This window comes from Loxodonta africana, chromosome 14, assembly GCF_030014295.1.
Source record: "Loxodonta africana isolate mLoxAfr1 chromosome 14, mLoxAfr1.hap2, whole genome shotgun sequence".
Classification (NCBI taxonomy): domain Eukaryota; kingdom Metazoa; phylum Chordata; class Mammalia; order Proboscidea; family Elephantidae; genus Loxodonta; species Loxodonta africana.
Window position 1 is genome coordinate 32521014 of NC_087355.1, and position 144179 is coordinate 32665192.

General features: G+C 39.2%; 4 protein-coding genes across 5 annotated transcripts; all 4 read right to left on the reverse strand.

Moving 5' to 3' along the window:
- Window positions 1-34922: 34922 nt before the first annotated feature.
- Window positions 34923-39990, reverse strand: PMP2 (peripheral myelin protein 2). Of its 2 annotated transcripts, XM_003408363.4 has the most exons (4): window positions 39553-39990; window positions 37270-37442; window positions 36961-37062; window positions 34923-35891 (listed from the first exon to the last, which is right to left on the reverse strand). In XM_003408363.4, exons 1-4 carry the CDS (start codon window positions 39623-39625, stop codon window positions 35841-35843), a joined length of 399 nt encoding a protein of 132 aa, XP_003408411.1. In that variant the 5' UTR covers window positions 39626-39990; the 3' UTR covers window positions 34923-35840. The 2 variants fall into 2 exon arrangements, with proteins under 2 accessions (XP_003408411.1, XP_064123941.1); XM_064267871.1 differs by lacking the exons at window positions 34923-35891; window positions 37270-37442 and having other exon boundaries at window positions 36337-37062.
- A 15650-nt stretch (window positions 39991-55640) lies between these two features.
- FABP9 (fatty acid binding protein 9) lies at window positions 55641-62567 on the reverse strand. The gene is made up of 4 exons (XM_003408364.2): window positions 62429-62567; window positions 56615-56787; window positions 55836-55937; window positions 55641-55691 (listed from the first exon to the last, which is right to left on the reverse strand). Exons 1-4 carry the CDS (start codon window positions 62502-62504, stop codon window positions 55641-55643), a joined length of 402 nt encoding a protein of 133 aa, XP_003408412.2. The 5' UTR covers window positions 62505-62567.
- A 15284-nt stretch (window positions 62568-77851) lies between these two features.
- Window positions 77852-82623, reverse strand: FABP4 (fatty acid binding protein 4). The gene is made up of 4 exons (XM_003408235.4): window positions 82477-82623; window positions 79425-79597; window positions 78716-78817; window positions 77852-78066 (listed from the first exon to the last, which is right to left on the reverse strand). Exons 1-4 carry the CDS (start codon window positions 82547-82549, stop codon window positions 78016-78018), a joined length of 399 nt encoding a protein of 132 aa, XP_003408283.1. The 5' UTR covers window positions 82550-82623; the 3' UTR covers window positions 77852-78015.
- Window positions 82624-126354: 43731 nt separating this feature from the next.
- FABP12 (fatty acid binding protein 12) lies at window positions 126355-136629 on the reverse strand. The gene is made up of 4 exons (XM_003408365.4): window positions 135926-136629; window positions 131316-131488; window positions 129536-129637; window positions 126355-126429 (listed from the first exon to the last, which is right to left on the reverse strand). The coding sequence occupies exons 1-4, from the start codon at window positions 135996-135998 to the stop codon at window positions 126355-126357; spliced, it is 423 nt and encodes a 140-aa protein (XP_003408413.1). The 5' UTR covers window positions 135999-136629.
- Window positions 136630-144179: the final 7550 nt, after the last annotated feature.

Below are 144179 nucleotides of genomic sequence, written 5' to 3' on the forward strand. Positions count from 1 at the left end.
TCAGAAGAGGACATGGATCCAGGGATATCATTGCTGATGTCAAATGGATTCTGGCTGAAAGCAGAGAATATCAGAAGGATGTTTACCTGTGTTTTACTGACTATGCAAAGGCATTCGACTGTGTGGATCATAACAAATTATGGATAACATTGCAAAGAATGGGAATTCCAGAACACTTAATTGTGTTCATGACGCACCTTGATATAAATCAAGAGGCGGTTGTTCGAACAGAACAAGGGGATACTGATTGATTTAAAGTCAGGAAAAGTATGCGTCAGGGTTGTATTCTTTCACCATACCTATTCAATCTGTATGCTGAGCAAATAATCCAAGAAGCTGGACTATATGAAGAAGGACAGGGTATCAGGATTGGAGGAAGACTCATCAACAACCTGCGTTATACAGATGACACAACCTTGCTTGCTGAAAGTGAAGAGGACTTGAAGCACTTACTAATGAAGATCAAAGACCACAGCCTTCAGTATGGACTGCACCTGGACATAAAAAAAACAAAAATCCTCACAGCTGGACCAACGAGCTACAACATGATAAGCGGAGAAAAGATTGAAGTTGTCAAGGATTTCATTTTACTTGGATCCACAATCAATAGCCATGGAAGCAGCAGTCAAGAAATCAAAAGACGCATTGCATTGGGTAAATCTGCTGCAAAGGACCTCTTTAAAGTGTTGAAGAGCAAAGATGTCACCTTGAAGACTAAGGCGCGCCTTACCCAGGCCATGGTATTTTCGATCGCATCATATGCATGTGAAAACTGGACAATGAATAAGGAAGACCGAAGAAGAACTGACACCTTTGAATTGTGGTATTGGCAAAGAATATCGAATATACCATGGACTGCCAAAAGAACAAACAAATCTGTCTTAGAAGTACAACCAGAATGCTCCTTAGAGGCAAGGATGGTGATATTGCGTCTTACATACTTTGGACATGTTGTCAGGAGGGATCAGTCCCTGGAGAAGGACATCATCCTTGGCAAAGTACAGAGTCAGGGGAAAGGGAAAGACCCTCGATGAGGTGGATTGACACAGTGGCTGCAACAATGATCTCAAGCATAACAATAATTGTAAGGATGGCACAGGACCCGGCAGTGTTTTGTTCTGTTGTGCATAGGGTCGCTATGAGTCGGAACTGACTCAAGGGCACCTAACAACAACAACGCTAGTACATGGGATACCATAAACAAAGATTGCTGTTTTAAAGTAGTCTTTAATTGCCTTTTCATTTAGTTTTCTCGAAAGTTTGTATTTGGGAGGAAATATAAGATTGGAAGCACTTAAAATATTTACTGAGGGACACTTAGGCTCCCCTGGTCACATGAAATAACTCAAAAAGCTCACAGAACTTGGTGCCAGATTAGACACTGGGGTGAAAGAATAGGGAGCAGTGACAGGGAGATATGAGGGATGGATGTGGTTAGGGAGGAATGGGACAACAGTTAATGTGAGCCTAGAGATGCAAATATTATGGACTGATTATCATTTTCAAAGCTTATACCTAAAAAAGTTGAGTAATTTAAGAACTGTATGGGGCCTTCTGCATAATTATTACTACTATGTTCCAAAACTTCCCTTTTCACTTCATAAATTACCCTGCACACAGTCTTTTTTTATTTTACTATTTTTAAACAATAACAAAAAACAATGTGGGTGTGTTTTCACTCTGCAGCTGCAGAGGTGGTCATTGTTCTCAGCCACTTCAGGTGATGGAGGTTAAGAGTTCAGTTGCCATGATGATGATGACTTCCGGCAGGCGGCTTTAGAGAAACCTCTGGGGTTTGCGTGACATGGGACATGTTTTCCTGAACCAAGGGGAAGCAAGTCAAGTCTTTGTTACCTCTCCATTTGAAAAATGGCCTGTAGTGGATATGCAGAATTGACTGGAGCTAAAGGAATGATTGGGAGCCATGGTGGCATAGTGGTTTAGGAGCTTGGCTGCTAACTAAAAGGTTGAGAGTTCAAAATCCACCAGCCACTCCTTGGAAACCCCATGGGGCAGTTCTACTCTGTCTTATAGGGCAGCTATGAGTCGGAATCGACTCAACGGCACCTAACAACAACAAAAGAATGATTGTATATTGAAAGAGCTATGTGCTGTTTGATCAGAAGACACAGAATAGGGGTGGTGTAGTTACGAGAGAGAAGTAGAGAAACAGACTTGCTTTGCTGCTATAAAAAATGAGATGGAAATACTTTTTGATGTTACTTTAAAGTAAGACACTTGGGAGGAATCTCAAAAATACTTAAGGTGTGGAGCTAAAGATTCCTTTTCACATTTGGAAAGTTGATGTGGGCTGGCTAAAGTAACCAGATTTTAAGAATTCCAGAAATCCCATTTCCCTAAAACATCTCCCCCATCTAAAGTGGTATTGTTGTTGTTAGATGCCCCGTCGAGTTGGTCTCAACTCCTAATGACCCTATGTACAACAGAATGAAACACTGCTGAGTCCTGCATCCTTGTTATGCTTGAGACCATTGCTGCAGCTGCTGTGTCAATCCATTTCATCGAGAGTCTTCTTCTTTTTCACTGGTCCTGTACCTTACAAAGCATGATGTCCTCCTCCAGAGAGTGATCCTTACCGATAACACGTCCAAAGTACTTGACACAAAGTCTTACCATCCTGGCTTCCAAAGAGAACTCTGGCTGTGCGTCTCAAAGACAGACTTGTTCATTCTTCTGGCAGTCCGTGGAATATTCAATATTCTTTGCCAACACCATAATTCAAAGGCATCAATTCTTCTTCAGTCTTTCTTATTCATTGTCCCCACCTAAAGTAAACCCACAATATTAGTGTGAATAATGGATTAGATAGGTACACTGACTCTGTATGGCCACTTTGATCCCTCTCCCATTAGTTTATTGCAAGTGAATACTTTCAAAGGGGCAAACAAATCATTATCAAACTCTGTTATATGGTGCAGGCCTTGGGCCAGAGAGTGATCACAATACATGCCTGGGAAAGGATGGTGGTTCGGGGATAGTTTTGCATACTTTCCGTCCTGGTTGGAACATTCATTTCCACAGCTTCTCTATTACCCTTCAGTGAGAATAAAGTCTCTAATTTTATATTACTCCAGTGTTAGAGGAAGAAAAGTTTCATCAGCTTTTGCTCCTGGGGGATAAAATCTGGGGATTATTAAGGAAGGATAATAAAGAAAGTATATGGCATTATTTTATCTCCTGCAACACTATTCCCAAGCTTGAGGTTCCATTCAGATAAAAATCTGATCAAGAGCCAATTTGTTGGTTTTCCAGTAGGTCACAAAAATGCTCCAGAAATCGTGACTTTCTTCCTGCACATGATCAGGTATGGACTCCACCCTACTGTTCAAATCATTTAGTTTCTGAGAAAAGAAAACAGGAAAATACCAGCAAAAGCATTTACTTCCTTGCTCACTAGGCCTTAATTACCTATCTTAAAATGGGGCCAAGGTTTACAATTACTTCAAGTGGAAATAAAATAGTGGCATCAACTGCAAAGGTGAGTCCATGAATGTACTGAAATTGTATTGAAAATTTTATAAGCATCAGCATATGTATGTGCCCTTTTTGTGGGAAAGCATCCATATTTTTCATCAGCTTCTCAAATGGAAGCCTGACCCAAGAAAAGTTAAGAATAATTGTAGAAGATTTAAAATTTTGAGAGGGTGACTTTGCTCTAAGGGGAAAGGACTATAAAAGGTGGAATTTATAATGAACTCACTTTGGTGATACAATTTGGTGCAACAGTGCTGTAGTGGATTAATTAATTTTGTGTGTGGCTTTTCTAGCCATGAGCTTGTAACCCCCACCCAGGTGACTGTGTGGTAGGGTAATTGTGGCCTACCAAGGGGATTGGTCAGTTTTGCCTTAAAAGAGAGTCAATTCCAGAGCAGAGAAGAGGAGCCCATCGCCAAAGAAGAAGACACCCAGAGCAGAAGACAGCGTGGTGGGCTTCCTGGTACAAGGAGAGAGAAAGCTGAGTGCCTTTGGGCAGAGGCTGAGGGCCAGAGAGACACATGCCTGGGAGTACAGCTGGCGAGAGGCTATCTTGATGGAAGAACCATATCCTGAATGTTCTAGAGCCTGAATTGTAACTGTTACTTCCCTAATAAACCCCATAATTGTGCATATGGTCTGTGAGTTCTATGTGGCCATTGCAATGAATTATTGAACCAAGCAGAGAGTGCTATGGGAGGGGCAGTTGAGAGAGGAGGCATGCTTGACCTCCACTTCCCAGGAATCAGCCTCGGGCTGTTGATCTTAGTTCTCCTCCCCCTTGGGAAGTTGGAGGAGGTCTAACACTGTCCCCATGCTGTTTTTACAAGTGCCTAAAACAGATACAAGAATGTACAATCATTAGTTTGGTTCACATTGCTCATATGCGTAGTCACTTACCTCCCACATAAAAAAAAAAAAAAAAAAAAATTTTTTTTTTTTTTATGGGACCCAGAAATTCACGTTGATGTAAGTTGCACTATTTTCTGGGTATTTAAGGGAATAGATGCAGATCTGATGCATTACTGAAGGTTATGTCTCCAGTCAGGGTTAGGGGTGTTCTTAAATATGACGAGATCTGAGTAGTGTCATTTAAAGGAAGTCCTCTTAATGAAACCAAAATTTCCACTCTTTTATGTTAGTTTAAATTATTGCTTTTCTATCACCTAGCACTAAAATGTGAATGAATTATGGACATTCTTGGCTGCTTAACTCTTTCCAGTCCTGTTTATTTCTGTCAGGTTAGATGGTTAAAAAGAGCTGGTATGATTTTAGTAGAGAAGAAGGAAGGGTATTGGCCAACTCCTGAAAATTCTCGTAAGATTATTCTTCTTGTCATCCTCTCCACCCCACCCCCCTTGATGTAACATTTAATACTCTAACATAGCAGCATTTCATGATTATTATAACCTTTAAGAGAAATTAAATGGGAAGATAATATGAAGAGAAGGTATGGAATTACTTATTATCTCTGTTTGTAAAACTTCTTATCAAAAATCACCAGTGGCTTATTATTTTCATTTTGTAGTGAATGATGGTTTAGTAAATTTGAATTTTAGAATCAATTATGGTCCCAGTGTAAATTTAAATATTATTGTTAGTAAAAATTCCCAATTAAATAGTCATGAGATATAAAACATAGACTTTGTGCATGGTGTGAATATTAGAAATTCACCTCAAAATAGTGTAAAAAAGAAAACAAATCTTCTACAGAGAATCTACTTGCCAACTGGGTTTTGTTGGTTAATTTGACAAAGAAGGCAGAGGAATTAAAAATAATAATATTTGGAACATTTCAGTGTAATGCTATTTTTTGTTCCATTATTAAAGGCATCATTAATGCAGAATGGGCATTTTAAAAAATGGTATTTAAGCAGTATTCCACATTATGACACATGAGTTCAGTTTTTTTCCAACTAACCTTATCATAAATTTAGTATAAAACCTAAACTCTCTCAGGTCAGTTTGAGTAAAGCATTGCAGATGTTCTAGATCAGGGGTCAGCAAATTTTATCTGTAAAGGGCCAAACAGTAAATTTGTGCCTCTGTGGGGCACCCCATCTCTGTCTGAGCTTGGGTGTTGTAGCGCAAAGGCAGCCACCAACAGCACGTACCTGAAGGACGTGGGTTCCAATAAAATTTACGTATAAAAATAGGCAGCTGGCTGAATGCCAGTTGGCCATTGTTTGCTAACCCCTGTTCTAAATAGTTTTTCAGTTACAGTCATCTGGAAATATGTGGATGTAGAAGACTGGGATGTGTTGTGTGAATCTCTTCAAAGAGGTTGTCTCTCCAACTCCATGTTTAGAAGACAGGTTTTGAGACAGGAAGACTGAAAGACAAATTAGCTCATGGTAAATAAACTACCTGATCCTAAAGGGGAGAATCTGGTTTACCTTGAATTTTTAAGATGTATCTTTTTTTTTATTATTATTTTTATTCTGGAGCTTGGAAACCCTGGTGGCATAGTGGCTAAGTGCTACGGCTGCTAACCCAAGTGTTCAGCAGTTCGAATCTATCAGGGGCTCCTTGGAAACTCTAGGGGGCAGCTCTACTCTGTTTTATAAGGTCGCTATGAGTTGGAATCAACTCAACGGCAGTGGGTTTGGTTTTGGGTTATTCTGGAGCTTGTCTGAAAAGCTTCCTATACTTTCCAGAACTCCTCCCCAGTTCCTCTTAGAGAGAAGTGTTTACTCAGCAGCTATTGCACAGTGATCATGTGTGCCATCCTTTAGATGACAACATATCTGAACTGATTATTTTCCCAAGATAAATGAGCTGTATCAATAATTTTTTCTCTTAAAGAAAATCTACACTTCATCCTATTAATATATAAACAAGAAGACAATTATGACCAATGTTGTTACTGGATTTGGTTCTTAAATTTTATCTTAAATGCAGAGTGAATACAGAAAGTACAAATGCTAATTAAATAATAATGTATTAAACCCAAATATCTATGGTCAATTGACTTCCATAAGGGTGTTAAGTCTATTCAATGGGGAAAGTATAGTCTCTTTAAATAAATGGTGCTAGGACAACTGGATTTTCAAATGCAGAAGAATGAAATTGGACCCATACGTCACACCATATACAAAAATTAACTTATAATGGATCAAGGATATAATGTAAGAACTCAAACCATAAAACTCTTAGAAGAAAACATAGGAATCTTGGGGAACTAGTTTTTGACAATAGATTCTTAGATTTGACTCCAAAAGCACAAACAAAAGACAAAATAGATAATTGGGCTTCATCAAAATTAAAACTTTTTGTTCGTCCAAGAACTTTATCACCAAAATGATGGAACAACTTTAATTTTGGAAGATTGGGAGAAAATTTTGGGGACCCATCCATTAAATATGGGTCTAATATCCAGAATATATAAATAACTACTACAATTTAATAACGAAAAGACAGCCCAATTAAAAAACAGGCAAAGAACTTGAATAGACATTTCACCAAAGAAGATAGTCAAATGGCCAACAAGCACATGAAAAGATGCTCAATGTCATTAGTCAGTAGGGAAATACAAATCAAAACCACAGTAAGATATCACTTCACCTCCACTACGATGACCCTAAACACACACACACACACACGCACTCACACACACCAAAAAAAACAAAGCAACAGGAGTTGATGTGAGTGTGGAGTAATTGGACCCTTCATCCACTGCTGGAGGGATTGTAAAATGTACAGCCACTGTGGAAAACAGTTTCACAGTTCCTCAAAAAGTTAAACATAGAATTACCATATGATCCAGCAACCCCACTTCTAGGTATATATCGAAAAGAATTGAAAGCAGGAACACAAACAGGTACTTAAAGACGAGTGTTCATTGCAGCACTTTTCACAATAAACAAATGGTAGAAACAGCCTAAAAGTCCAGCAACAGATGACTAGACAAACAAAACATACAGTGGGATGTTACTCAGCCATGAAGAGAAATGAAGTGCTGATACACGCTACAACATGGATAAAGCTTGAAAACATATGTGAGTCAGATAAGTCAGTCAGAAAAGGACAAATATTATATGATTTTACTTATATGAAATATCTAGAATAGGCAAATGTATAGCGACCAAAGTTCTAAGATGGGAGGAAGAATGGAGTCATTACTTAACATGTACTGAGTTTCTGTCCAGGCAAATGGAAAAAATTGGTAATGGATAGTGGTGATGGTTGCACGACGTGATGAATGTAATTAATGTCACCGAATTGTTCACGTAAAAAATGTTGAGACGGCAAATGTTTTGTTATATATATTTTTACTACAACAGCAACAACAAAATATTAAAGAGTGAAGATTCCATAGCTGAGATGACATTAAGGCAAAGATACTAGAGCTTGTAAAGAGTTTAAAGAGTAGAATGAAACACTCCTTGCCTAGTAAAGGGTATCAGAGTCTCCTAATCTTTACAAGGTCTGGGTCAGATCTAAGACAAGATTCCTACATTCTTGTAGCTTCAACGTATATGAATAATTACTGATATTTATATACTGCTTTAAATTTTACAAAGTGTCTTCAAGCATATTGTTATATTTAACCCTTACAGCAAACCTGTGAACTTTGGAGGACAAGGTTTGTATTTTGTTCACTGTTGTATTCCCTGTGTCTTCACTGTGCCTGGCATTTAGTAGCCACTCAGTAAATTTTTGAATGGATGAATGAAAGAAAGGTAAAATGACTTAGTCAATACCACATGGCCAGTGTATAGAGAAATTTGGGCTCAATCTTGGTCATCTTCTTCTGATTTCCTCAGAGCTCACTCTTTCTTTTATTTATTTTTAAACTATGAAGTTAGGTAATTAGAATCAGGTGCTGACAAACATTTTCTGTAAGGAGCCAGATAGTAAGTATTTTGGTTTTGTGGGCTGTATGGTCTTTGTTGCAACTACTCACCTCTGCTGTTGTAGCATGAGAACAACCATAGACAACACATAAATGAATAGGCACAGCTGTGTTCTAATAAAATTTTACTTATTTGAATTTCATAGAACTTTTTATGCCATGGAATATTATTCTTTTTTTTGATTTTTTTAACACCATTTTGGAATGTAAAAACTATTTCTATCTTGTGGGCCCAACGAAAACAGGTAGCCAGGTGGATTTGGTCTACAGTTCTCAGTTTGCCAATTCCTGGTTTAAATAATGGTAATAACACCAACAACACCCCAACTTTCGTGTATAATAATGAAATAAAATCAGTCCAATCATTCTTACATTGGTGAGATCTTGTGTCAGGCAAGAAGATACTTAATAGAGCTTTCTCAGTGGCTTCTCCTTACCAACCAATGTGGTAACAGGTGGTAAGTGGTGAAAAGCCGTCAGTGGTAGGTCATTATTTCGTTTGGGAAAACTGAGTGACAAGGGGGGTCATGAGGAACAGACTGAAGTACTCTTTTGTTTAATTGTACAATTCAGTCATTGGAAATCAGTTCAGGACTACGTCAGTGCTGAGTCTGTCCAGGACTTCAGGAAAGGAAATTCTAAGACTAACAAAAGGAAAGTTTTCCTGCCTGAAAATATAAACATACTGTTAAAAATTAAAAAAAAAAAAAATTTTTTTTTAAATATTTTTGTTCGAAAACTGGTGTATCTATCCTGGTATATTTACAATCAGGAACAAGAACAAATCTCAAAAGCTAATACATATGTGCTTTGGGGAAAATAAACATTATGGCAGAATTTCTGTAGGGAAATAAAAATGAAATTTAATGAAATAATACAAAAATGCTGCTCAGGGAAGGGAGGTGGAGTGGTGGGAAGGAGACGTTTCCAGAGAGCCAAGATGATGAGGCTTAACTGATACAGAGAGAAGCTGGCTTTATTCTTGGCTGTGTATTGCATCAGTGTTGTTAAACATTCTTATTAAATTACTGAAGTACAATCACAGTATGACTACAAAATAATCTGTCATGTTTCATGAGGAATTGCATGAAAATAGAACTTTAGAATAAGAATGTAATCTCTGCATTCTTTCATTCACAATTCTTTGTGGTTGGAAGGGGACTGAGGGAAGAGTGAGCAAGTCGAAGTCATAATCATTTTATCACTGGGGCCTCTATTATTACTATTTTAGGTCAGTTTAAAATGTGTTTTCAGTCCCATTCATTCACTGTAACTCTTTCATTTTGGAGAGGGAAAAAAGAATCTGAAATTTTGTTGAGAGCTCAGTTTTCCAGTGTCGGTGAGGATATATACGTTTGGATGAAATAATTTGTACTTCTGTTGCTAAGTAGATGAAGAATTTCTCTACAGATGAAATGATAGGACCATGTTCCTGTGATGACATTGCCAAACATTCTCATGGGAAACATACATTTTATGGGAGAAACCAGCAGACTTCCCCTCAAAACGTTCCTTTGATCTCAGGGACAGATTGTCATCATTCCAATCCACAAAATTAAGGCAGGCTGAGCTGTATCAAACATTCCTTCTCATTTTGACCTCAGACTTTTGTTGTGGTTTTATTCAATAGGAGGTAAGACATGAAAACATGAAAGGGCATGAGTTGCTGCTTCCTGAGTACAGGGTTTAAATTTAATTTTTGAATGTTTACTTGTTTCTTGTACATAAAGCTTCCACCCTTCAGTGTTGACTTTGGAAATCACAGAAACAGTTCAGATTTCTTCTTTGCCATATTCAGATGTTCACATCTGAAGAATTAATGAGGGTGTATTTCCATTGTGCATCATAGGGGTTTCCATTTCATGTTTCTTCCCCTTGAACTGGAATATTAGACTATAACATCTGTTCTGGTCTTCTGGAGCAAGTTCTGCATCTCCTCAGAAGAAGAATCTTCATGGTCCAAAGGGCAGTTACTCCATGTGTAAGCTCTGATATAGATCTCCCTAATTAGAGACCTGCCTAATTAGAGCGTGTCCTGTTTGATACTAAGAGGGCGTGCACTGGTCCATACTGACACAAACACACTGGTTCGGGTCCACTCTGCCTCCACTAGCTTTGAAACATTGGGAAATTCACCAAATCTCTTTCTACTTTTCATCTGTAAAAATGAGATTAAAATTAATTGAATTGCATTTTGGACAGCATATGCTTGGTTTTGCTGTGGTAACAAACATCTTCGAAACTTTGGTTGTATAAAAGAACATATGTTTTCATATATTAATCAAGGATTGGCAGGAGGTTTTAGTTCTGGAGAGTCACTTAGGGACTCAGACTCAGTGTCTTGTCAAATGCTGCCTAATGTAACCATCACAGGTTATTAGTATTCAGTTTTCAAACCACTTCCCAAGATCTCAAGTTCATTAAGCACATACACGTTTCCAATTTATTTCAGGTACGGATTTACTGAATGTTTTGTCACTGAAAAGCACATATTGCCATCCTTGAGGCCCTCAACGAGATGGATTGACACAGTGGCTGCAACAATGGGCTCAAGCATAGCAATGATTGTGAGGATGGCACAGGGCAGGGCATTGTTTCATTACTTAGGGTTGTTGTATTTAGGGTTGCCATGAGTCAGAACTGACTCGACGGCACCTAACAACAACAACAAGGCCTCTAAATACCAGTTTACTCATCAGCCACTGCTTGATTCCTAAATCAATGCCACATGTTTTAGTCTGGCACAGAACCCTAGTTACATATACAAATTTCTGCATCCACCAGGTTAGTATGGATTATTATGTGGTAGCAACCAATTCCAAAAACGTTAATGGCTTAAAACAACAAGGTGTATTTCTTGCTCAGGATACATTCCTCTAAAGGTTGGCAGGGTCTTTGTTAATTACAGCCCCTCAGCAATCCAAACACAACAAATTTTTGCCACTAGGCCAAACATCATTGATTGCCACACCAAAGAGGAAGGAGACTCTTGAGGCTCTTGCACCAGCAACTAAATACCAGCTTAGATACATCACATGGGAATACCTTCTGCTCAGAACTCATTGCAGGAACAAGTCACATGCCCCCACCAAAGGGACTTACTTTGTGCCCAGAAAGGGAGAACCTGTAAATATTTTATGAAAAGCACCAAAGACTATCCCAAAGTACATAACCTTTAAGTCCCTCCCGATCATAGAATTCCTGACCCCTTTTGCTGTTGAGTCAATTCCAACTCATAGCAACTCTACAGGACAGAGTAGAGCTGCCCCATAGGGTTTCCAAGGAGCGGGTGGTGGATTTGAACTGCTGAACTTTTTGGTTAGCAGCGGAACTTTTAACCAGTATGCCACCAGGGTTGTCATCACAGAATTTACATGATGGTATTTTTCTTACTATAGTTCAGGGAAATTTTTGAGCAACAACCCTAGACCACGGAAAGATAATCATTATACATAAATAAAATAGTATAACATTAAAGTAATATTCCTGGACCTGTAAAAGCAGTGCAAATTCTAGTGCCTATGAATGAAGATATCTAATTGTAACTGTAGTAGAAAGTGAATTTATTCTATTTGCATTCAGTTCACACCTCCCTAACACACCTCCTTGTGCCGTGGTTTTTCTGGGGCAAATGCAGTCAATTCCAGTGAAGCCTGAAGTCAGTGTTGGAAAAGGGTACAACACTCTCAGCTGGTTCTTGTCTAATGTATTGGCTAGTCTTGATAGCAGCGAATTTGTCAGCAGCCAATTTTCTACTTACCTCCATTTCCCAGAAGTTGTGAGGGTGTTGCTGAGCAGGGTACTAAACAGAGGCATCACTGTTTACTGATGGTGTAAGGTATTTTAGGCACACTGATTGATGTTCAAATGGGAAAACACCGTAGCTTGACTGGGCAATGGTGAGCCAGTTCTGTAATCCTTTTTTCTTGCCCTGGAGGTGAATAGGACATGAGCAGGAAGTGAGAGGAAACAAATGCGGCACTCTGTGGTTAAATGCCCAGATGATGATAATTATAGTCATTAGGCCACAGGTTAAAAAAAAAAAAGAAAATTTCTCCTCCAACATATGGCACTCAAGTCTGCAGGTAGGGTAATGTAGATGCTCTCTTTCAATAGAGCCAAGGGCTGCGTCATAGTTTCAAGAAAGGAGTGACTGGGCCTGCGAAAGAAAAGTTCTTGATGCTCATGTGGTCACTAGCTGTGACCCTATTTGGAGGTCCGCTTATGAAATCTAACAAGTTTCTGACTTATGATTACATCTTGCAGTTTAGCCTTCCAGCCTAGAAGTTCTAGAGTCATCTTTGATAACCTGGTTCTGCTGCCTCACAGCTGTACGACGTTGGCCAATTGCTTTATCTCTCTGGGCCTCAGCTTCCTCATAAACACATTACTTCATGCAAAGCATCTAGTGCATAGTAAGCCCTCAAAACATGTTAGCTTGTGGCTCAGAAATCATCTGTTTCTGAGGAATATGGTAATATCCACAGCCATCTTACTTCTAAATTGTGAATAAAAAATCTAAAAGTGGTTGATTAAAGATGTTCTTGGGGTAGATAATATGTAAACATTTTTCTCTGCTCCTCCAGGGTTTTCCACAAAGGCTTGCTTCTGCATTATGAAATTCTCTGTATCCTGGTGTATTCTGAAACATGTAATTCATATTTCAATATTTGCCTCGACCTAATCTTCCCAACCCTTTTTGGGAGAAAAGAATTTTTCCGTAATGAAAAGTTGCTTTCAGCATTAAAACAATTCCTCATGATAAAGCCCAGTCTAAGTTAAAATGTTAACCTATACTACTTTCCAGCACTTACAAAGTCACTCCATGATTGCAGTGAAGATAGCTCTAGTTTCAAGATTTATTTAGTTCTTCTATACCTTTGTAAACACCCACCAAATCCCAGGGAGAAAAGAAGACTTGGAAAAAAAAAAGCAATTTGAACTTAATATCAAATAAGTTCTTTTATTCAGAATTTTGGAGAATACCTGTGTGCAAAAATTGTATGTAGGCATATTACTTGGGATTTATAAGTGGCTTAAACAAGATGGAAATCTATTTCTCTCTCATGTTAAAGTTTAAGCTGTATAGCATCTTCCCTGCATGAAGTCAACAGAGGCCCCAGGATCTTTCGTCTTCTGGCTCCTTCAATCCATAGAATATGCATCCCTTAGTTAAGGTAGGCTACTTTTGCTCATATTCCCTGGGCCAAAGCTCAGTCACATGACTACATATAGCTTACAGAGGAGCCAACAAATGTCATTTTTATTCTTGGTGGCCATGCACCCAACAAAAAATCAGAGTTTCATTACTAGGAGAGAAATGGAAAGAGCAGACGCTGGAGCAGAATGAATAGCTTCTGCCTTGGTAGGAGACCGGGTGCTAGGTGATATTCTATATACAAATCATGCAGAATTTTATAAATTACCCCAGGTTTATGGATGTATGTATATTATGTATTATATAAATGAAATACATTCCTGGTGTTCTGTGTAATTTTAAAAATAATTTTTGTGTGTGTAATTTTAATCTGAGGAATTGTCTAACCTGTCTATGTCTGAGCCTCCACAATTGCAAAGTGGGAGCAGTCACATTAACCACAAGGAGAAGGCTCAAGAAATATCTGAATCGATTGATCTTAAATCAAAGTTTAAAAATCAATGAAATACTGTTTAATACCAACTAAATCGTGGAGTTACTGTTATTTTAAAAAATAGTTGTTTTTTTTTTTTTGTCATTCATTATGTTGTTGTCGTTAGCTGCTATCAGTTTGGCCCCTGCCTCTTGTAGCTAGCTAGTGGTTAAATACATAATGTTTTATTCTTGACTACAAGCTTTTCCCTTAGAAAAAGGCAGCTATTTCTGTTTTAAGCCAGATTTCAGACTCAAGAGGAGGATTTATTCCTAAAAATTAGGCAATTTTCTCTCAGGCTAAAAGTGGCCATGTTGTATAATTGGATGTACATGGTAGGTAAAAGAAATTTTGAAGAAAAATTTGACTTTGGCTTAAAGAATGTTAAAGAGAGTGGAACTAGAAAATCCTTAAAGCCTTCATATTAGGACTACACAAATAAACAAAACTCAAAAAAATCCATTCATTCATTCAACATATATTTATGTTGAACCTACTAGAGTCTAGGCTAGAAGCTGGATATACAAGGATAATAAAGGCAGACAAGATTCCTACCCTCAAGGACTTTGCATGCTACTTGGGGTGGGGGAGGGGGTGGGTAATAAAGAAGTAAACAAAACATGATATAACAGATAATAATAAATGCTATAAAATAAATAAGCAGTATGCTTGACAGAGAATAAGAGGGGGAATCTACTTTAGCTTATGGTGTTAAAGAAGTCTCTATGAAAGGGAGAAATTTAAGAAGAGGACAGAAAGAGAGAGCATCAGTTATGGGGAAAGAGGGAAGAAAAGAATTCCAGACATAGAAGGCAAAACTCTAGGACAGAAAATATTTTCACATTTTCAGCATAAATAGTAGGGTTAATAATAAGAGCCAAGATTTTTTTTGCACTTCATGTCCATTGTAGCTTCAATTATTATTTATTAGTGAAAAAATAGCAATTTAAAAATAAACCAATACGGAGTATTAAATTTTGATGGCCAAGACAGAATACCTATAAATAGAAGTCCTCGGAATAAAGTATTTCAGAAATGTATAGAACAAATGACTGAAAAGGCAAAAATACTAGCATGTAATTAATTTTAAGTCTATTTAGGAAATCCTGGCTGTTGCCAGTTTTTAATCAGTGCTCCTAAAACATGGCTCTTTTTAATTTTGTAGACAAGCTGCCTCTCCCACATTTAACTGGAGATGTGTTTACTTTATAATCAGAAGAATTACCCATTCCTAGTTCTACTGGGTTTAAAGATGGATTGTTTCCTTATCTTGAGTGTAGGCTCTCTTCCAATTTGAATCCCCAAGGAGCCGTGTTTGTCTATATCTGGAAACCCCATCAGGCTGAACACGCTGCTGTGGCGTCAGCCCTTCCGTGTTTTCAGTGCATCCCCTTACTTATAGAATTGGAATCTTTACCAACTCTTTTGTGTGCTGACCCTTTCTTCAAATACCAAGGAATGCATTTTGGAAATTATGCCAAGAAAGTTTGCATTCCCAAACTTACTCAGTTTACTTCCTAAATTGCCAAGTCACCTTTCACCCTGAACCTCTTGAAAGGAAAGCCTATAGAGATTTGGTAATGAAATTTGTTTTTCAAAGATGTTCTAACTCTTTTGTCCATTAATGGATGACCTGCCAAAGACTTGTATACAGTTTGGAACAGAACTTCAGACACAGAGGGTACAGGCCACGAGCATGTGATATGCAGCTCCGTACATAATGGAACAGGAGCACTCAGAAAAATGAAGATGAGTGGCAAGGTCTGACAATGCCTTTGGCAGGGAGCTGCTTCTCAGAAAAGCTCACCTATCCTTTCCTAATGAGGAAATTTCAAAAAGTGAAGCTGAAAGCTTTTGATTGTGAAAGGATACTAAACAGTCTTGGGAGAAAATTGGACAAATGCAGAAATAAGGCAAATGTGACTTTTGACTAGGAGATATCTCCAGAAAATATGGTGGTCATACCATATCTGATTGATTAGTTTGAAACATTTGGACTAGGAGGAAAAGGGGGTCAAAACTTTCCTAGAAGATTTAGGGTGGGCCACAACTTGACTGATACCCGTTTGGTTGTGGGGCTTCCTGCTGATGTGCCTTGTGAAGATTCCTAGCCGAGAGAGTACTTGGAACATGTATAACTTGTTTTCCAACCTTCACTTACTCATAATTATGTGTAGCTCCTAACCAGGAGGAAGCTGAATGTCTTCTTTAAGAAAATCTAATAGGTTGTATGTCTTTGTCATCATAGGGATAGAGTCTTACATAAAAAAAAAAAAAAAGGTGACTACATATTACTGAATTACTTTCCCACCAACCCTTTCTGTTGACTTCCAATCCATTTTACGTCCTAGATTTATTCTCTTCTCCTATCATTCTGTTTTTAGTTCTTCTGTCCAATCACCATGGCATAATAGTAGATGGAGCACTAAACTTACAGTCAGAAAACTAGTTGTATGTGATATGGGGCATGCCACTTAACATCCATCAACCATACTTTCCTAATCTATAAAATGAGAATGGAAACACTTATCTATCTCTGAAGATTGCTACGAGCATCAAGTAGATGTGATTATGAATGCGTTTTGTAAATTTCAAAGGTTTAAAGAAATGTCGGTTGTTATTTGTCTTATTTTAGCTTGGAGGAAGAAGGTAAATTCTAGCTTGTGAATTTTTTGGATACTAGTGGGAATGTAGAAATGAAAATATCAAAAGGGATCTTATCCTGTTTCCCTAACTGTTGGCAGGACAAAGTCATCTTCAGAAAGATGTCCTATACACTTTCACACTTGTTAAAATGCAGATTCTGACTCAGTGGATCTGGACAGGGCCTGAGATTCTGTGTTTCTAAAAGCTTTCAGTTAATGCTGATACTGCTAGTCCATAGATTATACATTGAATATTAATGGATCAAGGAAAAAGGGGCAAAGGGAGGGGGTAGGTAACACAGGTGAAGGGAGCAATGAAGACTGAGCCTTCTTGGCTGTTGTCCCTTCATCTTAACACCATACCAATGAAATGAGTACAAGATAATAATAATTTTTGTTAAAAAATCTTTCTATTAATACTGTTGAGTATCTGGAAATGGTTTATTGTTTTTAATTGAGCATCTTTCATGGGGAGTAAATCTATTAGAAGAGTTATAGAAGGCATTGTGACCTAACTTTGAACATGTAGGCCTTGGCCGTGATCTTCTACATACATAGTAGCATTCCAGGGAAATTCAGTTCGTTAAAGAAGCAATCTGTATTCTGCTACCTGGGAACTGATCCTACAATAATAAGATAATTAGCTTATGTGATATTTAATGGATATTCTCAGGGGAACCTACAATAACATGTCTTGACTGGACATTGTGAACTAACATCCTTGTTCGCATTTAGAATCAAATAATTTCCTTCTGGCATTTTCATAGCCATTTGCTAGCCTACCATAATATTATGCATTGTTCAAAATAATTTTCCATGTTACTGAGGTTGATTCCCCCGATTTATAGCTATTTGTAAAAGGTGGCTTTTAAGAGGAATTATTTCAAGAAGAAAATAACTTTACAATAAACTGCTCCAAATGAAAAGAAGATGGTCAGATTCTTGAAATACTGTGGTAAGTCCATAAATGTATAGACTTATGATATGTAGTTCTTGCTGACCCATTTCTACTGGGCAGCTGTCACTCATTTTTTTTCCTTCAAGATATAGTGGTTTCTTGGCTCTTTGTTAGCTACCCAAATAACATCCCTTCTTTGTGAAAATGTACTGTTGTTATCCGTGATAAAGCCACACAGGCGTAAACTTCGCTGAGGCTTTATTCTCTAAGATTTACTGTCAGCCCACTTATCTAGTCAGCCCACTTAGATTACCATAATCTCTGTGAAAATTACCTATAGGGGATCATCTGGTAAAATATCTACTTAAAACAATAAATGATAGGATCTTTTAGCTCAACATTTTATATTAACAAAAGAGAAACAGAGTGAAGAGTGAATGTCAACTATGTAATGAGAACTCTACCCTAGTTCTACACTTTCGTTTATTAAAGAGTTTTAAAAATCATTCATACAGATGATATAAGAAAACAGAAGTATTGATAGTCGGTTCTGTTGTTACTTTCCATTTGATTTCAAAGAAATTTTTGAGACTCTTAGCTGAGGATGGCTAAAGGGCAGTCCTGGGCAATGGTGCAGTCTACGCACAAGCCCGTAGTTGTTGCTGACACACAAATCCTTTTCATGTTCAACATCAGCCTTTATTGCACTAAAACATTCACTTCTATGTACATGGATTTTTAACAATAATTATAGAGAACTCTCAATCCCTTAGTCTGCAATTGCTCAAAGATCTAGTACTGAATCTTCAACAAATGTGTTTCTATAGCTTTAACTATTTCTGTTCTTAACTGCATAACTTTCCTCTGAGAACTATTTAAAAAAGATTTTAATCCATTTTAAATTGTTTTCCTCTTTTTACTTCATCCCACATACATTGATATAAAATTACTAGAGGAAGTGCTTAGATTTGTTGGGTAATAAAGGACCAAACCATATGAGCTAAACAGCCTCAGAGTGTTGTGGAGCCCATCACGTTATTTGCACTCTAATTGCTTTAAATCCTAAGGTTCTAAAAGAAAGGAAACTTTTCTTTGTTCTGTCCTATGCTTGGTGATAAACCTCACCCTCATTTAATAAAAAGCGTTTTCAGTTGCTGTGAAGTCGACTTCAACTCATAGAGACCCCGTGTGCGTCAGCGTAGGGCTGTGCCTCGTAGGATTTTGAATGGCTGATTTGTCAGTACATCGCCAGTCCTTTCTTCCAAGGTGCCTTTGCATAGACTTGGACCTCCAAACCTTCAGCTAGCAGCTGAGCACATTAACCGTTGGCACCACTTCAACATCTGTGATCAAGATCCTATGAATTACCTTCTTTAAACCAGGACTTCAAACAGGTTCATTCTGGTTCAAGCCCCTGTTGAGAATTTGCATTTCTAACATCTTCCCAGGCAATGCTAATGCTGTTGGTTAGAGTCTAATTCTGAGAACCACAGGTAGAGCAGTGGTTCTCAATATTTATTATACACAATAATCACCCGGCAAATCTTTTTAAAATGTAGATTCTGATTCAGTGTTTCTGGGGTGGAAATGCAAATTCTCAGCAGTGGTTTGAGCTGGAAAGAACTGGTTCAAAGCCCTGCTTTAAACCTATCTGCAAAGAACAAAATGTTTCTATTTAGATGCCATTGAGTTGGCCCCTGACTCATGGTGCCCACATGCTCAATAGAACAAAATGCTGCCCAGTCCTATGCCATCTCCATGAATGACTGCAGATTAGATGTTTGTGATTTATAGGGTTTTCGCTGGCTAATTTTTGGAGGTATGGTGCTAGGCCTTTCTTTCTAGTCTGTCTTGGTCTGGAAGCTCCACTGAAACCTGTTTAGCATCATAGCAGCCCACAATTCTCTACTGACAGATGGGTGATGGTTGTGCATGAGGCGTATTGGCCTAGAATCAAAGACAGGCCTCGCTCATAGAAGGCAAGAATTCTACCACTGAACAAAAGAAAGAAAAGCACATTTTTTTTTTTCTCAGTTAACCTCCTTCAACATGTTTCTGTCCTCCACCTCTCAGCTGACCTCCCCCTTGGTGACGAATACTTGAAGGCAGGGCCTTTCCTTATTCATCTTTCTGTTGCTGTGATGTTTCTTGAATGAATTACTCTGACCACTCAATCCAAAAGATGGCCGTTTGAACCCACACAGTGACAGCACCAAAGACAGGCCTGGTGATCTGCTTCTGTAAAGACTACAGCCAAGAAAACCCTAGGAAGCAGTTCTACTTCTTACCACATCGGGTTGCCATGATTCAGAATTCAGTCAAAACCAACTCATGGGGAACGGGTTAAGTTTTTGTTTTGACCTAAAGGAGACAAAGGGACTTCAGTATAGACATTTGCTGACTACAGACTGGTCTGACTAAAAGCGATCTCACGCAGCTGCCAGCTGAGTCAGCAAAGGATTTAAATCAGCAGGAAGGCTCAGAGGCTCTCTGATGGAGCCCACAGGAATTCGGGACTCAGAGAGCTATAAACACAGTTCACAAATACATGGAGAATGCAAAGAGTTTCCATCTGTGCTTTTCTGATTGTTCGCTCCGCCACCCCCTACCCAACGGTTTTATACTCACATCAACATTTCAGAACTCTAAAATTGACACAATTCTACACAAGATACAGAATGTGCATTTGGAAAGGGTCTCAGAACTGACCTAATCTATGCGCCTTGTCACAGGCAGAAATCAATCTAGTCATATTGCTTATTCACAGAATCACTCACCTGTCTTTCATGATTTCTAAATAAATAAAGTTCCTCGTCTTTCCTGTGGAATCAGCTCAGGTGTTTAACCATCCTTTGATTATGCATGTGACTTACAAGAGAAGCAAAGCAGCAGACAGATTTCCTGTTTATAGTTTAACATTCCAGACCTATTTCAAGAGGGAGAAAGGGAACATTAGACGTGACAACATGTAGTGGCACTTTCATTGTTCTTTATTGTCTGTAAAGTTCCCAGGAAAAAAAATTATGACCTTGGCTAAGCTTTGTGGAACCTATCCATCTGTTTTTAAACTCAGTGAGGTTGAGGCAGCTTTGCACATGACACTGTGGCCAGAATTGGTGAAGTGGGGCTCATGCACGCAATCATTTATTTAACAAACGTTTGCAAAGCCTCTTCTATAAATCAAAGACTATGGACTGGAAATTTTTACAAAATGAGGCTTTTTCCTCAACTGAGCTCTCAAGCTAGTATTAGAGACTTAAAGGAACTATTAAACACAGAGAAGGCAGGCCAGAGAGGTCAGCATAGAATGGACATCTCTTGAAAAATGGCAAGGTATCTATTGGGTGGAATAATGGGGGAGGAGGGTAGGGTGAGGAAGGAAAAATATAGAATGTTTATCTCTGTCCATATTAAACTTTCTAAGTGTTGGAAAACAGGTAGCTATTTGCATAAAGTTCATGAACATAATAAGGTATTTCAATATTACATAGCCAATTATAATAGATACCGTGAGATAAAATTTAGAACTAACAGGGATCTTAGATATTATCTAGATCAGCCCCTTCCTTTTAAAGATTGTGACACCGGGGCTGTACAATGACAAATGACTTACACAAGATCACCAGCTGGTAGGTGATAGAACCAGGATCCAAGCCCAGTTCTTCAGATGCTGAATAATACTCTATTTAACGGCATCTCATCTGATCTGTTCCATCTTGTTACTTGAAAAACAAAGACTGTGTAATATATTCGACATTATTCATTCTATGTTCTCCAGCTAACTAATCAGGAGCCTGATAAATGGAGAAGGCTTTATATACAGTCATTATTTGGACCACTTCTATATCCACCCCCCCAAAACAAAACAAAACCAAGACCTGATATGCTGAATATAAGAATGCATATTTATGTGTGCTTCATAGATGGAAACACTGGAAGTGTAGTGGTTAAGTGCTACGGCTGCTAACCAAGAGGTCAGTAGTTGGAATCTGCCAGGTGCTCCTTAGAATCTCTACGGGGAAGTCCTACTCTGTCCTGTAGGGTCGCTATGAGTCAGATTCCAATCGACAGCAGTGGTTTTTTTTTTGTTTGTTTGTTTTAGAAGCATAGACATAATAAGTGTTTTCATATACAACATATTTTTTCCTCCCACATCACCTGTGTTGGGTAGCCATCATTGCCTTCAGTGTAGAAATTAGAATATTGCAAATTAGAAGCTGTGACTTATTCAATGCCGTACAGGTAATAAGTGGCAAAACCAAGGCTCAGATCCCTGTTTTCCCACTACACTTACAGTATTCTTGCTGTCGAACTCCCATTTCCTCTCTAACATATGCAATAGATGCCCTGCACCTTCCAGTGTCAGCTGGTATTTAATTCACATGTGTTATGACCTAGCACAAAGGTCCCTGGGTGGTGCAGACAGTTAACGCTCAACTACTAACCTAAAAGTTGGCAGTTCAAACTCACCCAGTGGCACCACGAAAGAAAGGCTGGCAATCTGCTTCTGTAAAGATCACAGCCAACAAAACCCTACAGAGAAGTTCTATTCCTTGACACATGGGGTCACCATAGTTGGAATAGACTCTATGGCCACGAGTCTGGCTTGGTCTATGACCTAGCACTCTCTTGGAAGCTCTTGTGGACACAGATCAGTTTGGGGTATGGTTCTTCGTTCAGTATACAATCTAGCATACAATTTAGCTAAGGGAGATGGGGCTGAAATGAATAAAATCGAGCCTAATGCAAGTTTGCTTTTAATTAAGATCTAACTTTGTGCCGGCTTTAAGTGCAGTAATTCTCCAAATGCCAAATTACACTGGGGAAGCAAAAGCTCAGAGATGGTTTATTTTGGGAACCCTAAAACTGAAATTTATTGTCAGCTTACACTATAATTTATTTAATCCATCAATGATGCATTAATACTCCGTTGCTGTTTTTGTTGTTTGCCATCGAGTCGATTCCAACTCATAATGACCCCGCAGAACAGAGTAGAACTGCTCCCTAGGGTTTCCAAAATTGTGGTCTTTATGGAAGCAGACTGCCACGTCTTTCTCCCACAGAGTGGCTGGTGGATTCAAACCACAGACCTTTCTGTTAGCAGCCGAGCTTAACCACTGCAACACCAGGGCTTCTTTTTAATAATCTGAAAAAATATACAGAAGATCAAGAATGATAATACTAAAATTTCAAAGACCAGGTTTTACAAAAACTCATGCCCATCTTAAATTCAAGCAAAGGAATGGCAATATTTGGTTTTCTTAATGAATGTGAAACAGACCTAATCACAGATCTAGATTTCAAAACCAACTAACTGTAGAAACATCAATCCTTTAGTGCTCCTGGGATATCCACTCTGCACCACCAGGCCCAATAAAACAAGTTACATGATCATTAGCTAAGGGGAGGATTTTAAGTGTCAATTAAAAAAACAAAAAACACTAAACCTATTGCCATGAAGTCAATTCTGACTCATAGAGGCCCTATAGGACAGAGTAGAAAGAGTAGAAGGGTCCCATAAGATTTCCAAGGCTGTAAATCTTTATGGAAGGTGATTGCCACATATTTCTCTCGTGGAGTGCCTGGTGAATTTGAACTGCCAACCTTTTTTGTTAGCAGCCGAGCGCTGCACCACCGTGCCACCAGGGCTCTGTATGCTGCAATAAACCTGTTGCCACCACCTCGGTTCCAACTCATAGTGGCCTTATAGAACAGAGTAGAAGTGGCCCATAGGATTGCCAAGGCTGTAATCTTCGTGGAAGCAAATTGCCAGGTCATAATCTAAACAAAACCCTATTGCCATCAAGTCCATTCGGACTCATAGCAACCCTGGAGGACAGAGTAGAACTTCCCCCTAGAGTTTCCAAGGCTGCAAATCTCTATGGAAGCCTGACTGCTCCGTCATTCTCCTGTGGTGGATTCAAACTGCCACCTTTCCTTTAGCGGCACAGCACTTAACCACTGCACCACCAGGGCTCCTTTGCCAAGTCATGTTGTTGTTGTTAGGTGCCATCAAGTTGGTTCTGACTCATAGTGACCCTATGTACAACAAAACGAAACCCTGCCCAGTCCTGCGCCATCCTTACAATCATTGCCATGTTTGCCATTCTTGCGGCCACCGTATCAATCCATCTCATTGATGGTCTTCCTCTTTTTTGCTGACCCTCTTTTTTTCTGCTTTACCAAGCATGATGTCCTTCTTCAGGGGCTGGTCCCTTCTGACAGCGTGTCCAGAGTATGTGAGACAAGTCTAGCCATCCTCACTTCTAAGGAGCATTCTGGCTGTACTTCTTCCAAGACAGATTTGTTCAATCTTCTGGCAGTCCATGGTGTATTCAGTATTCTCCGCCAACACCATGATTCAAAGGTGTCAGTTAGATCTTCCTTATTCACTGTCCAGCTTTTGCATGCATATGAAGTGATTGAAAAACCATGGCTTGGGACAAATGCACCTTAGTCCTCAAAGTGACATCTTTGCTTTTTAACACTTTAAAGAGTTTTTTTGCTGCAGATTTGCCCAACACAATGTCATTTGATTTTTTTGCTTTTTAACTTTTTATTGCCCATTAGGTGAAAGTTTACAGAGCAAATTAGTTTCCCTTTCGGTAGCTTTCTACACATAGTGTCCCGTGACATTGGCTTCATTCCCCACAATGTGTGAGCACTTCCAGCATTTCTGCCTTAGGTTCCCCATTTACTCTCTTCCTGATTCTCTACTCTTCCCTGCCTACTTATCTTTGCTTTTGGGCAAATGTTCCCCTTTTGATCTCTTATAATTGATTGTGTTAAGGAGCACGCTCCTCTTGAGTGTTATTATTTATTTTATGGAACTGTCTATAGTTTGTCCAAAAGGTGTTCTCCAGGAATGGCTTCAGTTCCATTTCAGAAGGGTCATAGTCTTGGTTGTTCCTGTAGTCTCTCCAAGACCAATAAGTCTGGTCTTTTTTGTGAATTTGATTTTTGTTCTACAGTTTTTCTCCCGCTCTGTCCAGAACCCTCACTTATGATACCAGTCAGAGTGGTCAGTAGTTGTAGCTGGACACCAACTTGTTCTTCTGATCTCGAGGACGTGTAGGCTGTGGTTCCTGTGGTCCATTAGTCCTTAGGACTAATTGCTCCCTTGAGTCTGGTTATCTTCGTTCTCCTTTGCTTCAAGTAGTAAGGGGCCAATTGTTGTATCTTAGATGGCCAATTGCAAGCTTTTAAGACCTCTAAGTGGGTGGGTTAATGAATGTCTGGTAGAATTCTGTAGTGAAGCCATCCAGCTTCTGTTAGTCTAGGTAGGTAGTGTTTTTCTAGAAATTTGTCCGTTTCCTCTAGGTTTTCAAATTTGTTGGAGTACAATCTTTCATAGACTTCTGTTAAGATCCTTTTTGTTTCAGCTGGTTCTTTTGTAATGTCACCCATCTCATCTCTTATTCAGGTTATTTCCCTCCTCTCCTGCTTTTCTTTAATCAGTTTGGCCAATGGTTTGCTGACTTTGTCAATCATTTCAAAGAACCAACTTCTAGTCTTGTTGATTCTTTCTCTTGTTTTTCTGATTTTTATTTCATTTGTTTCTTCTCTAATCTTTATTAGTTCCTTTCTTCTGGTGAGTGTGGGCTTCTTTTGTTTCTCTCTATTTGTCTGAGTTGTAGAGTTAATGCTTTGATTCTGGCCCTTTCTTCTTTTTTGAAATGTGCGTTTATTGCTATAAATTGATGTCTGAGAACTGCTTTTTCTGTGTCCCAAAGCTTTTTGTAAGATATGTTTTCATTCTCATTTGATTCTAGGAGTTTGTTGATTCCATCTTTGATTTCTTCTATTACCCAGTGGTTTTTAAGCAAAGTATTATTCAGTTTCCATGTATTTGATTTTTTTTAAACTTGATCTTCCTGTAATTGATTTTTGCTTTTATGGTGCTGTGATCAAAGAAGTGCTTTGTATTATTTCAATATTTTGAGTTTTGTTGAGGCTTGCTTTGTGGCTTATAATGTGGCCTGTTCTGGAGAATGTTCTATGCGATTTGGAAAAGAATGTATACTTTGCTGCTGTTGGGTAGAGTGTTGTGTATATGTCTATGAGGTCGAGTTGGTTGATTGTGGCATTTAGATCTTCTGTATCTTTGTTGAATTTCTTTCTAGATGTTCTGTCCTTCACCAAAAGTGGTGTTTTGGTGTTTTGAAGTCTGCCAGCTGATATTAGACAATGCTCTCTGTGTTTTCCATTGCCTCCTCCTGTTCTGGAACTCCAATCATGTACAAATGTTTCCTTTTGATAGTATTCCACATAATTCTTAGGATTTCTTCATTCAAATTTGCCTCAAACAAATTGGTGTCAAGGGATTTGTCTTCAATTTCGCTGTTTCTGTCTTCTAGTGTTTCATATCTGCTCTTATATCCTTCTATTGAGTTGTGTATTTCTGAAATTTTATTGCTAATCTTTTGGATTGCTAATTGCTGTTTTTGTGTGACTTCCAATTATCTATTTACTTCGTTGTTTTGTTCTCGTTTTGTTTTCTTGAATTCTTCTGTTGCTTTGTTTGTGTTTTCCTTGATTTTATCTCTGTTCCCCCCCCCCCTTTTTTCCCCTGTATTATCTGTTCTTTGATCTTTTGGAGAGCCTGGCATATTAGACTTTCGAATTCCTTATCAGGTAGTTCTATTGGTATTTCTGCCTCCAGAAGATTTTCTGCTTCTATATTTTGGCCACTTGCTGAAGCCGTCTTGTCCTGCTTCTTTACATAATTTGATGTTGTCTGTCATCTCTGAGGCATCGAGAAGTTATTATATTTATCTATTGTATATTTTTCTGCTGCTTCCTGAATTTTTATTTTGTTTTGTGTCGATATACTCAAGCAGGTTAGGCATGTGTGCTATTTTGATTGCCAGTCTGGCCACATTTAAGCTTTCACCTCCCATCTTCAGGTGGGTGGGGCAGCGACTGGGTGTATGAGCATGAGTCTCTGTTCACTGGTCTTGTGGGGCTGCTGAGGAAGTAGCTGGCATTTCTGGTGAGGTGATAATGTCTATATGCAAATCACATGGCCGTGGGTGCAGGGGCAGTTTTCCTTGTTTGATGGGATGGGTGTGGTATGTGTGCTCTGTCAATTGCTGGGTGGTTGAGGCAAGGGTGCTCAGGTCATTCGTCACCAGGTGGGTAGTACAGAAACTCTCACCAACAGTCCTGGGTGGGCAGGGCCGTGTGGGGGCATTCAGAGTGGGCACAAGCCTCCAGTTGCAGGGGGTGGGGGTGATATGGAGCACGAGCCAGGGGGAATGTAATCTGTCCAGGGGTTGGAGTGTGTGCCCCTGTCCACTACAGTGCATCATGGGGGAGGTTGTTCAGCTGGTCCTTGGACTCCTGGTACAGATGGCTGTAGGGAGTAGGAGGTACTGCTGGTCCTCAGGCCCCTGGTGCAGGTGGGTGGAAGAAGTAGGAAGAGTGCCAGTCCTTGGGACACTGGCACAGGTGGCTGGAGGAAGTAGGAAGCACCACTGGCCCTCAAGCCTCCGGTGTGGGTGACTTGAGGGAGTAGGAGATGCTGCAGGTCTGTGGGCCCAAGTGGCTGAGTGAAGGGGCAGGCATCTCCAGTCCGTGGGCTGTAGACTTAGGGGGTGGGACGGTGGTGGGTACCAATGGACTGTAACTGTATGTGAGGAGGGGGGATAGCTTGGGGAGTAGGGGAGCCCTACAGATCCACAGGCCTCTGGAACAGGAGGACTAGGGTGAGTGTGGTGGTGAGGTGTGTGCACTTAACTTTCACAGGGTAGGAAACACTCCTGCCTGTCCCTGGACATGAGTGCAGAGTCTCTTCTGCTTGGCTGCACCAGGTGATGGGGGTTTTGGCTGGGAATGCTTGCTTGCTTTTTCTCAATATGGTTGTGCGGTGCAGGTTCAGCTAGCAGGGGACAGGTGATCCACAGTTCTCCATGTCTGCTGCTTTCGTACTGTCTCTCTACTTGGTGCTGGGTTTGATTCTTCAGCCTTGTCTTTGATGCTCAAGGTTCCCAAGTTGTCATCTATATATTATTCACTTGTTTTCTTGGGTCTTTGTTGTAAGAGAGACGTTATGAAGCCTCTGACTACTCTGCCATCTTGGACCGCCTCCACTGTTTGATTTCTTGACTGCTTCTTCCATGGGCATTGATTGTGGATCCCAGTGAAATGAAATCTTTGAAAACATCAATATTTTCTTCATTTATCATGATGCTGCTTATTTTTCCAGTTGTGAGGACTTTTATTCTCTTTATGTTGAGTTGTAATCCATAGTGTAGGTTATAGTCTTTGATCTTCATCAGTAAGTGCTTCAAATCCTCTTCTCAAGGTTGTGTCATCTGCATATCACAGGTTGTTAATTAGTCTTCCACCAATCCTGCCAGGTCATGATCTCCCCTTAAATAGTCTCCCTTAAATAAAGTTGTTGCTTTTTAATAGATAGCAAAATGTGGAAAAGGCAGTTTCAAACCTTAGTTCCATGCTATACATTTTTATTGAGTAATTTGAACTTTCTTCACAATTTTTGCTGAAAGAATTATAATTTGCAAAGGTTTAGCTTTATATACTTGTTTGACTTGATTCGCATTTTGCTAGTTTTGAAGCTTCACTTTTCTGTATGCTTTGTCATAGATAATAGCCAATTATGTTGCCTACTCTGGAAATAACAAAATAAGCAGAAAAGAGTTGCTTTCCTAACAAAGGACTTGATTACATCTAAATTGATTTTAAGGTATTCTTTCACTACCAACTCTTAGTTAATTTCATATGAAGAAGGCTTTGTACTAGTGGCTCTGATGACTTTTCACTCCATTTAATTGACATCAATGTGAAAATAATAAAAAATAAAATAAGATCTGTTGCTGTTAAGTTGATTCCAACTCATGGCTACCCCATGTGTAACACAGTAGAACTGCATTTTCTTGGCTGTAATACTTCTGGAAAATGATCACCAGACCTTTCTTTCATGGTGCTGTTGAGTTGGTTCAAACCTTCAATCTTTAGTAGTGGCACACAAACAATTTTTGTATCACCCAGTAACTTTAACATGATATTATTGTTGTTGTTATTGGGTGCCATTGAGTCAATTCCAACACTATTAACAACAGAATGAATCACTGCCCAGTCCTGTGCCATCCTCACAACCATTGTTATGCTTAAGCCCATTGTTGCAGCCGCTGTATCAATCCATCTCATTAAGGGGCTTCCCTTTTTTGCTGACCCTCTGCTTTACCAAGCATGATGTCCTTCTCCAGGGATTGATCCCTCCTGACAGCATGTCCAAAGTATGTGAGATGTAGTTTCTCCATCTTTGCTTCTAACAAGCATTCTGGTCATACTTCTTCCAAGACAGATTTGTTTGTTCTTTTAGCAGTCCATGGTATATTCAATATTCTTCTCCAACACCACAATTCAAAGGCATCAATTCTTCTGTCTTCTTCATTCTTTGTCCAGCATTTGTATGCATATGAGGCGGTGGAAAACACCATGGCTTGGGTCAAGTACACATTAGTCCTTAAAGTGACATCTTTGCTTATTAACATTTTAAAGAGGTCTTTTCCAACAGATTTGACCAATGCAACGTGTCAGTTGATTTATTGACTGCTGCTTCCACGGGCCTTGATTGTGGATCCAAAAAAAATGAAATTCTTGACAGTTTCAATATATTTTTCTTTGCTCATAATGATGTTGCTTATTGGTCCAGTTGTGAGGATTTTTTTTTTCTTTATGCTGAGTTATAATTCATACTAAAGGCTTTGATCTTCATCAATAGGTACTTCAAGTCCTCTTCACTTTCAGCAAGCAAGGTTGTATCATCTGCATGTCACAGGCTGTTAATGAGTCTTTCTCCAATCCTGAAGACGTGTTCTTCTTCATATAGTCCAGGTTCTCACATTATTTGCTCAGTACCCAGATTGAATAAATATGGTGAAAGGATACAACCCTGATATATACTTTCCTGATTTTAAACCGCACAGTATCTCCTTGTTCTGTTCGAATGACTGCCTCTTGGCCTACGTACAGGTTCCTCATGAGCACAATTAAGTGTTCTGAAATTACCATTCTTCGCAATGTTATCTATAATTTGCTATGATCTATACAGTAGGGCAATTTTGCATAATCGATAAAACACAGGTAAACACATTTCTGCTATTCTATGATTTCAGCCAAGACCCATCTGCCATCAGCAATTATATCCCTCCTTCCACCTCGTCTTCTGAGTCTGGCTTGAATTTTTGGCAGTTCCTTGTTAATGTACTGTTGCAACTGTTTTTAAATGATCTTCAGTGAAAGTTTACTTGTGTGCAATATTAATGATATTTCCAATAATTTCCACATTCTATTGGATACTTTTCTTCGGAATGGGTACAAATATGGATATCTTCCAGTCAGTTGGCCAGATAGCTGTCTTCCAAATTTCTTGGATAGACAAATGAGCACTTCTAGAGCTGCATATGTTTGTTGAAACATCTCAGTTGGTATTCCGTCAATTCCTGGGGCCTTGTTTTTCGCCAGTGCCGTCAGTGCAGCTTGGACTTCTTCCTTTAATACCATTGGTTCTTGATCATATGCTACCTCCTAAAATGGTTGAACGTCAATCAGTTCTTTTTGATATAGTGACTCTATGTATTGTTTCCATCTTCTTTTGATGCTTCCTGTGTCATTTAATACTTTCCCCTTAGAACCTTCACTACTGCAACTCAAGGCTTGAATTTTTTCTTCAGTTCTTTCAGCTTGAGAAATGCCGAGCATGTTCTTCTCTTTGGGTTTTCTCTTTCCAGGTCTTTGCATATTTCATTATAACACTTTACTTTGTCTTCTTGAGCCGCCCTTTGAAATCTGTTCTGCTCTTTTATGTCACCATTTTCTCCTTTCACTTTAGCTACTCTATGTTCAAGAGTAAGTTTTCAGAGTCTCTTACATCCATTTTGGTATTTTTTTTTCCCCCATCCTGTCTTTTTAATGACCTCTGGCTTTCTTCATGTACGATGTCTTTGATGTCATTCCACTACTCATCTGGTCTTCGATTATTAGTGTTTAATGAGTCATATCTATTCTTGAAATGGTCTCTAAATTCAGGTGGAATATACTCGGGGTGGTATTTTGGATCTTGTGGACTTGCTCTCATTTTCTTCAGCTTCAACTTAAACTTGCAAATGAGTACTTGATGGTCTGTTCAAAGGTCAGCCCTAGCCTTATTTTGACTGATGATATTGAGTTTTTCCATTGTCTCTTTCCACAAAAGTAGTTGATTGGATTCCTGTGTATTCCCTTAGGCAAGGTCCAAGTGTATAGTCACAATTTATGTTGATGAAAAAAGGTATTTGCAATGAAGAAGTCATTGGTCTTGCAAAATCCTATCATGCAATCTCAACATCATTTCTGTCACCAAGACCGTATTTTTCCAACTACCAATCCCTCTTCTTTGTTTCCAACTTTCACATTCAAATCACCAGTAATTATCAATGCATCTTGATTACATATTTGATCAGTTTCAGACTGCAGGCATTGGTAAAAATCTTCAATTTTCTCATCTTTGGCCTTAGAGGTTGGTGTGTAAATTTGAATAATATTTGTATTAATTGATTTTCTTTGTAGGTGTATGTATATTATCAGGATAGGTCTTGAAATGTTCCTTTTGACAGTGAATGCGATGCCATTCCACTTCAAGTTGTCATTACTGGCATAGTAGACCATATGTTTGTCCAATTCAAAATGGCGAATACCAGTCTATTTCAGCTCACTAATGCCTAGGATATGGATGTTTATGAGTTCAATTTCATATTTGATGACTTCCAATCTTCCTAGATTCATACTTCTTACATTCCACATTCTTATTGTTAATGGATATTTACCGCTATTTCTTCTCACTTTGAGTCATGCCACATCAGCAAATGAAGTTCCTGAAAACTTGACTCCATCCACGTCATTAAGGTCAACTCTACTTTGAGGAGGCAGCTCTTCCCCAGTCATCTTTTGAGTGTTTTCCAACCCAAGTGTCTCATCTTCTGGCACTATACCAAACAATGTTCCACTGCTGTTCATGAAGTTTTCACTGGCTAATTTTCTAGCCAGGTCCTTCTTCTTAGTCAGTCTTAGTCTGGAAGCTCAACATTCCTGTTTCAAAAATTTCTTAGATTAGCAGTTTTATATAGGAATGTTTGTTGACTTTTCTTTGGATTCATATTATTAGGATTCTTGACTGTTTTGGCTTCTGTGTATAGTAGTCCCCTCTTATCCATGGGTATGCATTCCTATACCCCCAGTAGATGCCTGAAGCTACTGATAGTACCAAACCCTCTACATGCTATATTTTTTTCCTGTATCTACATACCTATGATAAAGTTTAATTTATAAATTAGGTACAGTAAGAGATTAATAACAATAACTAATAATAAAATTGAACAATTATGAAGTAAAACGAAGGATGATTGAACGCAAGCACTGGATACGGTGATAATAAATCTGATAATTGAGACAGCTACTAAGTGACTAACAGGTGGGTAGTGTGTGCAGCCCGGATACACTGGACTAAGGGATGAGTCACATCTTGAGCAGGACCGAGTGGGAAGGTATGAATTTCATCACGCTACTCAGACCTGCGTGCAATTTAAAACTTTTGAATTGTTTATTTCTGGAATTTTTCATTTAATATTTTCAGACTGCAGTCGATTGCAGGTAACTGAGACTACAGAAAGTGGATAATGGGGACTACTGTACATAATATCCATAATAAATATATTCAATTGGTGTGAAGATCACTTAGAACATCACGAGCTATGAGATTTGGTGAATTCTCTTCACTTTGAGGTATAATAAAATTATATATTTGAGCATCATATAACTACTAGATAAGTGATAATAGCAGAAGTCACTTCTACAACGCTTTTCCTGTGCCAAGCACTGCTCTAAGCACTTTACATACATTAATTCATTTATTCCTCACAATCCTTTGAGATATGTTCTGTTATTATCCCCATTTTACAGCTGAAGGACCTGAAAGGCAGAGAAGTAAGCTATTCGAGGACACACAAGTAACAAATGGGGATTTGAGTTAGGCAGTCTGATACCAAAATGATATTCTGAGTTATTTTTTAATATTGCAGGACCCAAGCTTTCGTGTTTTTTCTGTCTTCTGCTTGTGTGACAATGTTTTTCATGTACCACATGCCAAAATGTTGTTTTTTGTCTTCTGCATTACCAGTGCCGTTCTACTTTTCCTATTATGAAAGGGCAAAGTATCCATGGTTTTTGTGTAATAGAGCAATTATATTTATTGAGGAATACATTTTATAGCAAATTATATTACCACAAACCTCTAAAAATAGCAACAGGGTTTTTTAAACTCTGCTTTTTATGGGTTTATCTGGGTAGAGACCAAAAAAACCACACCTAGGTTCATGATGCCTCCCGGATACTTGCCAACCCAGAGGCAGAGAAAGGTTTTCCAAGTGCAGTTTCTTTCCTCCTCCTCCTCCTCTTCTTCCTTTTTCTCCTTCTTCTTCCTCTCTTTTTTTTTTTTTTTTGGTGGTGTTTTGGAAATAATTTCAAACTGACAGAAAAGTTGCAGGAAGCGGACTGATTTAAAGAAAGCACGTATGTTCTTTACCCAGATTCATCTGTTGTTAATATTTTACCCCATTTGATTTACCTGTCTGCATGTGTGTGCTTGCATGCATACACATACACACACAAGTAAAATTCATACAACATGGCCCATTATTCTAAAATAATACCTCATTGTATGTTTCTCCAAAATAGAGATACTGTCTTACACAATCACAGTACGCTTTTCATCTAATCTGCTATTGGTATTCCAATTTTGCCAAATGACCCAATATTGTCCTTTGGATCATTTATTTGTCCTCTGGTACAGGACCCAGTCTAGGATCACTTACTGCATTAGTTGTCATTTATTTTTAGTATCATTTAATGTGGAACATTTTCACAGCCTGTCTTTGTCTTTTATGACGCTGACATTTTTTAAGAATTCAATCAACGCCCCCCCTTTTTTTTCCTAATAGTACATTCTTCAGTTGGAATTTGTCTGATGTTTCCTCATGATTAGATTCAGGTTACGGACTCCAGACCAAAACACTACATAAGTGATGTTGCTTCCTTCTGTGGGTACCACAATTGAAGGCACTACCTCACTGGTGAGGTTAAATTTGATAACCCGGTTAAGGGATTGTTTAATTTTTCCACTGCATAATTTCTATTTTTCCCTTGTGACTAATAAACAGTCTGTAAGGAAACACATAAAGACCAAACTAATTTGTTCCTCATGAACTTTCCCCCTTGATTTAGCATCCACTGATTCTTGCCTGAATCAATATTTACTACCTTGGTTGAAAAATGATAATTTTCCAATTCTAGAACTCCTACATTTACTAGTCGGTTCATGGCATTATATTGTAGGGAAGAGACCTCCTTTTTGTCTGTCCTTCCGTCCACCTGCCCATCCATCCATCCACCCATCCATCCATCGATCCATCCATCCATCCATCCATCCATCCATCCATCCATCCATCCATCCATCCACCCATCATCTATCTATCTGTCTGTCTGTCTATCTATTATCTATCATCAGTATGGGCTCATAGATTCCTATCGTCCCTCCCAGAGGTTTATAATTTATGACTCAACTATTTTGCTACTCAAATTATCCTAGGTTTTGCCAGTTGGTTCCCCTTCAAGTTGGCTTCCATATTTTGGTGATATGCCCTGGCTATTATTTTTTGAACGTTTCTTTATTTTCAAGCATAGTAAGATGTTACAGGCTCATCTTGTACCTACCTTGCTCTTGTATTGGGATCAGACATTTCTCCAAGAAAGCATGGTTCCTTTGTGGTGGGGAATGATATTAGACACCAAGTTCTGGTGCTTGGCATGCTCATTCCTGTTGGGGTATCTTTGCTTCCAAGCCTTTTTTGGCAGATAGTGTGAGGAAATATATGCATGTATACACATAAAAAAAACTAAAAATAGTTTTTTTATGTGTAAAATAGACAAGTATATATATATGTACACAGACACACGCACACTTATACATATACACACAAATGTACATGTGCAATGCTACACATATATACACACATATATACAAGGTTTAGAAATCATGAGTTTACATTGATCCCAATCCATTTCTTGCCTTCCTCATTCTGTATTTTTACGTTTCGTCTTCTCTAGTGAGAACCTGGCTTCCAACAACATTTCCTCGTTTGCTCAATCATATAATATGTATAAAAGATTGCATAATTATTAGGCCACAGTAGTCCCCCACTCCTGTGTGTCAAAAAATCAGATGGTCCCTGTAACTTCATGCCTAGTTATTTATCTGAAAGAAGGAAAATTGTATGTCCACAAAAAGCCTTCTACAGCTTTATTCATAGTAAAAAAAAAAAAAACCAAAAAACTGTAAACAGCCCAATTGTCTTAACAGGAGAATAGATAAATCGGTCACTGTGATATATTCATACAAAATCGTACTACACAGCAATAAAAGGAACAGACTATTGCTACATGCAACAATATAGATGACTCTTACAAACATTATGCTGAATTTAAAAAGGCAAACAGGAAAGAGGACATCATGTATGTTCCCATTTGTATGAATTCAAGAACTAATCTGTGGCGATAGAAACTAAATCACTGGTTGCCTTTGGTGAGGGTTAGGTTGGGGGAAGGACATTGGTTAGAAAGGGGCAGTAGGGAACTTTCTGGGATTAAGGAAATGTTCTATATCTTCATCAAGATCTGAGTTGTATGGATGCATGCCTTTTGTCAAAATAGAGCAAACTCTACCCTTCTTAATATCTGTGCATTTCACTGTCTGTAAATCACACCTCAATTTTTAAAAATTGTCTGGAGTAGAATAGAATCTGCTCCTTTTTTGTACAGACAAAAACTCCTAATTCACAACAACTCCTCCTCCTACTAGATCACCTTACTTCTGAATCTTTTGCTATATTATTCTCCTGGCCCCTGAAGGCATTTGAGTTTGCTATCCCTGATCAATTCTAATACCAATCTTCCTTCAGCTATCATTTCAAATATACAACTTACAACATAAATTAGAATTTCTCCGATAATTTAATGACATAACCAACTATTTAGGTCTGGCCAATATGCATGCTCTATTGCAGTAAAGATATGCATCCAAGTTGAAAATGTTTAAACAGTGCTCAACATTAGATTAATTCTCAGTTTAGGGCTTTTCCTATCTGACACATTAAGACAAAAGCAAAAATAATCTGCAGCGTAGTCAGGCTTTGCCAGTGGAAGCAGGTGATTTCCGAAATCAAATGATCAAATACCACTTCAATGAGGAGACGATTTTCTCAGACCTTCTCGTAGATTCTGGTGCAGGCTATACCCTTAATCATACATTCCTTAAGAAAAAAGAGAGATTAACTGAGTATCTAAAACTCAAACCAGGGACCAGTAAATTCATAATAAAAGTAGAAAATTAAAACAAACTCATAAGATTGAATTTATAAAGAAATAAAATATCGATACGACAATCTCCAGTCGTTCAGATTTATAACCATTGACACAGGAGAAACAATTTTGAAAGTTGATCTATGTTACTGCAGAGGAACGAAAACAAAAGTGTCAAGTTTTTAGGTATCATTTTGCATGCATTTGATAAACCTACTAAAACTGGTTTTCAAAACTGTCTGCACAGTTGCACTGCCTGGAAGATATTTAAAAAACATTGATGGTTCCTCCCCAGCGACCCCCTATTTGCCTGCACCGAGATGTTTGGATTCAGTTGGTCCCTGGGGGGACCCCAGTTTTTTTTTTTTTTTTTTAGTAAAGCTCCCCAGATAAATCAATTGTGCAGCTAGGGTTAAGAACTACTGTACTAAAGGAAGAAACATTCAAAACATTGCATAATTCTGTTTATATTTCATGTGTGCATCAACTAGTAAGCATTTTTCTTTTTTTTTCTAGTAAGCACACAACTTTAAAAAAATCATGAGAGATCGTCTCATGTAACTTTTGTCGTCATTCTTAACTGCTGGCTGAAAGAGATCTTTGACAGGCTCAGTTTGCATTGTCCAGTTACTATGGATTCTTGAAAGCAGAATGCTTAAATATCTCCAAATAGTCTACCATTTAGTCTTTGGGGATTAGTTTTGCTTTTAAAATTCAAACTTTCTTTTCTTTTTGTGAATCAAAATTAATGAAATTTATCCATACTTTCTTTAACTTTACTACCTGATTTAGGCCTTTATTATGTCTAATATCTTGGGCCACTACTTCAAGTACTTCAGGATGAGAGTCTTTATGGTTTAAATATCACCTAGGCATTTTTTTTTTCTTTAACTCTGACTTTATTCTTAGTTATTTTTATCCACTTGTATTCCTAAGAAAAGAGAATATTTAGAAAATAATATAACTAGTTTTCCTATGTGAATAACATTCTTCTGTATTCAGAAGTGAAAACACTCTTACCACAACCATTTTTCCGTCCACTAACTTTCTCTTTATTGTTGTCTCTTTGCCATCCCATTTCTGTACGTGATTCAGTGAGCCTCTCTCCAAGGTTACAATGCTCTGTAAAGACATGTTCACATAATTGGCTTGCGTGGTGTCTAGTTGATAAAAGAAGCAAATCATTGAATATTGAATCATTTTCATAATAGAAGTCTCATGTGGCACATTAATTCTAAAAGGGAGTCTACCTTTTGGAACACTAGAAGGAATAATACTTTCTCTCAAACAGTAGACTGAGCAAACTTTGCAAAGACCTTTAAAGCTTACCTTTGTTTTCCTATTATCAGCTGTGGTTTCTTCAAATTCCTGACCTAGCTTGAAGGAGATCTCTGTATTTTTAAAGGTACTTTCTGTTCTTATAGTTATAATGTCCCCTTTCTTGCTGATGATCACTCTGGGCTTGGCCAAATTTCCCAGTTTTCTGGTGGCTAACCCCACACCTGAAAAATCAAGATAGTGTTAGAATTGTGTTGACTGAGACAACATACCAGGAGAGATCATGCATAGCCACATTCTGTTCTCATTTGTGTCTCAGGTGTCAGATGACAGGCAATATGGCTTATTACTGAAGGTCTTCCCCATGTTTCACCAGTTAATAAAAATGCATGTCCATTGTAACACTGGAAGATTTTTTAAGAGACCGTTCAGCCTAAATAGTACAAGTTGTACATTTTTTCCATATATGGCCCCACTTACCATTGAAAATCACTAACTGTAGTTTTGTGCAGATCATTTTAGTTGGGGAAAACAAATATTATAGATATATAATAGGTATATGTTGAAAAGTGAAACCATGACATATACACACACTGTTCTGTGATATTTTTTCCCCTTGTCATATATTATGGGTATAGAGAACTCTCCCATCGTCCATGATAGAATCTCACTTCATTTTTTTCTGTGTGTGTGGCTTCCTAAGTCTCTCTGGTTGGAAAAAAACTCTCCATCTAGCTTCAAGATATATACAGTTGGAAATGAACATAGATAAATCAAATTATTTTTAAAAAGCCTGCATTTGAAAAATAAAACAAAAGTAAACTCGTGTTTTCTTACTATTATTACACAAGACTACAGAAATCCATGGAAAAGGCAAAATGTCAAATGAGAAAAATACATAAAAGAAAAACTAGTTTCCTAAGCCTCCTAAGGCTCCTGTTATGGAAACCCTAGAGGTGCAGTGGTTTAGAGCTACAGCTGCTAACCAAAAAGGTTGCCAGTTCAAATTCACCAGGCCTTCCTTGGAAACCATATGGAGCAGTTCTACTCTGTCCTATAAGGTCGCTATGAGTCAGAATTGACTCAACGGCAAAGGGTTTTAAGGCTCCTGTTGGAAGTCCCAATGCTTAGATTTACTTCCCCCTATTAAAAAAATATAAAATATATATATGCTAAAAAAAGACTTGAAGAGTTACAGCTCATAGGAACTATGACTCAAGTGTTCTTCTAATCCTGGTTAAGCTTTTGTTATTTCATGTGATATAGGAGAGCATTTCTCCAATTAAATCAGAATCTCTGGATTAGAGCCTGAGAATCTGCATTTAACAAGTTTTCTTGTGAACTCTAAAATTTGGACACAACTGAATTAGGAAGTCTCTTACTGAGACTGTCTTATACTTTGCTTCTTCCTCAGCTGCAAAATGAAGTCCATAAATCTAATCAACTTCACAGTATGGCTCTATCCCCAAAAGCTTTCATAGCTTTCCAGGCAACAAAGACATGATTTTGCTTGTTTTACCTAAAAATAGAACCTCTTGGATAAACTTTCTGAACAGGTAAGTAAAATTACAGGCACTTTGACAAGCATGGCAACCCAAGGTCATTGGCATCACTTTTACATTTATACAGCTCTGAAAATTTCCGAAGGGTCTTCACATCTGTTGTGTTCAAATATGTGGACCATTCGCTGGAAATAGTATAAAATAAAATTGATGTTAACTAGTGACTGAGTCTTCAACCGTACCAACTACTCTAACTCTCTCTCTTAACTCCCTTAGGCTATGAACTTCCTACTTTTGGAAGCATTTTTTTCTTCTTCGAACTCTCTGTATCTATGCGAGTATGTAATAATGGACAACCTAGAAGTAGAGAGAGGAGACTAAATTTTAGTTAAGCTAAACATCAAAATTTAAAATTGGAACTTCCGAGTGTCTTCAATATACTGAACTTTATGAGCACATAAGTTGCTATAAAACTAGCTATTAGAAAAACCTGGGAACGGGCTGACTAAGCTTCTAAAATTTCTGTCCTCTGGTCTGAAACCAAAGCCTGATTGATACGGAACTGCAGTTGAAATCAGTGGGGATCTCATGCACTTAAGCAGCTCTCTTAGGTTAAAATCTAGTAAAATTGCCACAAACAAATGCAAATAAATTAGTTGAATGACCCAACAGAATGTTAACCCCTGAAGACGATGGTACTTCAGCCTATGCATACTTCCCCAGACTCCTGGAAAAGGAGTTAGAAGGAAATAATCATCCAACTTTATCCAAAAGGATCTTCTAAAAAAAAAAAAAAAGATCTCAGCCAAAATTACAAAGAACAATTTCTTACCCAGAGCTTTCATGTACTCATCAAAGTTCTCACTGGAGACAAGTTTCCAGGTGCCCAGGAATTTTTTGCACATTGTGGTGGATGACTGTTCACCACAGTTCTAGCTGGGACTCGGGAGACTCAAGTGAGATGTCCAGGCTCATTTCAAGATTCTTTTCAAAGATGCCCAAAACATGTGACTCTCACAGAGACCCAATGGGGAAAGGCAGTGTCAGGACTGGGCAATGAATGGCTCTTCAATCATCAGCTGCCCATTCATTAGGACAAAAGATAACCCCACATAATGCCGCCTCTGTCTTTTTTATAAAAATTATAAAAATGAATGAGAGAGCTATTTGAACCTTCAAAAAACATTTGGTTGACTTTATATTTATAAGAAGTGCTTGGGTTCTTAATGCTTTGGAAAAGACTCCATGAATTAAATCCTATGCCAGGCTAAATTGTGCCAGTATCAGTGAATGTATGTACGTCTCTGTGTGCTTAGGCATCTTGGTCACTCTCAATCTTGAGTTGGCACAATTAGGAATTCTTATTAAAAGGGAAAAAAGAGGAAAAATGACCATGACTATTGTGATAAACTCCTCAAATATGGTGTGGGAGAGAAATGCAAGGGAGCAGTGTGAGGAAGTATTCATAGGTAAGGGAGGCTTGACATAGTTCACATATCCAGGCAGGCAGAGTAGGCAGACAATGAGGTCGGTCTATTGCAGTAGAAGACAGAAATTCTATTCATGTATCCGGACAAGGAGTAGCACTATGACATGCTCTTTGGCCACAGCAAAGATTTTCATCTATCAAAAAAAAAAAACCTTAAGTCATAACTAAGCAGCTTTTAGTTAATTTAACAATGTTGAGTTACTTAAGTCATTTTAGATAAATCTAATGTTTTACAAAGAGAAAGGATTATCAGTAATAACAATGCTAACATATACTGAGAGCTCATTATGTGCGAGGCACTGTGCTAAGTGCTTAATACACACTATCTCATTTAATCATCACAGTTAAGTCCAAGAGTTGGGTGCTATTATTGTGTCAGTTCTACCAATGAGAAAACCAGAGCCCAGCGAGTTTACATCATTTGCTCAAGATCCCAAGACCTGAATGGGAAGAAGCACAATTTGAACCTGGCTTTGTGCCCCAGAACCCAGAATCTGAACTGCTCTCTTACACTGCTCCCTGTCCACCATACATGCACAGAGGCCCCAGCCAAAGAATAGGTTACCCAGGCATCACTATGACTAGCTAGAGACACTCATTCTCTGCTCACTAATCAAGAAAGGTAAAAATCAAGAGCTGAAGCCGCCAGGCTGTTATGGTGGGCCAGAGTGCCAGGCTTGACCAGGGGGACTAGCAGGTTTTCAATGTTAGCTTTAGTCATGGCTATGAGACAACTGACATTACCAGGGTTTTACATTTATTTAATGTCATATTTTACATATTGACTTCTCTGTTTCCCTATTTTTGGTGTTTCAGCTTTAATTTATTTGTGACTTCCCTATCTTGGTTGCTATCTGGTGGTTCTGTCCTGTGTTCTAGTCTTGGGTTGTTATATGAGATTGATTTTCTAACTGGAGGACTCCTTTTAGTATTTTTTGCAATTTTGTTTTGGTTTTTGCAAATTCTCTAAACTTCTGTTTATCTGGAAATGCCCTGATTTGTCCATCATATTTGAGAGATAGTTTTGCTGGATATATAACCCTTGGCTGGAAATTTTTTTTTCCTTCAAAGTTTAATATATGTCAACCATTGCTTTATTGCCTGTATGGTTTCTGCTGAGTAGTTCAAGCTTAGTCTTATCGGCTCTTCTTTGTAGATGACTTTCATTTATCCCTAGCTGCTCTTAAATTCTCTATCTTTGGTTTTGGGAAATTTGATTGTAATATGTTTTGGTGACTTTCTTTTGGGATCAACCCCTTGTGTGGGGTTTGATGAGATTCTTGGGTAGATATCTTCTCATCTTTCATGATATCAGGGAGATTTTCTGCCAACAAATTTTCAACAATTTTCTCTGTATTTTCTGTTATCCCCCCATTTTCTGGTACCCCAATCACTTGTAGGTTATTCCTCTTGATACAGTCCCCCATAATTCTTAGGGTTTCTTCATTTTTAAAAAATTCTTTTATCTGATTTTTCCTCAAATAAGTTGGTATCAAGTGCTTTATCTTCAATCTCACTGATTTTGCCTTCCATTGCCTCATTCTGCTCCTATTACTTTCAATTGAATTGTCTAATTCTGAAATTTTACTGTTAATCTTCTGGGTTTCTGTTTGCTGTCTCTCTATGAATTCTTGCAGCCTGTTAAATTTGTCTTTAGGCTCTCGTATAACCTTATTAACTTCCTTTATTGCTTTGTCTGCTTGTTCCTTGCCTTGTTCTGTGTTTTGCCTGATCTCCTTCCTGATCTCTTGAAGAGCTCTGTATATTAATCTTTTCAATTTTACCTCTGGTAATTCCAAGTTATCTTCCTCTGGAAGGTTTCTTGATTCTTTGTCTTCGACACTTGCTGAAGCCATCATGGTCTGCCTCTTCATGTGATTTAATATTGACTGTTGTCTCTGAGCCATCAATAAGTTATTATATTTATTTATTTTATGTTTGCATACTGTGTCCTAGCTTCTTGTTTTGTATTGTTTTGATATGCCCAAATAGGCTGGTTGCAAGAGTTAGTTTGATTATCAAAAGTTTGAAGCTCTCACATCCTGTTGCCAGGTGGTTAGAGCTGTTAAAATGTATGTGAGCCAATGAGTCCACTTACTTTTCTTGTATGGATTCAGCTCAGGTGTCCAGGTAGTGGGTCACCAAGTGTGTGGTACAGGTTCTCACTTATATTTCTAGATGGGCAGGGGTGATTGAAGTAGGCACAGGTATCTGGCTGCAGTAGGCTTTAGTCATACACTGAGCAAGGCAGGGGGCTGACACCTCCCCTTGAGTGTCTGGGAGGAAAGCATGTCCCTGTTCCCTACAGCACATAGGTGGGTGGGTTTTGCAGCTGGATTATGGGCACCCAATGCTGTTGGCTGTAAGGACTAGGTGGCACCGCTTATTCTTGGGCCCCATCGCAGGTGGCTAGGTGGTGTGGGTGGAGTCACCAATCCCCAGGCCCCTGAAGTGGGTAGGTGAAGGCCCTGCTTAATGGGTGGAGTGATGTCAAATGTCTTGAATCTGCCACTCCAGTTTATAGCTGATACGGTTGAAATTAGACTTCAGGTATATACCCTGTTGTACTGTGTTAATGAGGGCCTTCTCTGTTGAGATGGGCCCTCACAGTTCTATGCAGAGGTGAAAGGCATTCAAAGTCTATGGACCCCTTATGCCTGTGGCTAGGCAAAGGGGCTGTGTCTGCCCTGAGTTCCTGGCTTAGGGAAGTTGAAAGATTATTCTTTCTTGCTTGCTAATTTGTTCCCTCCCCAAAGCCAGGAAAATGGCTCAGCGCACGCGATGGGTCCTACTTCTGGCCCAGGGGCACAACAATCATTGAACCCAGTCCAGGACCCAGTGCAGAGTCGGCAGGTAAATGGGAGAGAGGTTCTTCCCAAAAGGGGTGTTTTCTGATCCACTTGGTAGGTTAGACACATGTACTTATCTTTTGCTTATTGAGTGCTGCTTTTCACTGGTTCTGGAGGCTCGAGTGGACTCTTCACCACTCAGCCTCTCCTGATGTGGAAAATGCGTCCTGTGTGTCACTGCTTGCCTTCCCTCGCATGCCAGGTGATCCAGCCTGCAGGGTGCCAGTTCCCGCTGGGTCAGGTCTGGCACCTCCTTGCTGCTTCTGAACTTTCTCTCCCTCCCTCTGCCTCTAAGTCTGATTCCTCAACTTTGCCTTTGATGTTCAGGGCTCCTAGATTGTCATACATAATCGATTCACTTGTTTTTTGAGGTCTTTTTTGTAAGAGGGACCACAGGAAGCGTCTGAGTACTCTGCCGTCTTGGCCCCACCTCCCAGGTTTTTATATTTAGTACACAGGTTGGCACTTTTCACAGCAATGAAAATATCTCCTGGTCAATTTGCTCATAACAAATAGAATCATTGGCTTCAAGGTCTCAGCTTGCCAGTGTCATGCTGTGTCATAGCTATTGTAATTATGTGGTTAGGATACAAGCCAGCTCAAAATGCAACATTATATACTGTGGGCCCAAATCTCATCTTACATTACTAGTGCATGAATAACTTAAAGTGAGCATGAAACAATAAATAGAAAAATTCCTGAGCTAACCAGCTAACCCACTCCCAGCCCCAAGAGAATGTAACTGGAGGGGTATATTGAACTTGGACAGAGAAAACAGTTATTTTTTAAAAAGGGTTTTGATTAGTGAATGTGTGTTTCTTCTCCAAAACACTTTATAAAAATGAATGATGACTTCTGTGAAGGGTAAGAGAATTCACAATACTGGGGAAGTCAGCACAACTTTCCAAGGGAAGGTCATGGAAGCTCCATAGACACATACAAACTCCCTGAAGGACTGAATAACTGGGCTGAGGGCTATGAGGACCATGGTCTCAGGAAACTTCTAGCTCAACTGGCATAACATAGTTGACGAAGAAAATGTTCTACATTCTACCTTGGCAAGTGGCGTCTGAGGCCTTAAAAGCTTGTAAGCAGCCATCAAAGACACTCTACTGGTCTCACCCCATCTGGAGCAAGGGAGAATGACCAAAAAAACCAAACCAAACCCACTGTCGTCAAGTCGATTCTGACTCATAGCAACCCTATAAGGCAGGGTAGAACAGCCCCATACAGAGAATGAAGAAAACCAAAAACACAAGAGAAAGATTAGTCCAAATGACTGATGGACCGCAATTTCAATAGCCTCTATCAGACTAGGTCAAGCACAATTAGATGGTGCCTGGCTACCAGCAGTGACTTCTCTGACAGGGATCACAATAGAGGGTCCTGGACAGAGCTAGAGAAAAACCAAAATTAGACCAAAATTCTAACTCACACAAATGCATGGGTGCATACAAACACACACACACAAAGACCAGACTTACTGGTCTGACAGAGACTGGAGAAACCCCGAGAATATGGCCCCCAGACACCCTTATAGTTCAGTAATGAAGTCACTCCTTCAGTCAAAGATTAGACAAGCCCATAAAACAAAATGAGATTAAAGGGGAACAGCAGCCCAGGGGCAAGGCCTAGAAGGCAGGAGGGGACAGGAAAGCTGGTAATAGGAAACCCAAGGTTAAGAAGGGAGAGTGCTGACATGTTGTGGGGTTGGTAACCAATGTCACAAAACAGTATGTGTACTATTTGTTGAATGAGAAGCTAGTTTGTTCTGTAAACCTTCGTCTAAAGTACGTTAAAAAAATTATGCAAAAAAAAAAATACAAATAAAAATGCATGATGATATCATTTGTGCCTTCAAAAAACTTTTTTTTCAGGCCTACTTTAATGTTGATGTTGTTAGGTGCCCTTGAGTTGGCTCCGACTCATAGCAACCCTATGCACGACAAAACGAAACAGTGCCCAGTCCTGTGCCATACTCACAATTATTGCTGTGCTTGAGCCGATTGTTGCAGCCACTGCGTCAATCCATCTCATTGAGGGGCTTCCTCTTTTTTTCTGACCCTCTGTCTACCAAGCATGATGTCCTTCTACAGGGTCTGGTCCCTTCTGATAACATGTCCAAAGTATGTGAGGTGAGGTCTCACCATTCTCACTTCTAAGGAGCATTCTGGCTGTACTGCTTTCAAGACAGACTTCTTTGTTCTTCTGGCAATCCATGGCATATTCAGTGTTCTTCACCAACACCATAATTCAAAGGCATCAATTCTTGCTCAGTCTTCATTATCCACTGTTCAGCTTTCTCATACATATGAGGCGATTGAAAACACCATGGCTTGGGTCAGGTGCACCTTAGTCCTCAAAGTTACATCCTTGCTTTTTTACACTTTGAAGAGATCTTTTGCAATAGATTTGCCTGTTGCAACGCATCGTTTGATTTCTTGACTGCTGCTTCCACGGGCGTTGATTATAGATCCAAGTAAAATAAAATCCTTGACAACTTCAATCTTTTCTTCATTTATCATGATGTTTCTTATTGGTCCAGTTGTGAGTGTTTTTATTTCCTTTATGTTGAGGTGTAACCCATACACCTCAACATAATTCTGTGGTTTTTGATCTTCAGCAATAAGTGCTTCAAGTCCTCTTCACTTTCCGTAAGCAAGGTTGTGTCATCTGCATATTGCAGGTTGTTAGTGAGTCTTTCTCCAAACCTGATGCCCCATTCTTCTTCATATAATCCAGCTTCTCTCACTGTTTGCTCAGCATACAGATTGACTAAGTATGGTGAAAGGTTACAACTCTGACACACACCTTTCTTGATTTTAAACCATGCTGTATCTCCTTGTTCTGTTCAAATAACGGCCTCTTGGTTTAAGTATAGATTCCATGAGCACAATTAAGTGTTCTGGAATCCCCATTCTTCACAACGTTATCCGTAACTTGTTATGATCCACACGGTTGAATGCCTCTGCATAGTCAATAAAACACAGGTAAACATCTTTCTGGTATTCTCTGCTTTCAACCAGGATCCATCTGACATCAGCAATGATATCGCTTGTTCCACAGCCTCTTCCAGATTCAGCTTGAATTTCTGGCAGTTCCCTGTCAATGTACTGCTGCAACTGTTTTTGAATGCTCGTCAGCAAATTTTACTTGTGTGTGATATTAATGATATTGTTCAATAATTTACACATTCTGTTGGATCACTTTCCTTTGGGATGGGTACAAATATTTATCTTTCCCAGTTGGTTGGCCAACTTTTCTTAGGAAGTATGTTATTCAGTGTTAAGTTTTCTGTCTAAATCCTTGAAGGACTCTTAAGTCTTCCCACTGGAGCTGAGCACTTGGATTGAGAGGGACTAGTATAGGAGAGTTGTATGAATTTTCAACAATTCCTATATTGAAACCCACAGTTGCTGAGTTGATTCTGACCCATAGTGGCCCTATAGGACAGAGTAAAACTGCTCCATAGGGTTTCCAAGGAGCAGCTGGGGGATTCGAACTGCTGACCTTTTGGTTAGTAGCTGAGCTCTTAAAAACTGCACCATTAGGGATCCATATAAATAACAGTGGGGTTTAAAACAAAAACATTGATCTACATATTGCCAAGGCAGGAAGCATATGACCTTGAAACAATTTTAGAAAAAGAAAAGAGCCTTCTACTTTTAGTATATCAGCAACTGTATGTGACTTCCTTCTTGGAATTGACTAGATGAGTTTGGATCAAGATGGGATTCTGAAGGCAATAATATGAGCCAAAGGCACAGATCAGAGCAACAAGAGAAGATCCAGACTGAACCAGTGTTGAGACATTAAGTCACACCCAGCTAAGAATGTCTTCAATGTCATAGAGAGAAAAGATTGATAATGAACACCAAAACCACATTATAATTTTGTTGTTGTTGTGTGCTATCGAGTAGATTCAGACTCATAGTGACCGTATATTTAGACTTGAACTAACTGATTATGAAATGGATATAGTGTCTCTACAGTGTGGGTTTAGTTCTTCTCCTCCCAGCAATTTGTTGCTCATATAAAATCTCACAGTAAATGGGAGTTACTTGAATTATGCACTGTAAAGAACATCCTGAGATCGAAACAAAACAGACAAGGAATGCATATTGTCTTTAAGCTACAACCAGTTGTATACAGTTGGCCCTCTGTATCTGAAGGTTCTGCATCCATGGATTCAACCAACTATGGATCAAAAATATTTGGGGGAAAAAAAAGAAAGTTCCAAAAAGCAAAACTTGCATTTGCTGTGCTTATTGAGCTCTATGACGAATCCAAGTAAATGAAGTGATGTGTAGGCAAACCCTGCTGTAGTCTCCTGCCATTTCACCATCCTCAGTCTCTCTGCAGCACTCATTGTTTAAGCATTGTAGGTTCCTCTCAGATGCCCTTTGTTAGCTACTTGTGTTGTGGGCACCCTTTGTTTCTGTGAAACAATGGCTCCTAAAAAGCAATGAAGTGATCAAAGCAATCCCTCAAAGGCTAAGTGTGAAGGAATTAAGGAGAGCAAGAGGAAGGAGTTTAAGACTAGTAATGGATGGCTGGCTACCTCTGTAAAGTGCTACAGACTCAAGAACTTCAAGATCGTGAGTGAATCAGCCTTGGCTGATGCCCAGGCAGCATCACCGTTCCCAGAAGAGCTCAAGAAACTCAGAGTAGAGAAAGGCTACCTTCCAGAGCAAATCTTCAATTATAAGGAAACAGCTATTTACATAGCATTTATATTATATTAGGTATTAGAAGTAATCTTGGGATGATTTAAAGTATACAGGAGTATGTGTGTAGGTTATATGCAAATACCTGCCATTTCATATAAGGAACTTAAGTATCCAAGAATTTTGGTATACCCAGGGGTCCTGGAACCAATCTCCTGTGGATACAGGGGAGGGATTGTATTTGGAAAGGGGATCATCAACCACCATGTAGCAAATGAGCAAAGACTTCAAGGTCCTTGGATGCCAAAGATATGACTCCATTCTTTTCATTCATTGATTGCAAAAATATTTATTGAGAGCCTTCTAAGCTCCAGGCACTGCTCAAGGTGCTGGGTATACATCACTGAAAAAAATTCCATGCCCTCATGGAGCTTACAGTCTACCCATGATTTGATAAAGTCTTCAAACACAAACTTTTAATTCTGATGAGTCTGAAATCATTTGTAAAACAGAAATATTGTGATAATAAGTGACAGCACGAGAGGCATGCTATATAATACTAGCAGGAATAACCAATAAAAACAGTCATTTTAAAAAACAATTGAGAAGATAATAAAAATACACCTTAGACGTTTCACTTCTAGCAAGGGCGGATGAGGAAATTAAACTAATTTTCCTACTGAGACATCCAAAAAAACTGAGCAAAAAAAAAAAACTTGAAGACATCAGAGTAATAAAAGGCAGAGAAAAATTAAGGTTGAAATTTTGGGAGAAAAAGGAAAGCTCAGAGAGACAAGCCCAATACTGGGGACTGCTGTTCCTTTAGGGATAGACCAATTCTCCAAGAGGTAGGTGAGAGGCAAGAAAATCTAAGGACCATTTATGACATTACTACAGGATTAGAGGAACAATGAGGGACAGGCCTGGTTAACCATCATGCTTTGGCTTGGGACTTTGGAAGTCTGCAACATAGGAGTGAAGATGAACAAGGAACAGACCCATGCTAGCATCAGCTCATTTCTTAAAATTGAATTAACTACATCTGGGTAGAGCCGGTGAACTTAGCTAACAGTCAGAAACAAACATAACCCTCTTTGAAGAAAGATAATGTCTCCCTAGTTCAAACCCTATATGGCAGTTCTACTCTCTGTTATAGGGTCGCTATGAGTCAGAATCGACTTGACGGCAATGGGTTAGTTCAAATTATTTTTACATTTGTTCATACACACTATTAATCAAAAATTAAAAACCAAAGCAAAACTCCTGCTCTCCTCTCCCTCCCTGCCATCTCTTTACTCTCTTCTTTCCCTTTTTTATACACTCTGGAAGCATGGATAGGTCCCGGGTGACACAGTTTGCTCTTGACTACTAACCTAAGGGATGACTATTTGAACTCACCCAGCAGTACTTTGGAAGAAAGACTTGTTGATCTGCTTCCGTACAGATTACAGCCAAAAAACCGCGATGGAGCTCTTCTACTCTGTAACACAAGGGGTCACTGTAAGTCAGAAGCTACTTGATGGCGGCGGGTTTGTTTGTTTGTTTGAAGACATGGAAATAGCGCAGGCTTTGGAGTCATATCTAAGTTTGAAAATACTTTTTTAATACCCACTTCTTCATTTGGTCCTTCCTTTAGTCAGTGGCGAAAGCAGGTGCTTCTTTCTAGGTCCAGGATGACAAGAACTTGTTGTGACACTAGGAAAAGTACATGGCAGATAATTCCAAGATTTGTTGTACACATGCTCACCTGCAGGAATACAGACCCTTATTTCACACGTATCTATTGCACTGTGGTAGCGTCGAGGTAATATGGTGACTAACACAGAAACAATTCTTGCCCTCATGGTCCTTATACTCTAGTTAGGGAGATAGACATTAAGCAAACATTCCAAAGCATACAAAATGGCTCCAATTATTATTTTCTACAGTTTGCAGATGGAGGCCATGAGAATACCATTCAAGAGCCAGTTGTCCATTACTATGTAGAAAGATACCTGGGGGAATTTCTTAGACACCAGATGACATGAGATGGAGGATCCGATTTATTTTCAGAAGTCAGCCACCAGGGCATCTAATATCCCTCCCAGACAACCGTTTGGCAGAAAGTGACAATGGCACTTTAACCTGATATCCCTCTCTTTCCTGTTTTAAGTCTTTTTCTCTAAATTTAACAATGCCAAGATTAAAATTGCTTTCTTAATGCAAACCATGTCTTGTTATCTTCTCAGCCATTAGTGGATACTGGTCTTTGGTTGCTATGGTGACTATTGCATTTATGCTGCCCCAAAGGTAGTTGATAGCTTTTCTTTAATGGAATGACAATAAAGAGAGGGAAGAAGTAGTCTGTGATGCCTCTTAACAATGCAATTAACTTTGTTTTTGCTAGAGCCTAATACACATGGCTTTTCCTAAGGCTAGTCTGAGATTTCACACCATTATTCCTAATAGAGCACCTGAGAATTGAAGTTGTTCATTCACTGGGGAGGGAATAGATGGATGGTAGGATTTCTGCATTTCAGTTCCTCTCTTTACCCATTAGAGCACACTGAGCTTCCCACAGGTTTTCTGCTCCATTTGCATTTCCTCGCAGAGAGAAAGTGACATTAACAGCATCAAAGTAGGTTGTACTTCTCAGATATTAGCAGAGAGAGCTGTAGGAGACATTTTGTAGGACTCAGCCATCTGCTTCCTTCCTGCTGAGGGGAAAAAGGACTCCCTTAAGAAAGAAATTACTTTCTTGCAAAGCATAGCAAAAAAAAGTGTGTGTGTGTAGCTTCATTTCATAAGAAACAAAGATAAACTCATAAATATTTAGGTGGTTTTCTAATCATGTGTTATTCAGGTCACCTGTTTTGTTTCCTACTTTATTACCTTGATTATGTCCTTATAAAATGGTATCCACAATTAAAAATGTATAAAAGCTTTGACAGAAAGAGTAATTTACACATAAACTTTTTTTTTTTGTAAATTTTGCATCTTGGTAAATGTAGATCAGAGAATAAATTCACGTTTAAGTTATGGTTTATTATATCCATTATAATATTATTTTCATAATAATAGTATATTACATCAAATTGTATTCACAGCCCATGCTTTATCCCTCCAAACGATTGAGAACTAGTTTTTTAGCTAAGGAGTCCCTGGGTGGTGCAAACAGTTAACATGATTGCCTGCTAATTCAAAGGCTGGAGGTTTGAGTCCACATAGAGGCACGTCGGAAGAAAAGACATTTAAAACCCTGTGGAGCGCAGCTCTGCTCTGACACACATGGGGTCACCATAAGTAGGAGTTGACTCGACAGCAACTGGCTTGTTTTATTTGTTTTTGTAGTTAAATTCCAGCCTATAACATGCTCATGACTGGGGATACACTGTAAAAATGCAACCTCTTAGATTTCACACCGACACAGTTTGTGTAATACTGTCTGCTGCAGTAAACTCCAAAATTTCAATGCCTTAACCCAGAAGTTTATTTCTTGCTAGTGACTAGTCCAGTCCAGGCATTCTTGGTCTGCGAGCAGATTTCTTCCATGAAGTGACTCAGAGGCCTCGGATCCATTCTTCTTGTGACCCGACATCCCCTAGGGTTTCAGAGCCACCTCCTCCAAGCAAACAGGGTTGAGGGGCTAAAGAAGGTAGCATTTGCCTCTTAACTGTCTTGGTCCCGAAGTGGCACGCATCATTTCCCACTTGCAGATTCCAACACAAGAATTAGTCCCATGGTCCTGACAAGATGCAGGAGGGCTGGGCAGTGCAGATCCTGGCATGCAGTCTCTTCCCAGCAATAGCTCTGTTGCTAGTGGGCACCTAGCCAGTGCTGTCACGGTGGCATTTGAATCTTGGCACACAGGTTTCTGACATTATTTCTCAGTGTAAGAAGATAGAAGGCAAGAATGAGCTCGGAGTAAGCTCTGATTTGCTCTTTATCAGTTACTAGATGGATGACTCTTGAGTTGCAGTTTGATTATCTGTAAAATGTTAGTTGTTCTGATGACCAAAAATGATAGCCTTTGTGGAATTGCTTTTTAACTTACGTTTCGAATATAGGTATTTTAACACTAAAAAAAAAAAAAACCTTACTGCTGTGGAGTGGATTACAACTTCATGTGTTACAGAGTAGGGCTGCTCCATAGGGTTTTCTTGGCTGTAATCTTTACAGAAGTAGGTCACCAGGCCTTTCTTCTGCAGCCCTGCTAGGTGGGTTTGAACTCTCAACCTTTGGTAGTAGTCCAGTGTAAACCGTTTGCGCCATTCAGGTACATGTAAGCATGTACTAAAATCTGGGCTATATTTTACAAAGGAAATCAGGATTTATTTTCACTGCTCATTTTCATCACAACTTATTTCTAACTAATTAGTTGTTTCAAGACCCTGCTGAAAGTTTACATCTGCTGAAACACACTTCTGCTTCAACTTGTTGTGCTCACTGTTTCAGTGCCCATGTCTCCAGTTACATTGTTCCTGCTCTTTGAATTCAAATTGCCTTATAATCAGGGAGGGGGCTCTGGAGAAATAAGAAGACTTGAGCAGTTTCCTGTGCCAGGTTGGTTGTGTAAGGTCTCTCATTTACCCTCACCGCAACCTTCTGAAGCAGGTATTCTCCGCCCTACAAAGGAGAAGACTAATGAGGTTAAGCAGTTGGCACAAACTCACACAGCTGTCAAAGGCAGAAGCAGGAACAAGCCCGTTCCAACTAGTTCTCAACCCCACTTCCCTTCACTGAAGTGCATCTCAGAGGAACAGACAATTCTGGTTCTATCGTGGGGCTGGTGGTTAGATGATCCTTTCCACCTTGCTGGAAAAGATGACACCAGGCCTGGATACCGGACTTTGAAGTGGATAGGCTGACTATATTTTTCTCCTAAATGTTCAAAACAGAAATTTTAACCTGCAACTTGAGGACTGTCCCAATGCTTCAATCTCATTTTCCATTTATTTTGGCAATTACCCTTGGAATCTATTCCTAAGCACTTCTCAAAAACTCAAAGCCAGCTAAAAGAATTTTGCCCTGGTTTGAGTAGTTGCCAGAGGTACTATTTTTACACCAGTGGAGAAAAGCATGATCTTTATGGTTTTTGCATTTTTATAAGAAGTATAAAAATCATATGCTACTAAGAATGTTCAAAATAAATCTTGTTTTTTTCAAGTGATTTGTTAAATACTAATAGATAGCCAAAAAGCAAATCAGGTGAATTATTCTCGAATAATAATATTAATGATGACTTTAGCATGATTGATCTTTGGATATTTAAGACTTTCCTACAAGCTTCAGTATAGATTTGAAATATAATGATTTGTTATTAAGCTCTTCAGACTAAAAATATTCCAAAAAAAAAAAAATTTGTGGAGCTTATAAAAACTATTCTTACTCTTGTTTTTTCCAAACCCTTTTGGAAAGTAGATAAATAATGGCTTTTTATAGCCCAACATTTTGTAAAGAAAAGTTTCATTATTATCCTTCTTCTACAAGCTTCATACAATTTGGCCAATATAACATGCTATCGTTTACTTTTTCTACTATGTCACATGAGGTCACTATGAGTTGGAATAAACTCAATGGCAGCAGGTTTTTTTGCGGCGGGGGGGGGTTGACTGAGAATTAAAAAAAAAAAAAATTCGGGTTTCAAGATGTCTGTACCACCCAAAACACCAAAAGGCAGCTGTGAATGCCACAAAGGTAGGGACCTTCTCTATTTAATTCATTGCTATATTTCCAGCAGCCAACACTTGTCAGACACATTGTGGTCCCTGACTAAGAACTTGGTGAATGAGTGAGTAAATTATTTCCTCAGGAGTAGTATGCTTTATTCTACCTCCTAAATATTCAGGGCTTTGTTTCTCATTCAGACTGTACTTAGAGCTATGATGTTTATGAGAAGGGAAACAAGTCTGAAAATTCAGAACTGTATTATTTTTTTCTTAATTAAAGAATTAAAGTAATAAATTAAAGTCAAGGATTTAAAGAAGTAAGTGCCTAGTTCTTTCTTTAAGTTATTACTTATTTAAATTGTTAAGTTTACTACGTTATTTGAGTGATTCCATCTTCCTAATGGCTGTGGATATTGCTTCGACCCCTACTCTGAGGAGATGCTGGAGGGCCTGTCATCTCCAGCCCGTCACGCAGAATGTCTTCTGATTACAGGGCCATTGGCATGCTCTCCCTTTGTGCACAGGCCACCATCTTGGTAGCTAAAAACTTCTTTGATTTCTGGAGAGCAAGTGCTACTGTGTTGTGTACATACTTGAGTCCTGTAGGAAGGAGAAGGACAAGTCATATGAGGATGACCCTCCTGCCTATACCAGGCAGCTACGCGGCTACTACCATGCCTATCATTTCTGGTGCAGCTGAATGCTCACCAGCCTTCAGGATTTACATATGACAGCCCTTGATCCCTTCCTTGGCCTGTCATTCCCCAACCCTATGCTTTAGTCCTTTTGTATATTACCTTCAGTTCCACCCTCACTAAAAAAACCAAAACCAAACTGTTGATGTCTAGTCGATTTCGACTTATAGTGACCCTCACTAAAGTGACTATATATAGCAGTTTGCCTAAAACAGTGTCAATGTTTGCCTGTTGTCCGGGTGTAGTTGTTAATTGTGTCCGTTTTCATTTCTCACCCACTTTGGATGACAAATTACACTGATATTCTACTATAGTCCACATCTTAAACATAACCCTCAGGGCATATTTTGACCAATGGCTATCTATTTTAAGGTGCACTATGATTATCTATACCATTTGCTCTCTTTCTCCTTTTCTCCTCCCTCTGCCATGAATGCCCTTAGTCTTTTAGGCTTTACCCTTTAATTTTACCTACATTATTCTGTTTTGTTCTAAACCCTGAGAGCACCCATTCCTAGCAACAGCACTTGGTGAAACTATTAGGCACCTGATGTAGCTCTAACAATTATACTCTTATTAACCCAAAACCCAAACCCGTTGCCATCAAGTCGATTGTGACTCATTAGGCATTTAAGAATTCTGAACTGGCATTGAATAAAATGTCATCTTGCAAAGGCTACGTTGTAAAAGTGGTGACGGAGGCAGTTACTTTATTATTTTAAATGAATTTATAGGTGAGACAATGATTGTTTTAAATATTGTTCTGTAACAACCCAACCACAATGTATAATGTCCAAGCTCTATTTTGTGTACTACCTATCATCTATCTACCTATTATCTATCGATCAACTTTTGGCAGGTCCAGTCTTCTGCAAAAATAAAAAATCAGCAATATTGGTTTTTAGCATTCGTGCTGCCCAAAGTAGGTTCCAATAATTATAATATATCCCCTACTGAACCAGTTGCCATCGAGTCAGTTCTGATTCATGGAGACCCCATGTGGGTCAGAGTAGAATTTGATCCATAGGGTTTTCAATGGATGATTTTTGGGGTGTAGATGGCCAGGCCTTTCTTCTGAGGTACCTCTAGGTGGACTCAAACTGCCAATCTTTTGGTTAGAAGCCAACAGCGTTAACCACTTGCACCACCCAGGAATTCCATCCCCCTTCTAAACAAAAAAGCCCAAACCCGTTTACTGTTGAGTTGATTACAACTCATAGTGACCCTATAGGACACATAAACTTCATTGGAAGGCTTTTTGAGAGACTGCCTCAACCTAAGTGGAACGGTTCTATTAGAGCAATCTCAAGGACTGTGGAAGTCAGATGGCCAGAGGGTGGAGACTTCAGCGCTCTTAAAATCACACCATAGGCAAGTAGCTTCTCTCCTCACAAATTCATCAGACTGATCCTAACCCTCAACGTCACACAGGTGCAAAACTGCACTTAATTTGATGCTTTTATTGAGCAAATTTATGTGGAACATTTTTTTTGATCACTGGCCCCGAGGCATATTTTCTTCAAGTACCAGTTTCCTGTTAGCGAGCAAGTTATACTGATGTAGACAATTTCTTCATACTTTTTCATAGACTCTAGTGCTGACGATATTGTTCATGGTACATTCCTAAAAGCGAAGAGGAATCTATTAGAGTTGGTAGATGACAGATTAAACTTGTCCTCCTTTTCCCTCCCCAGAACAAATCTTCAATTCAGAAAAAGAAATATACCAAAAAGAAGCATCGAAAATTTCAATTTATAGAAAACTCACCACTACCATTTTTCCATCTACAATTTGTCTTTTGATTGTTGTCTGTTTGCCGAGCCACTTTTGGACCTGAATCATCGAGCCACTGTCTAATGTTATGATGCTCTATAAAAGCATGGAAGAATCAGTTACAAATAGTAATTCACTAAACCCTAACCTACACAAGACTAAACATCGACTCTTTATTTCCATTTTGAAATTATTTCCTTCAAAATCCTCACCTTGGTTCTTGTCATAATTTAATAACATCAAATTGGAAGAAGCCTTAAGAGATCATTCAGTTAATGCCCTCCTCTCTACGCAAGCAACGCCTAAGCTATTTATGCTTGATTGTTCTACCTGCAGTTCCATATAATCACAGAGAGAGATCAGAAAGAAAAAAAAAAGGGGGAAACATTCTGAATGTTTTGCCCTGTTGACTCTCAGAATACTCAGCAAAACCAAACCAAACCAAACCTACTGCAGTCGAGTCGATTCCGACTCATAGTGACCCTATAGGACAGAGTAAAACTGCCCCATAGAGTTTCCAAGGAGCACCTGACGGATTCAAACTGCTGACCCTTTGGTTAGCAGCCATAGCACTTAACCACTACACCACCAGGGTTTCCAAATACTCAGCAAAGAGGACTGATTTTAGAGATGTGCAGACATTAACCAACAAATCAAGCTTGAACTGACTCGATGACAAATCAAACTCAAATTATCAGACTATGAATATAGCATGTATAACCACCTTCTAGTGTTTTCCTGATTGTTGAACACCAGGAGGATTTAATTCTCACCTTCACTTTCCGGTTGTCTGCTGTGGTCTCCTCAAACTCTTCCCCCAGCTTGAAGGAGATCGCAGTGTTCTTGAAAGAACTTTCGGTTCTGATGCTCACCACGTCCCCATCGACACTGATGCTGACAGTTGGCTTCACTAACCCGGCCAGGTTCCGGGCAGCAAAGCTCACTCCTGTAAGGTAGAGGAGGCAACACACCTCAAGTCATTAAGGAAGAATAGTTAACAAGCAGTTTGAAAAGCAATTTTAAAAGAATGCATACTTTCCCCATTGAGGTTTTAGATAATTTACTGTAGCTTCGTTTATGCTTTCTGTGATCTCTGGACTGAGCCAGATCCTCCCAGTCATAAGGTATGTCTAATGACTATATTAGACATTATAAAAAGCTAAACTCACTTTTTGAGACTTTTGTCCTTCACCTAAAATCCTATGCCTTCACAGACAGCTCATGAAAGAGACCCCTGAGACCTGACAATAATAACGTACATTTATATGGTGCCTTCCAGGTTATCAAGTGGAGTATTACAATAACAGTACAGGGATGTTATTATCCTCATTCTAGAGATGGGTACATGGTGTCCCAGGGAGGTAGAGAGGCTTCTTCTGGGTTATGCGTCTAATAAATAGCAGAGCTGGGATTTAAATACAAGCTTTCTAAATCCCCAGCCTATGGCATTTTCCATCTTTCCCAAATTAAAAAATAATAATAATAAAAAAAAAAGCAACACAGCTTTTTAACTACCTAAACTTAACCAAAAAGAATATGACTTACAGTGTCCAAGCTTCTCTGTCATTTGAAGATTAAACTTAGATCTGGCAGAGTAAAGAGGAGGCAGGCAAACTGGACAATTTTGTTTTGCGTCTGGCACTTTTCTTCTGGCTGGGGATTTTCTATCATCAAACGTAATTCCGACAATACTGAACAGAAGAGCTGACTCCCCTTTCTCCCTTGATTTCCAATTCTATTTCACCTTCAGGTTGTGGAACTGACATGAAGCGTCTGACTGCAGAGAAGCAGTGTTAGAAACGTAGCACCCACAGAAGAGTAAGGTGGTAAACACTTGGGCCTCCAGCTTTGCCACTTAGTGGCTTGGACATGTCACTTACCTTCTCTAACTTTCAGCTTTCTTTTAGAAAAAAGAGAATAATTACGGTACTTACCTCATAAGTGTGTTAGGGGGTTAACTAAAAGAACAGTACTGGCATGTAGTAGGTGCTCGGTAGAGGCTAACTGTTATTCCTCTTTGCACTATGCCTAATTCTCTCTCCCAATCAAAAAAAGTGCCACTCTTGTCATAAGCCCCAACTTTCTTATATGCCCTCAAATCTAAACTCAAAACATGTGAGTATAAGAGTCCATGAAGAGATAGAGAAACATGTTGCATATTGTTCATGTTGTTAGGTGCTGTCGAATCGGTTCTGACTCATAGCAACCCTACATACAAGAGGACAAAACACCACCTAGACCTGCACCGTCTTTACAATAGTTGCATCCACTATGTCAATCCATCTCATCGAGGGTCTTCCTTTTTCATTGGTCCCCTACTTTACCAAGCATTATGTCCTTCTCCAGGGACTGGTCCCTCCAGATAACATATTCAAAGTACATGAGACAAAGTCTCACCATCCTCCCTTCTTAGGAGCATTCTGGTTGTACTTCTTCTAAGACAGATTTATTAATTCTGCTAGTACTCCATGGTGTATTCAATATTCTTCGCCAACACCATAAGTCAAAAGCATGAACTCTTCTCCTGTCTTCCTTATTCACTGTCCAGCTTCCGCATGCATATGAAGTGATTGAAAATACCATGGCTTGAGTCAGGTGCACCTTAGTCCTCAAAGTGACATCTTTGCTTTTTAACACTTTAAAGAGGTCTTTTGCTGCACGTTTGCCCAATGCAATGTGTCATTTGATTTCTCGACTGCTGCTCCCATGGGCATTGGTTGTGGATCCAAGTGAAATGAAATCCTTGACAACTTTAATCTTTTCTCCTTTTATCATGACATCACTTATTGGTCCAGTTGTGAGGATTTTTGTTTTCTTTATGTTGAGGTGTAATCCATAATGAAGGCTGTAGTCTTTGATCTTCATGAGTAAGTGCTTTAAGTCCTCTTCACTTTCAGGAGGCAAGGTTGTGTCATCTGCGTATGATGGGTTATTAATGAGTCTTCCTCCAATCCTGATGCCCCGTTCTTCATATAGTCCAGCTTCGCAGATTATTTGCTCATTATACAGATTGAATAAGTATGGTGAAAGGATACAACACTGACATACACCTTTCTTGATTTCAAACCATGCAGTATCCCCTTGTTCTGTTCAAAGGACTGCCTCTTGGTATATGTACAGGTTCCTCATGAGCATAATTAAGTGTTCTGAAATTCCCACTCTTGGCAATGTTACCCATAATTTGTTATGATCTGCACAGTTGAATGCCTTTGCATAGTTAAAAAAACACAGGTAAACATCTTTCTGGTATTCTCTGTTTTTAGCCAAGATCCATCTGATATCAGCAATAATATCCCTTGTTAGGTACATGTCCTCTTCTGAATCCAGCTTGAATTTCTGGCAGTTTCTTGTTGATGTTCTGCTGCAAATGTTTTTAAATTATCTTCAGCAAAATTTTACTTGTGTGTGATATTATCATATTAGTGACATTGTTCTATAATCTCCAAATCCTGTTGAGTCACCTTTCTTTGAAATGGGCACATATATGGATCTCTTTCAGTAGGTTGGCCAGGTAGATATCTTCCAAATTTCTTGGCCTAGACGAGTAAGCACTTCCAGCATTGCGTCCATTTGTTGAAATATCTCGGTTAGTATTCTATTAATTCCTGGAACTGTGTTTTGCACCAATGCCTTCAGTGAAGCCTGGACTTCTTCCTTCAATACTACCCATTCTGATCATATGTTACCTCCTAAAATGGTCAAATGTTGACCATTTCTCTTTGGTACAGTGACCTTGGGCATTCCCTTCTTTTGATGCTTCCTGCATCTTTCAGTATTTAGACCAGAAAACCAAACCTGTTGTGTACAGTCGATTCCAACTCATAGCAACCCTATAGGACAGAGTAGAACTGCCACATAGGGTTTCCAAGGAGCGCCTGGTGGATTTGAACTGCCAACTTTTTGGTTAGCAGCCATAGCTTTTAGCCACTACACCACCAGGGTTTCTCATTTAGACCACAGAATCTTTCAATACTGCAACTCAAGGCTTGAATTTTTTCTTCAGTCCTTTCAGCTTGAGAAATGCTGACTGTGTTCTTCCCTTTTGGTTTTCTAACTCCAGGTTTTTGCACATTTCATTAAAATAATTTGGTTTGTCTTCTCACACTGCCCTTTGAAATCTTCCATTTAGCTCTTTTATGTCGTCATTTCTTCTGTTCACTTTAGATACCCTACATTCAAGAGCAAGTTTCAGAGTCGCTTCTGACATCTGTTCTGATCTTCTCTTTCTTTCCTGTCTTTTTAATGACCTGTTGCTTTCTTCATGTATGATGTCCTTGATGTCAACCCGCAGCTTGTCTGATCTTCAGTCGTTAGTGTTCAATGTGTCATATCTGTTCTTGAAATGGTCTCTAAAGTCAAGTGGGTTATAATCAAGGTCATACTTTGCCTCTCTTGGACTTGTTCTAATTCTCTTCAACTTCAACTGGAATTTGCATATGAACAATCGATGGTCTGTTCCGCAGTTGGCCTCTGGCCTTGTTCTGACTGATGATATTGAGCTTCTCCATCCTCTCTTTCCACAAATGTAGATAAGTTGAAAAAAACTTTATCCAATGAAGAGGTCGTTGTTCTTGCAAAATAATATCATGCGTTCTCCAGAGTCATTTCTATCATCAAGATCATATTTTCCAACTACCGATCCTTCTTTGTTTCCAACTTTTGCATTTCTCACCAGTAATTATCAATGCATCTGGATTGCATATTTGATCAGTTTTCAGACTGCAGGAGTTATCTTCAATTTCTTTGTCCTTGGCCTTTGTGGTTGATCCGTAAATTTGAATAATATTTGTATTAACTGGTCTTTCTTGTAGGCATATGGATATTAACCTATCATTGACAGCTTTGCACTTCAGGATAGATCTTGAACTGTTATTTTTGGCAATGAATGTGACACCTTTCCTCTTCAATTTGTCATCCCCAGCATAGTAGACCACTCCATTTTCGCTCACTAATGCCTAGGATATCGATGTTTATGTGCTCCATTTCCTTTTTGATGACTTCCAATTTTCCTAGATTCATACTTTGTACATTCCACACTCTGATAATTAATGGATGTTTGCTGCTGTTTCTTTTCATTATGAGTCATGCTACAAGAGCAAATGAAAGTTGAAAGCTTGACTCCACCCACTTCATTAAGGTTGACTCTACTTGGAGGCAGCAGCTCTTCCCCAGTCGCGTTTTGAGTGTCTTACATTCTGAGAGGCTCATATTCCCGCAGTATACCTTACAGTGTTCCACTGCTAGTCATAAAATTTTTATGGTCATTTTTTTTAGGAGTAAACCACCAGGTCCTTCCTAGAAACTGTCTTAATCTGGCAGCTCTGCCGAAACCTGTCCACCATGGGTGACCCTGCTGGTATCTGAAATACCACTTGTATGTCTCCTTGCACTATGGAGGCTTGTGTGTTGCTGTGGTGCTGGAAGCTATGCTACCAGTATTTCAAATACCAGCAGGGTCATCCATGTTTCATATTACTGTCTGAGAAATTAACAATTATTATGAAAGAGGAACACATATCATTTATAAGTACATTAACCTTTTATGAAGAGTATGAGGCATTGCTGTGTGGTTCCCTAGAATAGCAAACACGTTACTAATAATTGTAGGGATCCATTGATGAATTCAACTAAGGTAAAAAAAAAAAAAATTAAAAAAACCCTTGACTTTGTATACAGTTTATTACTGCAAGTATGTTCTACCATAAGCATGGAAAGTATTAAATAATTACCGTTCTGCTAGTAATTAGTAAAAAAAAAAAAAAAAGGTTTAACTGATATACCAAAAACCCATCATAGCAACCCTATAGGACACAGTAGAACTGCCTCCATAGGGTTTCCAAGGAGTGGCTGGTGGATTCAAACTTCCAACGTTTTGGTAAGTAGCTGAGCTCTTAACCACTAGTGCCTCTGGCACTCCAATGGTTATAGACTCAAGTAATATAAATTGATTGTTAAGTTTTCAACTTAAATAACAGAAAAAGGATAGGTAAAGTTTAACCCCCCCCCCCAAAAAAATCTTATACTTCTGAAAAATAGCCAGTGGTGGGATAGTTAATGAATATAAATGTTCTATTACTTCTATCAAAATTCAAAATTCTTCAAAATTCTGTTTTTTTAATATCTCCCACATGTAGCAGAATTCTAAAATTAACCAAGAAATTTTATTTGTTATTACTCTGAAACTTTTCAACTTAAAGCAAACCCTGAAACGAATTTAATCGACAAATTTAATTACAGATAGTGATAGCCACCTATTAATTTTAACCTAGAAAAGGCTATTTGATGTAATGATAAAGATAAAAAGAGACTCTACCAAGGAGTTTAGATAAAACATTTTTATAAACAATAAATGGTCCTAAAAATATAGATTATGACTGAAGAAAGGCATATAGGAGCCTAGTATTCCAAAAGGAGGAAATCATTACTAGGAATTAAAAAAGACACATAATCTAAATTAGTCTCATACGAATATGCCCTAGGATTACAAAAGAAAGAAAGACTTGTAGGAAAATTCATTGTAAAGTGCAAGCCTAACCATGTCACAGAATGAGTTGCCTGTTTGCAAATACTACGATAGCATTTCTCACCCAGTTCTTTCATGTAATCCTCAAAGTTTTCACTGGAGACCAGCTTCCAGGTTCCCAAGAAGGGCTCAACCATCATGGAAAGCTTGCTGAGAAGAGGCACTCACAACTGAAAGCCAAAGAAATCTAGGCATTGCTGGGTTTCCTGTACCTTCCTTTAAAGAACATCTTTATCATGTGACTCTTATGAAATGGCCAATGGGCAGCAGCAAGACCGAAGATTCTAGGCACCAACATCTGACTCATTTTATTTACCTCCAAATTAAGAAACAGAAAATTAGTATGTAAAGTTGAATTTGTGTCAGTGATTATAGCTTCTAGCAAAGAGATTTACACCCAAAGTTCACCTGGTAAATATTTCATGTGCAATGGAGACAATTTTTAATAGAGGTCAGCCTTTTTAAGTACAAATGCTGAGTCAACTCTGAAGGAACATCCCAACAAATGTCTAATGAACACCTGGTTGAAGTGTTTTCCTACTGAAGACTAGCACATCCTTGCTTGATCCAGCTCAGCTCTTTTCTGTTTGGGTAAGTCACAGTACTAGAGTATCCTCTTCATTAAAACATCTTCCCTTCCCTTCCTTGCAGGGTTGATGGATTGATATTAGTTAATGTAACTGAAATGCCTAGGTGTGGGGTATTATTAATATTATCATTGTTGTTAATCAAGGGTAATTGAGGACTGAGAAGAAAGGTGACAATTCTCATTGGTTGGTGGTTTGTGATTTAAGCCCTAAAAAGGGGGTAGAGTTAATGACTGAAAAATTTATCTTTTAGGCTTACAAAGTAATCTTGATGTTAAAAGAAACCACTTGAACTCGTGAGGGAAAAATTGGGGAATTTTTGGGGAGAAACATGGTGCTTTGATATGTGCATTCTAAAAGAAAAAAAAGGCAGCTGAAACCTTAAATCTCTGGCACATTATTTCTGAAATCACCCTCTGCAGCCCAATAGAAGCGAACTTTGCAGGTGCTGAGTTTACTAAGAAGGATTCTTTTCAGGGTCTATGGATTTACATCACAGCTTTGAATTCCAGTTGTTTTGAGGATGGCTGGAAAGTTAGGGTGAGAGTGACAACAGGAAGAATATTCATACTATTATCAGCCTCATGTCAAATATTCTTTCAATTCAGAGAAATATTTATTCAAATCACCTCTTTGTAGACAAGATGAAAAAGAGGTTGATGGTTTGGCATGGGAAAGTTATAACTTAAGTGGTATAAATATATATATTTTTTAATGAAACACATAAAGAGGAAATCGTCTTATGTGAGATATTTATAGGTAGAGCAGAGTTATTAAAATATCTGAAGGGCAAAACAAGGCAAGCAAAAACCTTACAGGCGATTTCAGGAAACTGACCCATGCTTGGAATAGGTGCTCCAGCCATTGACGGTACACTCAGATGTGATGTTCAAACTAGAGTTTGTTTTGCTGAGTCTAGATGTACACACACTCAGTGCTTGAAGGGTAGCAAATATAGTTGGCCAGGCATATTTGCCTGTGGGGTAGTGTTACAAAAGTCTCCTTTAGTTTAACTATTCTTGTTGTTTCTATTCCCCTGCCATTGGTTGATTCTGAAATTAATCCTGTGGCCTGTTTTAAAGCTCAGTTGGCTCATGAGACCAAAAGGAAACTCGAGTTTCTGGCTCCCATATTTTCCTCAGTCTTAGGAGAAAGCCAGAAGGAGAGATGGTCCCTCTTCTTTCTCTTCACATTTCCTGTCTTTAAAGGATATTTAGAACTGATGCAGCCATTGTATTATCAACCTAAAGATGAAGTCAAACGTCATAATGACAAACCAAAAAAGTGGGAAGAACTGAAGACAACTTTACTTCAGCAATTTCTGTTATGTCCACACACACACACACACACACAAGTAATCAATTCCGTTATTAAAGCAATTTTGTGTCTGAGGTTTTGCTACTTGCAGCTTACCCTGTTTCCTGTTGCCACTGAGTCAATTCTGACTCATAGTGACGCTATAGGACAGAGTAGAACTGCCCTATAGGGTGTCCAGGGAGCAGCTGGTGGATTTGAACTGCCGATCTTTTGGTAAGCAGCCTGAGCTCTTAAACACTGCGCCACCAGGCCTCCACTTGCAGCTTAAGCCTTCCTAATTGGTGTGCTTTTATAAGTAGCTTCACCCAATGGTTATTTTGAACTTTCAAAACAACCAATTACTTGTGTCACATGCAGTTGAAATTGTTCAACTTCTACCCATCTTTCCTGTCCCAACTCAAGCATCTCCTCCTCTGAAGGAGGAAATTGGTTCAGAGTTAACTGATCTCTAATAAACGATACAATTGTACTTGTTCCGGTGGCTCAAGCAGTGGTTAGAACATCCAGCTTCTCACCAGATGGTCTGCGATTTGAACCCAGCAGCTGCTATGAGGGAGAAAGATGTGACAGTCTCCGTCCCGTAAAGATTAACCCACCATGGTCGAGTTGATTTGGACTCATAGAGACACTACTGGACAGAATAGAACTGCCCCATAGGGTTTGCAAAGCAGTAATCTTTACGAAAGCAGAATGCCACTTTTTCCCCTGGAGCAGCTGTTGTTGTTGTTAGGTGCCTGCAATCGGTTCTGACTCATGATGACCCTAAGTACAATGGAACGAAACACTGCCTGGTCCTACGCCATCCACACAATCATTGTTATGCTTGAACCCATTGTTGTGCCCACTGAGTCAATCCATCTAGTTGAGGATCTTCCTCTTTTTTACTGACCCTCTACTCCACCAAATATGATGGCCTTCTCCAGGGACTGGTCCCTCCTGATGATAAGTCCAAAGTTTGTGAGACGAAGTCTCCCCATCCTCACTTCTAATGAGCATTTTGGTTGTACTTCTTCCAAGACAGATTTGCTCATTCTTCTGGCAGTCCATGGTATACTCAATATTCTTCACCAACACCTTAATTCAAAGGTATCAATTCTTCTTCAGTCTTCCCTATTCATTGTCCACATCATGGGCTGGGTCAGGAGCACCTTAGTACTTTAAGTGACATCTTTGCTTTTTTTTTTTTTTTTTAATAACTTTATTAAGCTTCAAGTGAACGTTTACAAATCCAATCAGTCTGTCACATATAAGTTTACATACATCTCACTCCCTACTCCCACTTGCTCTCCCCCTCTTGAGTCAGCCCCTTCAGTCTCTCCTTTCTTGACAATTTTGCCGGCTTCCCTCCCTCTCTATCCTCCCATCCCCCCTCCAGACAAGAGTTGCCAACACAATCTCAAGTGTCCACCTGATATAATTAGGTCACTCTTCATCAGCATCTCTCTCCCACCCGCTGACCAGTCCCTTTCATGTCTGATGAATTGTCCTCGGGGATGGTTCCTGTCCTGTGTCAACAGAAGGTCTGGGGAGCATGGCCGCCGGGATTCCTCCAGTCTCAGTCAGACCATTAAGTTTGGTCTTTTTATGAGAATTTGGGGTCTGCATCCCACTGATCTCCTGCTCCCTCAGGGGTCCTCTGCTGTGCTCCCTGTCAGGGCAGTCATCGATTGTGGCCGGGCACCAACTAGTTCTTCTGGTCTCAGGATGATGTAGGTCTCTGGTTCATGTGGCCCTTTCTGTCTCTTGCACTCTTAGTTGTCCTGTGGCCTTGGTGTTCTTCATTTTCCTTTGCTCCAGGTGGGTTGAGACCAATTGATGCATCTTAGATGGCCGCTTGTTAGCATTTAAGACCCCAGACGCCATATTTCAAAGTGGGATGCAGAATGATTTCATAATAGAATTATTTTGCCAATTGACTTAGAAGTCCCCGCAAACCATGTTCCCCAGACCCCCACGCTTGCTCCGCTGACCTTTGAAGCATTCATTTTATCCCGGAAACTTCTTTGCTTTTGATCCAGTCCAATTGAGCTGACCTTCCAGGTATTGAGTGTTGTCTTTCCCTTCACCTAAAGCAGTTCTTATCTACTGATTAATCAATAAAAAACCCTCTCCCACCCTCCCTCCCTCCCCCCCTCGTAACCACAAAAGTATGTGTTCTTCTCAGGTTTACTATTTCTCAAGATCTTATAATAGTGGTCTTATACAATATTTGTTCTTTTGCCTCTGACTCATTTCGCTCAGCATAATGCCTTCCAGGTTCCTCCATGTTATGAATGTTTGACAGATTCGTCACTGTTCTTTATCGATGCGTAGTATTCCATTGTGTGAATATACCACAATTTATTTACCCATTCATCCGTTGATGGACACCTTGGTTGCTTCCAACTTTTTGCTATTGTAAACAGAGCTGCAATAAACATGGGTGTGCATATATCTGTTTGTATGAAGGCTCTTGTATCTCTAGGGTATATTCCTAGGAGTGGGATTTCTGGGTTGTATGGTAGTTCTATTTCTAACTGTTTAAGATAACGCTAGATAGATTTCCAAAGTGGTTGTACCATTTTACATTCCCACCAGCAGTGTATGAGAGTTCCAATCTCTCTGCAGCCTCTCCAACATTTATTATTTTGTGTTTTTTGGATTAATGCCAGCCTTGCTGGTGTGAGATGGAATCTCATCGTAGTTTTAATTTGCATTTCTCTAATGGCTAATGATCGAGAGCATTTTCTCATGTATCTGTTGGCTGCCTGAATATCTTCTTTAGTGAAATGTGTGTTCATATCCTTTGCCCACTTCTTGACTGGGTTGTTTGTCTTTTTGTGGTTGAGTTTTGACAGAATCATGTAGATTTTAGAGATCAGGCGCTGGTCGGAGATGTCATAGCTGAAAATTCTTTCCCAGTCTGTAGGTGGTCTTTTTACTCTTTTGGTGAAGTCTTTAGATGAGCATAGGTGTTTGATTTTTAGGAGCTCCCAGTTGTCGGGTTTCTCTTCATCATTTTTGGTAATGTTTTGTATTCTGTTTATACCTTGTATTAGGGCTCCTAGGGTTGTCCCAATTTTTTCTTCCATGATCTTTATCGTTTTAGTCTTTATGTTTAGGTCTTTGATCCACTTGGAGTTAGTTTTTGTGCATGGTGTGAGGTATGGGTCCTGTTTCATTTTTTTGCAAATGGATATCCAGTTATGCCAGCACCATTTGTTAAAAAGGCTATCTTTTCCCCAGTTAATTGACACTGGTCCTTTGTCAAATATCAGCTGCTCATACGTGGATGGATCTATGTCTGGGTTCTCAATTCTGTTCCATTGGTCTATGTGTCTGTTGTTGTACCAATACCAGGCTGTTTTGACTACTGTGGCTGTATAATAGGTTCTGAAGTCGGGTAAGGTGAGGCCTCCCACTTTCTTCTTCTTTTTCAGTAGTGCTTTGCTTATCCGGGGCTTCTTTCCCTTCCATATGAAATTGGTGATTTGTTTCTCTATCCCCTTAAAATATGACATTGGAATTTGGATCGGAAGTGCGTTAAATGTATAGATGGCTTTTGGTAGAATAGACATTTTTACTATGTTAAGTCTTCCTATCCATGAGCAGGGTATGTTTTTCCACTTAAGTATGTCCTTTTGAATTTCTTGTAGTAGAGCTTTGTAGTTTTCTTTGTATAGGTCTTTTACATCCTTGGTAAGATTTATTCCTAAGTATCTTATCTTCTTGGGGGCTACTGTGAATGGTATTGATTTGGTTATTTCCTCTTCGGTGTTCTTTTTGTTGATGTAGAGGAATCCAAGTGATTTTTGTATGTCTATTTTATAACCTGAGACTCTGCCAAACTCTTCTATTAGTTTCAGTAGTTTTCTGGAGGATTCCTTGGGGTTTTCTGTGTATATAATCATGTCATCTGCAAATAGTGATAACTTTACTTCTTCCTTGCCAATCCGGATACCTTTTATTTCTTTGTCTAGCCTAATTGCCCTGGCTAAGACTTCCAACACGATGTTGAATAAGAGCAGTGATAAAGGGCATCCTTGTCTGGTTCCTGTTCTCAAGGGAAATGCTTTCAGGTTCTCTCCATTTAGAGTGATATTGGCTGTTGGCTTTGCATAGATGCCCTTTATTATGTTGAGGAATTTTCCTTCAATTCCTATTTTGGTAAGAGTTTTTATCATGAATGGGTGTTGGACTTTGTCAAATGCCTTTTCTGCATCAATTGATAAGATCATGTGGTTTTTGTCTTTTGTTTTATTTATGTGATGGATTACATTAATGGTTTTTCTGATATTAAACCAGCCTTGCATACCTGGTATAAAGCCCACTTGATCAGGGTGAATTATTTTTTTGATGTGTTGTTGGATTCTATTGGCTAGAATTTTGTTGAGGATTTTTGCATCAATGTTCATGAGGGATATAGGTCTATAATTTTCTTTTTTTGTAATGTCTTTACCTGGTTTTGGTATCAGGGAGATGGTGGCTTCATAGAATGAGTTGGGTAGTATTCCGTCCTTTTCTATGCTTTCAAATACCTTCAGTAGTAGTGGTGTTAACTCTTCTCTGAAAGTTTGGTAGAACTCTGCAGTGAAGCCGTCCGGGCCAGGGCTTTTTTTTGTTGGGAGTTTTTTGATTACGGTTTCAATCTCTTTTTTTGTTATGGGTCTATTTAGTTGTTCTACTTCTGAATGTGTTAGTTTAGGTAGGTAGTGTTTTTCCAGGAATTCATCCATTTCTTCTAGGTTTTCAAATTTGTTAGAGTACAATTTTTCATAATAATCTGAAATGATTCTTTTAATTTCGTTTGGTTCTGTTGTGATGTGGTCCTTCTCATTTCTTATTGGGGTTATTTGTTTCCTTTCCTGTATTTCTTTAGTCAGTCTAGCCAATGGTTTATCAATTTTGTTAATTTTTTCAAAGAACCAGCTTTTGGCTTTGTTAATTCTTTCAATTGTTTTTCTGTTTTCTAATTCATTTAGTTCAGCTCTAATTTTTATTATTTGTTTTCTTCTGGTGCCTGATGGATTCTTTTGTTGCTCACTTTCTATTTGTTCAAGTTGTAGGGACAGTTCTCTGATTTTGGCTCTTTCTTCTTTTTGTATGTATGCATTTATGGATATAAATTGGCCTCTGAGCACTGCTTTTGCTGTGTCCCAGAGGTTTTGATAGGAAGTATTTTCATTCTCGTTGCATTCTATGAATTTCCTTATTCCCTCTTTGATGTCTTCTATAACCCAGTCTTTTTTCAGGAGGGTATTGTTCAGTTTCCAAGTATTTGATTTCTTTTCCCTAGTTTTTCTGTTATTGATCTCTAGTTTTATTGCCTTGTGGTCTGAGAAGATGCTTTGTAATATTTCGATGTTTTGGACTCTGCAAAGGTTTGTTTTATGACCTAATATGTGGTCTATTCTAGAGAATGTTCCATGTGCACTAGAAAAAAAAGTATATTTTGCAGCAGTTGGGTGGAGAGTTCTGTATAAGTCAATGAGGTCAAGTTGGTTGATTGTTGTAATTAGGTCTTCCGTGTCTCTGTTGAGCTTCTTACTGGATGTCCTGTCCTTCTCCGAAAGTGGTGTGTTGAAGTCTCCTACTATAATTGTGGAGGTATCTATCTCGCTTTTCAATTCTGTTAAAATTTGATTTATGTATCTTGCAGCCCTGTCATTGGGTGCATAACTATTTAATATGGTTATATCTTCCTGATCAATTGTCCCTTTTATCATTATATAGTGTCCTTCTTTATCCTTTGTAGTGGATTTAAGTCTAAAGTCTCTTTTGTCAGAAATTAATATTGCTACTCCTCTTCTTTTTTGCTTATTGTTTGCTTGATATACTTTTTTCCATCCTTTGAGTTTTAGTTTGTTTGTGTCTCTAAGTCTAAGGTGTGTCTCTTGTAGGCAGCATATAGATGAATCGTGTTTCTTTATCCAGTCTGTGACTCTCTGTCTCTTTATTGGTGCATTTAGTCCATTTACATTCAGGGTAATTATAGATAAATAAGTTTTTAGTGCTGTCATTTTGATGCCTTTTTATGTGTGTTGTTGACAATTTCATTTTTCCACATACTTTTTTGTGCTGAGGCGTTTTTCTTAGTAAATTGTGAGATCCTCATTTTCATAGTGTTTGACTTTATGTTAGTTGAGTCGTTACGTTTTTCTTGGTTTTTATCTTGAGTTATAGAGTTGTTATACCTTTTTGTGGTTACCTTATTATTTACCCCTATTTTTCTAAGTAAAAACCTAACTTGTATTGTTCTATATCGCCTTGTATCACTCTCCATATGGCAGTTCATTGCCTCCTGTATTTAGTCCCTCTTTTTGATTATTGTGATCTTTTACATATTGACTTCCAGGATTCCCTGTTATGTGTATTTTTTTTTTTAATTAATCTTAATTTGTTTGTTTTTGTGATTTCCCTATTTGAGTTGATATCAGGACGTTCTGTTTTGTGACCTTGTGTTGTGCTGATATCTGATATTATTGGTTCTCTGACCAAACAATATCCTTTAGTATTTCTTGTAGCTTTGGTTTGGTTTTTGCAAATTCTCTAAACTTGTGTTTGTCTGTAAATATCTTAATTTCGCCTTCATATTTCAGAGAGAGTTTTGCTGGATATATGATCCTTGGCTGGCAGTTTTTTTCCTTCAGTGTTCCGTATATGTCGTCCCATTCCCTTCTTGCCTGCATGGTTTCTGCTGAGTAGTCAGAACATATTCTTATTGATTCTCCCTTGAAGGAAACCTTTCTTTTCTCCCTGGCTGCTTTTAAAATTTTCTGTTTATCTTTGGTTTTGGTGAGTTTGATGATAATATGTCTTGGTGTTTTTCTTTTTGTATCAATCTTAAATGGGGTTCGATGAGCATCTTGGATAGATATCCTTTCATCTTTCATGATGTCTGGGAAGTTTTCTGTCAGGAGTTCTTCAACTATTTTCTCTGTGTTTTCTGTCCCCCCTCCCTGTTCTGGGACTCCAATCACCCGCAGGTTATCCTTCTTAATAGAGTCCCACATAATTCTTAGGGTTTCTTCATTTTTTTTAATTCTTTTATCTGATTTTTTTTCAGCTATGTTGGTGTTGATTCCCTGGTCCTCCAGATGTCCCAGTCTGCATTCTAATTGCTCGAGTCTGCTCCTCTGACTTCCTAGTGCGTTGTCTAATTCTATTATTTTATTGTTAATCTTTTGGATTTCTACATGTTGTCTCTCTATGGATTCTTGCAACTTATTAATTTTTCCAGTATGTTCTTGAATAATCTTTTTGAGTTCTTCAACAGTTTTATCCGTGTGTTCCTTGGCTTTTTCTGCAGTTATCCTAATTTCATTTGTGATATCATTAAGCATTCTGTAAATTAGTTTTTTATATTCTGTATCTGATAATTCCAAGATTGTATCTTCATTTGGGAAAGATTTTGATTCTTTTGTTTGGGGGGTTGGAGAAGCTGTCATGGTCTGCTTCTTTAAGTGGTTTGATATGGATTGTTGTCTCCGAGCCATCACTGGGAAACTAGTTTTTCCAGAAAATCCGCTAAAAAAAAAATGTAGTCAGATCCCTATCAGAGTTCTCCCTCTGGCTCAGGCTATTCAGATGTTAATGAAGCCGCCTAGGGAGGGTGGGGGATGGAACAGAGAGATAGGAGAGTAGCACCTCAGAATATAGCTAGAGTTGCTTGTCTTGCTTGGAATGACTATTATATCAGAGATTCCCGCGGGGCGCGTTGCCTATGTGTGCTGGCTGTGTGGAGATTGCCCCCGGGGGGTCTGGCCCACTGGAGTCACGGTCAGATCCTCCTCTTCCAGCCCCACGCCCAGCGTCAAGGCTCCCCTACTGGGACGGTGCACTCTCGACTCCAAAATCAGTCGCTGCCTCCCGGGGAATTCTCGTCCCTCCAGCGGCGTGGCCGTGCCACCCCCGAGAACCCGTTAGGCCTCCTCCCGGGGTTAGTTCAGATGGGTGGAGCAGTTCCCCGTGCTTGTGCCATAACCGAGTGTCCCGGCTGGGATGCTGTTCTCCCCGCTCCAATACCAGTTGCTGCCTCCCGGGGACTTGTCCTACCGGCTGTGTCCCACGCCGCCCGCGCAACCCAGCTGGTCCCCTTCCCGGGGTTAGTTCAGGGGGGTGGAGCAACTCTCTGTGTTTATGCCGTACCTGTGTCCAGTCCAAATCCCTGCGGGACGGTTCCCCGGCTCGGATGCTGCTCTTTCTACTCCAAGACCAGTCACTGCCTCCCGGGGACTTCTTCTACCGGCTGCGTCCCACGCCGCCCGTGGAACCGGCTGGTCCCCCTCCCGGGGTTAGTTCAGAGGGGTGGAGCAGCTCTCTGTGCTTGTGCCGTACCTGAGTGGTACGCTGGCTCCAGGCTCTGGAAACAATCGCTGCTTCCCCGTATTAGTTCGTTTTCCGTCTCTAAATCCGTGTTTGTTGTTCAGGGTTCGTAGATTGTTATGTATGTGATCGATTCACTTGTTTTTCCGTGTCTTTGTTGTAAGAGGGATCCGAGGTAGCGTCTGCCTAGTCCGCCATCTTGGCTCCGCCCACATCTTTGCTTTTTAACACTTCAGAGAGGTCTTCTGCAGCACATTTGCCCAATTCAATACATCCTTTGATTTCTTGACTGCTGTTTCCATGGGCGTTGATTGTGGATCCAAGTAAAATAACTTCAATCTTTTTTCCATTTATCATGATGTTGCTTATTTGTCCAGTTGTGAGGATTTTTGTTTTCTTTATGTTGGGGTGTAATCCATACTGAAGGCTGTGGTCTTTGATCCTCATCAATAAGTGCTACAAGACCTCTTCACTTTCAGCAAACAAGGTTGTGTCATCTGCACATCGCAGGCCCCTAATGAGTCTTCCTTCAGTCCTGATGCTGCATTCTTCTTCACATAGTCCAGCCTCTCAGATTATTTGCTCAGCATACAGATTGAATAAGTATGGTGAAAGAATACAACCCTGATGCACACCTTTCCTGACTTTAAACCAATCAGCATCCCCTTGTTCTATCTGAACAACTGCCTCTTGATCTATGTAAAGGTTCCTCATGAGCACAATTAAGTGTTCTGGAATTCCCATTCTTCGCAATGTTATCCATAATTCGTTATGAACCATACAGTCAAATGACTTTGCATAGTTAATAAAACGCAGGTAAACATCTTTCTGGTATTCTGTGCCTTCAGTTATGATCCATCTGACATCAGCAATGATATCCTTTGCTCCAAGTCCTCTTCTGAATCTGGCTTAACTTCTGGCAGCTGTCTGTTGATGTACTGCTGCAATTGCTTTTGAATGATTTTCAGTAAAACTTTACTTGTGTGTGATATTACTGATATTGTTTGACAATTTCCATGTTTTATTGGATCACCGCTCATTGAGATGGGTATAAATGTGAATCTCTTCCAGTTCGTAGGCCAGGTAGCTGTCTTCCAAATTTCCTGGCGTAGACACTTGAGCGCTTCCAGCCCAGCATCCATTTGTTGAAGCATCTCAATTGGTATTCCATCAATTTTTGGTTAACAGCCAAGTATTCAACCACTCCACCACCAAGGCTCCTACTGTAAAGATTACAGCAGATGTACTCTGTCCCATAGGGTCGCTATGAGCCAGAATTGACTTGACAGCACACAACAACAACGTATTAGATAACTTATCTCTCAGAAGTGCAACTAGTTTTCCCCTTAGTCACCTCCGTATCCCTAAGACAGCGCTTAGCATATTGCAGGTGCTCAAAAATGTTTTAAGAATTAGTGACAAAAGGAATAAACAGTGTTAATTCCCTTTTAACAGACAGTTCTCCTCATTAATGCTCTTTATCTCTAACAGTGACTAAAGACAGGTTTTAATATATTACTGTCTCTTAACCTGCTCCTACAGTAGACCTTTCATTTGGTCATTATCTAATGGTGGAAAGACTTACAGATTTCTTTCTCCTTTGATCAATGTCGAATTATTACTATACAAATCTCTCTCTTCTCAGCTAAGAATGTTCTCTACGATTCCTGCTGTTACCACCACTAGCCCATTTGCTACATTTGTTTGATTAGAAAAGAAAAAAAAAAAAAAACCACTTCCTCATGTGAAAAAATTTTAAAGTCAGAATGTTTCTAATTTTTAATTCTAGTAAACAAACTAGAATATAGTAATTTTGTTATAAAATAATTACATGTCTTGCTTTCATGACATTTCAGTGTTTACTGCTCCACGATCTCATTTTTATATGCTTCTCCAAAGTCTAGTTTTAAAAAATGACTTTCTTTCTTGTGACATTTTAGACATTTGTTGTTGTTAGTTGCCATCGATTCAATTTCAACTCATGGTGACCCCATGTGTACACAGTAGAACAGCTCCATAGGGTTTTCAAGGCTGTGACCTTTCAGAAGCAGATTGACAAGTCTGTTTCCTAAAGCCCTTCTGGATGAGCTTGAATTGCCAACCTTTGGCTAGTAGTCAAGTGCTTAACCATTTGCACCACGCAGGGACTCCTTTTTTTGACATGAAACCAAGAAAAACCAAACCTGTTGCTGACGATTCCGACTCACAGTGACCCTATACGACAGAGTAGAACTGCCTCATAGAGTTTCCAAGGAGCGATTGGTGGATTTGAACTGCTGACCTTTTGATTAGCGGCCGTAGCTTTTAGCCACTATGCCACCAGGAAAATCTGCTGCAAAAGATCTCTTTAAAGTGTGATTTTGATATGCTGCATTCTCCACTGATGGTGGTTATTGGTAAAATTAAACACATACTGGGAGCTGCAAAACTATTCAGAAATATGTCTGGTAATTTATAACTGGCATATATAATACTTTAGCTGGAACCACACTAGATTTTAAGGTTTTTATTTCCACTTGCAGTGATTCCCCTTCATTATCCTATGTGCTTCCATCAATTTCAATTGTCAATGCTTACATAGATGTTGTAGTTAACGTTCATAATAATCCTTCAAACTGTAAATTTAATCTAGAAAATTGAAAAGCCCATGTTTTTTTATTGTTACCATTTTTTCTTTCAAAGATGATAATATATACAACAGAAAACAAAAACTTTGAAATTTAATTTTGGGTAATTGTTCTGAACGTGAGCTTTCCCAATGAAATATTGAATCCTTCATTCATTAGTATTGGTGTTGATTTCAAGAGACACCATAATTTGCTTAGTATAAATGATACATTTTTCAAGACCATCATCACTTTTGTAACTAATTTTAACCTACATAGTGGTTTTAAGAGAATTTTTACATTAACTTTTGAGTATTGCATCATTTTGCATATAGCATTACTTAAAACAGTCATGCCAAATTAATACTGAGCAAATACTTTTTTAACATGAAAACTTCCAGTTTATTTCTTCTACAGTACAAAATAAATTCATCTCTTGTTGTTAGTTGCCCTCAAGTCAGTCCTAACTCACGGCCACCCCAAGCATAATGGAACAAAACATTACCTAATCCAGTGCCAGCCCCATGATCAATTACACATTGAACAAGTATGATCCACAGGGCTTTCATTGGCTGGTTTTTGGAAGTAGGTCACCAGGGCTTTTTCCACAGTCTGTCTTAGTCTAGAAGCTCTGCAGAAATCTGTTCAGCTTCATAGTAACACACAAGCTGTGGTACATTAGCATAGTACAGCTATCAAAGTCAGGAAATCAACATTGATAATAATACCACCTTACCATCCAATCCACAGCCCCGACTCAAAACTCACCAATTGTCCCAACAGTTTTTCCTGTGCCTACAAGGAAAAAAAATTTCTCCTTTCTCCCTTACCTTTCTGGCTCAAGGTCAATATCCTATCCATGATCATGTGTTGCGTTCAGCTATTATGCCTCTTTAGCCTCCTACAATTGGAAACAGAACTTTAGTCTTTCCTTGTCTTTCATGACCTTGATAATTTTGAAGCATATAGCCGATTACTTTACAGAATAGCCTCTAGTTGGGGTTGTATGGTGTTTCTCCAGGATAGGTATGCATTTTGGGCAATAATACCACAGAAGTGATACTGTGCTCTTCTCATTGTGTCAGATCAGAAGGCACGTGATGTTGATTTGCCCAATTTTTTGTGATGTTAACTTCTATCACTTGGTTAAAATGCTATCTGTCAGGTTACTCCACAGCTATCCTTCATGGCCCAGTTCAAATACATACTTCACTCTGAACACTTCCCTAACTACTCCAGCACACATTGATCCTGCTCACCTCTGGCTTCCTTCACCTATAGTGTGTACTACATGATTTAACAGCTACGTCGTGACCTTCTCTATATTGCGTCTTCATTCATTCCACTGCAATTTGCTGAGCAATTACCATGTTTCAGGTACTGTGATAAATACTGGGAATACATGTAAGTGTCCTGTTCTAGAGGCGTTATAGCCAAGTGAATGGGAAAGATGAAAACCAAAATGTTATAATATCGCAGATAATGTTATAGCAAAAATACACGCATTGTTCTGAGGTCATGTGTAGGAAGGGTATAACCCTGTCTGGATTTGGGTGGGGGGGAGATGAAGGAGGAGAAAGAGCTAGCAGAGCAATTTTCCCAGGTGATATGATTCTGGTCCTGCTAATTATCTGCTGTATTGAGGCCATGAACACGAGCTGACATTCTTTCTTTCTTCCTGACAGCACAGGGCAGAGGGTTTATCCACTCATTCAAGAATGCTTACTAAGCCTTGACTCCGCTGTTCACTGAGCTAGATTCTGGGGATACAGCTATAAATATGACACACTCCTTGCCTTTGAGATGCTCCCAATTGCAGATTTCTTTTTTCTGCTGCCTGGCATTTTCTGTTTGTTTGACTACATCTAAATCATTTAAAATCTGTTCTGGATTAAGACAGGGCAAGATGTATGAACGGATGGATGGATTCATAGTTGGATGTAAGGTCATAAACACCATAGTAAGTACTTAATAAACGATGGTTTACCAATAATTGCCTTAATCAACCGCTAGAAATATTTTCTTTTTGAGTTCTCCGATCTTCCAGGAAGCCCCAAGTGAGAGTCTTAGTTTCTGTTTTTGTGAAGCAAATACATTCTAACTCATAAGGAAACTAGTCTACTTCTTCTAAGTTCTCCAGAAGAGGTGAACTCATTTTCTGATCATTATTACAGTGTTATAGATAAGATAAACCTGTTGCTACCACGTTGATTCTGATTCATGGTGATGCTACTCTGTCCTATAAGGTCGCTATGAGTCGGAATCGACTTGATAGCAACAGGTTAGGTCTCTGAGAAATAATTTCTTGCCTATAACCAAAAACCCAGTGTCGTCGAGTCAATTCTGACTCATAGTGACCCTATAGGACAGAATAGAACTGCCCCACAGTTTCCAAGGAACACCTGGCGGATTCAAACTGCAGACGTTTTGGTACGCCACCAGGGTTTCCCTGGGCTGAAGAGGAACTTCATGTTCAGCAGTGCACATAGTTATCAACTCCTACTTGAGAAAATGGAACATACATGAATATTGAATTCTTTTTTACTTTGGATTATGAAAGATTCTATTACCCCAGAAACAAAGCAGTAACGCAAATTTTCTATTTCCTTCGCTCAATTATAACTACAAAGTTAGCTGGCACAGTAAATAAATCATTACATCAACTTCTAAATCTGAAAACGTTTATTTAAACAGGACAACTGTATTGAACAAAACCAGTTTGGGGGAAATCAGTTGTTTACTAATTAGTTGAAAATAACAATATCTGTTTGAAAAATACATCCAACAGAGTGCTGTAGAATTCGATGCAAACTTCAGTCCAGCTCTGTGAACTTGGTTTATGTTCTCTCATAAATTCTGGTGGAAGTGATGTCTTTCATGATGCATTCCTAGATACAAATGAAGTTCTTGGTCAATCACTGGACTAAAACAATGGACGTATTTATTCAGTCTCCCCCAGTGTTGAGAAGGAAATGATATTCATTATTAAAACATTTGTTGTGGGTGCCTCTATAACTGATATTGCAATAAGTTAGGAAGATAAAAAGACCACGAAGATATGTCATCCTCCCAAGGAGTCTTACAATCTACACGGTGAGGAAGAAACACGTAGTGCAATGTGTGTGGTACATGCACTGATGGAAATAGGCTCAGAGTACTAGAGAGGCATCGGGGAATTCTTCCTGAGGGATGGCATCCCTGGGCTGAGGTTAAAAGCATGAGGAAATTGCCAGAGTGCAAACATGATCTCAATAAAATCAACTTTTTATTTTATGTAAGCAAAAACCGTTTTCTGTTCTTTAACCCGTTGCTGTCGAGTTGATTCCGACTCATAGCTAGTGACCTTATGGAACAGAGTATAACTGCTTCACAGAGTTTCCAAGGAGTGGCTGGTGGATTCGAACTGCTGACCTTTGGGTTAGCAGCCATAGCTCTTGACCACTGTGCCACCATGTTTTCCATCTGTTCTTTAGGTAGACCAATGATTGACAGGACCGAGCCATAGGGTCTAGAATTAGGTAGCTGGAAGGTACTCACCACCACCAGTTTGTCGTCCACTCGTTTTCTCTTAATGGTGGTTGATTTTCCATCCCACTTCTGCACGTGTACCAGAGCACCCCCATCTAAGATTATGATGCTCTGCAGGCACAAGAAAAAACGGTAAAATTTCAATGTGATGGTGGATAGTCAAGTAAGGAATATGGTACTTTTGTTCGAGGAATATTTTGTGGTCATTGGTAATTTTAAATGACCAGAGTATATTGCAACAAGAAAAAAATAAGTGTAGAAAACAGCAGAATACCAACTTATATATATATACACACACACGCATTATGACTAAAGTTTTACATAAGCATGCATTAAAAAAATATTGTAAAGGAATGCAGATAATTAATACATTTTTGTTGAGATGGTAGCCTTATGGGTGATTTTCTCTCTTTTTTTTTCCCCCTTCCACTCTTTTTTTATTATTATCTAACATTCCTATGATACTTATTCACTTCAAGTATTCTGTTTATGGTATGACATATAAATTGTTAATAATTTTTCAAAACTTAAGGACAACTTCATAAAAAGAGGAAAAAATCACCAACTACATATTGAAGACAACATAGTTTAAGTTGATTATTAAGAGATCATTGCCTGTGGTAGAACAGTTTCCCTCCTTTTATTGCAAAATGGTTTCTTGCAGACAGCCGTCATTTGGAAACCAGTGGTTACTCTGTACCAATTCTTTATTCCTCACCTTGACTTTCCTGTCATCTGCAGTGATTTCATCAAATTCCTGACCCAGTTTGAAGGAAATCTCAGTATTTTTAAAGGTACTTTCTGACCTAATAGTGATCACATCCCCATTCACACTGATGATCAAGTTGGGTTTGGCCATGCCACCCACTTTCCGGGTGGCAAAGCCCACTCCTACAGTTAGGAAAAGAAAAGAAAAGAAAAAAAAAGTCAGATTTTACTTTCATTCTCACGTCTATAAGTGTGTGTGTGTGTGTGTGTGTGTGAAGAAAGGGGAAAGACACCATGGAGTTTCTTAAAAGCCTGATTTAAACAGTTGCTGCAAAATAGGTAAGCATGCTTAATACTCAGGGGAAGCCCCGGGGGACGATAGGGGTAGGCTCATTTTTTGAGCTTCCCTTTCTCTGGTTCTGGATGTAACTCATCAAGAGGCCCATTGTTAACTTTCATCAAGAATCTGTACAAAGGTTAGGTCCATCTGGAATAAGTTTAAAAAAAAAAAAAAGTCACCACACTCTCAAACTGTCTCAACCCATTAGGGCAGCCACTGTCATTTTACTCAGTTCATGAAATACTTGAGACACTTCAACTTTACCTTCTTAGATAATTAAAAAAAAAAAAAAGAAAAAACTGTTGCCAATCGAGTCGATTCCTACTCATAGTGACTCTATAGGACAGAGTAGAACCACCTGCTCCATAGGTTTTCCAAAAAGTGGCTGATGGATTCGAACTGCTGATCTTTTGGTTAGCAGCCATAGCTCTTCACCACTGTGCCACAAAAACAATCAAATCCACAGTAAAAGAGAATTCTTAACAGAATTCTTTTTTTTTTTTGGCCAATATAGCGTCAATCAGTTCAAAGAATCTATTTCGGGTAGACGAGAATTGTATTTTATAGTGTTTGCTGCCAATCTACTTTCTTGGCTTCTTTTCCAGTTATTTTCTTACTTATTTAGGTTAATTTTTCTGAAAGGCAAAATGTTTCCTACATTCATACTATTTTAGAATGGTCATACTGTTCCCAATAAATAGTAGGAAATATTAGAGAGGGGCTGGACATGAGCTATGAAAACTTGAAAATTTAAGCAATGGCAATTTTAATAAGTTTAGAAACCAACATTTTCATTCCCATTCACCTAAGTTGCAAATTTCTCTCTCTTCTTGTTATTAAGAAGAATATAACCTGTGTAAGTTTTGGGATGAAAAATTTACAGCCTAACACTGACAGTGGTAACTTGGTGTGACTGCATGTCATACAGAATTTATGATAGTCGTAGACGTGCTGAATGTTTACATATATCTCAGCTACTTCTTTGACTAAGGACTACTTATGGGTATTGAAGATTAAAAATAGAGGGGAGACCGGGAGAGATATATGGAGCAAAACAAGTGATGCTACAGCTTTGATTTAGCTCCCTATCTAAAAAGTGGCCCCAGGTGGGAAGACCATGTGCTGCTTCATCAAGTTCTGACTCTGCTACAAAATATAACATCAAATATATGAAGTGAGTCAGGTTAGTGAAAGGACACTGTGCTTGAAGTCAAGCAGCACATTCTACTTCCGGAAGGTTCTACCATGGCAAAAATCATACTCCCCGATTCTTTGACTCTGTCCTCATGGATGAAGGTGATACCTGTCCACCCATCATCAGTTACAGCAGCCTATGGTTTACCTGATTTCAGGAAGCATCTTACTGTCTGTAATTACTATCCGTACTTTAAATTTTAGGAATTTAATGATTAATATTAAAAGTATAAAATGTTTTTAAAATAAATAAGAGGTCCCAAATCCTGGCATTACTATTATCTGCATATATTAGTTTACTCAATCATGCTAGCTAATATTCTGGAAAGTTAGGTTTCAGTCATGGTGAAGTCCTTGATTTCCCTCTTGCCTGTAAGTAAGAAAAACAGTAGTTACAGACAAGCAAAATATATACTGTATAAGCTAGGAGATGGTTAAGTCTTTTGAGATTTAGTAATTAAATTCTAAACTCTAATAAAAATACTGTATAAATATCCCTCCCCAATTTGTTACCCTTGTATCAGATTTTACCATGTACAGGAGTACAGGGAGGAGGGCTTTCAGGGTAGGAGCTGCCCGAGTGAGAACCCACATGCCTACTCCCTTGCTTTACTTTCTTAATTATCTGGGAAACATTCACAAGCAATATAACCCCAAACCCATTGCCGTATAGTTGATTCCGACTCATAGCGACCCTATAGGACAGAGTAGAACTGTCTCATAGAGTTTCCAAGGAGCACCTGGTAGATTTGAACTGCTGACCTTTTGATTAGTAGCTGTAGCACTTAACCACGACACCACCAGGATTTCCAGGCAATGTAAAGAGAATCTAAAAAAGTAAAAGCCTTCTTTGTCAAAGAGGAGGTATTATGTGTGTAATGTTCTCCTTTTTTACTGCTCAACAATTCTAAGTCATTCCATGTAATTTCTAGTCAAAGAAGTATTTAAGTCCTTTAAGAAACATTTTCTGAAAGTAAGATTTTGTCGCCCATGAAACAACCACACATTTTAATGGACTGAACATTAAAGCAAAAAAACAAACAAAAAAAAAACAGGGGAACATACATTTAGTAAAACTTTTAAAAAGCACCTCTGTTAAGGTGGGAAATACAATGTTTTCTGTTTCAAATGAAAATTAATGCATCCTGTGAAATGAATATGCCTTTACTTCCAAGTTATTGTTTAGTTCATTGCAAGAGAGAATGAAAGAAAAACAGGCAAAGAGCCAGGTACACCAAAGAAAACCAGGTTTAGCAATTAAAGTAAAAACTTGCCGTTTTTATAGACCATAAAAATTCTGTTCAGACCTTTTTTTCATATCATTTTACCTTAAGAAGTATTAGTTCCGGCTTTGGTCCAGAATGTTTCTAGAAACAAATGGTTCTCACTTAATATTTGTATAGACTCTATATAGGAAACAGCATTTTCATATCTGGCCAGTGCTTCCAGAATGAAAAACACAGCCATACACCCTTTCCGCCTAGAGAAAAAGCTATAAATCCAGTCATCGCACAATGCATTTGCTTACCCACTTCTTTCATGTATTCATCAAAGTTTTCACTGGAGACCAGTTTCCAGGTACCTACAAATGCATCACACATTTTGTGAGCTGCCTACAATTATGCTTCAAGGTGAGAAGGTAGCTGCAGCTTTCAGGCTATGATTCTCATGAGTACAGATAACTTCCTTTTAAAGATGTCCAGAACATGTGATCTTGGGAAGGACCAACTGGGAATGAAATCACAACATTTCCTTCATTACTGACCTCTGTATTTTTCCCTCTGAGTCATGCTTTTAATAGAAATTTCTCAACTTTGGTTCTCCCTGGCAAATGGTCACTGTACTGAAAGTACAATTATTTTTAACCATTAAAGAATATTTTAAACATTCCTGTTTTGAACATTTAATGCTTGGTACTTTGAATTTCTTGCTAGTTTCATGCATATTTATCCCAGCGTAGAGCTGGGTAATTGTCATGGGAGGAACTTTGACCCTTGGACCCCCTTTTCTTAAATTTTTTTATTAAAATTGCAATTCTGTGGTATTTCTTTTGAATTGAGTAACATGAGCTTCTTAAATAAGTGTAATGGCTCTTGGGGACAGTATTGTCTCAGGAATTACCTGGTAATTAAAACAAAAAGAAACAATGGCATTTTAAACACCTCAAATTTCTAATTTCAAGTAACTTTGCATGAATAAAAAAATAATAAATTTAGTTCATCCACCGGGAGCCTGCACTATAGGTTAAATTAACAAATAATAATTTAACCTAACTCTTTCAATTCCCTAAATGAGAACATAATGATTTCCCTTAAAAAAATGGGTCCCAATCTTCATATTGAGAAAATTCATTCAGTTCCTGGAGCTATAGCATAAGCTCTAATGTATTCAGTTTCAGATAGCATTGCTTCACTTAAAAATCATCAGAAATGGTGTGATCACAAGCTATCAAACCTTTTTTTTCCTTCTTTTACGTGGTGACTAGCCTATGAGACTGCTTTTCGAAAGTAATCGTGGTTTCCAACCCCCACCCTCCATCTCAGAAGGATATATGTGATGGACACTGTTCTTATGTGGGACAAACTCCCACGAGCATAAAACTAAAATTTTGCAGGGTGATGAATCACTACTCTGTATAGCCACTGGACAGCAACGGCCGTGGACATGATTGATTTGCAGATCTATCTAAATACCCCAGAAGCTTCCCAGAAATGTCTGGAGCAGGGCATTACGTAAAGGACAGGATGTTTGAAGGCAAGCAAGTGGCTACAAGGGGTTAATAAAGTTGGGCTACAATAGTAACTTTTAATTGTCACGTTTGTTAATGGCCCAGGAATAATGTCCACCCCCCTGGGACTGTTGCATAGATACACACATATGGATTATGTACAATTCCTGGCAGACTTGTTATTACAAATTCTTCTCATTCCCATTGAATATACTCTTTCACATGGCAAGTGAATAAAAATTATGGTCTTAATACAGGGATAACTTTGAGAATGTTCTAAATTATAACTGGTCCACTTTGTAAAATATTTATTGATGCTTTATTTTTAGTACTAAATTGCTTTGGGCCAATTTCAAATAATGATTACGGACCCATGTACTGAAATTAAGCATATTATTTGGTCGTGTGTGGCTCATAAACATTTGAAATGTGGCTGGCATGACTGAGAAACTGAATTTTTAATTTTACTTAATTTTTATTAAAATTTAAAAACAACCCTGGATTCAGTTACCGGAAAAGTTTTGAAATATGTCCGGAAGAACTTGGGTATGTGAATCTACTTTTTTCTACAGCAAATTTTGTGAAATTTAAATATAGGTCAAATCTTTCAAAAGGAAATTTAGAGTCTGAATTGTGATGTGATGTTAAGTGTAAGCTACACACCAGATTTTGAAGATAATATGAAAAAAATAAGTACAATATCTTATTGAATTTTTTACATTGCTTGTATGTTCAAATGAAGATACTATATATATGCATATAGGGTTAAGTACACTATATTACTAAAATTAATTTAACCTGTTTTACTTTGTAACTTGTCTACTAAAATTTTTTAGATTACATATGTGGCTTCCATTATATTTCTGTTACACAGCGCTGTTTTAGAGCATCATAGTGACAGCAAGGTTTATCTTTTTATTCAACATGTGTGTCAGGCGTTGTGCTAGCCATTGAAGAGTCAGCAGTGAGGAGCCATACCAGGGACTTGCTTGCTCTCATGGAGCTCACATTCTAGTGATGGAGAAGATAATATATAAGGACACAAATAAACTAATTACAGGTAGTAATGTCTTTCAGAGAGAGCTGAACAAGGTAATCTGACTTAATGACTACTGTGAGGGTAGGCAGCATTAGATGGGGAGGACCAGGAAGGTTAGTCAAAGGAGGAGGACACTTGAGCTGACATCTGAATGTCGAGAAGACAGCCACAGGAAGACAAGGGAACAGAGGGCTTCAGGCAGAGGCAATAACAGGGGTTGCTGGTTCGGTTTCTGTTTAGTAGTTTCCCCAAACATGGCCACCCACAGTATCTGTAAACCATCACAAATGTAAAGATATTTGGTCCTGGTGGGCAGAATTCAAGTTCCATTGAGGCAATGGCTTCTGTCTAGATGTGTTCACTGATGGATGCCAAGTAACTGAATGTTCAATAAATGTCGTGAACGAAAAAAAATGCATTAAGAAAACTCTAATTAGGTAGGTTAGTGAGAGAGAGTCCACCCATACTCCTACAAAAATACTTCAAGAATATTTCTGTGGGCCAGTAGCATCAGGTTCATACGTGCACATACTGAATGCCTGATCATCACTGGAGAATCGGCGTATTTTGAGATTTTAGACACAACCACTAGCTCCTTTAATGATTTAATATTAATAACAATAATAGTAATTTAAGGGTCTTGGTAACTCAAGTATTAATGAAAGCATTAAGATGTGAGAGGGTAGTTGAGCCCACATGAAGGAATTTCATGTTATCACTTGTGTAAAATAACAAAATAAGCTTGGCAGAGTTACTTACCTGAAGGAATGTTGTTGTTAAGAGCAGCTCGATTTGTGTTCTACATGCATTGGCTGTCCTGTGGAATGCTAATATTCTTCCTACATGCAAGTCCACTAAGTTATGTCTCAAATAGGTAGAGAGTTCTCCCTGGACAATAAACCGTCCAGAAATTGAATGCAATGGCTCAAGCCTCATATTTTATGCGTGTATTTCTGCACTATAACCAGGGCTAAAAGTTAACAGCTTAGTTCCTGCAAAAACTCTTTGCTTCAGTCCCTAAGATGGGAGTCTTGCTGACATGGATAAGATGAAATGTTACCTCATCAAATTATCATCTTTCAGGACAATGTTGATGGACTGCTGTGCAAATAATGCAGTGCAAAATAAGGAGAATCACACACAAGAAAATTCAATAACAGCTAATGATGATTTACAAAAACCTTAGCGGTCATCTTTTCTTGAAGACGAATAGAAATTACACTATTCACATTTGCAAACATAGTGTCATTGTGTACAGTCCACTCTGGCAAATAATTTTCACAAAATCTTTTTTGCAAGCCTACTATGTCCAAGGAATTCCTGAGTGGTACAAAAGTTTTATGTGCTCACCTGCTCACTGAAAAGTTGGCGGTTCCAGTTCACTCAGAGAAGTGTGGGAAAAAAGTCCTAGCTATCTGCTTCCAAAAAATCAGCCATTGAAAACTGGACACATTTAAAAAAAAAAACAACTCTATGAGTCCAGTTCTACTTTGTTATGCATAGGGTGGCCATGAGTTAAAGTAACTGGTTACTACGTCTATGACACTTGGCTGGGTGCTGTGAGGGAATGATTTCTGCCTCTCTATAATGATTCAAATTCTCATCCTAGCTACCAGTCTGAGACTAATGTAAAATATAAAACCTCATTGTATTTTGCTTTGATAGTCATCTTGATATGAGCGTTTTTTTTGCATAAGAGGCAGTTGCTGCTCTCCTGATATTTTTACACTTTTTGCATCTTTTATTAGCATATAATGTGTGCAAGAAATTCACCCCATTCTGAATCTCACTCATTCTTATTTTTCCTTCCCCCATCTTGAACTTTATCCCCTCCATGACTTGAAGTTCCCCAGCACCTTGCTCATTCATTAAATATTTGTTGGATTAATGGAATAATTAATAGAAGGAATGAGATATGGTATAGGCTACATAACCTTGCTTAATCCTTGTGTATGAGTTTTAAATCAAGAAAGCCACAGACTCACATCTTAAAAAGATGACCATAGTGATGTTAGGCAGGAGGAATTATAATGGACAGAGTGGGCAAACGGAAATCAGTTACAAGGCAAGAATTCAGAGATGGTGAGGGACTGAGCAAGGGTAAGGGCAGTGAGACAATGGAAAAGCAGAGGAAGAATTTGAAAAATGATATAGAATGGTGTTATGGGTTGAATTATGTCCCCCCAAAACTGTGTGTAAATGGTGCAGTGGTTCAAAGCTAGGCTGCTAACCAAAAGTTTGGCAGTTCAAATTCACCAGGCGCTCCTTGAAAACCCAACGGGGCAGTTCTACTCTGTCCTACAGGGTGGTTATGAGTTGGAATTGACTCCACAGCATTTTTTTTTTTTTAATACACGTAGATGTAATCTCATGTGGGATTAAGGTTTTCTTTGTCATGTTAATGAGGCCGTATCAGTGTAGATCATGTTTTAAACCAATCATTTTGAGATATAAAAAGAGCAGATTAGGCACAGAAGCAAAGAAGCACAAATGGAGAAAGACTGATGCCATGTGGAGCTCACCAAGGAACCAAGGAAGAGAAGCTGACAGAGACTGAGGGTTTTCCCCAGTGTGGGCAGAGACAGCCTTCCTATAGAGCTGACACCCTGAATTCCGACTTTTAGCCTTCTCAACTGTAAGAAAATAAATTTCTGTTTGTTAAAGCCACCCACTTGCTGTATTTCTGTGATAGCAGCATTAAGAAACTAAGACAAAGGATATACTAAGAGCCTTCCTTTTTGGAGGAGGCTGGTACTAGAAACAAGGTTCACGCCGTCTAATACTGTAGCTTCTAGTCACAAATATTCAAATAGAGCATACAAATACACACGGCAGAGCCATGGGGAGTGGGCCTTGTTGACTAAAACCTTCACTTTACTTGGGTGATGTGGAGATTGGGGAATGTGGTCCCAGACTCTCAGCACTGACTGGGGACAGGCCCTGTCATGTGCCAGTGGTTTGCTTTGCACTTTGCTCCACTATGGATGGCTTCCATGGAATGCATCCCTCTGACCTTTGCCCGTGTTTGTTTCTTTTGAGAAAAAGGAAATTGAAATGTTTTCTGACAATTTTTAAGTTGAAGAGGAAACATATCCAATCTCCAAATAATAAGGAGCAGAGACAAAGCCATGACAAGAGGGCATGTTTTCATAGCATGTGTGAAGTGGGTTAGCTCAGGGCTCTTGAAGAGGCTCACCTTTTATTTGAAGTAAAGTTCTTTTATTAATGCATTATTTTTACCAATGTTTTGGCCTTTTGGTGGAGTTTTAAGATGAGACCCTGAATGGAAATTTAGGCATTTGTAAATTTTACTCGGTTCTTGGCCCCACAGATTAGTGGGAACAATTAGTATGATAATTGTTTTAAGTTTCCTATCCCAGGCTTAAGAGGCAAAGTAAAGGTAACCCTGTATTCGTGTGTGTATAATTCATTGCACGTATGTTCACAGTGACTGATCATTGACTCTTTGACTTCAAAATGGCAACAGTTTTGGAAAAAAAGGTGAAGCCAGTAGGCTAATTACAGACTTGCGTTGTGCCTTGAAGCCTGTTGCATAACTCCTTTACTTGTTCTTTTACTCATAAACGGAACTCTTCACATATAGTTGAGTAGGTGCAAGTAGGAACCAACAAAAGAGTTGGAAAAGGTCTTTCTGAACGAAAAGAGTGTTCAGCTTCATCTTTACTTAGTAAAGCAAGCATCATTATGAAGAATTGACTGTGGGCAAAAGGAAAAAAATCAACTAGGAAAACCAGAAAAGGGTTAGACAAAGGAACCAGCTGTGATACCAGAAGACATCACCAAGAAAATGTCTTGGAGGACAGACAGAAACACATGAACACAACACACACACCCAAGTTTGTTCTCTTCTTGTGTTCACCTAACATTAGGTTCTTCCCCTTCTAATTCTTAGCAACAAAAGCTCTTCACATGTGGGGATTGTGTGTTATTGGTCCTTATATAGCCTTGGTTAGTATTATGATTGACACATGGTAGTTCTTTACAGCCTTTTATTGAATTGTGAGGAAATCAGTCAAATTAATTTAGATCACATTAAGGCATAAATAGCAGCTAGCATCGTAATGCTACTAGAAACATTTGCATGTTAAAGGGAGATCCTGATTAACCTCCAAAAATTATTTATGACAGAGTCTAGGGAAAAATTTCAGGTGTGTGGAGACTATATCTTCAGGCAGAAGGACCAGCCTGGCCCCTAAAATTGTAGTAGGATGTAAACTGCTGCTTTGGTGTGCTCTTTTCAATCCACAAGGAATGAGCACTCTGTGCCTCTTCCAAACTGTTATTTGTACCTTCGTCTTCACCAATTCCAGCTCACTTACCTTTTAGATGTTTTTAAAATTGCACATATATTGTGTAACTTAAATTACAGAGATGAAGCTAAAGGAAAAGTCCCAGTCACTCCACTTGATGTTGTAGCACAGGAATGACTAAAACAGGATGGGAAAGGGCAAATGATCAGCTGTTGGGGGAAGCAGGTAGAGACAAGCAAGTAATAGTATGGGGTCATAATGATTAAAAGTAAAGAATCACAGAATACCATGGGAATAAGGTGCTTTATGCAGCCTTGATCAGAGTGGAGAGGTGTTGAGAAAAGAACCTAACCAGATTAAGGAATCCAAATTAAGACTGAAGGATGGGTTAGAGCTGGACCGGGGAAAGCTGTGTGTGAGAGGAGAGGGAACAGCTAGTGTGGAGGCCTAGGGAGCCAAGAGGGAGCCTGTATCTTATACAAAATGGAGAGGTGTTCAGAGTGGCTAGAGTATGGAGTATGGGGGGATGATTGAGAATTAGGCAGAGGTCAGGGTATGCAGGGCCTCACAAGCCAGGTTGACCTTTTTGGACTTATCCTCAGAGCCATATGGAATTCCTGAGGAATTTTAATCAGGGTAGTTAACATGGTCAGAGTCTAGTTTTTCCAAAATTATTCTGACCGAGGTATGGAAAATGGATTAGGATGGGAGTTGGGGACTGGTGGAAAGATTTGGAAATAAAAACTACTCATAAATACCACCATTCAGAGATTACCTGAGAACATTTTGATAGGTATCCTCCAGGCATCTTTGTACATATAATTGCATGGTAAAATCTGTGAAAGCCAGAACCTGTGTAAGGCGGAAATCTGGCAGAGAAGGAAAACTGAAATATTTTCCACTAAAAATGAGGGATGGAAAAGTGGTAAGACTGCATCCTGTCAAAGGCAGGAAACTCACGAGACCCGGAAAAACAAGACAGTTCCATCGAGTTCCAGCTGTCACAGGTTTCACTGCAGTATCTCTTAAATGGCGTGATATTCTACTGTACTTTGAAACTGACTTTCTTACTTCACAGAATATTTACAAAATTTGTTGACCATCTACTATGCATCAAGCGCTCTTCTAGGTAGTGGGGATACAACTTTAGACTATGAACATCATTCTGAGTCAATAATTATATTCCTTCCATATCATTTTTAATGACCCTAATGTATTCCATTGAATGCTGTATTGTAATATAAGTAACCTACAACAGTAAGTCATTTGGTAGCTTCCAGTTTTTTCGCTATGATAGACAACACATCAATGACTATCATTACACAGGTATAATGACACGTTTCTGATGACTTCCTTAAGATACATTCTTGGAAACCTTGGGTCAAATGACTAGATATTTGAAGCCTTTAAAAATTCACTGCTACATTTCTCTTCAGAAACTTTATACCAACTGACAATCTTATTTTGTATGGATATATGGCCTAAAGAAACGTTCAAACATTTTAAGGTTCGAAAATGCCTGATACAGTTCACAATATTTAAAAATGAGAGAGGACCTTCAGAATCTGTGTTTTTTTATTTTTGACTCAAGAAAATAGGAACTGGATAGACATCTCTTTCTGAAGAAATAGAGGAAATAGGTAGTATCAGGCATCCCTCTTCTAAGATCCCGCAATATACGATTATCTTTCTGACCTCTAGTCTGAACTGTTCAGTGGAGGGGCTATGCATTTTGAGCATTTCTGGCAAGTAGTAGGCAGCTTTTAGTTCATAGTAGGCACTTAAAAATAATGTTTGCGAGAGAAGAAAAAAGAAGAAGAAAGTTCAGAGAGGAGGAGGAATAGAAAAAGCAGAAGGAGAAAAGGATAAAAGCAAAGAGGGAGGAAGGGAAAGAGAGAGGGCATAGTTAGGATAAATACACGGGTACCCTGAGGTTGCAGAGAAAGTGAGAGCCATGTGCTAAAGTGAACGTTCCAGATAGCAGCAGATGCCACAACAGGCACAAACGGTGATTTGATGTAAATAAAGACACAGAACATGAGCAGTTTGAGACAGGAACAACTTCCATTACAAGGGAACACTGAGTATTTTTTCTGGGAGGCACTGTTGCTGTGAAACCTCCCCCACCCCCACCCCGTGAACTCTGATCTAGTAAGGAAAGTACAAATGTCAGACATCTGTGAATTCTATTTGCCATCTGGGTGTTAACTTCCCTCTTGACGAAAATCCTTCCGTACTGGGTGAAATGTGCATTCCTCCAAATCTGGGTATGATTACTGTGCCTGCTACAAAATTCTCTGACGGTCAGGCTACACAGTAAAGATACCGTCGTTCTTAATAATTTTGTCATTATGCTAAAATTTTTATTTAGTGAACACCAAGGTATCTGTGACATTTTCGTAGGTTGCCTTATAAATTGGGTAATAGAAAGATCCACAAACTCTGAAGTTAAAAGACGTGTTGAAAATCTGTGTCCATTATTCACCAGCTTGTGACCTTTGACAAGCTAATAAATTTCTGTGACACTTGGCTTTCTCGTCTATAAAATTGGAAAACTAGATTTCATGGTTACTGTTTAATTATGAATCTTGAATGTCAAGTATTTTGCATGTTGCCTAGCATGTACTTACATATGGTTACCTAGCATACACTTCTCTCAATATGTGGCTGCTAGTTTAGTAGTTAGGAAACCCTGCTGGTGTAGTGGTTAAGTGCTACGGCTGCTAACCAGGCACTCCTTGGAAACTCTATGGGGCAGTTCTACTCTGACCTATAGGGTCTCTATGAGTCGGAATCGACTCAACGGCAATGGGTTTTTTTTATGGGTAGTAGTAATGATAACAATGATACAGTCCCAGAAGACAATCCAGACCACTATATACTTGGGAGTGTGAGTCCCAGGCTGAGAATAATTGAAAAATTTTCTTTGATACAAATTAGCCTTATTCAGAGTCATCTTTCATCTAAGAACTTTCAAAATGTTGAGTTTTTTCCCAGCAAAGCTTTTTGAGTGCAATTTTTGTCTTTGAGACCAATCTCAATTATAGAAATTCGTCAAATTCAAAATGAATTTTCTTGACATCCATGACTCAGAACAAGAATTTCTTTGGTCTAGAAAAGGCCAGGTTAATCCTCTCTTCCTCTCACTGTGAAAATATTTCCCCCCCCAGTGGGAATATTTTTAAGTTTTTTTTTTTTTTAGTATATGCTATTGTTGTTAGGTGCCATCAAGTCAGCTCTGACTCATAGCGACCCTATGTACAACAGCACAAAACAGTGTCCGGTCCTGCGCCATTACCAAAATCGTGTCTTGCATCTTTTGAGTGTCTTGCATCTTTTGAGTGTCTTGCAACTTGAGGGGCTCATCTTCAGGCACTCTATCAATGTTCCACCGCTATTCATAAGGCTTTCACTGGCTAAATCTTTTCAGAAGTAGGCTGCCAGGTCCTTCTTCCTAGCCTGTCTTAGTCTGGAAGCTCAGCTGAAACCTGACCACCACGGGTGACCCTGCTGGTATTTGAATACCAGTGGCATAGCTTCCAGCATCACAGCAAAATGCAAGCCCCCACAGTACAACAAACTGACAGACACATGGGGGAGAATAATACATGCTCGATACCAAAACTCAAATGATATAGATACAAAGAAGAAAGCGATCATTTCACTCTCCAGAGATCATCATTTTAATGATTCCATGAATATCCTTTGAGTCTATTTTCTATGCATATAACCAAAAACCTGTTCCTGAGGAGTTGATTCTGACTCACAATGACCCCATAGGATAGAGCGGAACTGCAAAGAGCAGCTGGTGGATTCGAACTGTTGACCTTTTGGTTAGCAGCTGAGCTCTTAACCACTGCACCACCAGGGTTCCTTCTATGCATATGTTGTTATTGTTAGGTGCCATCGAGTCGGTTCCAACTCGTAGTGTACAACAGAATGAAACGCTGCCCAGTCCTGCACCATCCTCACAATTGTTGTTAAGCTTCAGCCCATTGTTGTAGCCACTGTGTCAATCCATCTCATTGAGGATCTTCCTCTTTTTCACAGACCCTGTACTTTACCAAGCATGATGTCCTTCTCCAGGGACTGGTTCCTCCTTCTAACATGTCCAAAGTATGTGAGATGTAGTCTCGCTATCCTTGCTTCTAAGGAGCATTCTGGTTGTACTTTCTCCAAGACAAATTTGTTTGTTTTTTTGCAGTTCATGGTATATTCAATATTCTTCACCAACACCACAATTCAAATGCATATACAAACATACATATGTAATATTAATATAAATTTTTATTGAAAACATTGGATGATATGTCAAGTATGTACATGTAATACATACCTACTCTTCCATAACTTTCTTTTTCAGTCTTCACTTAGCATGTCTTTTCATGTCAGTAATATAAACATGTCTCTCTCTCTCTCCTTTTTCTTAATTACTGCCAAGTATTTTATTTGTATATGTGCCATATTTTAACCAATACCTCCACTGTTGGGAAGTTAATTCCTAGTTTTTCATTGTTACAAATGATATTTAAGTAAACATTCTTGCACATATATATCTTTGTCTACTTGTGTAAATATTTCTGTGGGTAAAATGCCTAGAGGTAGGATTGAAAAGCCAATGAATACATATATTTTAAACAAAGATTTACATTGCTGAATTGACCTCTAGAGAGGCGATTCTTTCTAAACCCCCACCAATCCTGAATGAGAGTACCTATTACCTCTCAATGGAACTAACTTAAAATGCGACTTGTTTTCAGTGGGATTTGTCATTTGAAATAGTCAAAATGGCATAAAGTAAGTAGGTAATAAAAGGTACACACTCAAGTGCTGGAGAAAAGAGCCAGAACCCTTCACCATTCCTGGTTCTTAGCAGTTACTAGTCGCTCAACACATGGGTGATGACAGGCTGAATATCTGACTGTCTAACCCAGATCATCAAGGGCCCACCTTAGGCAAGGTGAATAAGTTGAATGAGGAAATAAGTAGCATTATCTCCAAATATTAGCATTCATAGACTTCTGCCAAAAAAAAAAGCATGGTAGTGAAGAGTTTGAAGCAGCTTCTTTTGAGAAGGCTTAGGGGAAATGGTTGGACCTCTTCAATTTCTAGCCAGAAAAAGGTAGAGTGTACGTTTCCAGTACAATACTTCAATGCATATTTTATCTACTTTCTAAATAATTAGTCATGAAAATTACTTTGACTATACTTTGGTCAGGGAGTGGTTAAGAGTTCAGCTGCTAACAAAAAGGCAGGGAGTTCAAATCCACCAGCTGCTCCTTGGAAACCACATGGGGCAGTTCTACTCCATCTTATAGGGTTACTATGAATTGGAATCATCTTGACGGTAACAGGATTGGTTTTTGGTTTCTATACTTCGGTTTCCCTGGTGGCGTAGTGGCTAAGTCCTAAGGCTGCTAACCAAGAGGTTGGCAGTTCAAATCCACCAGGCGCTCCTTGGAAACTCTATGGGCAGTTCTACTCTGTCCTATAGGGTCGCTATGAGTCGGAATCGACTCAACGGCAGGGGGCTTGGTTTTGGTTATACTTTGGTTATAACTACTCTCTCAAGACCAGTCAAAACCTTACAAAGTGTGATTTTCTCCTTTGTGCCTTCTTGTGGATAGTTCAGAATTTACAGATAGAGGTAATTTTCTTCATTTGTTAGTGTAGAAAATAGGTTTGATCTATTATGATATATTGTGTTATGAAAAGACTTACTGTTATTCTACTTTGCTTAGAATGCTTGTACTCTTAAGTGTTTATATATCATCAGTATTAGAGAGTGCCTTACACATGCTAAAGACTGTGCTGCATGAAGGAGTTTATTAGTCAGGAAACTTGGTAGACTGATTCAACCAAGTGCAAATCTGCAATAAATATATATAATGATTATCAAACCTGCATTTAAATAGTACAGAAGCTCCTTTAACCTGGAAATAAAGAGAAAAATCTAGCATAAAATCGAAATTCAAAATCAGGAATCTCTCAGTTGTGTTTCCTAACATTATGGTTTCCTTGCCTAAGAGTGCACCATTGGGACCATTTTTTCTTTTTCATGAAACCTCTCCATGGTTGCATACACCATGAAGCTGCCTCATGATCATTAGTACTGCACAGAGCAAGGAATTCTACCAAGAATAATTTGTTTTGCCTACATAAAGACATGAGCCGTTCTTCAAAGGCCTATCAAGGAACACAAATGCTGAAAAACTCCTTTGAACATCTCCGTTAAAAATTGCTGCTGGTGTTAAAAATATTGGTAAATAAAAATCCAGTTAAAACAAAAACAAAAACAAAAAATCCAGTTAGCAACAGCTTTATCTAATACAATTAAATTGACCTCCTTGATTATTTCGGAGTAGATTAGCCACTGCGTATGTGTGTGAATTTTTTATTTATTTTATGTGTGTGAAGAATCACAGTTACTTTGACATGAATAGATTTTTAAAGGATTCCCTTTATCTCCTGTTTCCTCCTGAAGGAATCATTTAATGTTTTGGTAAAAATTTTGTGGAGGTTGTAAATTCATTTGCACATCGAAGCCTGTGCTTTGTCAAATAATCATCAGAGTTAAACTCCACATTTTTAGCTCTATATATTTGTGCTGTTGCTCCAAGGTACTCCCTGTAATATACTTATATTCCTTAGAAATTTCTAAATTATTTATTTCTTAAATCCCCAAAGAAAGGAGCTCTGGCTTAGGGAAAATATCTAATGTGAAGTATTTTTTCTTTTGCTCTGCCATAATGTGTTCGAGTTTTATAAAATGTGTTTCTTTCCCTTTCCTGGTTTAGTCAAAGGCAGGAATCCTCACCCTCTCAATAACATTAACAGACAAGATTATGAGCCTAAACATTCCCAATTATGCCAGCCTGAAATTTTCCTTCATTCAGTCTCTCTGGGGAATTGCTTTTTGATTGCTCTAAAACTTGTAAGCATTTATTCCAGCTCTTGCTCTTTGCCCTTATTTGCTTCGCCAAGCTCTGCAAATGTAATTCTTGCTTCCTCACAAATAGACCCAAGGACATTGTCCTCATTTCTTTCTAGATAGCTTTTTTCCCTTGTCCTTTGACATACTTCTGAGTTGCTCAGAACTACCAAAAATGGGCTATTTTAAATCAAGTCAGTGATACACTCTCAGTTCCCATATCCATGTATTCTATTCTGGTACATGTATTGTCTTTATTCAAAAATAACATTTACCACAAAATGGTATTCCAGAGTACAACACATGTATTTGATAGTTGCAAAGGTATTTGGAACATAAAACTTTAGCAAACAGGTGTTTTTAAAAGTATATTATTTCCTTTAATTGCTGGATTTTTGCCCAAGAACGTGACTTGGCAATGCAAATAATAATAATAAAAAAAAACCTGAGTATACAGAAGAAGACATATGATAACTTCACATAAAGTATATAGGCTGTACTTTTTGATGTTTTTAAGTTAAATTTCCAAAAATGTTCTTTTACCTCTCATGGAGTATAAAATATACTGTTGTTAAAAAGTTTACTACTCTTTATTGTCCTTCTAATTTCCTTAAATCATGGCAATTTTGCAGTAACACCAAGAAGATAACTAGAAAAAAAACCATAGAATTATGCCGCCGTCACTGATTTCTAATGAATTCTCACGATTTTACAGATAAGGAAATAGTGCCCCAATATTGATCTACAAATTCTATCAAAAAAAGTACAGTTGCCTTGGAAAACGGTTCGGCAGGTCCTCAAAAAGTTACACATGGGATTATCATATGCCCCATCAATTCCACTCCCAGATATAAAAACATGTGTTCAAACAAAAACTTCTACACCAACGTTCATAGCAATATTATTCATAATAGCCCAAAAGCAGAAATGACCCAAATGTTCATCAAGTAATGAACTGATAAACAAACCGTGATATAGCCATACAATGGAATATTACTAAGCCATAGAAAGGAATGAAGTCCGGATACATGTTACAACATGGATGAACCATGAAAACATTGTGCTAACCAAAGACCATATATTTGTTACATGATTCCACTTATATGAAATGTCCATAATAGGCAAGTTCGTAGAGAAAGTACATTAGTGATTGCCAAAGGCTATGGAAAGGGGAGGTGAATAGTGACGGTTTAATGGATACAGAGTTTCATTTTTGAGTGATGAAAATGTTCTTGAATTAGACAGTAGTGATGGTTGCATCACGTTGTGACTACACTAAAAACAGCTGAATTGTACAATTCAAAGTGATTAAAATGGTAGGAAAAATTAAAATGGTAACAGACTGTAGCAATGTAGAGTTTGAAAATAAGCAAGGTCAGAGACGTAGGCTAGCAGGCCTTGTCAGGTGGGGCTCCCTAGCAGGTAGCAGGGGCCCAGTGACAGGCTCTCTGTGGGACTCAGGCAGGAGGCTGGTTAACAAGGCCTAGGCACTAGGGGGTAAAGCAGGGATTTCACTGTTGATGCTAGTTTACAATGTAGGCACTGAGTCTCAGAAACAAGATAGAAACCCAATTACCCAACACTGATGCTCTGGACACTGGGCTATAAGGTCAGAGGGTGTGACCGTGCTGTCACAGAATGAGGACCCAGACAAAGCTTGTGCTTTCCTTGGACAGGACCAGTTCCAGGGCTAGAGGCAAGGTGAGACTCCAGGAAAGGATAAAGTGGCCTCCAACACAGGGAGACCCATAATGGATGACCAGGGCCCAAACAGGGCAAATAACAGGCACGGTTCACACCCTCCCTCTTCCTGATTAGACCTTTAAGGTTATATTTTTTTTTTCTGTGTATCTCTTCATATATGTGTTGTATTTTGCAACACTTTTGAATCTCACTGTTGAAGAACCAGTTGCCACTGTTCGTGCCTCCTTTTTGCCCTGTCCACAATAGAAATACTGTTCAAGAAACCCTTGCAAATAACTTTGTAATTAGCAACAGTCGTAAGAGTCCTTCCTGGAAAATTGGCTCTCAGAGTTACATCATTCTTTCAATAAATATTTATTAAGTGCCTACTGAATGCAAAGCATCTACTTCCAAGTTGGACAAACCTATCTTCTAACGCGTGCTTTCTGTTTTTTTTTTTTTTTTAGGTAGTAACTATGTCTTACAGTGTTAGAAGGAATAAATGAGATAATTCATATAAGGCATAAAACCCAGAACCTTGAATAGTAATTAACTAATATATAATAGCAAACCCTGGTGGCGTAATGGTTAAGTGCTACAGCTGCGAACCAAAGGGTCAGCAGTTCGAATCTGCCAGGCGCTCCTTGGAAACTCTATGGGGCAGTTCTACTCTGTCCTGCAGGGTCACTATGAGTCGGAATCGACTCAACAGCAATGGGTTTGGTTTTTTTTTGGTTTTTATTATCACTTTTACTCTCATTAATATTAATGATAATAGTATTAAAACATGGGTACAGTCTATTGTGGGGGATGAACTTTAAAATAAATAAATGTAATATAAAGTAATAGGTCCTATGATACAGGTATGTACTTGATTCAAAGAGAATAATAGCTCCATGTGGAAAGTCATAGAAGCCATCACAGTATGAATCATGCTTTAGTTTAAGGGTGAAAGTTGAAGAGTCCACCAAGCAATCAAGAAAAGGATGTTGCAGGCAGGGGCTATTCATGGGATATAAATCAGCATAGATGATGAAGCTGGAAACGTACCAGGGGCCACATGACAAACAGCCTTTAGATTCTTTGCAAAGAAGTTTGGGTTTGGCCCGGGTAAATTGTTGGGACTGTTGGAAGATTTTTAAGCCATGGAGAAACACAATTTACCTTTCATAAAAATAATGCTAGCAGTAATACGGAAGTTGGAGCTGAATTTACACTGGAGAAAGGAAGGCAGGCAAGATAGGGAGATACTGAAATCAAGGAGGCCAGTTAGGAGCTGTTGACACAGATCAGGAGGGAGGTGAGGAGTCTCTGTCTGGTTCTGTGCCTTTAACCTGGGAGTTGCCCAGCACACCAGGTAGCCGAGCCCTGTCCCCCGACACTCTCTTCTCTACCCTTACACTCTCTTTGGCACTGGTGTGTCTAGACACAGGTAGACATGGTGTTTGAAGGACGTTTGGAAGTGAGGCTTGACAGGCAACTACTGAGCCTTTAAAATATGTCAAATTCTTTTTTCCCCACTGCCCCCTTTTTGCCAAGCTCTGAACAAAGCAGTGTCTCTTGGGTACAATGGCCACCTGCTTCAGAAACACCTTGGGTGATTACTAAAAGTGCATATTCCAGACCCTACCCAGCAATTAGGTCCCTGCCTGGCACTAACGATTTGTGCTCAACTACTAAAAAAAAAAAATTTTTTTTTTTTTTTAACTAACCGAGAGGTCGGCAGTTCTAACCCACCCAGCTGTGTCTCAGGAGAAAGGCCTGGTGATCTGCTTCTGTAAAGATTACAGCCAAGAAACCCTGTGGAGCAGTTCTACTCTGTAACACATGGGGTCGAGATGAGTCGGAATTGACGGTAATGGGCTTTTTTGTTACCCAGCAATCAGACTGTCTTGGAGTTAGACATAAAATATGCACTTTTGACCATCTCCCCAAGGGAGACTTTGAGAACCCTACAATAAATCACTAGGCAAAAGTGACTCTTAAATTTAACTAATCATTCAACTGGCTTGGGAATTTTTAAAATATAGCCTTCTAGGCCCTGTCCCTGTGCAGAGATCTGAAGACCTAGTGTTGATCGGGGAACCTTACATGACAAGACCACCTCTGGGCGTTTGGACGATTAGTCAGGTGTGGGAAGCATTAACCAATATTGTCTTCCTGGTAAATTACCCTTCTGCTGCTTGAAGAAATGATATAATTATTTCACAAACCTTTCCTGGTATAATTACAAAGGACTGGTGAATTGCAATTTTATTGAATTACTACAGAAAGATTTTGAAAAACAAAGAGCCACGGATCAAAGGGGAAGGTCCCTTTCACAACTTATTGCTATTAAGAGATGGCCTTAAGAAGAAACGGGTACAGATGACCACAGCACTTCTTAACTCTATGCTTTATAAGGTGCACATTGCGCAGAAAACAGCCTGACACAGAACAAAGAATTACCTTTGATCTAATCACTAACATCAGTGCCTTTTTCCGGTTCCCCTCTTATTTGCTTTAGGGATCTAGGGAAACTCCCTTTAACCATACAGGGCCTGTGTTTACAGTCTATAAAGCAAGGGTAATCATTTTCCTGCTTGCTGACCTGCCAGGGTATGTGAGTGGTATTGGGCCTGAAAAGAACTTAATTCAGCAATGGGCCTGCTTAGTGGGATGGGGTGATGGGGACAGGGGAAAAACTTTGGACAAAGCTGCTTAAATAGATTAGAATTATCAATTCTATACCAGTGATTTCCATACCTGGCCCCACATTAACATCACTTGGAAAGCTTAAAAAAAAAAAAAAAAATCCCTGGATCTAGTCCACCGTTTCAGAATCTAAGCCTAATGACCACAAGAGAAAGATTTTGTGCACCTTAAAATGAGATTAAGGAAATGAAGGGGAGAAAGAGTCCTGCAAAAACAGCACATTATTCCATCAGTTATCCCTTAAAACGGGTCTGGTTCCACTACGAATTTCATCCTGATTTAATGCATCCTCCATCATTGTATCTATTAAAGGTCTTTAAAAAAAAAAAAAATCAAACCAGTTGCCCTTGAGTTGACTCCGACTCATGGTGACCCCCTGTGTGTCAGAATAAAAGTGCTCCGTAGGATTTTCAGTGGCTGTGATCTTTCAGAAACTGGTTGCCAGGCCTTTCTTCTGAGGTACCTTTGAGTGGATTCAAACTGCCAACCTTTCAGTTAGCAGCTGAGCACTTATCTGTTTGCACTACCAAATGACTCCTATTAAAGCTCTTTACTTCACAAGAAACTCTATTAAATACATTGGAGGGAAATCTTACTGGTTTCTAAATGGGAATGATGAAAAATTGGTCTCAGAATATTTTTCAAGAAAGTAATGGAAACAGCTGAAAACTTTTCTTTAATTTACCCGGGTCGAACAAGTAGACAGGCGCCTAGCAAGAGACCTCTGAGGCACCTTCAAGTGCTAAAAAGGGTAAGCTTCTCCTGTGGTAAAATGTGAACCTCCTCACAATTCCTATTGTTTAAGCATTCATGTAAAGAGACTAGCACAAGGACACAGGTGAACAATCCTTTCTACTTATACAGAGAACAGGAACAGAATTTTCAGAGAAGCATAGGCCTGCCAATAATAAGGCTGTCCACCCATTTGACCTGTATATTCCAGAAAAGTCTGCAAAAGTTCCACTGAAGTCTAAATGGATTTAGTCCAGAATTATTAGGGAAGGATCAGTTCTATCTTGGGAGTCAAGACTTCACTGAGAAAGTTCTACTTGGGCTGAGTGTGGAAGGATGCATAGAAATTTTCCAGGTGAGGGGGAGGGTAAGGGCATTATGTTTTACGTTACGTTACGTTACGTTACGTTACGTTACGTTACGTTACGTTACGTTACGTTACGTTACGTTACGTTACGTTACGTTACGTTACGTTACGTTACGTTACGTTACGTTACGTTACGTTACGTTACGTTACGTTACGTTACGTTACGTTACGTTACGTTACGTTACGTTACGTTACGTTACGTTACGTTACGTTACGTTACGTTACCTGCCGTGGAGACAGTCCCAACTCACAGTGACTCTATGTACAACAGAACAAAACACTGCCCGGCCCTGCGTCATCCTCAAGATCATTGCTATGTTTAAGCCCATTGTTGCAGCTACTGTGTCAAACCATCTCAATAAGTATCTTCCTCCTTTTCGCTGACCCTCTGCTTTACCAAGCATAATGTCCTCCAGAGTTTGGTCCCTCCTGATAACATGTGCAAAGTACCTGAGACAAAGTTTTGCCATCCCTGCTTCTAAGCAACATTCTGGTTGTACTTCTTCCAAGATAGACATGTTCATTCTCCTGGCAGTCCATAGTATATTCAGTGTTCTTCACCAATACCATATTTTAACTGTATCAATTCTTCTTTGGTCTTCCTTATTTATTGTCCAGCTTTCACGTGCATATGAGGCAATTAAAAATACTGTGGCTTGGGTCAGGCCCACCAGAGTCTTCACGGTGACATCTTTGCTTTTTAACACTTTAGTGAAGTCTTTTGCTGTAGATTTGCCCAATGCAATACCTTGTATGATTTCTTGATTGCTGCTTCTACGGGCGTTGATTGTGGATCCAAGTAAAAGGAAATCCTTGACAACTTCAATATTTTCTCCATGTATCATTGTATTACTTATTGGTCCACTTGTGAGGATTTGTATTTCCTTTATGTTGAGGTGCAATACATACTGAAGGCTATGGTCTTTGATCCTCATCAGTAACTGCTTCAAGCCCTCTTCACTTTCAGCAAGCAAGGCTGTGTCATCTGCATATCACAGGTTATTAATGAGTCTTCCTCCAATCCTTATGCGGTTTTCTTCTTCATATAGTCCAGTTTCACGGATTATTTTCTCAGCGTACAGTTTGCTTGCATAAGTATGGTGAAAGGATACAACCCTGACACACACCTTTCCTGATTTTAAATCATGCAGTATCCCACCACTCATTTGTCAGTTTGTCATACCGTGGTGGCTTGTGTGTTGCTGTGATGCTGGAAGCTATGTCACTGGTATTTCAAATCCCAGCAGGGGGGTCACCCATAGTGGACAGATTTCAGTGCAGCTTCCCGACTAAGTCAGACTAGGAAGAAGGACCAGGTGTTCTACTTCTGAAAAGGATTACCCAGTGAAAGCCTTAAGAATAGCAGAGGAACATTGTCTGATATAGTGCCAGATGAACCCCTCAGGTTGGAAGGAACTAAAAACACACTGGGAAACAGCTGCCTCCTCAAAGTAGAATTGACCTTAATGACGCGGATGGAATAAAGCTTTCGGAACTTTTATTTGCTGTTGTGACATGACTCAAAAGGAGAAGAAACAGCTGCAGATATCCATTAGTAATGTAGAGGGTCAGTAAAAAGAGGAGGACCCTCAATGAGATGGATTGACACAGTGGCTACAACTATGGGCTTAAGCATAACAATGATCTTAAGGATGGCACAGGCTCGGCATTGTTTCATGCAATTGTACATAGGGTCACTATGAATTGGAACTCACATGTTGTTGCTGTTGTTAGGTGCCATTGAGTCGCTTCCGACTCATAGTGACCCTATGCAAAACAGAATGAAACATTGCCGGGTCCTGCGCCATCCTTACAATTATTGTTATGCTTGAGCTCATTGTTGCAGCCACTGTGTCAGTCCACTTCATTGAGGGTCTTCCTCTTATCCGCTGACCCTGTACTGTGCCAAGCATGATGTCCTTCTCCAGGGACTGAGCCCTCCTGACAACATGTCCAAAGTATGTATGAAAGATGCAGTCTCGCCATCCTTGCTTCTAAGGAGCATTCTGGTTGTACTTCTTCTAAGACAGATTTGTTCGTTCTTTTGGCAGTCCAAGGTATATTCAATATTCTTCACCAACACCACAATTCAAAGGCATCAACTCTTCTTCAGTCTTCGTTATTCTTTGCCCAGCTTTCACATGGATATGATGCAATTGAAAATACCATGGCTTGGGTTAGGCACACCTTAGTCTTCAGGGTGACATCTTTGCTCTTCAACACTTTGAAGAGGTCCTTTGCAGCAGATTTACCCAATGCAATCCGTCTTTTGATTTCTTGACTTCTGCTTCCATGGCTGTTGATTGTGGATCCAAGTAAAATGAAATCCTTGACAACTTCAATCTTTTCTCTGTTTATCATGATGTTGCTCATTGGTCCAGTTGTGAGGATTTTTGTTTTCTTTATGTTGAGGTGTAATCCATACTGAAGGCTGTGGTCTTTGATCTTCATTAGTAAGTGCTTCAAGTCCTCTTCACTTTCAGCAAGCAAGGTTGTGTCATCTGCATAATGCAAGTTGTTAATGAGTCTTCCTCCAATCTTGATGCCCCGTTCTTCTTCATATAGTCCAGCTTCTTATATTATTTGTTCAGCATACAGATTAAATAGGTACGGTAAAAGAATACAACCCTGATGCACACCTCTCCTGACTTTAAACCAATCGGTATCTCCTTGTTCTATCTGAACAACTGCCTCTTGATCTATGTAAAGGTTCCTCATGAGCACAATTAAGTGTTCTGGAATTCCCATTCTTCACAGTGTTATCCATAGTTTGTTATGATCCACAGCTGCAAACACCCATTAATAATCAGAACCTGGAATGTAAGAAGTATGAATCTAGGAAAACTGGAAATCATCAAAAATGAAATGGAACACATAAACATCGATATCCTAGGCATTAGTGAGCTGAAATGGACTGGTATTGGCCATTTTGAATCGGACAATCATATAGTCTACTATGCTGGGAATGACAACTCGAAGAGGAATGGCGTCAGTGCATTCACATGACAGCACCCAAAAACAATAACAACAATATCCCCTTGTTGTGTTCAAACAACTACCTCTTGATCTATGTACAGGTTCCACATGAGCACAATTAAAATGTTCTGGAATTTCCATTCTTCACAATGTTTTCCACAGTTTTTATGATCTACATAGCCAAATGCCTTTGCATAGTCAATAAAACACGGATACCACCACCAAACATGTTTCTAGTATTCTCTGCTTTCAGCCAAGAGCATTACAAGGAGTGCAAGTAAGCATATGCATGTGGTAATTAAAAAAAAAAAAAGCACATGTTTTAGTGACAAAAAATGAAAGGATGGGGAGTTCAGTGCCTAAGTGTGTGCTGGTGGAGAAGGCCCTTTAAGAGGAGGGATGGGGAGGTGTGTGTCATGCTAAAGAGCTTGTCAGCAACAGGAAAGACATCAAGCCTTTCCAGTAGGGGAGCTAGTAGTGAAATCAGATTAAAGTTTTAATAAGGTAATTCTAGTTACAGAGTGGCTTAGTTTAAGGGGAGAGTAGGAAGTGGGAGACTAATTAGAAGGTTTTTGCAATTGTTTAAAAGAAAAATGAAGAAATTGAGAATTAGGGTGAGGAATGCGTGGGGTTGGGGGAGGTGCAGAAGTTAAAGCAATTTGAGAAAGACCCATAGACAGGTTTCTGGACTTGAAAATCTGTGATTTTTTTCATAGTCCATTCTCCTCCCCACTGTATCATCGTTTGCTGTCACTGGCTGTTTTCAAGAATAGGTCTTCTCTTATCTCCCACTCCCATGTGGCAGACAGTAGTCTCTCCCTCCTCTGAAATACCACTGCTCTCATCACATTTTGGCCTGTGTAACTTGTAAGCTTGTCTTAGATAGGGTGCCCTTCCCTGCTTTGAGTCTAGTTTTCCCTCCTTCCCGTCACCGGCCTTAGATTCCTGAGAAATACATTAAGTGGGACACTCGGAAAAACATACATTCTTACTCCTACCATGATGTCTGCTCTGATGAGATAAACTCAGAAATGCAGGAACTTCAAAAAGACCCTTAACCTCTCCTCTATTACAGTCTAGTCCCAAGCAAGATACACCAGCAACTCCTTTCCTCCTGCTGACCACCACTATGGTCCCTTTTAAACTTTCCTAAATTGTAAGTACTTCTCAAGAAGAAGACATACATGCCCCCAAATCTCTTCAATGTACAGCAGAAGGGGCAAAAGTGGGAACAGAAAGAACAAACGTTTATAATTCCTTTCTACCTTCCTATTAATTGTTCGATCTCTTAGCCTTACAGGAGATGACACCTAGGCCATTGGTTTTTGGTGGTCTACTCTCTAATCAGTGTCCAGCCTAAAAGATGATGGGATTGAGAGAAGTGAAAAGGGTATAGCTCATCTATGGGACGTTTGCCTCCTTGAGATCAGGGCTGAGGATTCTACTTTCCTATAATTGCTACCCACCAAACCAAACCTGTTGCTGTCAAGTCCATTTTGACTCATAGCAACCCTATAGGACAGAGTAGAACTGCCCCATAGGGTTTCCAAGGAGCAGCTGGTAAATTTGAACTGCTGACCTTTTGGTTAGCAGCCAAGGTCTTTTCTACTGTGCCAGCAGGGCTCCGTAATTGCTATCGTGGCTTGCTTATAATAGTTATATAATACTCATTAAATAGAGTGTGTTGAACTGAATTATTATATGTTGTTCTTCATTTCGTTTTTTTAATTTGTGTTGGTTTTCATAGCTTTTGAGATTACTCATTACATAGGGTGTGTTGAATTGAATTCTTATTATAATGTTGTTTGTTTTGTTTGTTTTAATTTGTGTTGGTCTTCATAGCTTTTGAGACTTTCCACACTATCTCATTTTGTCCTTTCCATGATTCTGTAGCATAATCAATGGAGATCTTATTGGTCCCATTTTAGATGATAATCTAAAATTTGGGCTAAAGTAATCACCCAAGCATCAAAGCTAGTACATGGCAAAACTAAGACTCAAACCTAGTTTTTACTCAGTATTGTGTTCTCTCTTACATTCGGTGGTCTTCCATGGGACCCTTACCATGAGAGTTTCCTCTAAGCTGTCTAGGCTCAGGTATGTGAAGATCTTCTTAAATTCCTGGGGAACAGGGATTTTCTGACTGTGAAAGAAGTTTGGAAAACTAGGAAAATGGATAAAGAATACCAATGATAAGATAAACCAAGTATTTGTCCATCTACCCAGAGTTGAAGAAAAATTTTGGGGTTAGTCTTAAGACGGGAATAAAGTATACTCGCTGGTTAACTATAATATCGAAGCACCATCTCCCAAATGAAGTTCCCACATTTGGGGACCATATGAGGGTCCTGTGAAAAAAAGGAAATCCCAGGCCCCACCCATGCCTTCTGAATTGTACTTTGTAGGTTCTGAGCACAGAAAGCTACATACTTAAAAATCTTCTAAGGTAATTCTATGAAGTTTGAAAACAATCACTGGACTACTGATTTATTCACCTCATTTAACCGCTCCAGATATGTTGGCCTCAGTTACTTTATCTGTAAAATGAGATAATAAGACCTTACCTTCCTAGAGCCAGGAAGCTAGATCTGATTATCTTTTTTTCCGTACTTCATGGTTCTAAAACATGTCATTCAGTTATTTATTTTTCTCAACCATACTCACGATTCATTCCTGCTTTCATGTATTTATACCACCCATCCACCCACCCTACCTCCTGCTGTTCCCCAAATTCCCTTCTAAAACCACTGTGTGAAACTGTTCCCAATTGCTTCAGCCCTGAGTTTATCGCCTTTCTTCTTTGAACTCTTCAAGCATTTGCAGTTCCACCACTGATTTGGTTCTTGGCAGCCTTCGCTTTGCGGAGACAATCTTTTTCAAATCTATGTTACGACTCCCACCTTGAAGGAAGGGACTGTCCGTGTTGATGATACCAGTGTTGGCCAACACTATGTAAATAATCTTTTCAAAACAATTTTATAACCATTTTAATATGCATGTTCGATCATAGTGAAATAGATCTTATGAAAACGCTGCTATGCACAGACTTCTAGCTTAGTTTCTGATAGATTTAAACTCATAGGAAATTTAGCTTTCATTAACTAAATACAGTTAACTCTCCAGAGTCTAGCTCTCTAGACTCTTGAATTGAAAAAGAGTATAAAGTATACAGAAAATTTTAATTAAATCACAAAGAAAGTGTTAAGTTGAGATAATGAGTCTGTGTCCCACAAGAGAAATAAACATGTTTGAAAGATAATGTAGAGAAGGAGAGAGAGGTAGCCAGCAAGTCAGATCTTCCCAAGCTGCCCTGTGGATATACACTTTGTGCTGTAGATTGTATTTTTGACATCAAAGTAGGCACCATTCAACTTTTCCCTTAACAGTGCCTCTATTTACCATATTTTTACGCAAATAACACAGCCTTCTACCCCTGTTTCCCAGCCACTCCCTCCTGCCTTCCCTAGGTATTTTGATAAGATCTGCTAGAAAATCAGCATAGTGATTTTCCTCCTCTGGTGGAGGGAGCCGCTGGCAAACAAAGGTAGAAGGTGCTCGTTATTTATGTAAGAATACAGTGAATCAGGACTATCTCATGAATTACATCAGAAGACCCTAGCCAGGAGCGTTTCCTTGATGCAAGATTACTATAAACAATTAGCCCTTAGTTTTAACAAAGTTGATATGAGAAGATGCTTAATATTAGCTAATTGTCTGTTTTAATGTGTGTGTGTGTTTAATCTGTCATTCTCTTATTTTAAATTCAAACTTTTGAAACTTGTGGCTTTCGAGTTTGAAATTGGAAGAAAACTAGTCTGAATAAGCAATTACATAGAGGAATTCACTGGAAAAGTAAAGTGAAGTCAATGGGGAGCCAAGATTTGATAGCCAGGTCTCTTGGTATGTGCCCTGGTGCCTCTCAGGAAGCCCTCTAATACATTACTGTACTCCACATTCAAAGAAAACTATAGAGGCATGCAGAAAGGAATCTCATAAAATCTTCCTAAAAGATAACTGCTTTTCAGTGACCCACCACCATTTTAAATTCACTCATTTCTATAGTCACTTGAATGGCTGAATATTAATAAAATTTACAACTACCAATTATTTTTTGATCCCATAATAGATTTTCTTGGCTATACGACCTCTATTGTTTGAGTGTGCTCTGTAGGAAAGCAAAGAAGGAAAGGGTGGAGCTTGAAGAACAAATAGGGAGCTAAGAAAGCTAGTGAGATGAGAAATATTCTATTGGCCAAGATTTAGCAAATAACCAGAAAACAAGCAAAAGGTTACATCAGGCAGCATTATTATTCAAGGAAGTTTTCTAGAATTCACTGTCCTAAAAGTACTGGAACAAAAAGTTTAGTGATTCTGAAGATGAATCAATAAAATAGCAAATATTTTAAAAATCAATGGATCAATGCAGAGTGGCATTATGAACTTTGCGTTCATTGACTCCTCCTACCAGGATGATATCAATTTTAAAAATTATCTTTGGTATAATTTTAAATATTCTCTTTTTTTCTGTTTTGGGCAAAATTTAATATTTTTATGGGTCCTAAAAATTTTACTTTTTTGTGATGTGAGGAAAAATTTAAAACATTTTCTTCAACTGTAAAAATTCTTTTTTTCTGATTTTTTAAATTTTATTTTGATTCCTGGTAGCACAACGGTTAAGCACTTGGCTGCTAACCAAAAGGTTGGTGTTTCAAACCTACCCAGTGACTTGACAGAAGAAAGACCTGGTGATCTCTTCCCAAAGATTACAGCTTAGAAAACCCCGTGGGGCAGTTGTACTCTCTCATACGGGGTTGCTATAAGTCAAAATTGACTCAATGACACCTAACAACAACATAAGTATTTTGGGCCCCGGGTTCTGTGCCTACTGTGCCTAAAGGTTAAGTTGGCCCTGAATCAATGAAGGGAGCCCTGGTGGCTCACTGGTTAAGAGCAAATGGTTGGCAGTTGGAATCCACCAGCTGCTCCTTGGAGACCTTATGGGGCAGTTCTACTCTGGCCTGTAGGGTCGCTATGAGTCAGAATCGACTTGACAGCAATGGTTTTTGGCTTTTTGAATCAATGAAGTAGAAACCATAATTGGTTTGAGGTGAAACAGGTCTTTTCTATTCTGGACTCTTATTTGTCAAATTTTACCTGGTACTAAAACCCTGTCTGTAGTACGTACTCAGCAGAGTAGCTCTAATCAAGAGAAGTCTGAGAAAATATCTTCTTTATAAACCTGTTTCTCTTATAGGATTAGTCCTTCAGACTGTAGAAAGTTCATTGGCTGACCTTTAGGTAATGGCCTGGAAAGGAAAATTGCATTTACAGCACTAAGACTAAAGCTGTTTTCCAGTGTCCTCTGACTCAGCTAGGTTGATTATTGTTCCTGATATTTAACCAGCAATTATATTTCTCAGAGGTCTTAAAGACCTGTTAAAATTTTTGAGTATTAGGCTTAAATAACTGAACCCAGTGGCTGAACTAAGAACTGATGATAATGACAATGATGAGTACAATAGCTGTAAAGTTCTTTCTTATAAATGCGTATTCATTCAACAAGGAAGTACGGGTATGGGATTTGACTTCATTTACTTCCCCAGGGTCAATATTATTCGTTTTTTGTGTAAATTTAAATGCTTAATTGGCCCTCCCTGTTATGGAATAGGGCCATTCCTATCCTAGAAAGAATGAAAAATAGTGCGATGAAAGTATTTTTTCCAGATACGTGACAGTAACTTAATAAGAATTGAGCTCAGAATTAAATTAAAATAACAAGCAGAGTATGATGTATTGTAAATAGCACTGGAAATCAGGTTTTAGCTTTTCTTGTGCCTCTTACCTTGTGAGAATTTGAGAAACTGAACCGCTATTTCTGAAATAAAGAAATTGAGGACTAGAAAGTTCCTAAGACCTCTTCCAATGCTAAAATTGTGTAAAAGCGACCAAAAGTTAATCATGCCTAATTAACAAAATGATTTGTTTAAACACTGTGCTTCTGCATGTCCATCTGGATTGCAACTTTTTTGAAAATGTAGGTTCCTGGGCCCCAATCCCTCCCCTCAGCCCCCACAGAGGTTCTGATTTTTAACAGACACCCAGAACTGGGAAACACTAATCTAAATAACAGAAGATTTATAAATGTTTTCATTTAGCAAGAATTCTGGCCTATGTGTCCTAATTAACAAAGATTGATCCATGTTGAAGGATCCATGTTGTCCTAATTAACAAAGATTGATCCATAAATTGTATTAAGAGGTCAGGAGAAAAGCAGCGTACTTAACTATAGAAGCATCGCAAAGGGGTAAGGCCATGAATACAGTTAAACAATAAAATCACAGCACATGGACTTTGTAAAGTCAAACAATAAAATCGGAGTACAGAAGACTGCTTTTAGGAAATAGGATACAAGCAGTGATTGTAGATCAACAGTCAGAAATAAGAACACTTCTGAAAAAAAATCAAAACCTTTCCTGCCTCAAAATTAATGATAGCTGTTATTCTAGAATATAAATGTCAATATTCTAATCTCATACTCTGTTTAAAATTACCTGAAAGTTAACTGAACTTCCTTGTACTCAATATCCTGTTTTATCTCCTGTAGCCCAAGCTGCTGAAGATGAAATAACCAGGAGGAAAAATGTAACATAGCATCTGGAATTAAGCACTGGTACTCAGAATCGATCCCATCGCTTAGCAGCTGGGTAACTTTAAACAAATGCTCAAACTTGTCTGCATCTCAGCTTCCTTGACTGTAAAACGTGGGCAATGTATTACCTATTCTATACATGTGTAGTGAATATGACATAAGATGATCCATGTAAAGGTATTAAGCGAAATATTTATTACATAGTAAAAATAAATGCCAGCAATTATTCTGTTGGAGATTCTTACTCAATAAAATTTTATCTAAAAATGAACAAATGATTGGAGTCTGGAGTGTCCAATGAGCTATTCCTTTATTCTTCTTGTGTTTTCTTTAGTTTTGAAAGGCAATATTTTTGGCACCTCTTTAATAATAATAATTAGAAGTCTCTGGGTGGTGCAAATGATTAATGTGCTAGACTACAAACTGAAAGGTTCAAGTCCACCCAGAGACACCTTGGAAGAAAGGCCTGGCGACCTCCTTCTGCAAAATCAGCCGTCGAAAACCCTATCGAGTCGGTTTTACTCTAACACATGGGGGTTGCCATGAGTTGGCTAATATTTACATAGTTCTTACTATGTGCCAGGCAATCTTCCAAGAACTTTAAGTAGGTTAAATATTTAATTCTCACAACAACCCTAAGACATGGGCATGATCATTATCCCATTTTTATAGCTACAGTGACTGAGGACTAAAGACGTGCCTGAAGACCAAGTCATTGCGTATTTCTATTGAGCCTTACATTAAACTTAAAAGTCTACGTAGCAGTTATTCTTTCCTTTACTCTTGGTTAAACTTTATCAAATTCTTGATTTCCATCTTGCTAACTTAAAAATATTATGCAACGAATTTTAAATAATTGGCTTTCCATGTAGATTCCCATCCCCACCTGCACCACCATGTGTCAGGCATTGAGAAAAGAAGAGAATGCTAAGGCAAGAGGCAAAAGGATAAGATAGATTCTCTGTGCTCATGGAGTTTAAAAATACTGTCTGACGTTTGTTATGAGTAATTTTTTTGTGTTATATTTGCATTGACCCGTGCTTGGGACATACATTTCGCATGAACACTATAAAGGAACACATGGGCATAGTGTTCCTTCACTCAGGGGTGGAATCGGCATAGTGTACATACATGACCCCCAGAGCTCAGTCAGGTACTTGCACATATAAGTAAACTGAAACTTTTACAGTTTTGCAGGAGGGCAAGGAGGAGAGAGCTCCCCTGAGGGTGGAAATTATATCGGTAGCCGGTAGCTCCCTGGACAAATTTGACCCATCTATAGTCCATCCCCACAAAATCTTGAAAGAGTTGAATTCATCCAGTATTAGGAGATAACTGGGGTTACTTAGTTCTTTTCCCAGCAATATTTAATTTTAAAAGGGAGATCTTGAAGATAGAAAAATGTTGAAGAGCCAAAAGGGGGAAAATGGTATCATTTGAGAAGTCCTGATAGAAGGAGATATTAGACAGAGCAGTTTTCATGTTATCTCTCAAGTCATTCCTCCTAGGCCTATGTTGCTGTTGTCAGGTGCTGTCGAGTTGGTTCCGACTCATAGTGACCCTATGCACAACAGAACGAAATACTGCCCGGTCCTGAGCCATCCTTACAATCATTGTTATGCTTGAGCTCATTGTTGCAGCCACTGTGTCAATCCACCTCGTTGAGGGTCGTCTTCTTTTCGGCTGACCCTGTACTGTGCCAAGCATGATGTCCTTCTCCAGGGACTCATCCCTCCTGACAACATGTCCAAAGTATGTAAGACACAGTCTCGCCATCCTTGCCTCTAAGGAGCATTCAGGCCACACTTCTTCCAAGACAGATTTGTTCGTTCTTTTGGCAGTATATGGTATATTCAATATTCTTTGCCAACACCAGAATTCAAAGGTGTCAACTCTTCTTCGGTCTTCCTTATTCATTGTCCAACTTTCACATGCATATGATGCGATTGAAAATACCATGGGTTGGGTCAGGCGTACCTCAGTCTTCAGGGTGACATCTTTGCTCTTCAACACTTTGCAGAGGTCTTTTGCAGCAGATTTACCCAGTGCAATGCGTCTTTTGATTTCTTGACTGTTGCTTCCATGGCTGTTGATTGTGGATCCAAGTAAAATGAAATTCTTGACAACTTCAATCTTTTCTCCATTTATTATGATGTTGCTCATTGGTCCAGTTGTGAGGATTTTTGTTTTCTTTATGGTGAGGTGTAATCCATACTGAAGGCTGTGGTCTTCGATCTTCATTAGTAAGTGCTTCAAGTCCTCTTCACTTTCAGCAAGCAAGGTTGTATCATCTGCATAATGCAAGTTGTTAATGATTCTTCCTCCAATCCTGATGCCCCGTTCTTCTTCATATAGTCCGGCTTCTTGGATTATTTGCTCAGCATACGGATTGAATAGGTATGGTGAAAGAATACAATCCTGAAGCACACCTTTCCTGACTTTAAACCAATCGGTATCCCCTTGTTCTATCTGAACAACTGCCTCTTGATCTATGTAAAGGTTCCTCATGAGCAGAATTAAGTGTTTTGGAATTCCCATTCTTTGCAATGTTATCCATAATTTGTTATGATTCACACAGTCAAATGCCTTTGCATAGTAAATAAAACAGAGGTAAACATCCTTCTGGTATTCTCTGCTTTCAGCCAGGATCCATCTGACATCATCAATGATATCCGTGGTTCCACGTCCTCTTCTGAAACCAGCCTGAATTTCTGACAGTTCCCTGTCGATATACTGCTGCAGCTGTTTTTGAATGATCTTCAGCAAAATTTTCTGTGTGTGTGATGTTAATGATATTGTTCTATAATTTCCACATTTGGTTGGATTACCTTTCTTGGGAATAGGCATAAATATGGATCTCTTCCAGTCAGTTGGCCAGGAAGCTGTCTTCCATATTTCTTGACATAGACAAGTGAGCACCTTCAGCGTTGCATCTGTTTGTTAAAACATCTCAATTGGTATTCCATCAATTCCTGGAGCCTTGTTTTTCTCCAATGCCTTCAGAGCAGCTTGGACTTCTTCCTTCAGTACCATCGGTTCCTCATCATATGATACCTCTTGCAGTGGTTGAACATCGACTAGTTCTTTTTGGTATAATGACTCTGTGTATTCCCTCCATTTTCTTTTGATGCTTCCTGTGTCGTTTAATACTTTCCCCATAGAATCCTTCACTATTGCAACTCGAGGCTTGAATTTTTTCTTCAGTTCTTTCAGCTTGAGAAACGCCGAGCATGTTCTTCCCTTTTGGTTTTTCATCTCCAGCTCTTTGCACATGTCATTATAATACTTTACTTTGTCTTCTTGAGAGTCCCTTTGAAATCTTCTGCTCAGTTCTTTTACTTCATCAATTCTTCCTTTTGCTTTAGCTGTTTGACATTCGAGAGCAAGTTTCAGAGTCTCCTCTGACATCCATCTTGATCTTTTCTTTCTTTCCTGTTTTTTCAATGACATCTTGCTTTCTCCATGGATGATGTCCTTGATATCATTCCATAACTCATCTGGTCTTCGGTCACTAGTGTTCAATGCATCAAATCTATTCTTCAAATGGTCTCTAAATTTAGGTGGGATATACTTAAGGTCATATTTTGGCTCTCATGGACTTGCTCTGATTTTCTTCAGTTTCAGCTTGAACTTGCATATGAGCAATTGATGGTCTGTTCCACAGTTGGCCCCTGGCCTTGTTCTGACTGATGATATTGAGATTTTCCATCGTCTCATTCCACAGATGTAGTCAGTTTGATTTCTGTGTGTTCCATATAGCGAGGTCCATGTGTATAGTTGCCGTTTATGTTGGTGAAAGAAGGTATTTGCAATGAAGAAGTCATTGATCTTGCAAAATTCTATCATTCAATCTCTGGCATTGCTTCTATCACCAGGGCCATATTTTCCAACTACTGACCCTTCTTCTTTGTGTCCAACTTTTGCATTCCAATAACCAGTAATTATCAATGCATCTTGATTGCATGTTTGATCAATTTCAGACTGTAGCAGCTGATAAAAATCTTCTATTTCTTCATCTTTGGCCCTAGCAGTTGGTGTGTAAATTTGAATAATAGTCGTATTAACTGGTCTTCCTTGTAGGCATATGGATATTATCTTATCACTGACAACATTGTACTTCAGGATAGATCTTGAAACGTTCTTTTTGATGAATGCAACACCATTCCTTTTCAAGTTGTCATTTCCAGCACAGTAGACTATATGATTGTCTGATTCAAAAGGGCCAATACCAGTCCATTTCAGCTCACTAATGCCTAGGATATTGATGTTTATGTGTTCTATTTCATTTTTGATGATTTCTAATTTTCCTAGATTCATACTTCGTACATTCCAGGTTCTGATTATTAATGGATGTTTGCAGCTGTTTCTTCTCATTTTGAGTCATGCCACATCAGCAAATGAAGGTCCTGAAAGCTTTATTCCATCCACATCATTAAATTTGACTCTACTTTGAGGAGGCAGCTCTTGCCCAGTCATTTTTTTTGGGGGGGTTCCTTCCAACCTGGGCGTGCTCATCTTCCAGCACTATATCAGACAATGTTCTGCTGCTATTCATAAGGTTTTCACTGGCTAATGCTTTTCAGAAGTACGCTGCTGAGTCCTTCTTCCTAGTCTGTCTTACCCTGGAAGCTCAGTGGAAACCTATCATCCATGGGTGACCCTGCTGGTATCTGAATACTGGTGGCATAGCTTCCAGCATCACAGCAACACGCAAGCCCCCACAGTATGACAAACTGACAGACATGTGGGGGATATATATATACACACACACAAAGTTACATAGAATTTATGAAAAACTGAAAATGTATGTAAAATTAAGAAATTGATGATAAAAAGAGACCAGTCACCATGAGACACCTATTAGAATAATTAAAATTAAAGAACTGACTACACCAATTTTTGAGAAGGATGTGGAGTGACTAAAATTCTCATACACTGCTGGTGGTAATGTTAAATAGTACAGCTACTTTAGGAAATATTTTGGCAGTTTCTTTAAAAGTTAAACATACGCTTACCATATGATTCCATCATTCCACCCTGAGATAGTTTTCCTAGAGAATGAAAGCATTCATACAAAGGAATATACAAGATTGTTCATAGCAGTATTTTTTGTAATCATTCAAAACTCAAAAGAATCCCAAAGTACACCAATAGGTGAGTGGATGAACAAAATGTGGTATATCCATACAACAAAATACTACACAGCAATAAAAAGAAATGAATTATTGATACATGTAATCATGATCAGTGGGCGAAAGATGTGGCAGTTTGCTTCCATAAAGATTTACAGCTTTGGGAACCCTATGGGGCAATTCCACTCTGTCCTATAGGATAGCAATGAGTTGGAATCGACTTGACAGCAGTGGGTAGGTTGGGTAATTGTGATGAGTGAAAGAAGTCAGAAGAGAAAGAGTAAATAATATATGATTCCATTTATATAGAACTCTAGAAAGTAAAAACTAATCCATAGTGGCAGAAAGCAGAGGAGTGTTTATCTTCAAATGGCCAGGAGGTATGGAGTGTAGAGAGGGACTCCAAAGGGAGCAAGGAAACTTTTGGGAATAATGGATAAATTCTCATTATCTTAATTTTGTGGATAGGTTCACAGATGTATATATAATTCAGAGTCTATCAAATAGTATATTTTTAATATGTGTAGCACTTAACCACTAAGCGACCAGGGTTTCCAGCATTTTATTCTATGTGAATTATATCCCAATAGAGCTGTTACTAAAAAAAAAAAAGTCTGTCAGTTTAAAATCTGGACCTGGAAAAACTGGACAAAAATATCTAGAAAAAATAAGAGACAGAGAAATAGACTATTTAACAATAAATGTATCAAAATCTTTCAGACAAATCCTTCTGTAATATATGATAGATCTATTAGGTAGAGGTGAAGCAGTTGTGGTGGTTAAGGTTGTGTGTCAACTTGACTGGCCCATGATTCTCAGTGGCTTGGTAGTTATGTAATGACGTACTTTGGAAGTTATGTGATGACGTAGTTATCCTCCATTTTGTGATATAATGTAGTCACCTTCATGATGTGATCTGATGTGATCTGCCAATCAGTTGTAAGGGGAGTTTCCTTAGGAGCATGGCCAGCATCCAATACATATGGACATTCTGGAAAAGTCTGCTGGCTTTTTCTCATTCTGGATTCTGCATATGGGTCATCATTATTTGTCCTCCAATTCTTGAGACTTGAACTAGCGGCCTGCTTTAGTGTCTGCTGATCTTGGGATTTGTCAGCCTCCATAGCCTGTGAGGCAGCAGCCTGCTGTCTTATCTGTCAGTCTTGGATTCGTCAGCACCTGCAACTATGTAAGTCAGGAAATCCTCCAGCCTGATGCCTGACACGTGGACTTGGGACTTGCCAGACTCTACAACCATGTGAGCCACTTCCTTGAAATAAATCTCTCTCTCTCTCTCTCTGGCTGTCATACGCTTCACTGGTTTGCTTCTCTAGAGAACCCACCCTAAGACATTTGGCACCAAGAGTGGTTATAGAGAAACAAAGTTGTAAGGATGTGTGTCCTAAATTGTTTCTCAAGTCTGGTTAGTTTTAAAGACCCTGATGACTCTGCAACCAGTAGTAAAGAGGACTCTGCTAATCCATGACATGAGGTGGCAATAGAAAAATGCAAAATGTCACCACCAATAGATCAAACATTGGTGAGAAGTGAGGCTCTGGGTGATCACATTTGATACTTCTCTAAAATTTTGTCAGAATGAGAAGTGTAATGAAGCTGATTGGTTGGTCCTACTTTTACTAGATAAGGTGGTGAGAGAAAGAGATGAGCTAAGGGCTTCAGAGTCAAAGCTCAAGCACTGCATAAAAGACCTCAAAGTTGTCACTTGTGCCCTGAAAGAAAGCCTTATTTCTTTTGCTAACAGAGTTGGTATTGCTGAAAACCAAACCTAGAGTCTTATCGGAAGAGTGGCTGACAAAGATTGAACAGTCCCATGGAACAAAACAAGACTAAAGGAGTGCACCAGCCCTGGGGCAGGGACTGGAAAGCAGGAGGGAACAGGAAAACTGGTAATAGGGAACCCAGGGTTGAGAAGGGAGAGTGTTGACATGTTGCAGGATTGTTAACCAATGTCATACAACAATGTGTGTACTGTTGGATGAGAAACCAGTTTGTTCTTGTAAACCTTCATCTAAAGTTCAATGAAAAAAAAAAAAAAAAAGAAGAGTGGCTAAATTACAATGCCAATTGAATTCCCAACCATGAATAGTGTCTAATGTTAAAGTGAGAGCACTGATTGGAAAAAAATGGGATCCTGAAACTTGGGATTGGGACATATGTGCAGATAATCAGGAAGCTGGAGACACAAAGACCCTAAATTCCAATGAATCGCTCCTGCCAACAGAACCAACCATCTCAATCCCATTTGAAGAGATTATTCCATCTTTGTCTGCTAAATCACCCTCCCCAATAAAACCATTATCCTCTGCACCCTCAATTGGTGAGATTACCTAAGCTATGTCTGAAGAGCCTTTGTCTGAGATATCACCTGGGGTGGAATCTGAGTCATCACCTGGGGAGTCTTTTTTCCTTCTGGGCCTATAATTAGACTTAAGTCCTAGAGAGCACCAGAAGGTAAATTACAAAGTGTATGCTACACTCCAAAAGAACTGCCTGACTTTTCTAATATGTACAAATGGAGACCAGAGAAATATGTTTGGGAATGGCTATTAGGGGTGGGATTATTAAGCAAGGAACATAAAGTTGAGTCAGTCTTAGTTTATTGATATGGGCCCATTAGGAAGATTCTTCATTCACTGTTTCAGCTCGAGAGGTTAGGAAAGGATCTAATAGTTTGATTGGTATGCTGAAGCATGGATTATGTGCCGTGGCCCACAGTAAATGAAGTAGAAGTACCAGACCTGACTTGACATACTGTAGAAGAAATCATCCAAGATCTTCAGGGAAACTGGCATGTTACAGCAAATTTATTAGGTTAGACCCACAGACCCAAACATGGAGTGCCCAGGGGACACACTTTTTACCACAAGGCTGAGGAACAAATTTGTGAAGGGAGTGCCAGCGTCCTTGAAGACTGCTGTGATTGCTATTTTATGTAAATCAAAGTTGACAGTGGAAACTACCCTGACAGAATTAAGACACTTAACTACGATAGGGCTAACTGGACCCTGGGGTGGTAGAGCCAAGTGGAGGTACTCAATCTACAAAGACAAGGTGGATGTGGTTACCATAATGGACAACAGAGTCAAAGCAGTAATCAGAGTAGTATGACTTCTATGGACTTACGACTCCCTAGGAGTGAAATAAATTGGAAATCTACTAAATATTAATTAATCTATACAAGTGGAAGAATTCTAGGTCAAGTGAACAGCAGTCTAATTTGAATCACCAGAATAGAGAGTCATGGCCCCTCAATCAGTTCCCAGACTTAAGTCATTTTACAGACTCACAACTCCTTGAACAAAGGGATTCCAGGTCTCCTTAAGGAAAGACCCCATTGTACTGTCAAAAATTTACACCATTAATATTTCTCCCAGCCTTCCCCAAAGGGACCCATGGCCTTTTACAAGAGTGACTGCTGATTGGGGAAAAGGAAATAATAAGACTTTTTAGGATTACAGGATACTGGCTCTGAACTGAACTGACACTAATTTCAGGAGACCCAAAATGTCACCATGGCCCACCAGTCAGAGTGGGGGCATATAGAAATCAGGTTATTAATGGAGTCTTAGCTGAGGTTCATCTCACATTAAGTTCAGTGGATCCCTAAAAACATCCTGTAGTGATTTCCCCAGTTCCAGAGCGCACAATTGGAATAGATACATTCAGCAACCAGCAAAACCACCACATTGGATTCCTGACAAGTGGAGTAAGGGCTATTATGGTAGGAAAAGCCAAGTGGAAGCCATTAAAACTACCCCTACCTAGGAGAACAGTAACCCAAAAGCAATATCGCATTGCTGGAGGGATTGCAGAGATTACTCTCACCATCAAGGATTTGAAGAATGCACGGTTGGTGATTCCCATCACGTACCCATTCAACTCACCTATTTGGCATATGCAAAAAAGAGATGGATCTTCGATAATGACAGTGGATTATCATAAACTTAACCAGGTGGGTATTCTAATTGCAGCTACTGTTCCAGATGTGGTTTCATTGCTTGAGCAAATTAATACATATGGTACCTGGTATGCAACAATTGATCTGACCAATGCCTTTTTCTCAATATGGTTTTGAAGGAACACCAAAGCAGTTTGCCTTTGGCTGTCAAGGCCAGCAATACACTTTCTCTGTCCTACCTCAGAGCTGTATCAACTCCCCAGCACTATAATTTAGTCCGTAAGGACCTTGATCACCTTTCCCTTCAGCAAGACATCACACAGGTCCATTACATTGATGAAATTATGCTAATGGAAACTAGTAAGCAAGAAGTGTCAATGACTTTCAACTAATTGGTAAAACATTTGTGTGCTAAATGAAAAAAACCAAACCCATTGCCATTTAATCAATTCCAATTCATAGCAACCCTACAGGAAACTTGGGATTGGGACATATGGGCAGATAATCAGGAAGCTGGGGACACAAAGACCCTAAATTCCATTGAATCACTCCTGCCAACAGAACCAACCATCTCGATCCCTTCTGAAGAGATTACTCTACCTTTGTCTGCTAAGTCATCCTCCCCAGGGAGAGTTTCCAAATTTCCAAGGAGGGCCTAGTAGATTCAAACTGCTGATCTTTTAGTTAGCAGCTGTAGCTCTTAACAACTATGCCACCAAGGTTTCCATTTGTATTCTAGAGGGTGGGAAATTAATCCAACAAAAATTCAGGTACCTTCCACCTCAGTGAAATTTCTAGGGGTCAAGTTGTGTGGGGCATGTCAAGATATTCCTTTAAAGTAAAGGATAAGTTATTCATCTGGCCCCTTCCACAACTAAAAAGGAGGTACTGCACGTTGGAGTTTGGAGGTAACATATCCTTCATTTAGGTTTGCTACCCCACCCTATTTATCAAGTGACTTGAAAAGCTGCTAGTTTTGGGTGGGGCCCAGAACAAGAGAAGGCTCTGCAACAGGTTCAGGCTGCTGTGCAAGCCACTTGGGCCATATGATCCAGCTGATCCAACTAAGTTTGAAGTGTCAGGGCAGATAGAGATGTTGCTTGGAGTTTTTGGCGTGTTCCTATTAGTTAATCACAGCAGAGACCCTTAGGATTTTTTAGCAAAGCCCTGAAATTCTGCCAATAACTACTCTCCTTTTGAGAAACAACTTTTGGCCTCTTACTGAATGCTTAACCTAGGCCACCAAGTCACCATGCAGTCTGAGCTGCACATCGTGAACTGGGTGTTGTCTGACCCACAGAGCCATAAATTGGACATGCACAGCAACACTCCATCGTTAAATGGAAGTGGTATATATGAAATTGGGCCCAAGCAGAACCTGAAGGCAAAAGTAAGCTGCATGAGAAAGTGGCCCAAATGCCCATGGTCTCCACCTGTCACATTACCTTCCTTCTCCCAGGTGGAACCTATGGCCTCATGGGGAGATCCTTATGATCAGTTTACTGAGGAAGAGAAAACTCATGCCTGGTTTACAGATAGTTCTGTGTGATATGTAGGTGCCACTCAAAAGTGGACAGCAGCAGCACTACATCCCCTTTCTGGGACCTCCCTGAAGGACAGTGGTGAAGGTAAATCCTCTCAGTAGGCAGAACTTCAAGCCATGGACCTGGTTGTTCACTTTGTTTGGAAGGAGAAATGGCCAGATATGTGATTATATGCCGATTCATGGGCTGTGGTCAATAGTTTGATTGGATGGTCAGGGACTTGGAAGGAACATGACTGAAAAATCAGAGACATCGAGGTTTGTGGAAGAGGTATGTGGATAGGCCTCTTTGAATAGACAAAAGAAGTGAGGGTATTTGTGTGTCATGTGAATGCTCTCCAAAGGGTGACCTTGGCATTTATCAATCAAGTGGATAGGAAAACGCATTCTGTGGAAACCAGCCATCCTCTTCCCCAGCTACTCCTGTCATTGCTCAGTGGACAAAGTGGCCATGATGGCAGGGATGGAGGGTATGCATGGGCTTAGCAACATGAACTTCCACTTACTAAGCCAACTTAGCTACAGCCACTGCTGAGTGCCCAATCTGCTAGCAGCAGAGACCAACACTGGGTCCCCACATGGCACCATTCCTTGAGGTGATCAGCCAACAACCTGGTGGCAGGTTGATTACACTGGACCACTTCCATCATGGGTAAGGCAGTGTTTTGTTCTTACCAGAATAGACACTTGCTCTGAATTTGGATTTTCCTTAATTGCAAGCAATGCCTCTGCCAAAACTGCCGTCCATGGACTTAGAGAATGCCTTATCCACCATTGTTGTATCCTACACAGCATTGCCTCAGATTAAGGGACTCATTTCATTGCAAATGAAGTACAACAATGGGCCCTTGCTCATGGAATTAACTGTTCTTACCATGTTTCCCATTATCCTGAAGGAGCTGACTTGACAGAGTGATGGAATAGCCTTCCAAAGACACAATTATGGCACCAAATAGATGGCAATACCTTGCAGAGTTGGGTCAGTGTTCTCCAGGAGGCTGTATGTGCTCTAAACCAGCATCCGGTATATGGCATTGTTTCTTTCATACCCAGGATTCATGAGTCCAGGAATTAAGGGGTAGAAACGGGAGTGACAACACTCACTATTACCCCTACTAACCCATTCAGAAAATTTTTGCTTACTGTCTCCATGACCCTATGTTCTATGGGTTTAGAGGCCTTAGTTCCAAGGGAGGAATGCTCCCACCAGGAGACACGACAATGGTTCCATTGCACTGGAACTAAGAATGCCACCCAGCCACTTTGGGCTCCTCATGCCTCTGGATCAACAAGCAAAGAAAGGAGTTATTGTATTGGCTTGTGTGATTGATCCTGATTACCAAGGGGAAATCAGACTGATATTATACACATAGCAGATGTAGAGAAGAGTATGTGTGGAACAAAGGAGATGCCTTAGGATTTCTCTTAGTACTACCACATCCTGCAATTAAATTCAGAGGAAAACTACAGCAACCCACATCAGACATGAAGTGGCCCAGACCCTTCAGGAACGAAGGTTTGGGTCACCCCACCTGGCAAAGAACCATGACCAGACTAGGTGCTTGCTGAGGGCAAAGGGAATATGTAATGGCTGGTTTAAGAAGGTAGTTCTAAATACCCATTACGGCCACGTGACCAGTTGCAGAAAGAAGGACTGTAATTGTTGAATATTCCTTCTTTGTATGTGTGCATCAAATATTTTTGCTTCCTTTTAAAATATAAGATGTAAAATGGGCTAGTGCATTTTCGGTTGTGTGTTAGTTGTTATCACGTTAGGTGCAAGTATGACTTTGTAATTGTCTTTATTTAAAGATTGTGTGTGGTTTAAGGAGATGTGTACAGGTGCCAAGGTTACAAGGAGTGGACTATGATGGTTAAGATTGTGTGTAAACTTGGGTGGGCCATGATTCTCAGTGGTTTGGCCGTTATGTAATGATGTAGTTTGGCAGTTATATAATAATGCAATTGGAAGTTATGTAAAGATGTAGTTATCCTCCATTTTGTGATATAATGTAATTACCTCCATGATGTGATCGGTCGATCAGTTTTAAGGGGATTTTCCTCAGGGATGTGGCCTGCATCCAATATATATGGATGTTCTAGGAAAGCTCACTGGCTTTTGCTTTCTCTGGATCCTGTGTTCAGTTCACCATCTGATCTTTGGTTCTTGGGACTTAAACATGTGCCCTGCCTTATTGACTGCCAATCTTGGGATTTGTCAGCCTCTGCAGCATGTGAGCCAGCAGCCTGCTGTCTGACCTGCTGATCTCTGGTTCACCAGTCCCTGTAGTTATGTGAGTCAGGATATGCTTCCAGCCTGACGCCTGATACACAGACTTGGGACTCGCCAGTCTCTACAGTTACTTGAGCCATTTCTTTGAGATAAATACATATTAAACTGAGCACTTAACCATTGCGTACCCGGTGACACAGTGGTTAAGTGCTCAGCTTAATAACTAAAAGTTCAGCAGTTCTAACCCACCAGCCGCTCTGTGGGAGAAAGATGTGGCAGTCTGCTTCCATAAACATTTACAGCCTTGGAAACCCTGTGTGGTAGTTCTACTCTGTCGGTTGGGTTACTATGAGTCAGAATCAACTCGTCAACAATGATTTTTTTTTGGGGGGGGTACAGTGGAAAAAAAAAAAATATATATATGTTTCACTGGTTTTGCTCTCTAGAGAACCCAGCCTAAGACAGTAGTATATGCAATATCTTTCAGAAATATGTTCAAAAGAGAGTCTACTTACACAATTAGGGGGCAGAGGTGGTTCAGTCAGGAAACCTGCTGGCACAGTGGTTAAAGCTCTCAGCTGCTAATTGAAAGGTCAGCGGTGCGGCCCCGCCAGGTGCATCATAAACAGAAAGATGTGGCAGTCCGCTTCTATAAAGATTTCAGCCTTGGAAAATCTATGGGGCAGTTCTACTCTGTCCTATAAGGTTGCTATGAATGGGAGCCGACGCAACAGCAATGGGTTTGGAGGTTCAGTAATAGAATTCTCACTTCCATAGGGGAGACCCGGCTTCAATTCCCAGCCAATGCATTCCAACCATAGTTGCCACCCATCTCCCTTGTGTGTTGCTATGATGCTGAACAGGCTTCTGCAGAGCTTCCAGGCTAAGTTGGACTAGGAGGAAAGCCTGGCACCTTACTTCCGAAAATCAGCCAATGAAAACCCTGTGGATCATAACGGTTTGATCCACAACCAATCATGGGGAAGATGCAAGACTGAATAAGGTTTTATTCTGTCGTGCATGGGGTTCCCAGGAGTTGGGGCCAACTTTAGACACCAGCTAACAACAAACTTACACAATTTGCTAGAGAAGAAGAAAGCTAACACCTCTGAAAATCTTGTAAGCCTTTTTCAGTAAAGAACATAGATCTAATAGACCAGAGGTCAGAAACATGGCGAGGTTAAAAGAAAAAAAAAGACATAATGAAAGGAAATTAATCAGAACTCAAAACTGTAATAAAAAATCACATTTCTTCACTTTATACTGTACACAGCGCCACCTTGAGGAAGGCTATGGGAAATGCTAGTTCGTGCATAATCAAGCCCAATTCATTCATTGATTTATTCATTCAGTATTTACTGAGCACTTCTAGGTATACCGGGCACTGTTCTAGATGCTCAGGATGAATCAAAAACAACAACAAAATTCCTTCCCTTTTGGAACTTATTTATTAAGAAAATCAGTTTGTTTTTAAATATTTTATGGTCATACTCATTTTACAAATTTTTAAAAAATGTAGTAAGAATTTAAAGGAAGTCTTTTGTACTGAACACGAACAAAAAAGACCATTATGAGTTTTTCTTTTAAGTATCTTTTCACCAAGGGATTTGTTTAAATCAGGCTATATCTGTACCTCTCCGCAGGCAATTCTCAGAGTGTTTGAATGAATGTATAGTGGAAGCTGTGGCTTTGCCTGCTCTTCAGGACTGAAACACATCCTTCCAGCTGCCAGGAGTGTAGGCTTCTGAAGTCTCACAGCTATGACTCCAATGTTTGTACCCCATATCAACCAGTCATTGGGTGGCAGCTGTCACTCTCCCTTTGCTCTCCAGGAAAGGGGTTTAAACTTGGGCAAGGCTGGATTCAGGAGGATAGAAGTAAGTAATTAAAAAAAAAAGGGAAGAAAGAAAAATACAAACCCACTGCCATCAAGTCTCTTCTGACTCATAGCGACCCTATAGGACAGAGTAGAACTGCCCCATAGAGTTTCCAAGGAGCACCTGTTGGATTCGAACTGCCAACCTCTTGGTTAGCAGCTGTAGCACTGAACCACTATGCCGCCAAAAGTAAGTAGATCAATGAGAAAGTCATAGTACTATTCCAGGCACGTGATGATGGTGTCTTGCAGTGAAGATAGGGAGAATTAGTAGGATTTTGGATATATTTCCAAAGCAGAGCTAACAGCATTCACTGATGGATTGGATTTGAGAACCTTTCCACTGCAGTTCAGCTCATAGGGAACTTAAAGGACTGACAGAATGTGGCCAGTGAGAAAATCAACATGAAGTTGCTCTCTGAATATTTTACCAGCCCTGCATTGAACAGGATCTGTCATCCTGGTTTCCCTTTACCACCAATGTCATTGTACTATATGATAGAGGCATATTTAACACGGCAACCAAAATTGCTGATGGTTGATCAAAGCTTCGCTCATATGAACAGTCAGAATGTTTTATTTTGGAGTTTTATTTAAACAACCTCAGCAGTTTGGATCACACTTTGAGAGTGCTTAAGAGCTTGAGACTGAGTTTTTTTGTACTCTGTCATATGTCCGCATGCAGATAACATTGTTCGCAGCACTTTCCTGGAAGACAAAAGAAGGATGAGTTATGTCAGTATTGTTGGTGAAAGTGACACTTAGAAAAATGCAAACTACATATTGTTGTTGTTGTTGTGTGCTGTCAATTCCGACTCATAATGACTCTATAGGACAGAGTAGAACTGTCCTACAGGGTTTCTAAGACTGTCCATAGACCAAGAGGTAGTCGTTCGAACAGAACAAGGGAATACTGTGTGGTTTAAAATCAAGAAATGTGTCTGTCAGGGTTGTATCCTTTCACCATACTTATTGAATCTGTGTACTGAATAAATCCGAAAACCCGGACTATATGAAGACAAATGCAGCATCGGTATTGGAGGAATATTGCTTGCCGAAAATGAAGAGGACTTGAAGCATTAACTGATGAAGATCAAAGACCACAGCCTTCAGTATGGGTTACACCTCAGCATAAAGAAAACAAACATCCTCACAACTGGGCCAATAAGCTACATCATGATAAATGGAGGAACTATTGATGTGATAAAGAATTTCATTATGCTTGGATCCACAATCAGTGCCCATGGAAGCAGTAGTCAAGAAATCAAAGCACACATTGCATTGGGCAAATCTGCTGCAAAAGACCTTTTTGAAGTCTTGAAAAGCAAAGATGTCACTTTGAGGACTATGAAGTGCCTGACACAACCCATGGTCTTTTCAATAATACCACATATATGCGAAAGCCAGACAATTAATAGGAAAGACTGAAGAAGAATTGATGCATTTGAATCATGGTGTTGGTGAAGAATATTGAATATACCATGGACTGCCAGGAGAATGAAAGAATCTGTCTTGAAAGTACTACAGCCAGAATGTTCCTTAGAAGAGAGAATGAAGAGACTTCATCTCAAGTACTTTGGACATGTTATCAGGAGGGAAGATGGACCAGTCCCTGGAGAAGGACATCATGCTTAGTAAAGTAGAGGGTCAGCGAAAAAGAGGAAGACCCTCAATGAGACGGATTGACACAATGGGCTGGCTCCAGCATAGCAACAGTTGTGAGGATGGCACTGGCCCAAGTAGTGTTTGATTCCGTTGTACACAGGGTGGTTATGAGTAAAACTGACTCAATAGTGTGCTGTTGAGTCAGTTCCAACTACCGGTGATCCCGTAGGACAGAGTAGAACTGTCCCATAGGTTTTTCAAGGCTGTAATCCATATGGAACCCGATTGCCACATCTTTCTGCCCTGTATCAGCTGCTGGGTTAGAACCAACTTTTCAATTACCAGCCAGGCACTTAACCACTGTGCCACCAGGGCTCCTTGCAAACTACATACATTCCTCAAAAATCTTGAAAAAGATCTATATAAACAACTGTGTTGTTTTTGTTAGTTGCATAGCATATATTTGTTGATTGTTATACACACATACAACAATGCATACAGTGTGTAAATTAAAGCATTTATTAAAGTATTTTAAATGCCAGGAGCCCTGGTGACACAGTGGTTAAGAGCTTGGCTGCTAACCAAAATGTGGGCAGCTCAAATCCACCAGCTGCTTTTTGGAAACCCTATGGGGCAGCTCTACTCTGTCCTATAGGGTAGCTATGAGATGGAATCTACTCGAGAGCAATGGGCTTGGTTTGGTTTGTTTTAAAAAAAATGCCTACATTGAAGTATTTTTGCTATTTTACATACTCAACATTTTCAAGTAAAAATAACATACCGATGTAATATTTTACAGTTTTCAGAGCACTGAGATATACATGATATTTAATTCTCTCAGAAAACCTTCTGGAAAGACATTGTCTCCATTTTGAAGGCCAGGAAATCAAATCTCGGAGAGAATAAATGACTTGTCCAAAGGCACATAAGTATTTAATGGCAGAGATGGAAATCCAATTCCCTGGACTCTGAGTCTAGTGTTCTTCCTAATGAACTATAAAATTTGTCTGTTTATTATCTAATGTCATTATAAGAAGCAATAATATCAATCAACCTTGCTCCTCCTCTTCTGACTGGATAAGTGACAAAATGTACTCTTCATTGTAGAAAGACAAAAAAAAAAAAAAATCCTTATATTAAGAAGATAGCTCTTTTTTTTAACCTCTACACAAATCTTGTATACTCCCTTTGAACCATTTTATATTGCGTCAAATATTATTTTTTTATTCATTTTGGTGGGGAGGGTGGGAATTTGAGAGAAAGAATCACTGACATATTTCCCCCCATTCTGTAGAAGTGGGAAATCCCTGGATGGTACAAACGGTTTGCACTCGACTACTAACCTAAAGGTTGGCAGTTCAAATCCACCCGGCAGTGCCATGGAAGAAAGGCCTAGTGATCTGCTTTCTGCTCTGCTTTCATAAAAATCACAGCCAAGAAAACCCTATGAAGTTCGGTTCTACTCTGTGACACACATGGGGTCACCATTAGTCAGAACTGACTAGAAGGCAATGGTTTGGGTTGTTTTTTATGTTTGGTGGAAGTGGAAAGATGACTGGTGAGCCATCCCAAATGGGAGCAGGATGAATTCAAAAAAGTATAGACTTTGGAATTAAAGTAGCCTGGTTTTTAATCCCAGTACCACTATATTTTTCTAGCTGTATATCCTTAGGTAAGTCAGTGTCCGACTCTGTTTCCTCAACTGTTAAATGGGCTAAATAATATGTGAAAACGTGGGGATACTCTAGCCTTCTAAATGTTAATTCTTATTGATGCTAACAGAACACTTCACCAAAAAGACAACACTTCAGTTTTGTAACCCCAGTCTAAATTTCCTTTTCGTGCTTTATTTGGTGTTGAGCTGGAAAATTGTGAGAAATTAATTCCAGTATAGAGTGGAGGATTGACAGTAAACCTTAATCCCTGCCGAAATCTTTATTGCACCAATACATACTTATTTTGGCTTATATGTGAGTCAAAAAATGGGGCTACAACATTTTTATGCAATATTCTTTAGTTTTGTAGGCCCCCATCCATGCACATTTTATAGTATTTATGATTATCTGTGAATATTTTTTTCTACTATTCCTATAAACTAAGGAAAAGGAAGAATGACATTCACTTTCATTTGTTTTAGAACCAGGTATTTAAGAGCTTTTATAAATAGGTGCTACAATAGGTGAGGAAACATTCAGAAAAGCTCACTCACCACCACCATTTTTCCATCCACTAACTTTCTCCTTATGATGGTCTCCTTACCATTCCAGTCCTGAACCTGCATCAAGGAGTCATTATCTAAGGTTACGGTACTCTGTAAAACAGAAAAACACCAAACTTAGGTTGCCAGATTTGAGTGCTAAAATGCCATTTTTTCAATTCAGACTTCCAGTGACCGTGTAAGACAGAGTAGAACTGCCCCATAGAGCTTCCTAAGCTGTAGTCTTTACCAGAAGAGGTGACCAGGTCTTTTTCCTGCAAAGCTGCTGGTGGGTTTGAACCACCGACCTTTAGGTTATCAGCTGAGTTCTTTAGCAGTTACACCACCAGGGCTCCTTACAACAACATGAGGTAAGTACTATTATTATCACCCTGACTGAGCCAGCAAGATTCTGTGACTTGCCCAAGGTCACAGCTTAGTCGGTAGCATAGATCTGATTGATGGACTGCAGTCCTCCCCCAAAGTCCTTGTCTTCCCCTCAGGTTAGAGATATCCTTCATTAAACTCTACTCTTTGAGATAGCAATTACCCAACTGAATATCATGTTATCATTGAGTCATCATATCTCAGAGCTTAAAATTCCACTGAGTTGGGCCTTCTATGAAAATTATTATTCTATTCTGTGGCAGAGACAGTGATGGTCACCAAATTTTCCATTTGTCCGTTATGTTTTCCTGCCTAATTACCATTAGTTGGAGCCCATAAATTGTGAATAAAGACTATGCGTGTCACTTCCAGGCTGAGGCAATGAAAAGCTTCCTTATCTTGTTGATTGAGAAGACCACATGTTTTAGATGGTATATGTACAAGGTTGGCTCTCCTTCAGCCTGAGTCCCAGGGAGGTTAAGTGGGGTAGATTGCCTATTCTTCTCCATACACAATGTTTTCCAACCCCACCCCAACACTGAATCCATACTCTGATCCTCATCCAGTTCGTGGTGACCCACGTGTATCAGAGTAAAACTGTGTTCTATAAGGTTTTCAATGGCTGATTTTTCAGAAGTAGATAGCTGGGCCTTTCTTCAGAGGTGCCTCTGGGGGGACTCAAACCTCCAATCTTTCAGTTAGCAGCCAAACATCTTAACCATTTGCACTGCCCAGGGACTCCAAATATATACTAGGAAAAAAAATACATATATATATACTAGGAGTTAGTAATAAATCCTACTTGCCCCATTAAAGCAGAGATTAAAGTGTTGCAACCAAACCACAAGTCAAGGAATGCCGGCAGCCACCAGAAGCTGGAAAACAAGATCTATTCTGAAGATCGTCTAGTGTTTAGAGAAAATGTTATAAAATGATAATTTTTAAGCCACGGGGATTTTGTAGTTAATTTGTTACCATGGCATAACCTAGCCTATGCCAGTCAATGCAAGTTTTACTCGTAATTCTATGTGTGAACAATTGCTACAAAATAGGAAGTGAGAACTTTTGTTTCTGAGAGAATTAAACCACTAATCTAGGGAAATAATTCTCAAAATGTGGTCTGCTAAACATCTACATTAGAATCATTGCAAAAAATGCAATTTTCAGGTTCCAACCCCACACATCAGAGCTTCTAGGGATGGGACCTAGAAGCAGGTCTTTTTCACAAGGATCCCACAAGGTTTCTACCTATATTAAAGCCTGAGATCTCTTGGTCCTAGGTTTTAGCCAAAAATTTATCTAATGAAGACTTTAGATATATTTGCTATAATAAGGGGCTTTCTTATTTAGAATGATTCCCAACTAATATTCTTATAAAACCTGTCTGAAAGACTTTAAGCCTCACCTTGGTTTTATGGCCATCTGGTGCAGTTTCCTCAAACTCTTCTCCCAGTTTAAAGGAGATCTCATTATTTTTAAAGATGCTTTTGGTTTTTATAGTGATCACATCTCCATCTGTACTGATGGTCACAGTGGGTTTTGCCAGGCAGCCCAGTTTCCTGCTTACTCTCCCTATTCCTAGAAATCAGATAAAAGGACACAACCATTAAATCTGTTGTTGGCTCCAAGAACTCCCATGAGTTGTGTCATTCTTTGTTAACTGGGAGGCTTGTGAGTTAACCTGATTTAATGCTGTATGAATTCAAATATCTAAAGTTAGTGGTCTCATCATTATATGGTGGACTTTTTTTTTTTTTTAACAGTAAAACAAAACATCAGTCTCCAGTTTTTGTCTAATAGTTGTCATGTTTTCCTAGTCCAGTAGTTACTAACCTGGTTGGTACATGGGCTTCTTTGAAATCAAATTAAAGCTATGAACCATCTCCTTGTTTTAAAAATACACCCATTCACAAAGAAGCAAAATAGTTTGGCATGAATTCTTCCAGATCTTTATCTTTTGACTTAGATTCTTTGTGTAAACATATATAGGGCTTAAAATACAGATTTATATCTTACTATATCATTTAGTATACATATATGTATATTTATATTTAGAAGCTCTGGTCGTTCAGTGGATAAGCTTTCAGCTTCTAAATGGAAGATCGGTTCAAATCCACCAGCAGCTCTGTGAGAGAAAAATGTGGCAATCTGCTTCCATAGAGATTACAGCCTTGGAAACCCTAGCAGGCAGTTCTACTCTGTCCTAAAGGGTCACTATGAGTTGGAGTCGATTCGATGAAAATGGTTTTTTATATTTCGATATTGTTTATATTTATAGTATCCATTTGTTTTTTTTCCTCTTACCTGTATGCCTTAGAGACTTACCAATAATGTGGAGACCATGTTAGTACATACAGAACTATATTTTTTCATAGCTACATAATATTCCTTAGAATATATATACCTGAATTCCCATATATATACCCAAATTTATTTATCAATCACCCTATTGATGAACATTTAGTTTGTTTCCATTTTTTTATGACACATGATGCCTCAGTGAACGTACTTGCACACACAGCTTTGTGCAGTACATTTAGGAATATTTTCTACAGAAATATGATTATATACACAGCAATACCTTAGTTAAATCTTTAAGAGAAGATAAATCAGGGAAACACTTTGATATGCTTCATGGAAATACAAGATGTAAAAGTGGCTAATGCATTTTCGATTGTACATATGCTAGGCACAAGTATGACTTTATAATTGTCTTTATTTGGAGATTATGTACGGTTTATGGAGACAAGAAGTCTCCAGCCTGCTGCCTGACCTGCAGATCTTGGATTCGCCAGCACCTACAACCCCATGAGTCAGCAGGATCCCCAGCCTGTCGCTGGACCCACGGATTTGGGATTTACCAACCCCAACAATTCCGTGAGCCATTTCTTTGAAGTAAATCTCACTATATATACGCTCTTTGCTCCTCTATAGAAGCAAGACTAAGATATCCTGTCATAGTTTCTTAGTGCTGCTAAGAAATATCAAAAGTGGGTAACTTTAACAAACAGAAAATTATTTTTTCACAGCTTAGGAGGCTAGAAGTCCAAATTCTGGGTGACGGCTCTAGCGGAATGCTTTCTGTCTCTGTAGGCTCTAGGGGGAAGGTGTTTGTCTCTTTTCAGCTTCTATTTCTTGGTTTCTCGGTGATCACCACATGGCATCAATCTTTCTTCATTTGCTCTTGCTTCTTCTGTGCCTGAGCTGAATTTTTTTTTTTTTTTTAATAATTCTTTACTGCGTTTTTGATGAAAGTTCACACAGCAAATTAGGTGCCCATTTAACAATTTCTGTATAAATCATTCAGTGACTTTGGTTACATTTTTCACAATTTGTCAACATTCTCATTATTTCCGTTCTGGTTATTCCATTTCTAGTAATTTAGTTTCCCTGTCCCTTTACTTTTTCATCTTTGTTTTAGAGTAAACATTGAATGTTTCATCTCGAACAGATAATTTTTTAAAGGAGCACAATACTCACAGGTGATATTCTTTATTTCATGTGCCAATCTGTTATTTTGCTGAAAAGTGATCTCTAGGAGTAGTTTCAGTCCAAAGTTTAAAGGATGTCTCAGAGCGATAGTCTAGGGGTTCCTCTAGTCTCAACTGGTCCAGTATGTTTGGGCTTGTAAAGAATTTGAGTTCTGTTCTATATTCTTCTCCCATTCCATCAGAATCTATCTATTATGGCCCTGATCAGAACAGTTGGTGTGATAGCCAGGCACCATCTAGTTTCTCTGCCCTCAGGGTAGTTAAGACCATAGTTTACGTAGGCTATTAGTCCTGTAGGCTAGCTTTTTCTTTGAGTCTTTGGTTTCCCTCTTTCTCTTTTGCTCTGGATGGGTAGAGTCCAATAGTTGTATCTTAAATTGTCATTCACAAGCATTAAGACCCCAGATATTACTAACCAAACTAGGATGTAGAACATAAACTTCATGAGCTATACTACGTCAATTGGCCGAGTTGTCCTATGAGACTATGGCCCTAAGCCTTCAAGCCCCGTAAACCAATTCCTCGAAGTATTTAACTATGTCTAAGAAGTACCCATATATATTTTATTTTATATATATAAATATATATAATGCACACACATACATGTATACACATATGCATATAAATACACTTATACATGTACACACATATACACACATATACTTAAAAAACCCAAAACCCATTGCCATTGAGTCAATTCCAATTCATAGGGACTGTGACGGTTAAGATTGTGTGTCAACTTGGCTAAGCCATGATTCTCAGTGTTTTGGCAGTGGTATAATGTTGTGATCACTTCCCTGTTGAGATCTGATACATGGTCACCCCCATTGTGGGATCTGCTCTGAGTAGTCAATCAGATGAAGGGGAGTTTCCCTGGGCATGTAGCCTATATCAAGTGTGAGCAGACATTCAGGCAGGGCTAGGGGGCTTTTTGCTCATTCTGGATCCTGTAGCTGGCTCCAGTTCTTGGGACTTGAGCTAGCAGCTTACCTTCAGTCTTGCCTGCTGATCTTGGGATTCATCGATCTTCACAGCCTGTGAGCAACAGCCCTGCTCTCCGGCCTGCTGATCTTGGGTTCACCAGCCCCTGCAGCTACATGAATCAGGAGAATCCCCTTTCCTGACCAAAGGGCTTGGTATGTTAAGCCAGTACAACCACGTGAGCCATTTCCTTGTTATAAACCTCTCTATATATACGTATTTATATGCTTTACTGGTTTTACTTCTCTAGAGAACCACCCTAAGACAGCAACCCTATAGGACAGAGTTTTTGGTTAGGAGCCGTAGCACTCAACCACTGTGCCACCAGAGCTCCACATATGTGCATACATAACTACATATGTAACCACACTTATGTTTTTTTGATCATTGCTGCAAAATTGCATATGTTATAGAATTTACCAAAAACACCCCTTATTGTTGTGTACTTCTTAGTATGATCTGGTCATTTATATCTCAAAAAGTGATTGGCTTAAGACAGATCCTACACTGACATGGTCCAGTTAACATAACAAAGAAACTCTTCCTAGATGGGATTATATCCACATGTAAAGGGGATAGAATTTACAGCACATATTTTTGGGGGGCACAATTCAATCCGTAAAATTCCACTCTTTGGCTTCCCAAAATTCATGTCCTTTCCACAAGGAAAACACTTTCATCCTATCACATCATCTTAAAAGCCTTTTATCAACTCTAAATCCAAAATCTCATCTTCTGAATCAACTAAATCAATTATGGGTATGAATCTGGGGGTATTCTGTCCTGGGGAAAAATTTCTATCTCTGAACCTGTGAAATCTAGAATACAAGTTACCTGTTTCGAAAGTACCATGGTGGAACAAACACAGAGTAGACATTTCCGATACAAATGGGAGAAATTACGGGTACCAAATAAATCCAAAATCCAGCAGAATAGATTATATTAGCTCTAAATATGTGCAACATGATTACAAAGTGTTATATGATGAAAAATGGCTCCCAAATGTGGCCTTAAATGGCAAAAGGGACTTTGCAGATGTGGATTAAGTAACGGATTTTAAAAAGAGGAGGTTATCCTGGGCTACCCAGATGGGCCTTATGTGATGATGGGAGCAGAGATTGGAGTGCTGAAGCCACAAACTAAGGAATACTGAAAGACACCAGAAGCTGGAAAATAAGGTCTATTCTGAAGATCTTCTAAATATTTACAGCAAATGTTTATAAAATGATCATTTTTTAAAATAAAGTCTTTTTGTTTAAATTTTATTTTATTTATTTATTAAAATCATTTACTGTCTCATATATGGTACATGCATGTTTTAGCTACATAAAACCGTGGTAAATCACTAGAGGGCAGGAACTATTTCAATCCCAACCTAGACTGGCATAGAATGGTATCTATAATATGTGCCAGATCAATGCTTATTGCTTCTAAGTAAAACAATCAGGGGTTTCAAAATTAATCTGATTTCTTACAGACCAAGTTCTGTGCTATCAGTGCTCCCCTTTTCACTGGATATGATGTGCAAGGAAATGGGGCTTACCCAGTTCTTTCATATATTCTTCAAAATTTTCACAAGAAATGGACTTCCATGTTCCTTGGAGCTGATCAACCATTCTTTCTAAGTTGATATTTAAAAGAAAAAAAAAATCATGTATCTGTGCCTGTCAGCATTCCCTGAAATAGTATTGGAATCTGTTTTCACGCAATTCTGGGAAGACAATGCCATGAGAAAAGCCAAGGAAAATAATATGGGAAACTCTAACCTTGCCCTTTTCCCTTCCTGCCATCTGAAGCTGAAAAGCTCTCTTAAATGTAAACAAGGCAGGGTGGAAATAAAAGCATAGTAGAATTTTTACCAGAACTAGATATTATTTTTCCATCTCTAACTTGGGATCAAATCTATATGTGACAAATTTTGTCTAGCTCCTTCCCTAGGAACTGCCACACACACAGAGCAGGTGTGGGGCAGACCTAGGTCACAGAACCCCTACGCTTCATGTTTTTCTTCCTCTTTCTCTGACCAAGCATAATCTAAAAAAAAAAGCCTATTTATTGATCATTTAGAGAACTTTTTATATTCTCATTTTTCATAATTTTTACTAAAAAACAGAGACATCATAGATGGCATTTGGCATTGAAAAAGTTTAGTCAGGGCTAGAGCCACTATTTTAAGTAAGCAACACATAACTATTTTGAATAAGCAAGAGAATGGAACAGACATGAAGAGAGAAGGAAGGAAAGAGATCATATTCACACACACACACATATACACACACGGCCTTGTTATGGGTGGTTTTCCAGGTGCCAGCTCAATTTCCCACAAGCTTAGAGAGTCATCATTACCATGAGAACACCAAATCTCTTCTTAGTAAATTCCCCTTAATTTCACTAGTTTCTGTTCCTTTCAAGCTTGATTGTAACAGTTTCATATACACTGATATCTGTAAGAAATCAAAACAGAGGAGGTTACAAGGAATAACGCAGCAAGTACACCAACTAGAAAAGAGGAGACACCAAAAATTAAGTTACAGGTCAAACATAGATTATACATGTCTTCGGCCTCTGAGGATGTCATTGTTCATTCTGGATAATGCTTGATGTCCATATGCAGACACAGAGTTATTATTATGAATTGAATTGTGTCTCCAAAAGCTGTGTGTCAACTTGGCTAGGCCATGATTTCCAGTATTGTGTGCTTGTCCACCATTTTGTCATCTAATATGATTTTCCTGTGTGTAGTAAATCCTACCCCTACTATGTGAATGGGGTAGGATTAGAGGCAGTTATGTTCATGAGACAGGACTCAATCTACATGATTAGGATGTATCTAAAGTCAATCTTCCTTAATAAGGAAGACTGAAGAAGAGTTAATACCTTTGAATTGCGGTGTTGGTGAAGAATATTGAATATACCATGGACTGCCAAAAGAATGAACAAATCTATCTTGGAAGAAGTGTGGCCAGAATGCTCCTTAGAGGCAAGGATGGCGAGACTGTGTCTTACATACTTTGGACAGGTTGTCAGGAGGGATCAGTCCCTGGAGAAGGGCATCATGCTTGGCAGAGTATAGGGTCAGTGGAAAAGAGAAAGACCCTCAACAAGGTGGATTGACACAGTGGCTGCAATAATGAGCTCAAGCATAACAACGATTGTAAGGATGGCTCAGGACTGGGCAGTGTTTCGTTCTGTTGTGCACAGGGTCACTATGAGTCGTAACTGACTCAACAGCACCTAACAACAACAACAACAAAGTCAATCTCTTTTGAGATAAAAAAGAGAGAAGTGACCAGAGAGACATGGGGACCTCATACCACCTAGAAACAACAGCCAGGAAAATAATGCATCCTTTGGACTCGGGGTCCCAGCACTGAGAATCTCCTCAACTGGGGAAGATTGATGACAAGGATCTTCCCACAGAGTCAACAGACAGAGAAAGCCTTCTCCTGGAGCTGGCACCCTGAATTAGGACTTATAGCCCCTTAGACTGTGCAAGAATAAATTTTTCTTTGTTAAAGCCTTCCATCTGAGGTATCTGTGTTACAGCAGCACTAGATGATTTAGACAGTTATTAAAAAAAGCTGAAATTATAAAATTCTCTCCTTAAAACAGGAAGTGGGATACAGTATTTTATAACAATTCCCATAGCAAAGTTAAATTATCAGGCTCTTTTTTAATATCTGTAAAAGGCACTTTTCCAGGCCAATGGTCTTCCAGATTCAACCAACATTTTGGAGCAATTAGTATTACTTGCCTGGTACACAGCTAAGCAATTTTGCATACACTATTTGATTTAATGGCCCAGCTACAGTTGATCCAGGTACCAAAGTTTATTTCTTTGTTTGCTTTCCTTTCCTGAATATCAACTTTAACATTCTGACTTCTTTTTACATTAAGGTGATTAAAATTTTATTAAATTTATGATCACTCAATAACTTAATAGGCATGAGGCTGAACACTGGAAATGACCCATCACTGAAGGTACTAAAATTACTTCAAAATTTCTCAAGAAAATGTTGAAAGTGTTTCCACATATATTGGATACACACTGATCCTCCAACACAAGGAAAATTACCTCTTGAAAATCACCTCTTCAAAGAATGTGTCATATTGGGAACTTAGTATTGATCTCTGTTGCTGATGTGTTGAACTTCCAGAGGCAACAGTAGCTAAGTCAGCCTTGGTATATGGGAAGCCATGGTGCTGAGCCCATGCAAGTCTTCTGTCTCTGCCACTGTGGCCACTCATTCATGTCTCCGTTGTGTCAATTCCAAGACCTGCTAATGTCAGCTAGACTAGCCATTTTGTCTACTTGTTTGTTTCATGCCTCTTTTGTGATTGATGCTTTCTGGTGTCTGTTAACATTCACATAAAAAATCTTCACACTTTATGGTCACTCCCCTATGTTCATCCACATTGCTTTACTCCAAACTTCCTTGTTTCCAATTTTTCAGTCCTTTACCTTCCAGATCGCTGACCAGTTTATCGGACTATTGGCTTCTACCCATGAGTATGTGTATATTCTTATCTCAGGCAACCACTCCCTCCACACCAAATCAGTAACCAGGTGCAGCACTCTAAGTGTTGTCCATTGGGATGATTTTCCCTCACTGGTGTTTTTCAAGCTCCCTCCCATTCCAAGTGTAACGCTGCCACTGTCCATTTTCTGCTTGCACTCAGGTAATGAGCTAACCTGCCATATGTGTTCTGCCTTTTCAACCTCCTTCACCCGGTCATATGGGAGCCCTATACAGCACTAAGTATGATCTGAAAGAGGGGTGTTTGTAGAACCATGGTGGATAATATGAGGATCTGGGCTACCTGATAATGCAGTTAAGTCGTGGCTTCTGGTCTTGGTTTAACCTTGATCCCTGATGCACAATTTCAATCTTATGATGGACTGCTGCTGGGCCTACCTGAGTTTATGACATGGTGGGTCTGATGGAACCCAGCTCATAATGTACAGTTCCAGATCCATGGTTACTTGGTGTCCTATAGTCAAGAATTCTGTCTCTTTCAGGGCCTACTAAACACCAGAAACTCTTTCAAAGCCATACAAGTCTGTTACAGATAGCATGACCTTCAGAACCTCAGAGAACTGTGCTATGATGCCCCTTCTGGGGATTTACAGAATGCCACACTGCATCTTTTCCCATCACTAACACCTCCGGCACCATACATCATATGGTTCAACCAGTAGTGTACTGTAGCCATGACTTCCTTCAATCTCTTTACCACTCCAGGCCCCACTCAAAGTGGGCAGCCTTTCACGTCACTCAGTATATGGGCTGGGGCAGCTTTCCTAGGTATGGAATATGTTACTAACAGAAGCCAAAGAGGCCTACCAGGAATTTAGCTTCTTTCTGGTTAAGGATTCAAGATGTAACAACTTGTCTTTTGAAAGAGCCATCCTGGCGTGCCCTGACCCAACTAAATCCCTAAAAACTTTATCAGAGTAAAAGATCCCCAGAGGCATAGCAAATGGGACTTAGAGGGGGGCTTTTGCCCCAGGGTCGCAAGTCCAAGGGGGCACCAGACAAAGCAGGCCAGCAAATTATCTCACTATTCCCCCTCGATGAGGCCAGCAAGCAAGTCATACCCTTACCCCCACTCTGTTGATTTGAGTCACAGTGCAAATTTAGAAATTCCCCCTGGGTGCTCATTACTCTTCCTCCTTCTCTAATAGATTCCTCAATCCTCATAGATTCTATCTCCCATACTCTGGGTTACATGTGTGTTAACCTCTTCTTGTTCATTCTGCCTGATAACATGATGTTCTACAGGATGTACAGTCAGATCTCATCTGATTCTATTGTGACAAGGAAAGGGAGTTAGCATAGCCCTGGGGCAAAACTGTAAATGTATATTCTTGTCTGTTCCATATGAACGCAAATTGTTCCTGGCCCTCTTTTCTGATACCCTTTTTGATTCGGATGGAGCAGAATGCATTTGACAAATCAGTGTCTATATACCTTGTACAGGAGGTCATATTAACCTGCTCTAGCAAAGGTCTCACATCTGGTACAGTAGCCACAATTATGGTTATTAGTTGGTTGAATTTGTGGTAGTATACAATCATTCTCCAGAATGGGAATTCTAGAATACTTAATTGTGCTCATGACGAACTTTGACATAGATCAAGAGGCAGTTGTTCGGACAGAACAAGGGGATATTGCATGGTTTAAAATCAGGAAAGGTGTGCGCCAGGGTTGTATTCTATCAGCATACCTATTCAATCTGTATGCTGAGCAAATAATACAAGAAGCTGGACTATATGAAGAAGAATAGGGGATCAGGATTGGAGGAAGAATCATTAACAACCTGCGTTATGCAGATGACGCAACCTTGCTTGCTGAATATGAAGAGGACTTGAAGCACTTACTAATGAAGATCGAAGACCACAGCCTTCAGTATGGACTTCACGTCAACATAAAGAAAACAAAAATCCTCACAACTGGACCAATGAGCAACATCATGATAAACGGAGAAAAGATTGAAGTTGTCAAGGATTTCATTTTACTTGGATCCACAATCAACAGCCATGGAAGCAACAGTCAAGAAATCAAAAGACGCATTGCATTGGGTAAATCTGCTGCAAAGGACCTCTTCAAAGTGTTGAAGAGCAAAGATGTCATCCTGAAGACTAAGGTGCACCTGACCCAGGCCATGGTATTTTCAATTGCGTCATATCTGGGTGAAAGCTGGACAATGAATAAGGAAGGCCAAAGAAGAATTGATGCCTTTGAATTCTGGTGTTGGCAAAGAATATTGAATATGCCATGGACTGCCAAAAGACCGAACAAATCTGCCTTGGAAGAAGTACAACCAGAATGCTCCTTAGAAGCAAGGATGGTGAGACTGCGTCTTACATACTTTGGACAGGTTGTCAGGAGAGATCAGTCCCTGGAGAAGGGCATCATGCTTGGCAAAGTACAGGGTCAGCAGAAAAGAAGAAGACCCTCAACAAGGTGGATTGACACAGTGGCTGCAATGATGGGCTCAAGCATAATGACAATTGTAAGGATGGCGCAGGACGGGGCAGTGTTTTGTTCTGTTGTGCATAGGGTCACTATGAGTCGGAACTGACTCGATGGCACCTAACAACAACAACACAATCATTCTCCAGGGTTCATTTGGTATCTGCAGTGGCCAGACTGGTGAATTAAATGGAGCTATTTTTTTTTTCTATGATATAGAACACTACCCCTGCATCCCTAGGATCTTTTAGAATAACACAAATTTCTGCCATCTCCCCCCACATCATCATCAAATTCAATATGTCAACCCCAACTGTACATTTGGAGAATGGCCATTGGAAGAGTGGGTCCACAGGCCTACCAGACCTATTTTAAGCCAGACTTGGTGGGTTTGCCAGGTTCTGTTTATTACTTGACTCCACTCTAACATGATGCTTTGGAACCCTATGTATCGATGTTAATCAGAACCAATGCTCTCAAAATATCTGAATATTTCCTTCCCCAGTTCATATTTTTTCAAGTAAATGGCCAGAGGCTTCTTTTAAGGAAAATGGGAAAAATTAATATAGTATATCATTGCCATGGCATTTCAGGGTTCTTCTTTTTTGGACTTGGCCACCTCTTCAGTCCACAGTTTCTAGGTCTGAAAACTGGCTTGGGTGAGGGATTTGAGCAAAGAATCACGGCTTACTACTGGGATAAACACATTAACCTCCTGTTCATTCATTCTTGCCTTCTTTTGATTGTATATATTAAGCAGCAGCCTCTCTGGCTATCTCTCAATTCTGTCTGCAGGGATGCAGTGATCTATTAACCATCTCCACAGCTCCCTCCAGGTCGAGCCTCTTTGGCTGTCACTTCAACATTTCCTGTTGTTAGGGGAAATGCAACCCCCCGGTAGGGTCACTATGAGTCAGAATCGGCTCGATGGCAGCGGGCGGTTTCTGGCAGTAACGTGCTGCCACCTAGTCTCCATTACTTTGGAGACTCATCATTCCCACTGCTATCAACGAGTCAAGCTCTATGACAATCTCTCTTAATGTCAGTTTCGGCCACAGAGAAAAGCAACTGCAGAAATTCTTAGTGATTCTGTGGCCCCTCTTACCAGTGGATTACTGATGGCCTGGTGAATGGTACGTTTTCTGGACTTTCTTACGGAACATAATCATCTGGTGGTCTTGATAGGTAGATAGATAGATAGATAGATAGATAGATAGATAGATAGATAGATAGATAGATAGATAGATAGATAGATAGATAGGTAGGTAGGTAGGTAGGTAGGTAGGTAGGTAGGTAGGTAGGTAGGTAGGTAGGAAGATAGGTAGATAGATACCAAAACCAAACCAAACCCAGTGCCGTCGAGTCGATTCCGACTCCTACCGACCCTATAGGACAGAGTAGAACTGCCCCATAGAGTTTCCAAGGACCACCTGGTGGATTCAAACTGCTGATGCTTTGGCTAGCTGCTGTAGCACTTAACCACTACACCACCAGGGTTTCCGATAGCTAGATAAAAAAAAAAAAAAAAAAAATTTTTTTTTTTGATATTGTATATATACATATACATATACATATATATATATATATATATATATATATATAAACCAAAACCAAACCTATCACCATTGAGTCAATTCCAACTCATATTTATATATGCCTTTGCCATTGTGTCAATTCCGACCCATAGCGACCCTATAGGGCAGAGTAGAACTGCCCCATAGAGTTTCCAAGGAGAGGGTGGTAGAATCCAACTGCCAGCCTTTTGGTTAGCAGCCTAGCTCTTAACCATGTGCCACCAGGTGCCTCTCTCTCTCTGTCTATATATGTATATATATATACATATATATATATATACATATATATATATATATATACAGTGATCTATAGAAAAAGTACAGATCTTATAACCTTCCTACAGGGAAGGAAAGAGGCAAGCCCTTTCAAATAAGAGTTTGAACTTGAGTTGCTTTATCTAAGCAATTTGAAGTTTATTGAAGCTGAACAAAGCATAGGGGACATTCTCCATAGGTTACGCAAGAAAAACTCAAGCCTTACTGATTCATTCAATAAATATTTGAGTGTCTACTATATGAAAGATCCTTAACAGGCTCTAGGTATACAGTGGTGAATGAAAGAAACATCCCAACTATTTTCAACACTTTAAAAAATAATCTGAAACATGCTAAAACTCTGTTTCTGTACAGGTATTTATGTATATAGTAGACACCTGGAGAGCTGGTTGATATTTAAAAGTAAGGGTTAGCAAACTACAGTACATGGGTCAAATATGGCCCATCTCCTACAAATAAAGTTTATTGGAACACAGCCACACTTACTCCTTTACATATTATTTATGACTACTTTCATGCTAAGACAGCAGAATTGAGTAGTTGTGACAGACGCCATATGGTCCTCAAAGCCTAAAATATTTCCTATCTGGCTTTTTACAGAGAAAAGTTTCCAAACCCAGGCTGTAACATCTCAAGTCTGTAGCATCCCATTATTTAAAACTGGGGTAACTTAATAGTTACTGTTTGTAGACTTTTTTCTTTTTGCTTAGGATAGAGGAATGATGGATATTATTTTTCATTCCATGACATTTTTATCAAGAAAATACATTTTTATAATGATGTCATGGATAATGCCAACAGAAATTTAATCACTAAGAAGCAAAGCTCTGGCGTGCTTATAAGTCACATAAGGAATAGTCGTCAGTCAAATTTGGGGGACCACTTTAAAAATTGCTTTGAGAGACATGAGGCAGAAAGACACAAATTTTTTTTTTTTTTAAATTGACTACAAAAGAAACAGAGTAAAAAA

What these genes read in the sequence shown, in the direction of transcription:
- PMP2 (XM_003408363.4), bottom strand. Translation starts at nt 39,625, where the DNA reads ATGTGCAAAAAATTCCTGGGCACCTGGAAACTTGTCTCCAGTGAGAAC. An exon ending in CTGATAATAGGAAAACAAAG is followed by an intron (nt 37,063 to 37,269) that starts GTAAGCTTTAAA and finishes ATGTCTTTACAG; the next exon opens with AGCATTGTAACCTTGGAGAG. An exon ending in TGGACGGAAAAATGGTTGTG is followed by an intron (nt 35,892 to 36,960) that starts GTAAGAGTGTTT and finishes TTTTTTCTTAAG; the next exon opens with GAATGTATGATTAAGGGTAT.
- FABP9 (XM_003408364.2), bottom strand. Translation starts at nt 62,504, where the DNA reads ATGATGGTTGAGCCCTTCTTGGGAACCTGGAAGCTGGTCTCCAGTGAA. An exon ending in CAGACAACCGGAAAGTGAAG is followed by an intron (nt 55,938 to 56,614) that starts GTGAGAATTAAA and finishes ATGCTTTTATAG; the next exon opens with AGCATCATAACATTAGACAG. An exon ending in TAGATGGAAAAATGGTAGTG is followed by an intron (nt 55,692 to 55,835) that starts GTGAGTTTTCTA and finishes CTTCGCTTTTAG; the next exon opens with GAATGTACCATGAACAATAT.
- FABP4 (XM_003408235.4), bottom strand. Translation starts at nt 82,549, where the DNA reads ATGTGTGATGCATTTGTAGGTACCTGGAAACTGGTCTCCAGTGAAAAC. An exon ending in TGAATACATGAAAGAAGTGG is followed by an intron (nt 79,598 to 82,476) that starts GTAAGCAAATGC and finishes TCCTAACTGTAG; the next exon opens with GAGTGGGCTTTGCCACCCGG. An exon ending in CAGATGACAGGAAAGTCAAG is followed by an intron (nt 78,818 to 79,424) that starts GTGAGGAATAAA and finishes TTGTGCCTGCAG; the next exon opens with AGCATCATAATCTTAGATGG.
- FABP12 (XM_003408365.4), bottom strand. Translation starts at nt 135,998, where the DNA reads ATGGTTGATCAGCTCCAAGGAACATGGAAGTCCATTTCTTGTGAAAAT. An exon ending in AGAATATATGAAAGAACTGG is followed by an intron (nt 131,489 to 135,925) that starts GTAAGCCCCATT and finishes TCTGATTTCTAG; the next exon opens with GAATAGGGAGAGTAAGCAGG. An exon ending in CAGATGGCCATAAAACCAAG is followed by an intron (nt 129,638 to 131,315) that starts GTGAGGCTTAAA and finishes TCTGTTTTACAG; the next exon opens with AGTACCGTAACCTTAGATAA.